Below are 144,179 nucleotides of genomic sequence, written 5' to 3' on the forward strand. Positions count from 1 at the left end.
TTACATGCGAGTGGTCCGGACTGAAGAGGATTTAGATGGTGTGGAATTTGGGGAATGGCCTCTTGATAGGATTAGGGGAAAGACTGGTGAAGCCGAGGAATCAAAAAAGTGATTTGAAAAGATGTTGGACTGGAAGGAGAGTCAAATTTTCTTTGTTGCAGGTCAGAAATACAGAAATGCTTTAGAGGAGGAGCTGCAGTACGTACAGTAGTCTGGATCTGCTTAAACACAAAGTTGTCAAATGATTAAAAATCCCGCAAAAAACCAACTCTCTCCTTTGTTTTCTGAATCAACATTTATTTCAGTCTCCAAATACAGGAAGTCCAGTTTTGGCAGAGTATATTATTCTGGCATTTACATTAAAACCAAGCTAATAACGTCATATAAACAAAGACAGGCACATGAAACACCAGCACAGGAAGTCATCCACTTCACCTAAGATGAGAGGATATAAAAGGCTAAAGATGTTGTTTTAGTACAAATTAACCACACTTCCTGCTACTGACAGGTTTGTTCTCTAAACACCGAACAGGTTTAATATAGGAGGGGAAATTTCGAACAGTGTGGCATGTGTGTCGCCATATACTCAATATGTTTGGTAGCAGCTGTGTGGGTGGTCTGACTATATTTCTCACACAGCATGCCCGACTGGGGATTCTGAATGTCATCAAATGACTATAAGCAAGTGTTTGAGGGCATTCCAAAAGCAATCCATAATGAAATTATCTCCAATTTAGATCTTAGCGGCTTCATTTACTTCATTGTTACTGAGAAAGTGTGTAAAATGAAAACTGTTTTTAACACAGCGCTGCTCTTATTTCGACTTTTTGAGGCGTGGTAAAGATCCTCGATGTTAGTGTTGGCGCTGAGATGAATCCTCGCGGTATAAGGAAGGCCTTTGACTGATACAAAGAGAGCAGTGTTGCAGAAACACACTGATGGTCCTTTGTGCTCGGATTGTTGCTGGGGGCTTGAAATGAAGAAGCTATGAAGCCTTAGTCTCTCTGATGAGCCTCATCTTTCATTTTACACGCATACAACTTTCAGACTTTCAAAATAAAAATGCAGGTTAGATCAATATTTCTAAAGATCATCTATGGAAAATGTTCTCTACAACAAGCACTCGTCTGATGCACACAATTTAACCCTTTTATCTCAGTCATTAAGTTAAGCAGTACATATGCGTCTCAGTATATAAATAGAGGTTAATGCAGTGAATGCTCTGTGTCTTTAAAGTGGCAGCTGAGGATCTTTACTACAGTGAGACATCAAAGGATGAAGGGTTTACAGGGAGCTTTAGGGGGCATTCTGTGGATTTGAAGGAACGGTGGGTCTGGCGCTGAGGTACTCCAAAACAAAAACCTGCAGGATCTTATTGAGGTTCTCAATAGTGGAACGGTCCAGGTTTTGCTCGTTGTCATCAAACGTGTGCCACACAGACGGAAAGGGGGAGGGGATAAGGTGAAGGACCCGAACACCTGGCAGAGAGGCACATTATGAGGATCACCAAAGAGAACAACACAGTAAGGGCAACTGCTGATTTAGTTGTTGTGTTGCTTGAGGGTCATACCTCTGTTTAGGAAAGGTATATGGTCATCCAGCACATGGCCCACGTGGTGATTTGGCCAGAAATACTGCACGCTGTTAGGATGGTCCACCAGCTGGCTCATGGAGTGAAGACGCTTTTCTAAGTTTAGAAAAGGCAGAGCAGAAAATAAAAAGTTCAAAGGTTAGTGAAAACACCTCACATGTTAATTATTAATAGTAAAAATAAATAAATAAATAAATAAATAAATAAACAAACAATTTGCTGTATTTTCTTCTTTCAGCTACTCATCTGCCTCTGTTTCCTCCTCAATTCAATTCAATTCAATTCAATTCAATTCAATTTTATTTATATAGCGCCAAATCACAACATAAGTCGCCTCAAGGCGCTTCATAGATACAGAGAAAAACCCAACAATCATATGACCCCCTATGAGCAAGCACTTTGGCAACAGTGGGAAGGAAAAACTCCCTTTTAACAGGAAGAAACCTCCGGCAGAACCAGGCTCAGGGAGGGGCGGCCATCTGCTGCGACCGGTTGGGGTGAGAGAAGGAAGACAGGATAAAAGACATGCTGTGGAAGAGAGACAGAGGTTAATAACAGATATGATTCAATGCAGAGAGGTCTGTTAATACATAGTGAGTGAGAAAGGTGACTGGAAAGGAAAAACTCAATGCATCATAGGAATCCCCCGGCAGCCTATGTCTATTGCAGCATAACTAAGGGAGGATTCAGGATCACCTGGTCCAGCCCTAACTATATGCTTATCACACCAACCTATCACACCAACCCTCTGCATCTCCTCCTTCGATACCTCCTCTCAGGTCTTCCTCTTTTCCTCCTGCTCCATATTTAGCAACCTTTGTCTTTTATCTCTCCTCTGCACATGCCCAAACCATCTCAGCCTTGTCTCTCTAACTTTGTCTCTAACTCCTCTCTCCCTGCACCAATCAACATGGCTGTATCTGTCAAGGTACGGCTGCGTGGTGGCAGGATGTAGGACCCAAACACAGGATTTACAACACGGGAAGTTAACTGAAAACGGCAGCTTTATTGCTGGAAATAATTCTACACATTTACAGAAACCATCCCAAAAACAAGGAACTGGAAACCAGAGAACTAGGAATTTACTAGGAGCACAGCGGCAACACGCAGAAAAAAGGATTTATGACATGACAAAGACAGAAGAAAACACAGGGCTTAAATACACACGGGAGTAATGAGGGAAACAGGAGGGAAACACGGCTGGGACTAGTCAGACACAACGAACGGGGAGGAAGCAAAACTGAATACACTGAACACAGAACAAGAAACTATCAAAATAAAACAGGAAACATGAGATCTTCACTGTGACAAGGAGACATGACTGACAAGGGGAATCAGACATGAAACATGGAGACAAGAGTAACTAAACGTGGAACACAGGGCAGGCATAGCGACGGAAAACTAGAGACTAGAAACTGAGCATATAACACACACAGACACGACTTAAGGAGACACAGCTGACAGGGAAGACAGATGAGTAAACATGGAGACAGAACAAAACCTAAACTATAGACGTGGAAGGCAAAGAAACAAAACCTACGAACTTGTAATCACAAAGAACTTTGGAAGCTAGAAACACAAAAGACTAAACCCCGGAAAGCTCTAAATCTAAACACTGGGTCACCAGGCCCAGGACCGTAACAGGATCCATGCAGGTTAACTAGTTTCCATTAACAACCCTTTAAGCCACAAACCCATGACTGTTATCACATTAATTTATTCATAATCTCATTGAAATGTTGCAATTAAAGGATAATGTGTTACAAAGGTGAATAGCTTCTATATGGTGATGACTAACAAGACTCATGTAGCTGCTAATGTTTGGTGATCACTCAACCTCGCTGCACCAAAGACAGCATATTATACATAAAGCATTAGTGAATGATTATTCACCGATGTGCTGAAGTCTGGAGAGCCAGGCTGTTGTGCTTGGAAACTGGTTGCCAAAGCGAGGACTGGGAGCGCCGATCAGATCCAACAACACAAACAGATCCTGGAGGAGCAGAGACAGGACGGGATGAATGATGCCCATCTCTCATGAGAAACTCTGTCTACACACCCCGGCGGTAATTCCCCGTTAAGCAGCTCATTCCCATAATAATCACACCTCAGCGGTGCTGCTTTGAGGTGATTACATCACGTGCTCCACGGTGCTGCACATAAAACACACCAATCTGTCTTTCTGTCTGTCTACACGCATGCACACACACGCTCACACACCAGCAATGTTGGGAAACTTTATCTCCCCAGTTTTTGGATAACAGTTATCTCTTTATAGCGTGGATACGGACATATATACCGGGTACAGTGACATCATACTTTTATAGAGCGTGTAATAACTTCTGCTCCATATAAAGCCCTCCGAGCCTCCCTGGTGATGAAATAAGTGGCTGTGTAATTCTTTCAAATACAAAACTATTTAAGAAATGCACTTCAGTTGTTCGAGTGTGTAAGAGGAGATCAGGGCTAAGCAGATTGTACTGAAATTGATGTTGGCTAACAAAAGGATGATCTTGAGTGTGCTTAAGTGATTATCCTAATCCTCCATGATTTGGACAGAGAAGAATTAGGAGAAGTGATGTTTACAATGCCGTGCAGTTGGTTGGTGTCTGCGGCTCCTGGAGGATGCGCGGTGGCCTCCATCTTCTGGGCAAGGTGGCGAGAGCCATACAGGGAGTCTGTGGCGGTCCACTGAAAAAGAGCCTCCTCCCCATCAAAGAAGAGTAACTGCAGGGTCAGGTTGGAATTTAAGCTCTAAACAGAGTAAAAACAAAAACCAGTAGAATTACTTTTTATCCAAGAGTTTTGCTGCCATCTAGTGTTGTTTCATAGTACTTGACAGAAAACTAAGAAAAATGTTTTTCAAGGGAAATATTCATTTTATTCTTTTGCTTCATTGCTCTTTTCTAGAACAGATTTTTTAAACACACGATTTATCAGCTCTCATATTGATTATGTGTCCTCTCGTCCACAGAATGCATTTGAATTCAGTGTGCTTCCTATTTCCACCGTGACCTCTGTGACAGACAGTTGAGTGTGGAAAACACGTCCCCTGGCTGATCTCTCTGTCACAGACGATGTCACTGTCCGCCCAGCAGACAGGAGGCTGAGCTCAGCTGTGGAACAGGAAAAGGGCAGAGGAGCTAGCTGCATGAATGCTAATGTTTTTTTTCTTTTCTAATGCATTAATACTGAGCAGAACAATTAAAACGTGTATGTACTAATTAATTTAAAACATCCAGAATGTAACTTGAAATGTTGCTCTTATCCCGATCTTGAGTTGTAGTGTGGACGCCTGCAGGTTCACAAATGAATATAAAAAATATTTAGTGTTTGAAATGTGTAGGCTACATTTGAGCAACATTTAAATGCCTTTTTGACATCAGGCATAGAAAGCCAGCAGTGCTGGAGCAGTACCAATAGCTCTGGTCTCACCTAAATGGATTACAGCCTTCATCAATGCTGGTTAACTCAACGTGTCATATCTCTGCTGTGAAAAACGTCTGCATCCTCTTATTCCCTGACTCTGTGAAAGCTCTTAGCAGACGGCACTGGGCAAATTCTTATATTTCCATCATGTAAGGATCAATACGAGCAGTGAATTGATCTTAATAAGTGTAAAACATAGTGTAAAACATAGAGCCAAACTCTCGTATTTTCCTTTTTGCAAGAGATCCTAACTGGTGTTTAAAATGCACTGGTGTACTGGTGGGAGCTGTATTACCACACAATGATGGGCAGCTACGTCAAGTCCTGTGAAACAGGTTATAGCACCACCTGTGGCGGCAATAACATGAAGTCTGTGGACATTTATGCACAACTCACCGATGGTCCCACCGGAGCATTTCAGTCAGGCTGAGTTCTGGACTTTGACTCTGCCGTTGCACAACCTTGATTGTTTTCAGCCATTCTGTTATAGATTTGCTGCTGTTCTTGGGATCATTGTCCTGATGTATGCCCTAGTTTTGGTTGAACCTTAACATTTTACATGATAACTGAGGCCTGTAGAGTCTGAGATAAAGCTCTGGGGTCTCTCTGGCCATTACACGGTCTGACCTCGGTTTGAATTCGGTGGGATGCTCCCTGCTGGGAGGACCGGCAGCTGTTTTGAATGTTTTCCGCTTGTCACTGATGTTTCTCTCTGGAGAATGATGGACTTCCAACTGTTTGGAAATGACCTTGTAACCCTTCCCAGATTGATGAGCAGCAACAGTTGCTTCTCAAAGCTCATCGCTGATGTCATTCATTCCTGGCATTGTGTTAATGCACACCTGAGTCGCTCACGCTGATGATGATCAGCCAATCAAGTGTGACTGATTAGCAGCGCCTGAGCACTTGTCTCTTAATTCCTATATGAGGACGTAGTTTAAATTGTTTTTCACAGTGGTGCGAAATCTTTTCCTAATAACTACAGAGCCTGGGTGTTTAAGATAAAAATATATTATATCAAAGTGCTGCAGGTAGGAAAATTGAATGCTCTTGGTGTTTTGTTACCTCTGGCCAGGTTTCCTTTCAGCTTTCATTTGTGTTGTTGTTGTGTGATGTTGTGTTGTTCATCGTGATTCATGACCACAGTCAAGTCAGTGCTGATCACAACCTCTAAAACACCAAACACATTACAGACTAGAACCAAAAGGCTTGGGTTTCAATGAAACGCCTGTTACTAATAATGTATAATGTACCATTTTAGCTTACTGTGCCCTGCAGCTGTAAATCATGACTTAGAATTATACCTTGTGAGCTTTCAGATCCAGATCCAGGGCTCTTGCCAGCTCCAACATCATGGCACAGGGAACGGCAGAATCCGTGGCTCCTTGGAACTCTCTTCCGTGCCATTGTGGTGGGTAGTACTTGGAGTCGTAGTGACAGGCTAGGACCAGGCGGCGTTTGGCTGATGGGTTCAGGGTGGCAATTAGGCTGGTGAAGGGCAGAGGTCCATATGGTGTTTGTGACACAAACTTGTCCTCTGTAACGTCCCACTGTGCTCCGAGCGAACCGAGGGTTGTTTTGATGTGCTGCGGACACACACGCAAAGGTTTTTATGTAATTTAGCCTCTCCTTCATCTTATCATCTCCTTACTACTTAGCTAAACCACTGAATATACTGACCTGATTCCTGTTTTGCAGAATTAAACAGCATTTTATTATTACCAGTGGAATTGCATTTACTACAAATGTGGAAAGTGTCCTCCCAGGTGTAAAACATTGTGTTTTTTTGGAGGAAATATAACATTATTTTTACATTTTTCCTGCCATCCAGACGTGTGCACACATGATGATAGTAAAGATGACTGTTCCTCTAGTTAAAGACACAGATCTGGTATCAGATCAACTTACGTCCTGCACAGCCTGGCTGCCAGCAGACCCTGGATACCTGGTAACGAGCAGTGGTCTCAGGTCCCTCTGCCACATTTGCTCTACATCAGTGTGCGACAGGGCAACACGCATCTCATCCTGTGTTAGCGTGACAGCTGTGTGGTACAACTGGACAGGACCAAAGAAGCAAGAGATAAAATGAATGGATTCAACTGATACTTAAAATAAGTGGTTGTCAGAAAAACAACAAAAAAGTATTGCTCAGCAGTCCTACGGCTTGTTTTTGTTCATCACAAAATTTGGATGTTTCATATATGCAGGAACTTTGGGGGAGGAAAGAATAAATGTAGCTTTTTTAACAGAAAAAATAAAGGAAATATGAGCTATGAGTAACTTGATCATATGGTAAAGCTGTTAAATAAAAGACAGTGTCCTTAATAAGCTGTGAAAAAAGCCTGTCGGGACACAAGAGCTAATTAGAGCTTTGAGAAGAGACACAAGTTTACAGAGTGGCTCCTTTAAAAAAGCAAGCATCTAATGAATAGACAGGAGGCAAAGACAAGCATAGTTGTTAACATGGAATTACTCTTCTTTAGTAAAATGCCAGTTTGCTGTTTTGTGCAAACTATAAGAGTCAGTTCAATGACTGCTGATTCACAGTCGTGGCCTAAAAAACCGCATTGATCTTCCAATCAGTCCTGTTTCATTTGGTCACAAAGTTCACCTGCTGAGAAACACTGTTGTCCTGGTAACAAACAGGGAATCGGGGGGGAAACAGCTGAGAGTAAATATCAGAGACCAATCAAAGCCCGCGTCTGTGTGCGGCTCCATTTTTTCTATTAGGCCCTCAGCTAGTACTTAATTGGGAATGTGGTGGAAACGAGCAGCACTCCAAGGTTATAAAATATTTATATAGATTCAGAGCTTAAAGGAATAATATTAAGGTTATTATCAGTTGATGTGGTCATTATTCACTTAATGAATTAGTCATTTATATTTATGTTATGTTTGTTGGAGTTGGAATAAATGGCCGAAGCAACAAACTGACAGATTAACTGACTCTTTGCTTCGGCACTGCTACATCTGCAGAACCAACAACAACATTTGCTCTTCTTTGCAGACAACAACAGAAGATACGTTCCCCAGGTCTGTTTATTTCAGCGGAGGCACAAATATTCACTTACAAAACCTGCTCCCAGTACGTCTTAAGCCCATAGTGGCTGACTCATACAGCAGGCCTGTGTTTGCAGAGGGAAAACTATAATTATGTGGTCACACAGACTGAATACAGCCCTTCAAAGAGCTGGGGCTCACTGAGCTCATAGAGGGTTAAAAGGGGGTCCACTTAAGGTCTATAAATACCAAGACCCACAATTGGAGGATCAATGATGATGGCTGTGCTGCCATAGCAACCAAGCACAGGGGAGAGGAGAAGAAGAATATAGATGAAGAAGATTTATGTCCAGGGATACCCTGGTGTACCTCAGGAGAATTACACAACAGTGTTAAAAGCGCAGGGGATTGTTCTAACGTCATGAACACATATTTCACTTAATTATAAAGATGTATCCGATTACTTGAGAGCCTCTCTTTTTCTCTTATGGAGTAATGTAACAGCAGTAACGGTGCAGGTAACCACAAACAATATAATCACAATATAAAGACATTAACATGCTAAAATTACTATTATTTTTTTTCTACATGGTTAATTATTAGTCCCAAAACGATCAAATCATTCAGCACAGATGCTTTTAAATGATAAAAGCATCACAAAGACAGGAAATAATGACAGTAAGCAGTCATGCTCGTGTCGAAAGCAGGTTACTGATGGTCAGAGTAAATACAGCACGTGGTAAGTTCTTATTTTAATGGATTCATATTTGGAGCAGATTTCTCTCAGCGTTTAAACACATGACTGTGAAGCAGTACCACGGTGCATTCAGGCCCAGAACGCGAGCAGATCCTTTGAATATATTTACCTTTTCTTCTGTCCATGGGATTCCGTTGGTGTAGTGGATGAGGGTCACGCAGACAGCCACAGTGTGAAATAAAGACATTGTGGAGGCAGCGTGGCTTCGATCAGCCACTGATGTAGTCGCTCCTTTGCACATTCCTGTCTCTCCTCTGTGAAAGCTTTCAGATCATGTGAAGAGCAGGAGGGAGGACTCTAAACCGCAGCGCGTCACCGTCTGTGTGTGTGTGTGTGTGTGTGTGTGTGTGTGTGTGTGCCACTCCCAGGAACCGCATGGGTGCCTGACACAGTGACCCCAGAGTCATTTGATAGGTGCTCATTTTGAGCAGCAAACCGCACATTCTGTATGTTCATAAGCTGCAGGTCACAGCGTAAAGCCCAGCCACGTGAACGGGAGCTTTACTCTGGTGCACCCTCCTTATTGTTTTATGCACACAATTTATCGTAAACACATAACAATGAAGTATATTTATGATGCTTAAATGATGTTTTAGTTTTCATCTTTTTTAATGCATTATTTTGTTGCTCTCTGTTTTTTGATGGGATTATGAAAGCATTGCCATTTAGAGATGCAGCTGCATTGTTCCAGTGCAACTCCTGATCTGTGTTTATGGAGTCACGAGCTCTGTGCGCATTAAAATCGTTAAACTCACGTGCTTGTGTTTGGGTTTTCTCTCTTGTAGATAGGATTTCCTGGGTTCCTATGAGCCCCTCTATAACCCCCCCAATAGCACCCCAGTGAAAACCCGGTATGTTCAGGGACATATAGGAAATGAGTTATCAGCCACTTGTCACCGCACACTGGTACAGGGGTGTGTAGGATTAGCATAGTGAGCTCTCATAGCAACTTTACATTTTATTTTTCCTTCGCTTTCGAGAGGACACGTGAACCCAAACCATGACGGTAAATTGGCACTCACTGCATTAACAGATCCTTAGGCTCCCCCCCTCCCCAATAGGTTTCTATTTATTTTAATTAAATAAATGCATAATTTTTCACCTATAATGTTTTTAAGAATACGCCCTGGCAAAAACAAATAAACACAAAAATATTTGACGAATTTCCTGTTTATATTATATTAGTATTATTATTTCTTAATCTAATTAAAATGTTCTATTATTTAGCTACTTTTTGATATTTTTTCTGACCGGCGCTCCAGACGTCATCTACCACGTGGTGTCTTTACCACGTGACCAACCCGGAAGCCTGCACCGTGTGTTTGGCATGTCAACATGTCTGAGAGGAGTCTCCTGCTTTAGAGCTTCATTTTTCTAACCGTAGGGTTTTTTTCTTTGCACCATGGCGCAGGAGGTGTGCGGCCTGAAGGCGCAGCTGCGGGAGAAAGAGGAGGAGATCGCAGCTCTGAAGAACAAACTGGCGCAACTGGAAAAGGTGCGAAAGTGAATTCACGTCTGTGTATCGGTGTGTTTCGGTGTGTGTATGTGCCTGATTTCTTGTGTGGCATTAACGGTGCAGTTATAACGTGAGCATAATGGGAGCTTAGTTTAGTGACGATATCGGGGAAGGACGTTATGTTACTCCAACACCTCAGAGTTTATCCGGCTATCACAAGGTGTCGCCACAGCAACCAGCTGCATAATTAATATTAAATGCATCATTGAGACAAGAGTTCATATTCACCTGATCCTTACAATCTCAGAGTTTAAGATGAAAAGTTTGCATTAATTCTTATAAAATAAGATTCCCCATTGTAGGCCTCTAATTATTATATTATTACCTGACGTTTTTAAACCTTATTTTAAATAAAAAAATCCCTAATATATTCATTTATGTGAGCCTACAATTTGTTTTCTCCATCTAACCATGTTTATTGATCGTTTATCTTATCTTCTAAATATGTCACCTATTTGTGCTTTACTTTAGCCTGCCTGTTATTAATTATTATCTCTTTCTAACATTTAATCTTTGACCTTTGCTGGTCAAACCTTTTTATTTCCTCCTGTTTTCACATGTTTTGAGTTAATATCATTCAATTCAAAATCATCCATTTTTTAAGAAAATTTTCTGTTCGCCCAGATGATCCAAAGTTTGGACATGATTTCTTTGACATTCCAGCTTCATGGATCAAATACTTTCCTGGATTTTTTTAAAGACTCATCCAACTCACTTTCTGACCTTTTTTCATAGACTGAAATCTTTTGAACATGAATAGCTGGAAAGCTGTCATGAAAAAGAGTGAAATGTTCAAGTGAACCAGGATCTGTAATTTAATATAAATGCATAAAACATGTCTGAGTACTGGCTCTTTAACATAAGGAAAAATCAAAGTAAAAATTCAATGAGAGTGGTCACATGGTGCAGCTGTAATCTGAGTGCAGCGATACATTTGTACATCAGAGTTTATCGAAAAACACAAAATACTTCAAAACCTTAAAAAACACATCTGGATTGATTTTAGAGGGAAACTGTGGAAGACTTTGGTGAATAAAAACTATGCAAATGTATTTGGTGTGACATCAGAGCCGAGCTGCATCGGTGGAGCTACATCAGAGAGTGACGCCCCTTACTCCGCTCACAGGCAAAGCGGCTCTCACCAACGAGGACATCATGCGGTACAGTCGACAGCTCCTCCTGCCCGAGCTTGGTGTGCAAGGTACGGATGGCTGCAGATTACACTCGTCTGATGTTCAGAGCATTGTACCAAGTGAGGACTGATTATCTGCAGGTCAGCTGAATCTGTCCAAGACATCCGTGCTGATTGTGGGCTGTGGAGGACTGGGCTGCCCCCTGGCGCAGTATCTTGCAGCAGCAGGTGTTGGTAGGTACGCTTGTTGATTAGAGGACATCACCACCAAAGTAATCAGCTCATTAAAAGTGGCGTTTACTTAAAATAATGTTGAGCCATAAAAAGTTAATTTTTGGTGAGTAAAACGATTAAAGCTGAAGAGACAAGAAAACGTACGGTATAACATTTAAGATTTAACATTTAGTGAATTGAAATAAGAGAGAGTTATACTACCTGTTTTCTCAGGTGGGGTGTCAGGCAAACTTTGGATGCATAATTTAAAAGTTTGTACCTTATGAGTATACTCATTGGTATCAGTGTTTGATGAGTTTTAAAGCCTTTCTTGCCTCCCCAGGTCGCCTCGGCCTGCTAGACTACGATGAAGTGGAGCTGAGTAACCTGCACAGACAGGTGCTTCATGGGGAGGAGAACCAGGGCCAGGCCAAGGCGCTCTCTGCTGCCAGTGCAGTTCAGAGGTACAGACTTGGTACTGTTTTATTGCTGCAATCAAGTGTCTGCATGTGAACAACTGCTAATATCTATGCAAGAAACCAGAGACTGGGTATTTCTCTTTTTAGTCCTGGTCACTTTAAGGAAGCCTTGGTTGCATGCAGGTAAGCGTGAAGGACTAAAACATAGTGCAGTGGCCACAAAACCACCGTCCTTCATCCCAGCACAGTTTAAACTCTTATTCTTCATTTAGTTCCTACATTCAACAACAGTAACGACATCTTACTTTGACATTTGCTGTCAGCCCTGCAGGCTCAGTCTGACACGATAGGCGACGGCTTCCCAGATTGCTCTCTGTGTACACTGCGTATAATTCGTGGTATGCAGATGTGTAGAGAATACCAAAATCATCTAGGACTTCAAGTATGAAAGATTTTTTGAGTATACTGTTACTAATCTGTCTAAAAATGCCCTCCCGCCCCGAACTGGAAACAGAGACCTTACTGTTTGGATATTATTAGTAGATGTTCAGTAACTGTGATAATTAGTGTATTTTATGCTTTGTGCAAACATTGGGCTGCGTTATAATGCACACCGGCGCTTTCCAGTCTCACCACAGGTTATATTTGGTTTTGTATTTCACCCCAGTCTACAAATATTTTGTAAACATGTTATTTTAGAGACAGCTGTTTTTGTGCCTTTTTGCCACACAGTAGGCCTTCTGTGGTTTCGCGCACACGTCTTTAACCTACGGCCACACGAGGGCGTCAGTTCGCTGACTAGCAAAGAACTGAAACATCAATTTAATGCTGGGCTGCACTTGTTCCCCAGTTTTATTGAGCCTTGTTGTTAATAATTGCTCTTTAATGATCGTTTCTTGCATGCACGATGCAAATGACGTGCGACTGTAATGTTTGTCAGTGTTTTTCCTCTGCGTTGGAAGTCGAGATGGCAAAGATGGAGAAGGAAGGAAGCACGAGCAGGTTTCCGACAGGTCTGCTGCCACAGTCGGGACTCACATGTTGCGTTTTTTTTGCTTTCTTGGCTCTCGTGCTGCTGCAGGACAGTTAAGGTGTTTGTATTAAATGTGCTGTTTATGCAGGACACAGACTTTATAGGGAATTACTTGAATCTGCATTTATCTCTGCAGGTTAAATTCCACTGTGGAGTGCATTCCCTACCACCTGCAGCTCTCGCCGGAAAACGCTTTACAGCTTATTCAACAGTATCCTCTATTGCACAGACCTCTACTTGTAAAATCATGAATATGTCACATAGCTGCTATCTGCCAAGTCTCGTTCTGTGATTACTTATCAGCGCACATGAAGAGAAATTCAGAAGAAGCTGTAAGTAATGCGTGTCTGATAAACCGCGAGGACGCCTTGACTTCACTGACCTCATATATGACATTGTGGCTGATTGCTCAGACAACGTCCCCACTCGTTATCTGGTGAACGACGCCTGCGTGCTCAGCGGCAAACCTCTCGTGTCGGCGAGTGCCTTACGGATGGAAGGGCAGGTAAGGTAGAAGGCAGACCCCCGTTTTCCTCATCGGTGCAGTGGGTACAGTATGCGGTATCTTTTGTGTGTCTGCAGTTGACGGTGTATAACTACCGTGGAGGCCCCTGCTACAGATGTCTGTATCCAGTGCCTCCACCTCCAGAGACGGTGACCAACTGCTCTGATGGAGGAGTGTTAGGAGTGGGTGAGTCTTGTTCCCTCACCTTCCCAGAGGCCACAGTCGGTGTAAATGATCGTTCTTTATAATATTTCCCGCTTGTATTGAAGTTCCAGGGATAATGGGCTGCTTCCAAGCTTTGGAAGTCCTCAAGATTGCCTCTGGACAGGGCTGTATCCTTTTTTTCTTCACCTTCTTGTTATATATAGTTTAGTTATTGTGCTTCTTTGCATCTGAGCTTTTTTGCTTAGTCACCAGAATTGATTAACAATGAGCTGCTGAATGATAAGGAGGGGAAGGGAGATTTTTGTTTGCATTCTCTGAGTTGACTATTTATTTGCCATTGTCATGTTCTCGTGCTGGTACTGAGAGTCACGGGAGAGAATAGACGCACCCCGTCCTTCTGTATTGCATTGTTGTACTGATGCTAACACCTCCCGTGATGCGTCAGCCGGGAAAGTGTTGCACCATATTCCCAGCAAAATCCCCAAATGTTGCTATGGCTTTTAATGTACCAGTGGGAGACGTGCCAGACTCTGAACCTCTGAATCGAGCGACACGGTGCTTCTCAGAAGTAAGTAGCCTTGTTAGTAACCTTGACCGGGCGTGCCAGCTTCCTGCGGCCAGCAGCTGGTGATGTTTGACGCCCAAGATGCCAGGTTCAGGTCGATCAGGCTGCGGCCAAAGCAGGCCGGCTGTGCTGTATGTGGAGAAAACCCCAGCGTGACCCGGCTGGTGGACTATGAGGCTTTCTGTGGATCTGCTGCCACAGACAAGGTTGGTCATAAGAGAAACTCACGGAGTTCCTCATTTTCTGCAGTCACGCCCATTTACGGAGGAATGCTGGTTTTTGAAGGTTTCAAATGTGTTTCCTAAATCAACTTGATTTATATTAAAGTGACATTTTTAAAAGTGCAAATAATTATCCCTAATTCTCTGAAAATTCTCTTTTCAGTGCCGCAAACTAAACCTGCTGTCCAAAGAGCAGAGGATCACAGTGCAGGTGGGGATTATATAGTGCAGAGCGCTCGGTCATTGCGTGACTCCCTGTATTTAGTGCTGTTTATTATATGATTACTCACAATTTTCTCAGTTTTCATGCGCATTCATAAACTGATTGCATCTCGGTGCTGACCCAGCCCCAAATGGGAAATGACTTAAAATGCGCCTGTAAATTTTCTATGGGAAAGAATAACACGTTCTCTTTGGCACCGAGCGCAGGAGCGTGGATTGCATCTGTTTATGTTTCTGCAGAACTGCTGCTTTGAAACCCACTGAGTCATTTAGCACAGAGATGGGGATCATGATTGATTGGGGTGCAGCTGAGATTGTGCAAGAGGCTGCAGTTAGAAACAGTTTTGCTTCCTGTGAATTAAGGAAAAACTGTTAAAACGTTCATATTACTCTACAATTACGAGTCCAGGCACATGAGTAATTTTGGTTTCCCTGCTTACGTAGAAATCCACGCCTTTCCCCAAAAAGCGAAGCCGCACCTCTGTAATTGTAGCAGCTGGTAGTTTAAGTGTATTAAGGGCTGTTTTAATGTGATTCCAGGACTATAAATCGATAATGGACAGTGAAGAGCCCCATCTCCTGTTGGATGTACGCCCTCTGGTGGAGGTGGATATATGCCACTTAGCCTCCTCTCTCAGTATCCTTTAAGACACAAATCGTTCTGGCTGCACCATAATCGTGTATTTTCTCTTCGTGCGAGCCTCGTGTCTGTGTGGCTGTTCGCCTTACATTGCTGCCAGATATTCCACTCTCAAGTCTGGAGGAGAGGAAGAGGGAACATCTCCAGTTACTCCGGGAGAGAATCAGCCAGCTGAAGCACCAGATGGCAGGTGACTGCCAGCCGCCAGGTAACACAGCAAAAACACCATTTAGGGTGTGTTGTTTGAAATGAACGGGCACGTACAGTCACTTGTGCATATTCAGAGGCCACTGTGTAGTCTCACACTGCTGGGCCAGAGGCTTATTTTGGACAGCTAGAAACAGGTTGTAATGGGGTTGCTATGTGAGGCCTTTTCCAAAACAAGTACAGTCAGCCTGTGCAGCTGGCCCGCTTTACAGAAATTAACATTCAAAACATTATTTTGGTGACGTTCTTTAATCAGTGAGATAAATTTAGCCTGGACTTTACTCTGTCTCGATTTTTAAATATTCACCTGCTTGTACCTGATGTTGTGTTTCAACCAATCAAACGTAATGAGTCCACCAGTCTCTCTTGACTTCTCTCTCCAGTTTACGTGATCTGCAAGCAGGGTAACGATTCTCAGAAGGCCGTGCAGATTCTGGAGAAGATGAGTGGATCAGAAGTGGACCGTGTCACCGTAAAAGACATCTGTGGGGGCCTCACGGCTTGGGCGAGGGGAATAGACTGCACTTTTCCGCAGTATTAATGCATTTATTATGTTTTTACTGTTAATAAAGGCTGCTTTCTGTTTGTTTCTCTGTTGTTCTTGGCTTTCTTTAAACTGAGCATCCTGATTAGAGAGAGGCTGTTTGTAATGTTCTCAAATGAAAAATCTCACAATGCAGTGGAACTGTTGGACAATTTCCTGAAATTTGTTCTGTAATATTCCGAGTATTAGTTAAATAACATATTAGCCCTTCAAAGTTAATCTATTCATAGACAACGTCCCTTTATCTTAAGCCGAGCGCACTTTAGGTAATAAACCTCGACTTGTATGAACTCCTTCAGTGTCCCCTTGCGACTCTTGCTTCCTACTTGGGAGAGCCATTTATTACAATTCGATCCGGGTCATGTGGAGTAAAGTTTTTTTTCTTTTTTTTTCTTTTGGCATGACCAAGTTGAAATAACGGAAAAGAAAAGGCACATGCGCACTGGTTCGAGCTCGAGCGGAGGCGCCATTGCTTCACATGGTGTGTAGTTCAAGTTTTCCTCCCCACTCATGGAAAGTCAGTTATGCGGACATAATAAAAAGACTCCAAGCCCCAGCGACGGTCGCTGCTCTTTTTCTCGTCGAGCAGGGGGAGTAGTCACAGCTGGAAGGATAATAAGATGCGCATGAATTTACAATCTGGAATAAAAGATAAGAGAAAATTAATGCACGGAGCGGCTCGTCTCAGCGAGACTCGCTGCAAAACTAAAGTTAGTATGTGTGAGCTGTGGGCTGTGCCGGAGTGCTTTCTGTGTGACTTGTAACAAAGTGCAGAAGAATAAAGTTCCGACTGTGCTTCCCTCACTTGATGGAGTCGAAAAGTTTCTTCAGCCCTCTCACAATGGATCGAAAAGCGCCCTGCGCCGAGAGCGAAGGTAAAGTATCCTGTAAGAAACGTTTAACTCGACGTTTGGCTTTAACCCGACTGTACCGGGAGAGAGAGTGTTCAGCGGCCAGGCTCAGAAAGCGCAGATTCGGGGCTTGTATAACTTGTTTTGCTGGCATTCTCGGCTCGGGTTGTGTTCTGCCAGCGAGCCAATCGAAAGTGGGAGGGGAGCAGATGTTCAGAAGCCTCGGTTCCAGATGTTTGTGGGGTTTGAATCCGTACAAACACACAAGTGATGCCCTTTATCGACGTTTGCGCGTCTTGTGGCCTGCTGTTTTGGCGTTTTACGCGCTCGCGTACAGTCGCCTACTTACAACTTTCTCACAGTTAGCACAAGTCGAGAAATGTAGCGAGAAAATTTAAAATAATTGAAATTATAGACAAGCCCCAAACTTTGGGGGCGTGCTTTGCTCCGAACCTTGCAGATAATAATAAATGACTTTATATTTGATTTGAAAAAGCTCTGAATAAAGATTTGTGACAAACGTAAAATGAAACGTCCTCTTAGTGAATCCAGCTCAGTGTCTTTACACTGTAAGAACAGCAGCTGATTCATTCATACACCCTGAATGCTTTTCACAACTGTTTTCAGATATGAGAATGCTTCTCGTTAAAAAGTAGTGTGTGTGTGTGTGTGTGTGCGTGTGTGTGGTGACAGGCTTCCTGTGGTCAGAGTGGATTACTGACTTCACTAAGGAGAAGGAACAAAACTCCAGGATATGAAGTGTGTTGCTGTGATTTCACTGCAGAGGCCTGCGTATTGTTCAGACACTTCTCCTCCATCACCTGTCAGTCTGGTGACAGAGCTCGGGCGGTGTGAGCTCCAGCGGGTGGATAGGCTGTTAGTTTGAAAAGGACAGTATCATTTTGACAATAAACTGACTGTTACTGATGAAGACCAAAGATTCCCCCTACCAGGAGTTCATCCACAGAAACCCAGCTGTGCTTTTTTCTGCCAGCCCTCACTGATTCCTCCACTGTTCAGACGTTTACGTTGCAACTGGAAGAAACCCAATGTCTGCCTCCTCTCCCCCATCCTTACCTCGAGCCTTCCTCCACTCTGTCCATCTGCACCACCCGTCCTTGCCATCCACCCCGTCTGGACCCATCTACACACGGCTGTCCAACGGCAGTCACAACGCCCCCAGCCCCACCAGCTCCCGCAGCTCTTTCCATGGGGTGTCCTTCCTGCTGCAGATCGGACTGACCAGAGAGACGGTGAACCTGGAGGCCAGTGACCTGTCGCTGTCTGCTGTGAAGGACCTGGTGTGCTCCATAGTGGATCAGAAGGTAGGGACGTCTTCATTCATTCTTTATTATACTTAACAGTCTATTTTCTGTCATAAAGGACGTGCTTCACCTTCATTGTTTTCTTTAATCTCTTCTGAAATGAAGTGTATTGCACAAAAACAAGCTCGCTATCTGCAGGGAGCTTGTTTTTCACAGTGCAGCCGTGATATCAGAGGCTCAAGAGGACCAACGTGACGAAGCACCAGCATGTGTTTTGCCATCTCCTACCATATTCATCTGTTTTGGTTTTGTTTTCCAAAGCAGACATCTGCGCCATGTGGCTCCCAATGAGTCAAACGCCGCAGAAGCATGCACACAACAGCATCGACGCTCCTCCAGTTACGGTCTACTAGCGCCTGTTATTTATGCTGCTGTGTAAGGTCACTGGACACGATGCAAGTGCAAGTACAAACTCATATGCACGCGCATATATGAAGTGGTTTTGTGCCCGCTGTGCATCTCGAAGCATTTTTTTTCACATGGTATTGGTGAAGGAGTTCAGCCTCAGCAGAAGAACCGGCTTTAAGCACAAGTATAGGTTGCATCTTTCAACAAACGAGTGCTGTGGCGCGTTTACCTCGCCTTACTTTCTATGTTCTTGTTGTTTTGTGGTGAAACTGGTCAGAAATTTATAGTCATACTGCATGTGCGTGTGTGGGCTCTTTTTATAATGTGTGAAGTAAGAATGAGGGTTAAACATTTTAATTTCCTTCATCTGAAACAACCTCATATAAGCACAGCAAAGCCGCAGTACCCCAGATGTTATGGCCGTCATGTGAAGTGGTTTTCTTGTCCATAATCATATAATAATTACAAAAAGGACAAAAATAGTATTTGGTATAAATTGGAAAGTTAAACACTGTATTTGCACAGTGAAAAAAATCGTAGTTCATATCTATCTGCTAAATGTGTGGCGTTTCTAACCATTTATAGGTGCTCTTATAGGTGCTGTACTTAACAGTTGTGAGGGATTAATAGTATGCAAAGCCTATTGGAATAATGAAATGGCTTCTGTGTGCATGCACATGTTTAACCTCTTGCAAATAATGATGATTACTCCATTTGTGTGTGTAATTATCATTGAGTGCATAAAAAGAGAGGGTGATTAAAAAAAGCACTTTCATCAGCCACTAGAATCTGAACATTTATGTAGGTCAGAGCCGCGCTGGTCTTTGAAGTCATGATAATTACAATTAAAAAGGAAAAAAAAAGGAATTAGGAGCAAATTTGTGTGGAACAAAAGGGAGACTGTGCGGGAGCTGTGTGCGCCGAGCCCGCGTCCTTTGCTTCGTGTTGTCCAAGTTGACATTCCAGAGGAGCAGGGTAATGTTGTTGTTCTTTACGAGGTCTGCTGATTCTCACTAGCTAGCTGGTTATGAACAGTTCTGGTTCACAGAGCAGAAAATCTCATCGCTGCACAAATTTGCATGGATCTCGTAACATATTGGTGCAGAATGTGCAACAGGAAAAGGTGAGGAAACACGATGCTTTAGAAACACACCTTAAAGAAAATCAGTGCAGCGCCTGCATTTTGAGTTGAGATCCAACCGAGATAAGGTCCGGCTTTATCTCTGTATCACATGCGTTCATTCAAAGATGGCGGGCAGTCTGATAAGATGTGCCAGGTGATTATAAAATTTATGGCCAGCAGTCATGCGAGCCTATAAACATCTGACCACGCTGTATATCTTTTCATCATAATATACTGTACATCATCACCACAGAACACATCCAGTCTGTTCATCCACATTAGTGTGCAGTGCTTCTATTAAACACTGCCAGAAGCAGTGCACTGCTTCAACTATTTCATGAAATCCAGCCATATGGCTTTGATATCAGTGGAAAATATGACTGTAGGCCTTGTGTGCTTTCAGTCCATCCCTGCCTTCTTTTCTAGAATATGCATGACAGCGGTGAGCGATACAGAGTCCGCTCATCCCGGCCAACTTTCTCAGCTGAGGATCTCTGACCTTAGCCGGTCTAGCCGTTGACAGCAGTCCCAGGATGTCTCCAGTCAGCACAACTTCAGGTGTCTGTCAGCGCGGCCGAGGCAGGAAAAAGCGTTCGACTTTATGTTGTAATATCTGCGCGGAGATGGAGTTTGGATGGAAGCGTATTCCCCCTCTGTGGTGCCGTTTCCTCCGCTGAGAGCTGGCCTGCTTCACCAAGTGACTCACCGCTCAGCCATGCAACAAACAGGGATGCTTATCCCAACTCAGATCTGTGCAGTTCAGTGTCAGCCTTTCTGCTGTGTCAGCTGTTGTGAGCTTTCAGTGTAGAATCTGGTTGCTTACAAACCACAGCGGATATAACATTGACGTCTTGTTAGTCGATACATTTGTATTCAAACGGCTGCACAGTCTGTCCACCTTTGTGCTGATCATCCAGGTCTGGCCGCTGTGCCAGCAGGGCGGGATGGCAACTTGGATCCACTTTTCTTTCTCAGCGGTGTCCTTGAACTCTTTTGTTTAGATAGCATAAAGAAGTCGATGCCCTACTGTCTGCTGTCTGAGCCAGGGTTTTTTCCCTTTAGACAGCCAGCTCCTATCTCCCACTGACCGGCTTGATTAGTAAACCAGGACTTAATGAGTCCCACTAACAGAATATCTTTTGAATTATTGCTGTTATTACAGGTTGTTGTGAAGGTTTTATGTGATCTGCCTCTTTAGACACACATATTGTCTCTAATCGGTACGTTATGTGCTTTAATATTTAAGATAGAAAAATGCTTGCAGCGCATCGCTCTGCACAAACACTCTTCTGCTGCAGTTGCTCTAGGAGGGTATCGTGAAATCTGCAGTCACATTCCTTTGGTATCTCCTTAAAGCTTGTGATCATAGCTTAAGGATGAAAAACTTGTTTTCTGATCAGCAGAGTGCTTTACTTTGCTATAGTTTTCCTTTTGAGCTCACTTTTATCTGGAATATACTGTATTTCTAGTCCAGCTGTGGCTCTGAATCATGCCTCAAAGGTTAATATTTAGTAAACTATCCTTATAGTATTGAATGAGTCTCTCTGTTTCACATGGGGTCGTGCAACCTTTTATAATAGCTGCGCATTGTATAGTTTTTCTTCGGCTCATTCTTCTTCCTGCTAAACACCCGACCAACCACATGACTTGGCTGCTTCTACAGAATAGATTTTCTTTCTGTTCTCTGTGTTGATGTGAAGTTGGTTTTGATAGTAGCGGTTTGGCTCGTAATTACCAACTTATAGTGGTTAGGTCAACCTTATTCTTGCGCACCCTGACGCTGATAAGTTCAGTCTTTTAGAGCAGCTTTTGTGGTCACTGCTCTTGCGATCTGCTGAATGCTTAAAAGTGTAACTTTTTTATTGTCACCACTTGGCACAAGAGCATCAACCCTAAGCCAGGCTCCTTGAAGACTGTGAGAAAGGAGGAGGGGAGCCAGCCGTAGGGTGGAGGAGACCAACCCCTGTCAGGGTACGAAGAAGCCCAGATCTAACCCCGCGATGGCTCCCTGATCACAGCCTTGTTTCACCAGCCGGGTCCCGACTCCTCTGGTTTTGGGGGTTTGATGAATGGCGTGAGATAAACATCCAAAGCGTCCAGTTGTTGAATGCTTCCTGTTTGGTGTCGCCCAAGTCCTCTCTAGCAGCCAGCAAAGGGAGCAGCGTCGGGACAAAAGTTCACGACTCCCAGTTAGCCAGCTGGTCAGCCTGGTGAGCCAGTCAGCTACAGAGCATTCTTCTTTGCCCAGGCATTTTTGGAGGATGATGTGATGTTCCTGGGTATGGGTGGGATTCGAGTGTTATGAAACTCAGACGCGTGAGGCTAAATTCTTGCTGTGGTCGGAGTGAATATTTGACAAGTTGTAAGGGGCGCTGTAATGCCGATTTCACGGTTAACACAGATTAGTTTTCATTCCTGTTCAACTGTATTTAGTGCAACAATAGAATTTTCTGATGAATGTCGGCAGCAGCACGTTTGATATGTTTGAATTTACAGGGGAACTTGGCATCAGTTAAAAGTTTCTCTATCAAAGGCGACGATAAAGTTTAGCAGGGGGAAGGAAATTAGATTTTATTTGGCACTGGAGATGGAAAGAGAGCATGTTAGCTTTATGAATACTTTAATTTAGCCCTTAGGATGTTGATGCTTTTTCACTACAGCTGAAAATGCAATGAAAGGCCTCAGCCGCAGGTTCCCCCATTGGTTTTGTCAGCACTGTAACTCCCAGTCTCTGGTTCAGAGCTCTGCAGCTGCCTCTGTAATTAGCCAGACAAAGACCTTTTTGAGTCAGAAATGGGCCGTGTTGGACAACACACAGGAAAAAAGCAAAGTATTATAAAAACAGAAGGGTTTGGATCGCTCTAAACCTTTGAGTAATATCACTTACATGATGCAAGGTAACAGCTGGCGAAGAAAACAAGATCAGCTCAGAATTCTCCTCCAAGATTAATTAGACTGAGTTGCAACAGTGCAGAAGATTTGTGTTGGTCTGCATTCGTACGTGTACGGGACAGCGAGGCCTGGGAATGGAGCCATTTTAATACCCGCGGGCTCCGCGAGATATAGAATCTGTCCTGTGCTGAGCGCACAGGAGGCCCTGTAGGAAGCATGGGCACATTATAAAAATGCTGTGCAGTGAAAGATTTGAATAATGACTAAAACTGCTGTCAGCAAACTGAGCTGGAGCTTTACAAACAATAAACCGAGCTATTGAACGTAACATGACGCACTCATGACAGTGACAAAACACTGAACAGGTTCCTGCCTTGCACTTCCTGTCAGCACTGCACAGATCTACAAACAGCTGTCTATGTAGCTCCCCCTGTTAATACTGAACTTTTTCTTTGACTGCCATTAATAATTAAGAATTTTTTAATAAATCATGCTTTGATAATTGTTTTTTTGGTGGTTTTTGTTTTAAAAACACCTTTTCCAAAGGAGCTGTTTTTTTTCTTGACCAAAAAATATATATTTGTGCCTCACGGTGAAAGTGAAACAGATGATTACGTGTAAATTAGTGTGTCACCTTTGCAGTTCAAACCTTTCAGCACTGTTTAGCACTGTTATTTAGAACTTTTTTGAACATGCCATGCTTTTAGAGCCCAGCCGATGAAGCATTTTTGATTTGTTGATTTCAAAATCCGATATTCCGATATACCAACTGGTAGTTTTCTTCTTTCAGACAGATGGAACATAAACATGTTTTTCACTTAACTCGTTTACACTCGGATCAGCTGGTTTGGACAAACATTTCAAACACGTGTGTTGCTAACAGAGAAGTTATGGCGTGCCTCTGAGTGACTCGAGTCACACTGATCGATCACCAAATAGATGATGTTGGCTGATAACACTGAAACAGAATCACCATAGAGCGCTACCAGTGTTTGTGCATATGACTTTTACTGAAGCTATCCAGCTAACACATCAATGAAAAAGACTATAAGGCACATGTGAAAACATTTTAAAGTAAGCTAGGCGTTTTTTTATTTAAAAACCCACAACGTTGGTTATTTCTATATTCACATTCACATAACTGCTTGAAAAAGATGCTGAAAATGAGTAAAGAGCTGCATGTGGCTGACCCCTGTGACCCCGGCCTAGCTGCATTACATGCCCAGTGAAGTTTACTGCAGGTCTGGTGACAACAGCAGGAATTCTGTTGTTTAGGTCAGCGGTCCCCAACCCCGGGCCACGGCCCGGTACCACTCCGTGAGTCGTTTGGTACCGGGCCGCGAGAGTTGCGATACGGGTGTGAAATTTATGGTTTTCAGCATTTTTATCAGTTTTATCGTTAACTCGGTTTCCCTGGGTCTTTTCCCGTGTTATGAATAAATCTTTTTTTTTTGTTACTGGTTTTACTTTGTTGAATTTTTCTGCGACACCTTAAACGCCGGTCCGTGAAAATATCTCGGACATAAACCGGTCCGTTGGGGACTGCTGGTTTAGACAGAAGCTACAAAACGATCGTATTAATCTGCAGTTTTTACTTCCTTGTTTGTTATTTAAAAACTTTCAAATGAAAAGAAAAAAAACACTTTCTTTCTGTATCTTTCTGTCTTTGATACATTTAGGATTACAGCTACAGTAATAAAGTACAAATGTGAGACCTGTTTATTTTATTTGCTTGTATCACTAACTCATAAATACCCCTTCTGGAAGAAAAGCATTGACAGAAAGGCAGAGGAGACATAAACAGGTTATAAGGGGAAGGAAATAAGAGGTGAAAACAGCATCAAAGAAGTGCACAGATGGAAAATGGAGGCTGCAGTTCACATCGACCAGCGCTAACCGAAACACATGGGAAATAAATCACCACCGTCTCCCTCGCTGCTTTTCTTCGACGCTATAAGGCCACATGTAAATGTTCCTATGAAGCTAGCTGACATGTTTCGCCCCAGAGGACGTCTCGACATCACACGTGTGATCTGCATAGGGCCAGACGTTTCCTGGAAAGCACATTGAGCTTCTTCTCAAGGAAAAACGAGTCTCTCCAGTGTAAAGCAAACTTTTGGCTTTTAGCCTTTTCCCCAACATTTTGGTGTTCGTTTGAAGGCACGCTATCGTATTCCAAAGCCATAGAGCCAGCTAAATGGATATCAGGATGGGATTGCCGAAGAACAAAAGTCCTCCATGTACAAATCAAAAGCCAACGTGCACGAGGAATCTATCAATTTCCCCAGTCTTGGAGTAATTTGTGGAAAAGGGAGAGAGAGAAGAAAAAGGAAAAAAAATATCTCTGAAGTTAAGTGAGCTAAGTAATTTCTACCATCTGCAGTGCACATTACTACCGCCTTGCTCTCCTTTAAATGTAAAGTGGCAAGGCAGAGCACGGGGCCTGGCCGCAAAAGTCAGTGAATGACAGAGTGGAGAAGCGTGGTCCTCTCTGGGGAGAGGGGGCAGGGGAGGCTGGGACAGCCCTTGGCAGTCCCTGCTTGGGGTGCAGAGGGGGTTGTGGGCACTGCGTGGCTGATGTTCTGTGCCAAAACCATCAGTAGAAGCCACTTCTGCCACCAATCACGGCTTCGCCTTGGGCTGTCTGTGCTTCTTGCTTGCTCAAATGTCCTTCATCATATTTTAGCCAGTGGTGGGAGATAACGTGGCATCGCTCCAATCCCCGCTAATACGGACTCAAAGAGCTCCATCGCAATTATATTAACGTGGCACGCAGGAGCACCGCAGAGCTATTTAATGCTCGTACATGCTGGTGACTTTGTCTTTGCAAAGCCAACCACATGAAATGATTTAGGAGCACTTCCCGAGAGATTCCTCGAGTTTCCATTCATAAATTTGTTACCGTGGCATAACGGATGTCTTACTTCACCTATTCATGTATTCATTAACAGGCCTTCCTCTGTTGACCAGCTTCTAACTTGACTGCACTTGCTGACAATGTCAGCATACTTAGAGGACTTCAAGCATGACAAATGCTGAAGAGAAACAGTTAAAGCCGGTGTAGTGACGAGGACTCTACGCTACACCACATTTGTCCGCTCGACGCAGTTAACCACTAATGTCACTTCTCTGACTCGAGGAGCTCGTAAACTGAAAATGCAGAAAGTTGCTTGTTTGTGACCTTAGCAGTTAACATCAGAACCGTGTGCACGTCACTGACTGACATGCAGTAGCCGTACAGTCGTATCACTTTGGCGTTATTATCGATCCCTGCAGCACGAGCACGTCACAGAGTGTCTCGTTCGCTGCTGTTTTCTCAGCGCTCTTTGCCTTTCCTGTCTCAGTGCAGAGAGTGATCTGTCAGACTGATAGGAAGGTGGCAGAGGAAGTGAAATTACATGTTGATACAACAAGAATACAACAACAAGCTCTCCGACTTACAATTGGGAAACGTCTCAAGAAATGCACATCTATGAAAAAGCAGCACCCCAGGCAAAAGGGAAAGAAAAGTTTGGTTTGTTTGAACATTTCTGAATGCAAGGGGAGCAGTCAGCCACTTAATTTGGGCTCCTTTTGTCACTCTGTCTCGTTCTTCAGCCGTGCTTGCTGGTTAGTTCCCCTCAGAGCCGCTCCCTGTTTCCATATTCTCTCTGCTCCTGCTCTCCAATCTGCTGTGGTCGGCAGAGCAGCACAGCCCGTTCACTTTGTGTGCCTGCGTTCAAATGGCTTTTCTCTACCCTGCACTTGCTATTATTCTTGTCTGCGTGTTTAAACATTTAGAGAAATTGCCTCTCGGTGGCTGTTTTGAAGGAGGTGACAGCTAGAGTGTTGGAATTCGGCCGGACTGCTTATTTAGCTTTAGTTTTCCCTTTTCAGAGGTACATTTACGCGAAACTGTGTGAAACAAAGGCATGTCTGTAAAAGCAATTCTTCACTGTTACTCGGGAATAAAGTAAAGCTTATGCAGCTAGTCCTGAGCTACTTTCTGCTGCAGAGCCCACAGCAATTATTAATGCTTTTGTTGAGCAACAGCAGCCTGTTTCTACATCCTGCCATTATTGCACACGTTCTGACCTTTTGCTCTAGCAGAACAAGAGAAAGTGCAGTTGCCATCAATCTCACAAAAATCCCCCCCAGGTTCACCTGTTTATTTGCCCCCTGTGGAGGTGAATCTGGCGGCCCTCTCTCGCTTCTCCAGGTCACAGAGAGGAGATGGAGTATGTGCTGCAGTATATCTTTGGGGTGGAGGTACTGGCTGAGGATCGCAACGGAGCAATAACTCATCAGTGGCGTGCGGGGGCCTGGCCAAGCATGTCTTAGATCACACTGCTGTCTTCCTGCGAGGCCTTAGATCCTGTGACTCAGCCTTCCTCTCCTATGCCTGGCCTCTGGGCGCTGTTGCATATAAAACCCGCACACAGAGATGCTTGCTGGCGCACACCCACACGTGTTGGAGATGCGTCACTGAAGAGGGATGAGGCAGGTTCTGTCATGCATGTATAAAAAAAACTTGGTGTTGTTCGGTTGGAAGCCGCCTGGCTCTCGTCGAGGATACAGTGGCTAGTAACCAAGCAGTGACCTCACCACCATTATCTCGACTTCATTGCAGCGCTTTTGTTCTTAAGGCCAAATAACGATAGAAGGGCATTGTTCCTCCACATCCAGAAGAGCCTGCTGAAATTACTGTAGGATTTTCTTTGGAGTGCTTCACAGCTACGTTTGATAAAAGCAGGAGGACGTTCTGCTTTTGTGGTTGATGTAAATCGGGTAAGGGGTATAGCTTTCCCAGAGTCTCTTGGTGATTGAAAGAGGTCTAGAATGACAGGTGTAGAGTTTTCCACTGTGCTGTGGTCTGGAACAGGCAGCTGACCTAAACTCAGTGGTTAGACTTGCAATTCCTCCTAGTCCGGACCAGAAATGTAGATGCACACATGTTCACATAGATACACAGATATACGCACACAGCCTTCCACCTACAAAAACAAGAAAAGCAGCAGTGAATTAATTGCATCTGTACGTTTGGCACCAATTCAGACCCGTGCATTCATCATCTTGCAGAGCGTGTCAGCTACGGCTAAACCAGGCGCAGATTTATGTGAAAGTACACAGGGTGAAAAGCTGTTTAGTGTCCAGAGACGCTGGTCAAACTGCGGCCGCACAAAGAAGCAGAGTGAGTCTGTCTTCTGTGCAAAGTGGGGGCTGCGAGGGCTTTGAAGGAGCTGTGTTTCTGTGTCATGCATGCTGAAATTTGTCAGATATATTTAAACAAAATCAGGCATGTTTCTATTAATATGAAAAACTTGCTGCTGTGTTCCATGATGACACAGCCTCATGCAGTAAAAGCTATGAATGAACCATGAGTCGTATGCGACCACATGGAAGAAAACACGTTAGTCAGCCTCTAGAGTGAGAAAGTCACAGCTTCTCTTGCTGCCAATTCACCACGTGAGTTTCCTTTCCGTTGCATGCGGCTGCTTCTGTCGATTACCCCCAGTGAAGTCTTCCTTTTGCAGTAGAAAAAGAGCGGACGTCGCCAACACATCGTGAACATGTTATGGAGAGTGGTGGGATCCATTTGCTTAATCTGAAAAAAATGTGCAAAGATTCCTTCTTGAGTGTAAACCATTTGAGGGGAGTGCTTCTTCAGTCAGCTGCACGTACCTTTCAAATCCCTTCCAACCCACTTTTACTTCTGCCTCCAGCTGCAGCGTGTTGTTCTTGGCCTGTGCATGCAAACGGAGGAGCAAACAGTTTTGCTATAGAAATCAGGCATGCACTCGGACGGTTTCGTGCACTCGGACGGTTTCATGCACTCGGACGGTTTCGTGCACCGGCTGCAGAGCAGAAGCGAAGCACTTTCTGTGCATTCGCCTGATTCATCGTGGACCGTTTATTCGAGCTCAGTCGAGTCATGCTGGTTCTGTATAGATGACAGAGTCTCTGAAACATGTAGAAATAATCCTATATGAAAATGTTTTGCCTTATTAAATCGGTCGACTTTATACTCGGTCGTCTCCAGCTTTATTTTGAAGTTGCCTGAAAATCAGTGACGTTACAGCTTTAAGAGATGAAGCTCAGCCTGGACAGATCCAGGCTAGATTTTTCCACCTGATTCCGGTATTGAAAGTATCAGGATGGGATGTCGATCTGTTCCTTTAATACCGTGATATCAAAAGCGTCACGCCTCCTTTCGTGCAGCCATGTGGTTTTCATTCCACTGCACTTGCTCCTTGTGTGTGACATCACTCAGAGGTGCAATGCAACATGTGTCGTTCAGCATGTGAATTTCATTCATGTGTTTGTTTGTTTATGTATTGGTGGTTATGGGAACGCTCGAATTGACTCGCAAGATCTTTTCTTACTTCCTGCATTTAGTGGGATAGACTTTCTCTGCTGCATAAACCTGGTAAGAAGCACGTTACTTAATTAGCTTGATACTGTGAGGACATCTTCACCATCAAAGTGAATCCATTCAGCTAAAGTGAATGGAAACTGTTACTGGAGGAGCCAAAACACATAATGTTACAGAAGACAGTGGAAAGCCAGAGTGTTTCCAACATGCCCTCTTCTGACGCATCCGTCCAAGTGACAAATTCATTATTTGGCTGCCGTCGTTGCCCACATCTAGTGCTCTTGTAATTTGCAGTGCATGAGTGACTTGCGCCATGCTGTGTGGAAAAAAATTGCCTGGTATTACATTAATAATGTGCAATGAAAACAAATACAATTCCACTTTAATAAATGAACAAAGTTTCCACATCGCGTTTGATGTGACTCGAAGAAAGTAATTACACAGCTTTCCTCCAAGATTCGTGTGAGCACATAATTGGATTTTCCAATGCAGCCGTTGGACTAGTTGAAGTATTGAAGTGTATTTTCCTCTGTTGTGGGAGTTAAAAAGCACGTCAAAGTCAAACAATGGTTTCCCCATTGTTTTGACATGAAAACACTGTTGTCCTATTTGTGAAATCCTCACTACAGTCTGTCGGTTTCACAACAGACTGCGGAGCTCGTCGGCACAGCGCGCGCTGCCTTTTAAATGTGCAACGCATCAGAATGAATCAAGTCAGGATTGTAGCTGTTAACCCAGTTTGAACAGATGCCGTCTTTTCTTATTGGCCTCTCATTATGATGCTCGCTCAGATACAGAGCAACAGAAAACATCGTCTTGTGTCTTCTGGTTCGGTGTCTCTGGGCCACAGCGATCTGTGCCTTAGCACTGTTAAATAATTACAAGGTTATCAGTCAATAGATTTATTTATCTGCTGAATAAAAGCACCTTGTATCATGCCGATCTTGTGACAGTGTTTATCTTGCCACCTCGAGCAAAATAAACAAGAGTCTTTTACCTCCTGACTCTGGTTAAATGTTTCACAAGGATCCCGATGAAACGTTTTAGGTTGTGTTGGAGGTTAGATAATCTTTTACCCTTTGCTTCTGTAATGTTTTTACATATCTGTGGTTCAGTATAAGAAAATCCATTAGTTTACACATTTACACCGGAGAACGCTGCCCTGGCCTTTAAGTACATATCTGCTCAAGGACATTGCAGAGGAAACATCTACAGTTTCCAAGCTGGATGTAAAGTTTTCCGTGCGCTCTAGCATTTTGTTTCTCTTAAGGTGACCATTTGATTGAAATGCTAAATAATAGTAACCGACTTCAGTCTCATATCTCATGTAGGGAGGTGAAGTTTGACTTTTAGAAAAGCAGAAAGAATCTGGACACCTGGAAGACCTGGGCTCTGTTTGCTTTTTCTAAACTATCCTGCTTCTGGCCATATCTGATTTAGTTATTTGCAGTGTTATAAGGAAAAATGGCACAATCGTTTGAGTCAGAGTATCCAGAAATATTCACATGACCATGGGATGCCAGATGTAACAGGACCTTTTTTTAAATTTTGGCATTTTATAATCCTTTTGCCAGGAAGAGTATTTAGAAAGCTTCTCGTGTCGGTGCCCTGAAATGAGAATGAATGAAATTGGCTATAATAATTATAATGTCAGCTATTCCGTATTTTACAGTTCTACAGTTTTCCTGAGTATCCGTACATTTTGCAGCGTCGATGAGACAAATATGCGGTTTCACGTCAGCGTTGTCAAACTTTAGCCATACTTTTCTTACTTTCCATAAACCACAGCATCAAAGGATTAATCAAGAAAATGACAACTAGATGAAAATAACCGTGGTTTGCAGTTCTGCATTCTTGTGCAGTGCTGCGTGTTGCACACGAGCAGCATTGTTTCCATCGTCCAACTTTTATCTCCGGCGCTGCGATGATGAGCTGGACGTTTAACTGTCGCTGTCCTCCACGTCTGTCTGGCCCGCTGCCACACCAATAAAGGTGTTAGGCAGCCCGAGGTCAAGCTGCATGCTTTTCCTTACTGCGAACACGCGACCATCTGTCAGAGCCTGCGCGATGCTCTTAGCGCCGCTTCACCCTCACATGCAGCGAAACACAAATGTTTAACCACATAATCAGGTGCACGCCATCCTGTTTCACAACAAACACATTGTGCTCTGTGACTGAGGCCCTCGTGCAGGAATTGTACAGCAGCCGCACAGAATACATGAGCTACGACTTGTGATTCATTTCACTCATTTATCATTTTGTGTCTGATAGGAATAAGCATCAATATTCCTCAAAGCTACACCTTTTTTCTTTTTCCAGTCAGATCATTTTTTCTTGGCCGTCTTGAGATAATTTGTTTTTGGCTTCTAATAAAATGGGACCATATTTCAAATCTGTCCCGCTCTTTCCTTCATCTCCTGCCTCTTACCCTCTTTCCTTACAGCAGGATTTAGCATATCAATGGCGGATTAGTTCGTTTAACAAAAGCTTGTCTTTGTCTTTCCAGCCTGACTTGTGGACCTCACACAGCTTCTCCTCGCCGGGGTCTTTGGTGTACGTGTGTGGTCGTGGCTGCTCGGCTGAATGGACTCTCGTTCGAAGATGACAAAAGACGTGCTTAGTCACTACGGGCTTCGGAAATGTATGCAGCAGCATGTGTGGGTGATGGTGTGTAAGGACGTATATGTGCACAGGCACACGCTGGAGGTGAATGGTTTATTTTTACATGCGGGAAGGAGAGAATGTATAAATGCAGTGCTTTATACGTCCATCCACCCGCAGGTCGGCCTTCGGCTTTCCCTCTACGCCTGCGATCAGAACAACAAACTGTTAAAACGTTGTCCTAAACCTGCCAGTCTATTGTTCTTGTACCATAGGCTTCCTCTTACTTTAGTAGGGCATGGAAAAAAGTAATGTCCTCTGCCCTTGGAGCTGCTATGTTCTTGCCTGCAGATGCAGATGCTCTGGAATGGGACTCATTCTGTACAGTGGAAAGTGCTGCACGAGGAGCCAAGAGGAGGTGACTCAAGCTGGCTAGATATGGGCATCAACCTCAGCTTTTGTGTGTGCGTGTGTTTGTGTGTCCAAGTGCAGGCGTGTCAGGCGGGTGGAGGAAAACCCTACCGTGACACTGCAGCCGGCTCAGGAAGGATGCCCCCCTCCTCCCGCCTTTGGTGCTGATGGTTTGAGCCATACAGCATTAATCACCTGAAAGCGTGACAGGATTAGGATGTAGATATGTCAGCCGAGGCATCGAGCTGGAAAGGTTTCGTTCTACAGTCGCGTGCCTTGTTTTTACACTCTGAGCAAAATCAGCTTCTCATGCAGTTTGAATATAACTGAAATAGTCTTCATATATGGATTATGTTGCCACGTAGTTGTTGTTGTGAGGTCAGTGCACAGGTTTACGTCATGACTGAGCAGGAGTAGGGATACAAATAGAAATACATTTGTCATTCATGGAGTCATGGGGAAAATTAGCCCAGCGTGCAATAAGGAGGGAGGCGTCTGTCCTGACAGGTAGTCAGCCAACGAGAGTGTTAACGTGTGAGCAGCAAGCATTTTGTGCAAAAGTGGAACATCTGGAGAACAGGAAGAGAACATCCAGGCTGTCGCTGCACATGCTACAACTTCTTTTGTTCTGATGATTCCCAGTTTGATCAGACAGGTTCCAGATGGTGCTGCATGCTGGATCAAAATCTAATGGTGCTTTTCTACGCTGATAAGCCCACCTCCAACACCACGGGATGAAATGCAGCCAGAAACCATGACAGCGCCTCCACCGTGCTTTACAGAAACTGACTGTTGTAGCTCTCTCCTGACCTCCCCTTCTACTGAGTCGTTTCCGATGAAAGTCTCATCTCTCAGGTCCCGTGTCTGGTCTTTACTGGGCTTTATTTTTATTTATTCATAAGCACATGACCTTCAGATACTGCTGAGCTGCTGTAGGTAGGTTTTTAAGCCTGCCTGCTGTTTCATCTTTTGTCCTCCACTTGTTGTTTCCTTTCATGTTTTTAAGGACACATTTCACACCATCCTGAGATACTCCAGGTTTTCAGCAAATAGCTCCAAAAACTATTTGTTTGACTTAAGTTGTGTTATCTTTATCATTTTCCATAGATTCAGATGAAGACATGAGAACAAATGATGCGTACTAAGTCCATTTCTTGATTTAGGCGCTCTTTTTATGCTCGAATGATTGTGTGGTGCTTTAACAAGGAAACCATAACGTTCCTGTGAAAATGGACTGAAAATGGGAGAAAAAGCAGCCAATGTCATAATAAAATGAAAGGGAATCAGGGGTGGCTCAAGACTTTTGCACACTACCATATTTGAACATTTTTGTTATTAGAAGACATTTAATTTTTTCTTGGAATGAGCCTGTTGAAAGTGCATGAATGCTTTTGTAAGCACCCCACTGTTGGGCCTTTCAGTGGAAAAAACCATTGCCGTATAATTTCCCCTGGGGGACACTGTTCCCCTCCACAGCGGGAGTTCCGAGTGCATGTTGGGGGCAGGGGTCCAGCTCCTTTATTACAATGCATCTGTATTCCACTGCTGACTGAAGCACCATCGGTTATCGGTTGCTTTGCAGAATTTACATTTTTACCTTTAGGCATTTCATCCTTCTGGCTTAGTTGACACAAGTCATGTGATACACTCGTGATTTCCCCAGGCCATCAATCTGTCTCGCTTTCTCTCTCTCTCTGTGTTTCTTGGCAGTTATAAGCCACCAGGTGTCTTATGTGTCCTGTGCCTAGACACTGTACCAACCCCTGGTACTCCCAGGACACAGTGGCATTGTTCTGTGTGGCCCATTGAATGTGACCCTGGTTCAGGGGGAAACAGCTGGTGGATTCTTCAGTACCAACCTACTTGGCATCAAGGCTGGGCTCTTGCCTTGGCGTTAAACTACAGCGTCACAGTTCCCAATCCGTGTAGGGACAGCTTTGAAAATTCATTGAGGGTCGCTGGACTTTTTCCGCCGTGTCAGGTGTGCAGATGTGTTGTTATGCTGCGCAGGTTCCTGGTATTCAAAGCGCATTTCTCCTTTGAGCTTTGAAAAGTCTGAGCAAAGAGGAGAGATCCTTGCCAAGTAGATGTTCAGTAAGTTTCACTTTGATTTGACCTTTGATGGCGTTTCCTCCTTTTAAACACGACAGACGTGCTGCGGAGCCACAGCACGACAACACTGGGCAAACTCTGCCGTTTCGCCGCATGGACAGTGGATATTTTCATTATAGGCCTATCCCTGTGACAAGAACATGGCTTTCTAAGAGGTTATGGGCTGCCCTCACCACAGGAAATGACTCAGTATTGACTGGCGCTGCACTTCCTGTATGCTGATTCTTCTGAACTCCTCTCAGGATGTTTACCTTCTCCTTCTCCCCGTCTACCTCTCCCACCCTCTACCCCGCCCCTTTCCCTGGTCATGTGACTTTATGTCGCACACTCAGCTGCAGTTCACGACCAGCTTGTCAAGGTTTGTTTTGGTCAACACGCTGTGAGCGGTGATAGCTGCTGTTGGGCGTTTTAGACACGCTTGAATAATTCATCTTATAGTAGAAAGCTGCTCAAATCCAGCGGAAACACTTCAACAGCTAAAGCAGACACATCATCGATTCGTCTTAATAGATGACTCAGAAAACTCAAAGTGCACAATGCAGAACACACGGGTTTAAATGCAAGCCACTCGTTTTGAATTAGTCTGTACTGAATTATTCCAAGTATATAGTGTCGATTACTCTGAGGGAGGAAAGGGGCTCTCTTCCTGAGCCACTGGGTTCACAATACTGCACACAAGCGGTGATGTAAGCTGCTGGAACTGACATAATGTGAGTGTGTGCGTGCTTGAAAAAGAATCAAGACAGCTGGCTGATCCATACCTTTTTAAATGCTCTGTATTAGATTTGAGCCACTGCAGAGCATAACCATAAATGTCCACGTACTGGGCATCGCATCTCGGGACATTTAACTTTACCGGTATTCGTTATGCCTACAATTAAACTTGCTTATTTCTTTTTGTTGTATCTCCCTTTCTCTCCAGTTCCCGGAGTGCGGCTTCTTTGGCATGTACGACAAGATCCTGCTATTCCGCCACGACTTAAACGATGAGAACATCCTGCAGAGGCTGACTGCAGCTGAAGACATCCATGAAGGAGACCTCATTGAGGTGGTGCTTTCTGGTATGCAAAGCAGTCTGATGTCATTTCGCACCTCACCGTAAATGTGTTTGTACAGTGTATGCACATTTTCCATCCTCTAATTTAAGAGGTCAAAATAGCATTAAGTGAAATGTTAGTTGGCATATTTGTAAAGGAAAAAAAGACATTCTAGAGCTGCGCTGTTGAAGAGTAGAAAATAAAACTTCCCATTTCAGATTAGTTATCCAGATAGTTTAGCTTACGGCCACATTCAGGTGAGAGCTACATGTGGACTGATTTTAATTAAATGCAGCTGCAGACAAAGAGTGTTACAGTTTGAGCCACTGATGATGACTTTATGCAAACACAGTTTTTTCATGCAAAAGCACAGATATTCGATGATTGGACTTCTGCTCTCAAACATAATTATTTTACTGCACTTCTTCTGTTCGTTGTCTATGCAGAATTAATGTATAATTATTGAGCTTGTGCCTGATTTGCATATTTAGTGATCGTATTTAGCCTTAATACGATGATGCTATCTGTTACTTACATTTTTTTTTTACCTTAAATACTGCTTTTAAGAAAAAATGTGTGTAATTTTACAGCTCATAACTCTAAATACAGAGGCTCATTATCCAAGGCAGATATCTCACATCCATCCAAGCTCCGCAGCGTTATTTCTGTTTATATTCTCGGGATTTTGAAGGGTTTGTAGAGCTTTTATTCAGAGACGGATTCACTGAACATTCTGTTCCTAAAAACATGGTGGAAACTATTTTTCCTGCCTTTTGATATCATTTTTTATTTATGAGCGATAAAATGAGATTTTTTAAATCTTAAATTCAACAAAGGAAACAAAAAATTTTGAGCTTGGCTTCATCCAGTGTTCATATTTCTGTTTTAGGAAAATATCTAAACGTGTCTTGTTTGCAGCTTAGACATCAGCGTATTGAGTGGTTTTAATAGGACGGATGATTGTCTTAGCATACGTGATAAACTGCTTTACTTGTGGTATATGTTGGAAGTTGTGACCCATTTACCTGCAGTGACTCCCCTAATATAAACCCAGCAGCAGACTTGTTCATGTATTTAGAGGATTATACTATAAACCAAATTCTTCTAAATCTGGCAGCGCACTTCCTCCAATTTGCCCAGTTTTTTCAGTCTTTTCTTATATACAAACTGTGATACAGTGCAGTGTGTTTGCTGGCACAGTGTTGCTGCTGTTTTAGACTTCTAGACTTCCAAAACAGGAGAAAAATGAATATAAAACTCCTCCGAGCAGTATAAACCACGTGTTTGCAAAGTCTAAACAATTGTCTGAAAGTAATACGCTTCAAGTATTCGAGTCAGCTTATTTTTTTTAAATTTTGGGCCCAGCCGTCGTTGCCACACCTTCATAAACACGGTCTTTTGTGTCTTGTTCGGGGGTCCCGTTGGGGCTGAGATGCTTGTTGTGAGCGTCCGCTGTGCTCTCCCAAAATAAATATTAGTCTTGAGCAATTTTCTGTCATTAGTGAACGAATACAAGCAGACAGTCCTCTCAAACACTTGCTTTCTGTGTGACGTTTGAGTTTTTTCTTTCCATAATTTTCCACCTTTGCAAAACTACACAGGTGCTCGGTTTTTCTTTGTTATTTCCTGCGATGAATGAGCCGGCTTCCTCTGCGGTGCTGAGACCAACAAATGGCTTAGGATATCTGTTCTGCTCCAATCTGTGCTGCTGCTCCATCTGCCTCCACTGGGAAGCACCTGACACCACCTGTGCCGAGTTCCCCCCTCTCTCCTGGGCTGACAGTATTGTTTGCAGGGATTTAGTCAGGGGATGATTGTATAGTTTCAGGATCTGAGGATACTTCAGGCTGAGGAATGTAGACTAAAGACTGGAGAACTTCCTTCTTTTTGTTTCTGTCTGTGTTTGTCTTGTGCTCTCTTTTGTGTCAGTCTCTGTGGCTCGCAATTCCCTCCCCGCTTTCTCTCGTTCTAATCCCCCCCCTACCTGAACAAATCCGTCTGCAGGTGTTAGCGCCAACAGTGGAGCCAGGCGATTTATAACCTGAGACATACCTGCTGAAAACGGCTGTAGAAGATCTCAGATTTGCTACACATGGACACATGCTTCATCTCACAGTCTGTGAACGCGACCTTCTTTTTGAGAGGCGCTTTGCATGTCGGACGCTTGATCTTTGCGTGTGAAACACAACCTTTTCCCACCGCGCAGTTTCTCTCTCGTCCTCGTCTCCATTCAGTTTTTCCTCGGCGAGCTTGTTTTTGGATTGCGCGGCTGTGGGAGAAGGACGGTCTGAATATCTCCTTCTCTGCAAGAAGCAGGCAGAAGTGGCTTTTTCTTGGCTGCGAGCTCAAAGAAAAAGGCTTGTTTTTCCTGCAGTAAGTGATTGTAGTAGACCTGCGGAGTGTAAACACGCTCTGATGTGCGGGGCGGCCCTATGCAGCGGACGCTGCGCAGGCCATCTCGGCCCATGAGGTTTGAGGTTTGGCCTGACCGAGTGTCCCTTTGTTCTGTTTCTCACTCCTCCTAAATTCCCACCCACTTTCACAAGCCCCTTATTCACCGCCACGGGCCGCGTGAAATTGATATTTTACAACACCTTCTGCTTGTCATAAATATAACTAACTTGTTTTTGTGAGATGGAAACTTTTGACTCCGAATGGAAACTCGGTGCCTCCGAGCGAACAGATAGCACATTCATGCGAGCCCCGCCGCTCGTGAGAAGCGCTCTGAAAAACAACGTGTCGAGTTTATGTTTGGAGTTGTTTGATACTTATTAGCACGATAACCATTACGTAACACTGTGACTGCTAAGAAGTGGCCAGTTGTTTTGCAGACGCGTGTGCAGAAAGCTCATGAAGGCTGCCTTTCATGTGTCTGTGTGAGAAAGCTGCGCGCCTCTCGACATGTGACCTCGCTGAGCTCTTTCTCCTCTTCTTCCCAAACTGCCAACATCACCCCACCAGCCGCTGTAGTTCTCAACAGCCGCCCCGAATTGTCTCAGATCTTTAATATTCCTGCAAATGTCTGTAAATATTTTCCATTCCAGGGATTATGACATCAAAATGTTTGCTTTCCCATTTGACCTGTCCTGCATTCTTTGCTCAAATTAAGAGATCGGATTCGTTTAACCAACTGCCTTTTTGTTTCCTCCCGTCTTTACTCATATCAGATGCTGCTTTTAAGCAAAGGACGTTTCACATTTGTTTTTTTAAGCTGAAAATGCCTTCATCGGCAAACACAACGAAATGGCGTTAGCACATTTGCTGCTTAACCCAAGAGTAAATATTAACCGTCCCCTCGCTGGTCACTGCTGCCACATAAGTGACTGCATAGGAACAGAGGAGGCACAGTCACACACTCAGGGATATTTGGCAGCATGAGCCTTATCTTACTCATCTTCACATCTTTGATGATTCACAGCCGTGATTAGCCAAGTCTTGTTGCGACAAACTCACTGTGTCTCATTTGACACAGAAATGTGGAAAAGATGAAGACAAATAAGAGAGAAACAGAAAGAGAGACATATTCACGGCTCTGCTGATTCGATATTCGGTTCTTAATAACAAACAGGAATAAAATGCATGTCTCTGGTGTCTTATGGGCGTGCCCTATCACTCGATCACGCTCGTGTGGTGCAGATGTGATGCCCTCTACTGCAGCAGTGAGACATAGCATCCGTGTTTATGTGCAGCAAGTGGAGCGTGTAGAGTAGATCTTTCCTGTGCAAGCTCACATGCACCTACTTACTTACATTAAAAAAATGTATTCAAAAATATTTATTCTTCATCTTTAATGATTTTCTTTAGATTAGAAGTTTCTTTGTGAACTTTTCTATTTTCTATCTTTACTCAAACAACCTCTGCTTTTTGTTTCTAGCTCAAGCCACAGTTGAAGATTTCCAGATCCGACCCCATGCCCTTTACGTCCACTCCTACAAGGCCCCCACCTTCTGCGACTACTGTGGCGAGATGCTATGGGGTCTCGTTCGGCAGGGGCTTAAATGTGAAGGTTAGACGCTCGCGCACACAGTGGCACTCACACTTGGATCAATTCTACCAAATTCCCAAGAACTTGGCCTTTATCTGCACCTTCCTTTTTATTGCATCCGCACTCAAACACAGATCCAAAAACACACCACATATCTGACCTTGTAACTGTATCAGGGAGATATAGAGGCAAACAAGAACAATGTGGCGCAGGCACAGTAGCCGTTGAAATGCTTGACATTCAGATCCCAGTGGACTCATGTCGCGCTCGCTTTCCTTACATTTTTTCACATTGTTGAATCATACTTGAAATATGTTCTTGTGTTTTCGTGTCAAGTTCTCCGCTGACAGCGAATTAAGTTTAAAGAGAGAAGATTTATTCACCAGTGAAACATTCCTGGCCATAAATTCTCGTACTAAGCCTGTTTATCAGCAGGACCATCTTGTGGCTGATTTGCAAAATGAGACGTTTCTTCACTGCATTTCTTACGATGATGTCATCTTTCCATGAGTTCGGTAACTAATGTGATCTGTTTTTTTGCTTTATTAAGGATGTGGGCTAAACTACCACAAGCGCTGTGCCTTCAAGATCCCAAATAACTGTAGTGGTGTGAGGAAGAGGCGACTGTCCAATGTTTCACTGCCTGGACCATCTCTCTCTGTCCCCCGACCTTTACCTGCTGAAAATGCAGTGGTTGTCCTGGATGAGGTAAGCTCGGATTGCTGTGAGTGTGACTGGATGAAGGTGCTCGGATAGAGAAAGAGCAGCGTAGAGGAATTTTAGTAGCTGCGAATTCTCTGAACAGAAGGGAAAATGTGAGGATTACTGTTTTATCCATATGTAAAATGAACTCACTGAAGCGTTGTCTTAAATGGAAAAAATGAAGACAAATGAGGGAGAAGCAGGAAGAGAGACATATTCGGAGCAAGTATGTGTGGCAGGCAATCCACATGCAGCTCACAGGCTCTGCCTCCACTGTTAAATGTTTCTAAACTTATCAAATGTGGCTCTTTTCCACGAGTGAACCTCCTGGGCCCTGTTGTAGAATACCACTGATGCAGAAAATTGAATTGTGCTGCACAGAGCTCTGTGGAGAGATCCTCAGCGAGGTCTTACGAAACCGTTTTTGCATAAGCCCACACTGAGATATTCCCCTCTTGTCTTTGTCTCTCCAAAAGGTCACCAGGAAATGTAATTATGTTAATGACATTAAAAGTCCATAGAAGTCCAAGTTTATGTATCTGCTCACTTGTTGGCAAAAAGTGAAGAAAACTCCATTCCTGACAGATTCCAGACTGCTCCATTTATCCACCAAAAAATCACAACTAAACTCTAATGTGTGGCAAGAGTGACAAATCTGATCGTCTGTTTGGACCAATAGAAGCGCAGACACTACTCACTTTTTTCTTTGATGTCTTTTACTCACATGTCATTACTCACTCTCTTTGTCTGTCACTCACATACTCCCTCTGAGGCTCTTCTACCTCTGTTTTTATCTTATTTATTTATCTTTCCTCTTTCGCTTCCTTCCTGCATATGGTTTTTAATTCTTCCGAATACCCCCCGTCTTCCCCTTTTCCCATCCAACCCCAGCAGCAGAGGTCCCATCAGGAGGCAGGGAAGCGCATCCCGTCCTGGAGCGGCCGGCCTATTTGGATGGATAAGATGGAAAAGACACGGGTTAAGGTGCCACACACGTTCGCCATTCACACCTACACTCGTCCTACTATCTGCCAGTACTGCAAGCGTCTGCTCAAAGGTCTCTTCCGCCAGGGCATGCAGTGTAAAGGTAGGCTGACCAATGAAGATTCCGCTACAGAGGACGTGGAACAGCAGCGCTTTACCATAACTATCATAACATTTTGTTTCCTAGACTGCAGATTCAACTGCCATAAGCGCTGTGCTTCAAAGGTACCAAGAGACTGTTTAGGTGAGGTGGACTTCAATGGAGGTAAGTTCTACATCATCTTTCAAACTGACAGTTGTTTATTTCTCATATTTGTAATTCTAATAAAAGTTCTTGTGCAGAGCCAGCGAGCCCTGGGCCGGACTCAGACACTACCATGGATACAATGGAGGTAGACAGTAATTACATGGATTGTGGCAGAGGGATGGATGATCCAGATGAACCATCCACTCCGGATGAGAGGATGTTTGAAATGGACTCGCCGTTGCTGGACAGGGAGAAGGATGAAGAGCCCATCAAGACTATTAGGTATGAACATACTGGTTAATCCAGGCCAGCTGTAGCCCAAAACTGCAGTCGTTTACATTTGATGTTCCATGGAGACTAAGAGGCACCAGTGACACCAGGGACAAGGACGACTGCTTAACTCTTTCCTTCATAAACACGACATCTGGCGACCTCACCTGTACGCTGACCAGTTTTGCCACCTGAGTTCATGTCAGTAAAGTTGTTGTTTGGGAACCATTAGGATAGTTTGTGGGTTTTTTCAAGGGATAGAAATCAGCCTCACTAACTTCTTTGTTCTCTAGGCAGTCCTTACATAGAACAGACACCGCTCAGTTCAGAAAAGAGCTTCAAGGATTATTCCTAGAAGACAAGTCAGACACGGGATCAAAAAGAAGAGCTAGGGTGGATTGGCCAATCAGGTGGCTAATCTATCAGCTGATGTGGGATGAATGTCAGAGTTCATGCAAACTACCCAGTCCTGGTTTCTGATGTCATTTTTGTATTTTTGTTCTACTCTACTGTAATCGAACAATTGAGTAAAAAGGGATCAGAAACAAGAAGAGGAGGGGAAGACATTCAAGGTTGCTACTCTGATCTAAACTGGGGAATTTGGGGTTATTTTTTAACTACTAGGTCTAACGCTCCAACTCCTCTGTTTATTCTCCAGCTGCAGCAGCAGAGTCTGATGTTTCCTAGAGTGTTACGTAAAACATAAAAAAAGCGCTTCACTTCGTATGAGGGATGTCTCAGGAAGTACCTGCTGTGCTCTGAATAGTGTTTCGTTAATGAAATCATAACTCTGAGTTACGGTAATTGTGATAATCATCACTAAATAAAAAAAAACCTCCTTTTATGTTTGCAGCCCCTCCACTAGCACCAACATCCCTCTGATGCGGGTGGTCCAGTCCATCAAACACACCAAGAGGCGGAGCTCCACGGTGGTGAAGGAGGGCTGGATGGTTCATTACACGAGCAGGGACAACCTGGTAAGACTGATAACCCCAAAGCCCAACAGAGGAGCTTAGCCTGAAACGGCTCTGCCCTAAATGTATGCTGGGGAAACTGTTCACATGTGCTGAAATCAGCACACGAGGTATTTTCCTTGTGAAATAAAATTTTGAACTTCCGTAATATTGGTAGGTGGTCCATATTTTGCCACTAGGACTAACTCGGGGTTTCCATTTAACAGCGGAAGAGGCATTACTGGAGGCTGGACAGCAAAAGCCTGAGTCTCTTTCAGAACGACACCGGAGCCAAGTTCTACAAAGTAAGATTAAAACTATTATTTCTGCCGTGTTCTTGGAAAACCACGGCTTCAGCTCGATCTGGTGCGACGAACTATTATTCATAAGAATATCAGAAAAGCTGCAGCGTCCAGTCTGTGCAGAGTTATATCATGAAAATCCCCACAGTGCTTAGACAGAATTCACCCGCTCTACTGTCTTATGATTCAAACGTGTCATTTAGGAAAGATCTGTTTTCATATTCAGGTATAAAGGCTGTCTGTCATGCTTATGAGTGACTCAGCTGAAGGCTGCCGCTTCACAACTGTAAACTACCCTGTGGTCACTTCGTCCCACTGAAATTCCCCCTGTGGTTTTTCACAATGCCGCCTGGTCTCTTCGCTGCTTGAAGTGAAAGGGTCGCAGTCTCGGAGTTTCTGCGTTTCATCATCCTCAGTATCACTAACAGCAGAGATGGGACATTTAAATGGGGTTTTGAAGAAAATGTCAGACTGCGTCTGTCACACAAAAGAGTTTTGATTAGCTCTTATTTTAGGGAAGGGAAAACATTTCTAAAAAGTCACGCTGCGAGCTGTTGAATGCTGGCTTTGATTCTTTTTCTAATCCTCAGTGTTCGCTTTGAGTGAAATGTGAAGATTTAAACGTGTAAATGGAGTTGAGGAGAATATGTGTGACACTTCCCTCTCGGTGGCAGCGCCGTAGTCAGTCATTACGCCGCCACAGGGGCTTAATAGCACAGTAATTACACAGTGAGGCCTGGGGGAGGGAAGTACAGGCTGCAAGGTAAAGACTTCCACATGTGTGTCGTGTGTGCTGTGTAGGATGGAGTGTGTAATTATCTTATTGTTCTTCTCGCTTTGTGCGTTTTGAGACTTTAACACCTCTTCGAATTGTGGTCAGAGGTATGTTGCAACAGGGCGCTGAGTAGGACGCGGCAGAGTTTCCACTTCGGTTGAGCGAGTCTCAAACAGGTGGTCTCGCTCACAGCTCTGCTTATTGTCCTGCCTGCCTTCTTTTTGTTTTTTCTCCGTCCGCATTTGTTGTGAAGCAAGTTTTGGAAAAACTGTATTCCTTCCCCCTTCTCTCCCAATTATTCTGTCACACCCTGCGTCCCCGGCCACTAAATCCTCGGAAAGGAAACCTCAGCGGGGACCGACTCCTCGGGTGTGTTTACAGGGCAGCTTTATGTGGTTCTTTATTATCAACTTGGCACTCAGCTATGTTTAAAAGCTTCAGGAGGCTAATTGAAGGCTTGCTGTAAATCTCCTTTTTATGCTCCAAAGTTTGGTCTTTGCCTCTTGCTTCAGAGCAGAGGATTTTTATCTGGGACAGATAACATGAAATTATTTCCTGTAGTATTTTGGGGGGAGGGGGTCTTCTACCGAAACCACTGCTTCTCCATGAGCTCCGCTGGTATCCGGAAAGCCGTCTGCCTCGAGCTCTTTCCTTTCATTCCTCCCCAGTTTCTAGCCTGCTGCTCATCAGTGTGTGGCCGCCGTCCTCCCCACTCCCCTTTTCTTTATACCTCCAATCTGATTAGTGGTGGTCGCGTGGTGGCTCGCTCGCCAGGCATGGCAGCCATTTTCACCATTTGGAAGCCATAACAGCTCCTCGTTTGAAGATGAGACCCCTGTACTTGTGGCTTTCTCTGAAGAAGCTTTCATGGGGTGAGGGGGCTTCTCCCTGTCACAGTATCACACACGCCCACTCACAAACGACCCCGTGGAGGAACGGTAGTTGCTTGGTCTTTTGTCTTGGTGGCTAGTGGTAGCGCCAGCGCCTCGTGCTCAGATGGGGCCTCTTGCTGGCCCTGCCTTGTAATCAGGGAACCGCTTGAGCCGCCGCAGAGCGCGCTCACGTGACCAGGCCCTGCTAACCACAAGCACTTCATCTGATACTGTGTGGTGAGCCACGCAGAGCAGACGGCGTGCGCCTCTTTGAGCCCCCATTGGTTGGAAATTGTCTGTATTTGTAATTTCGGCCCTCCCTCCCACCTTTGATTTGACAGTGAGTTAGACGGGCGAGGGGGGGGCTTTTAAAGTGTAGTGCGGCTCCACTTTCTGTTTGTGCTCACAAGTCAAGCGAAGAGGAAGGCAGAAAGTTAGAGCGGGGACGACTGAGTGCGGCGTGTGTGTGAGTGTTACTTCCTCTGTCTTTACCTTTTGTGTATCATTGCTTAATTGTGGATTTGCTCATTTAGTAGCATGATATGTTTTTGATTGAAGAAAGTATTTTTTCATATTCTTCTAGTTTACAGCCAGCATCGGCTATAAGAGATTTTTATTTCTCCACCACTCCATCCCAGCACTTTATATGTGCAGCACTGTGTGGAGGGGGAGTGTATCTGTTTGTTTTGGTTCCTTCAGAAGTTCATGTGCTCTTGGACTTGCATAAATTGTTTACTGGCTGAAACATTAAGAAAGACAGAAAAGAAGACTCTGATTCTTGCTTGAGCTTTCATTGAGAAATGCAGATTGTGCTCTTTTATGTTTCGTCTGCTTTTCTTATCAGTTCTCCTTCACTGCTTCCACAGGAAATCCCTCTGTCTGAGATCCTCCAGGTAGAGCAGTGCAGAGACTACAGCAATCTGGCTCAGGGCAGCAACCCTCACTGCTTTGAGATCATCACAGCCACCATGGTCTACTATGTAGGGGAGAACAACGGCAGTCACTACCACAGCCCTGCTCTGGCCGCCTCTGGAGTCGGCATGGAGGTGGCTCAAGGCTGGGAGAAGGCCATCAGACAGGCCCTGATGCCCGTCACACCTCAGCCCAGTGTAGCCAGCGCTGCCGGCCAAGGCAAAGATCACAGTAAGTAGAATTTATCAGAACTTTCTTGTGCTAAAAATGCTGCTGATATGTCTCCGGATGAAAAACTTGTTTGTTTTTTTTATCTTGTGTTTGTAGGAATGAAATCAGCTTGCATGTGTCTTTGGTTAGCGCATGAAGCAGGCTTGTTACCTGTCGCGGCCGTGACAAACGAGAACTGTTTGCTCATATAGAAAGAAAAAGGCTCTCTGTGCCCCGTCGTAGGCGATTTTTAAACTACTTTGATGACCTTAAAGTTGATGTCCTCGGTTAACTTTTGCTAGCCTGGGAAAGCCCTGACTCAGGGTCTGTAGGCCAAAGGAAGTGGGGCTGTGAAGTCACTGTTTGGGGATGACAGTAGTGTAAGTAGTGAAGTGACATAACTGTATGGAAACTGAGCTTTTGATGGTCAGGGCAGCGATAATATCTCCCAGTCGCCGAAAAAAGAGAGAGAAATGAGAAATGTGCACAGTTTGAGGTTAACTGATAACGAGCGTGACATGAGAAAACCTGAGAAAAGACGCTAGAAGCCAACCTGATAAGATAACTCAAACTCACTACATAGATGTGAATTCATTTACTAATGAACTAAGCCGCACTTTACTATCAGTAGATGAAACGTTTAATCTGCAGATGACAGCGTGATGTACTGTATGTGTTTGTCTCTGTTAATTGAAAAATCAAAGCATTGTCTAAGAGTGAAATTCCATCTTTGTGTCGAGCATTACCTCACAGAAAGTTTTCTGCTGGCTTTTATCTCCGGCTTTCTGTCCAATGCCTAGTATGCAGAATTAGTTTCTGCGGCTGTCTGAATCCCCAGTTTTGAAATGCATTGCATACTTTCAGCATTCAGTCACAGATAGCTTTCCAGATCAATTTTATAGCCAATTCATTGTGTAATAAAATGCTTCATTATGTGGGGCTGTGAGTTATTGCGTGCAGCTGTGATAAGATTGCAGGTTTTAGAAAAGTAGAAATACTGGTATCTGAGCAAGCTCTGATTACAGTTGCTTAAGAATTTAGTGTCTGCTTTGTGCATTGGCAGAGTGATGTTGTGTTACTTGTTGAATGTGGAAATATCATGTGTTTCCCTCTGCAGAAGAGCTGTCTATTAGCATATCTGTGTCCAACTGCCAGGTCCAGGAGAATGTGGTAAGTGGAGCTTCTTTTTTCTCTTAGATGCTGTTGCACAATTTCCCAGCACAGCTCGCAAATTTATGCATTCATATGCTATTAAAATAGTTGCTGTGGTTAGATCAGAAACGGTATCCTAGTGCGCCTGTCGCCGAAACATCCAGTGGAAGCTTTTACGCTGTAGAAATGGGGAAGCTGCAGACTCATTTTTTGGTCATGGAGTTTTCGTCTCAGTTCCACTTCTGCATTTAGTGAAAGTTGCCTATTTGGCAATACCTGAAAAACATTTTGGAAGGGCAGCAGTTCTGCCAAAACCAAAGATGATGTAACTGTTGCAGCATGGAAAGTTCACTTGAATGTTTCCACAAGCAGAGGAAAATTAACGGTGTAAATTACGCCCGTGTAGGATATTGCCTCGGTGTACCAAATATTCTCCGATGAAGTGCTGGGATCGGGCCAGTTTGGCATTGTGTATGGAGGTATGTTTGTGCTTTAGTTAAAAGGAACATTTTATATTCAGTGTCTGTGCTGTGAATTGATGTTTTTTTCTGTTTGGCAAACACAGGCAAACACAGAAAGAGCGGCAGAGATGTGGCCATCAAGGTTATTGACAAGATGAGATTTCCTACCAAGCAGGAGAGTCAGCTGCGGAATGAGGTCGCCATATTACAGGTAATCACTGATAACAGTTAAGAGAAAATCCCGCTCATTACATTTGTCACTGGTTTACATTTACTCTTAGCGTATTCCTCGTTTGAAGCCTTTGATCTGTTTCTCTGTAGAATCTGCATCACCCGGGTATCGTTAACTTGGAGTGCATGTTTGAGACGCCTGAGCGGGTGTTTGTCGTCATGGAGAAGCTGCACGGCGACATGCTGGAGATGATCCTGTCGAGCGAGAAGAGCAAACTGCCTGAACGAATCACCAAGTTCCTCGTGACGCAGGTCTGCACCGCTGAAACACAGCTCTCTGCCCTTTCACGCAGCCTTCTTCACCCCTCAGTTCTCAAATCAAGATTCTGTCCTAACACTGAAATAGTCAGATAATGACAGTCACTGAGAATCGAGCAGCTTTGCTGCATGTTTCATCCTCTTAGTCCTCTTAGTGCTGTGTCTTCCTTCCCTTCTCTCTCTGTGCCCTATTTTGGGGGTGTAATGGGTCTGTGCTCCAGCTCTGGGGCCTGTTTATTCTTGTGGTGAGCTGATTGGAGGGAATTGTTTACGGGATTTGGTCTGTATGGCATCACGGCCTCCTCCCTGGCTGTGGATTACAGCCTTCAGTATACTGGTGGCTCTGTGGCCTGATTAGAGGAGCAGCAGGCTCCGTGGATCTCGGGTACCAAACGGGAGCGGGGCCATTAACAACAACCCCATTAGCTGCGGCAGGCTCGGCTCAGATGTGGCCAGGAGGGCCTCTGCTAAAGCCAGGGTCAGGATCGGCGAGCCAGGCCCTCTGTGGTCTTGGGGCAGGGCCATGGGCAGGCATGCATGCAGCGCTCACTTACAATAGGCCTTGTGAATATAGATGAGATGATGAGATGAGATCATGTGTCCCTTATATGGCAGTGCTGGTAAAGATGCAAGTATTTAAGGGCATTAGTATGTTTATATTGCTACTATTTTTCCACATGGCAGCACCATAGAGTCTCCTCCATACATTACACAAACAGCACTCTGTTCATAGCGTACGGTTTACAGACTTTACAGTGTTTTGATCTTTTTAGCTGAATCTGTGCTTATGGGACTTGTGTGTTTGCAACAGATCCTTGTGGCCTTGAGACATCTGCACTTCAAAAACATTGTTCACTGTGACTTGAAGCCTGAGAATGTACTGCTGGCCTCTGCAGAGCCTTTCCCTCAGGTGAGAGCATATATATTTATGTGTTTTGCATGTGTGGAGCTGTGTGTCCGCAAGCGTGTGTACGTTAACACGCCGCTTTTCTTCTCCAGGTGAAGCTGTGTGATTTTGGCTTTGCCCGTATCATTGGGGAGAAGTCCTTCCGGCGGTCGGTGGTAGGAACTCCGGCTTACCTCGCTCCAGAAGTGCTGCGCAGCAAAGGCTACAACCGCTCCTTAGACATGTGGTCAGTGGGAGTGATCGTGTACGTCAGCTTGAGCGGCACGTTCCCGTTTAACGAGGACGAGGACATTAATGATCAGATCCAGAATGCGGCCTTCATGTACCCTCCTACGCCCTGGAAGGACATCTCTGCAGAGGGTATGAAGACAAAGAGCTACTTGTTTGTTTGCTTTCAGAAATGTTTGATCTAATCTGACCTTCTCGTCTGTGAGCCGTTGGCGGCCTGCTGCACCTGTAACTTAAATGATATTCACACATGTAGCTCCTCCCCACCCACACGTCTGGGTCATCTGAACTTTATGTCAGCTTTTTTATGTCTGTGGTTGAAATGAATCACTTTCAAATCTCCCCAACTGCCCAAGTTGCACCTCCTCCCACTCACTGTATATAGTATATTATGCGGTAAAAACACTGAATATATATATATATATTGATAGATATATCTTTTTGCAGGTCTTGTTCCCTTTAACTCAAAACCACCTCTGACTTATCTTGTTCACTTACACTTCTTGTACTCTTAATTCCTCCGCAGCCACAGATCTGATCAACAATCTCCTCCAAGTCAAAATGAGAAAGAGGTACAGCGTGGACAAGTGTCTCAGCCATCCCTGGTTACAGGTATGACTCATTTGCTTTTTCCTCTCTTTAAATTGCAATTCGAGCTAATTCTCGGAGTCATAATTCTGTCAAGTCATCAATTCCCTTCATTGAAAATAATCTACAGATGAGTTGTGTGAACATTAATAGTCAGAGCATGGAAAACATGAATAGAGTTAAAGGTTCCGCCCACTTGTGGTTATGTCACCATTAAACTTCCTGGTGGTGAACTAGAAGTCAAACAACCACAACAGCGCTGTCCCTGCACATCAGTACACTGTGTCAATAACAGCGTTTGGCTTACGTGGCCAAGACCTGGACCGGGAAGCCCGAAAAGTAAAGGGAGTGAAAACTGTGTATAAATGCTGTGAGCTGAATGCAGATTTACCTCTGAATCAGTTTATGTGAAGCCGCTTCTCCACAATGAGCCAGATTTACTGACAGTTTCATGTCTGTTTTGGTCAGGACTACCAGACGTGGTTGGACCTGAGGGAGTTTGAGACGCGGCGAGGCGAGCGCTATATCACTCACGAGAGCGACGACGCACGCTGGGAGGAGTACGCGGACGAGCACAGTCTTGTTTACCCTAAACATTTTATCATGGCTCCCAACCTGGACGACATGGAAGAGGACCCCTAGTGGAGTGGGAGACTTGCTACACCACATGTATCTCACAGAGTTTTCATGAAGCTTTGAAAGTGGCAGGTTTTCCCTCCAGAACTCTCGAAACAGAGATAAGCCAGTCGGGTGGAGAGGCTGGAAAAGTGGGAAAACCCAGCAGAGGTTGTAGTGTGAAGCACCGCTACAAGCAGGCGGAGATGCGTGTCACAGAAACGCATTAAGACACTGTCACAGGAGGCGAGTGCTCCCTCTTCCTTGGTGTATAATAATACGAAAACATTCCATGAATTTGTTCAATCTTGGTTCATTTTTTAAGGACTAGCAGAACAATGTTTATGAACACGCACAGTTCTGGATGAAGGCCGTGCTCGTGATGTAAGAGAGGAGTCGCGTGAAGCGCTTACGCCGGGATTAAAGGGCACTTTTCGCAAGGGATTTACAGCCTGAGAATTAAACACACGAGTTTGTTCTCATTTCTAAACTGTTTGTGAGACTGTCCTGTGGCATGAAACTGGAACTATCACACAGATTTGTCTGGGTTTTTTAATGTATTTTAGTAATTGTGGTAGGTTTTTGCACTATATTACCAATTTCCATAGCAACTGAATAGAAAACACTATTCACTGCTACAGAACGCAAACTGTTTTTACATTTCCCGTCAATATTCAAAGTTAGAAACGGTGTCACGCAGTATTAGCTCCTTTGTCTCAGATCCCAGCAGGTGTTTTTAACCTACGTGTGTTCAGAGTGTGATCTGTTCATGGCAGCTAGTAGTGTGCAAGTTTTATCGGCTTGCTCTCGGAGAGAGAAACCAACAAACCCTGACCAAATATGTTACATTTCATTTCGCTGTTTCCTTTCAACTGTTTTCCTTTTTTGACTTTGTGAATCTTTTGTGAAGGCCGTAACCCTGAAGTGTAGTTGAATGCAATACAACAAGGAACGGACTCTTTGGTTCGGCATCACATTTTTGTACTTTCACTGTTTTCTTGAATGTGACCGTTGAAGCGCTCCAGTGCTGGGACGTGTTCTTTGATGTTCTCTGGGGTTGCGGTCGAATAGTCAAAAAGTCATGTCCTATGTTCTTGTTTCTCTAAGAAAACATCACAAGGTGAAGGAAAGGTGTGCACGAGAATTCACAGAGAACCTGGTGTGTCCACACTAGGCTGTTTAGCACTCGATGATGAATAATGTTGATTAAGATCAAGTTCACCCTTTGCTTTCATGCTGGCTGTATAAACATAGAAAATCTTTCCATCCATCCGCCCACTGGCTGCTCCTGTTCTGAGTTTGGGTTGTGGGGGGCAGTCTAAGGAGAGCCCAGACCTCTCTGTCACCAGCAAGCTCCTGTAAGGGCTGAGACATGCCAAAGCCAGCGGAGAGATACATTTCCCCCAGTGTGCCCAAAACACCTCTTCTAGTAGGCACTAAGAAAACATCTTAGTTAGAAGCACAAACCACCCCAACTAGCTCCTGAATGACCAAACTCCTCACCCATCTCAGGGAGAGTACAGCCTCCCTTTGGAGGAAGCTCATTTCTGCCATCTGCGATCTCATTCTTACCCAGCTCGTGGCCATGGGTGAGCGTAGGAAACGTAATCACAGCTTCACTTTTACACTCAGATTTCTGTTCGTTACAGCAGATTGGTACAGCGTCCTCATCATTGCTGCTACCACGTCAGTCTGCCGTTTCAGCAACCAGAGATCGACCCTGTGGCGCCTCCTTCGGGCGGTAGGCTCACAGGGCGGCGAGTACACGGCCAGACCCCATGGGCTCAGGCCTGAGCTCTTGTCCCATGATGTTTGTTTCATAGGGGTAAATGTAAATCTGTGCTCTTACCAAGAACCTATTTGCCTTGGGAGACCCTACCAGTGCCAAATGCCCCTGACAACACAGCTCCTGAAATCACATTTGATGAATAATATTTTTAAAAAATCGCAGTTAAACATCGCAGTGAAAAACACGTTTGTCACGTTGAGAACGGTTACTCGTCCTGTTCTCCTTTTTATTTGTTCTTCAAACTAAACAGATGTTCCAGTTTACCTGAGCTGTCTTCAGCTGTGAAAGCATTAACGCTCAGTCTGATGATACACAGTTAATAATTTTAGTCTATTCTTTATTTTCAACAAACGCTTCAAACTCACGTTAAAAAGTGCTTTACCTCTCAGCTTTAGCTTTAATATATTCTTAAAGATTCAAAACATAAACATATTAGGATGTTATGGCATAAGATGATTTTTGATCTAATGATGCAACGCTTTGAATTATGGGAAGCCGCCGTGTCCCCACATTTCTTAAATGAAGGTCAGCGTGTGTCCTAAACGTCACCTTTCCTCAGCAGAGAATTCAACCAACACTTATCACACCCTCCTTGAAAAAACGACTATTCGACCTCAACCCAGCTATCTGAAATGTTTCATCACCAACGTGGGCGAAACTGGCTTTTAAACAGAACAAAATATCAGGAGTTCCACGTTCATTATGTTGTCCAATCATTTCACACGGGAGCGAGTTTATATTTGCTCCGTCGGTGTGTTTGGGAGTATGTTCCAGTTTCCTTTCTCTGTCTTTGTTGCCGCTGGATTGGCAGGTGTCAGTGTTTTGTATATTTCAGTACATACCAATGAAATAAAAAAAACCTAAATGAAACATTTGGTAAATTTCTGAAATCCTCTCTGTTCACACTGCTTTCTTTAGCGGTGTATTATGTTATATACCTGCTGTCTGGAGATCACGGCTCCAGGTGCAATAAAAGATAAAGACGGGCTTTGGATGTGTGCGCAGAGGCAGCAGTGGCTCGTAGTTTTCTGTGTGATTCATCAAGATGTGCGCGTGCGTCGTGCTTTCACATGTCGGATCCCGTTCACAGCAGCTGGATGTGATTGTTGCACCACACCGAGCAGTTTACTGAGCCAGCCACTCGCCACAAGAGAGTAATGACATAGTTAAAGAGGGCGGTAGTGAGGAAGGGGGTTGTGGAAAACTCTGAAAACACTCGGGATGAAAGCTATCACAGATCCCTTCGAGTATCAGCTCCAGTGTAATGGATGGGCCTATTGTAAGGTAGGCCCACAATAAACTGCTACAGGGAACAGACAGCTGTCAATAATTTAGAAAAGTGTTTGAAGTTTCCTTCACTGGATATAGACTGTGAAGTAATCACAACTATCCCTGCTGCAGCTCTTTTTTCCTCTCTCTCTAAGGATACATGATACTGCTCACCTCTATCTATTAGCATGAATGCTTTCAAGATGTGCACTTCCTTTGCAGTCCTTATGACCCCGTTAACCTCTGAGGGGGGGACACGGAGGCTCTGATACGCTGAACAGGCCCGAATACAACAGGACCGTTTAAATCTATTCTCTTTCAAAACGCATACCGTACCTCATAATAAAGTGTAGCTCGTCTTCGTTAAATTAGAGGATACAGCGTAAGAAGAATCAGGCAAAAAACAGGCAATGTCTCCCTCGTCTGGTTGCCCAGAGGTGTAAAGGTTTCAGTCATTCATGCGTTCCTTTAACCTGTCGTGGCCCCATGCAGCACCAGCAAACCTTTGCTCTTATCTAAACACATTTTACTTTTTCAACCCTAACATTTAACCGTGTTACTCCTTTTTCTGAGCTCAACTTCATTATTTTGTAGAAGCCATTCATGGCCCTGTGTGTAGCTTACAGAGGTGTAATAAGGAAAGTACATTAAACTTTTTACAGAAGCTGGATTTTTTTGAAAGTTTTACACTGTGCTTTTGAATTTTTGTTGGAAAAATCAAACCAGAAACAAATCATTTACTCAAGAGCGACGTGCCTATAAAGTGTCTTTAAACACTTGCTGTCATATTTATTGTGAAACTGTAAGATGATTTTAGCATCAGTTGCACAGTTCTGATGGGTTTTCTCCAGGACACAGAAGTTACGTGGATGACGTTACTGAGTATAGAGTGCTAATCATACAGGGCGGTGTTATGAGACGTTATCAGAATGGAAGAACAAGACTGTTAGATAGTCTTAAGCAGTGTCAGTATTTTTACTTTGTCTGTATCCAAAGAGAAAACTGTTCTCTTTGCTGCCAGGAGGTGTCACTCTCTGTTGGTTTATCCACTCAAATTTGAAAGGAAGGCTGGTTGTGGCTATTACTGAAAACAGATGATCCTGGAACCAGCAGATTATTATTTCTTTACAAATGAGAGAAATATATAATCAATGTATTACAGTCTATAACATTAAGAATTTGCCTTTGCATATACTGAAAACTACAGTGTTATCAGTCACATATCACAGCTGAATAGAAGCTTCTTTTGGAGACTATGACACACATCTGAAAGGCTGATATAAAATTTACACATGAAGACCGAGCTACAAGATCCCTCACAGAAATAACATCTGCTGAAGGATCAGAGACAGCGATCTGTCTTTGTTGCCTTGATCCTAGCGTCTGTGTGTATTTGTTGAGCAGCTTTGCCTGGTAGCTTCTCGGCAGGTCTCTCGTCACCTCGAGGGGAGGTCCGCGTGTCACGCACCCTCGCAACCCCCATCCACGGCCGCTTCTTCTCGCTTCTGCTCCGTGTCATCCGTTCCTCCGCTTCTCCTCTCCGCTCCATGCTGGGTATCCATGAGCTTCAGACCAAACAAGCAAACAAACAGAACAACAGAAAAACCCATCACCCGGATGAGGTCGGGCTGGGCTTGGGGGGAGAGATGGGGATGGCTCTTGTTTGCTCTTTGGGCCAGTTCTATTTCACTGTGATGGCAGAAAAGGCCTCCCAGGACACTACTACCCACACTTGTGTTTGACTTCCAACGGGGATCAAGGTGGTCTTAACTCTGCACTGACACATCATCTTCTGATCCAATACACAGCTGGCTGCAGCCACAGGCCTGTAGCCTTTACCTAGGCTGGTCCTGTACTCGTTAGCTGTGGTCTTGGCCTTTATCTGAGGGACTTGTTGGTGTGGCATTTCGTCCTCACACAGCTGTTTTTCAGCCATGGCCAGCAAATAATGAACTTTAAGTAAATGTTGACTGTGATAAATAATCTAAAACACAAATGCCAAAGAAATGATCAAGATAGGTGTTTAATATTAAACTGATTAAAGTGAAATCTTTTCCTGTTTCTGCATTATGTTCTTTGTCGTATTATCAGTCAAGTGCACTCTGCCTGGAAGAGGCTGTAACCCACACGTTAGCCACGCTGCTCCGGTTTTCTTCCCGTGTCCTCTGTAAAGGGCATCACTCCCAAAAAGCACTCTTCCCTCTTCTTTTCACATTAAGACCCAGGTGGTAAATGAATGCCTCCGCAGAGAGCTTTTTACCTTGAGGCCGGTGTGTATTGGAGACACGGGTGGGGAGTGCTTCACAAGATCAACTGCATGTTTACCGTTTGACTAATAATTGAAATTTACCGAAAGGTTGTATAATACGTTAATTAAATGCTTTGGCATCACTTTAGACTGTATATTGGAGAAAAAAAAGGAGGTGAAAGCCGTGTGTGTGGTGGCTTGTAAGGACATCCAGTCATCCTTTTGTTGTAAAAGCTGTGGAGAGGAAATGAAAGCCGGGAATGGTTTCCTCGTCTGGGAAAATGCAGATGAGCTATGTAGGTATGTTTGATTTGCTGACTCCAGCTGTGCCTGGAGAATTCCCCTGACCCATCCTAAGATCTGGTTGTTGTGTGAGGCAAAATGTAGGCTGCCCCTGTTGCAAAGCAGGCAGGCGCAATACGCAACCCCCCTGAAAGGAACGGTCATTGAACTCTCAGGCAAGTGGCAATATTTGCTCACCTGAAATACTCACATCATAGCAATTGGGGTAGGGGTGGGCTCAGGGGCTGGGCAGGGCCTCCTCGAAGCAGCTGTGGCCAGACCGGGAAGTTTTGTGGCTGGAGAGGGGAAGGGGCTTTCTTGTTGGGGGGTTGTTCAGATGTGGCCGCCTTATTATGTCCTTAAGGAGGCAGGCACCATATTTGTTCGAAGCTGCAGGAGGCTGATGAGGTGCTAATCTGTTGAGTGGCTGTGTCATTGGGGCCCTGTTCCCAATGGCCTGTTAGCTGTCAGAGCCTGTAAAAAAGGCAAAATTTATTGGCCCCAGGCCAGGGCTCAGCCATCGGTGTCCACGGGTAAGCAAACACAGATTGGACACTTATGCTGTTGCTCTGGTAGAGCTGGCTTTAACACCAGGCTCCTGGGGTGACACGAAGGCAGCTCTTTCAGACCTCTTCATGAGTTGTCAGCCCCCTCTATGCTCCTCTGTAAACACTACAAATTAGCCATCTGCATATGGATGGGCCCTTAGTCCATACAGGAAGCAGACAACTGCCTGCAAGAAGGCTGAAGATATCGACTCTCTAACAAATAACCCCCCGGCCCCCCAACGCCAGCTTTTAATTTCTCATGTATGCAAAACAAAGCGTGCACAGTCAGTGTTTTAGATATGCTGGTAACGATTTCTTGCTCGAGAGAAAGATTTTGTTGTACGGAGCCTTGGAGCGTGAAGATAATGAAAGCGCTCGGCTGGCCGGTTGCTTGTGATGGGTTCGGGTCAGCAGTCAGAGGTAATCCCAAACTTGAATTTCCCCATCAGCCTGGAATACAGATAAGACTGCAGCAGATCTGAACCTCACTCTGACTGACTGAGTGATTGATGGAAAAAGGAAATGGACCACTCAGATTCAGAGATGTGTTTTCTCGAGAGGTCTCCCAGCAACAACTGCAGTGCTGCAGGTTTGAACATCATTCACAAATCAACGCGAGATTAAAATAGTTGATGAATTCATTTAACTGTCACGGAAAGGACGATACCAGAGGTCTGTCCCCTGTGAGACGCTGAGGGCACTTAGGATTAAAAAGACCATTACTGATACGCAACTTTTTAATCACGAGGCCAGGTTTGCCCTCTTGTCCACACTGACAGGGATCTGACAGCATGGCGGCCGCGTGTGAACAGCAAGCTCTTGCACGGGCTTGATTGTAGTGATATTTAGACACAGTGCTTCCCATGGGAGCCTGGCACTTTAATTAACATAGCACCAGTGGCTCTCCTCCTGTTCTAATTGCCTTCAGTCTGTGATTAAATGTGTATTGACTCTGCAGTTGGTCCACTAATGAATAACAATGTGCTGATTTGGTGATATTAAATCTTCTGGCTCTAATACACAACCCATCCACGTTTTGTAGAAAGTTCAGAAGGCACAAGGAGTCGTGGCATCTGATCAGAGTGTGGGTATATATCCCCCCCCTCCCCCCTCAAAATAAGTATTTTAGCCTTTAACCTGCAGCTTTATATCCAGCAACCCTGTAAAGCCTGAGCAATTAAATAATTGCCAAAAAATGCAAATTTATTTTGAAAATTAAGTTTTTATTGAACCTTCTGACAAATTCAATATCTATTTGCATATATGAGTTTTAATTTATATTATATTTTTGTTCATCTGGCACTTTTTGTTTGTCAGTTTATTACTTAAAATAATTTGATCAATTTATTTTGGTTGGGGAAAAATAAAATATCACACTGATGATGTAGAAGTCTGAAAAGCTCTGAAAAGACATACTTGGTGTTACAGGGTTCAGCCTGTACTTCTTTCAGTTGAGATTAAATTGGGTTCATTTAAATAACATAATTTAAGCCCACGTGTGTCTCAGTCTTATATGACCCACTAAGTGTGCGGCTATAAGAACTAAAAACACTTAATACAGCAGTAAGTTTGTATTATTTTGCTGCTCTCACAACCTGAAAACCAAATATAATCTAGAAGGTTTTTGCAAATCATGTATTAATTACAAATAAAGCAGCTTTTTTTCTCGGTCAAATTAATTTCCAGACCTGTCAAAAGAATAAACTGCAGCAACATTAACACTCAAAATTCTATTTCAGTGCATTGGATCCTTCCATCTCTCAGGATTTCATTTTCCTCATTCTACTCCTGTGGTCCAATAGATAAACTGTCACCTTGTTTGACAGATGAAGGCCAGAGGTAAACATAGGTTCTTTTTTTAACATGACAAGAGGAAAGTATTGCATCTACAATGCCTTGGATACAGTCAACATAAAACATATCGAATGGCATTCCTCACTGCATTCCTCTCAATATCAAAAGGTGCGTGTTTGAGGACAGCCTTGCTGCGTTTACGCCTGTGTTTGCGCCCTGACCCACTGGGGCCAGTGCAATAACTTTGGACTGCCTCCCACTGCATCTCGTTGCAATGACCACTCTCAGTTTTTATTTAGCTAGGTTGTGTGCCTTCCCAGTCCGGCCGCTTTTCAGATTCATTTCCAGGTAAACACAGTGTGGCCAGCCACAAACCTGCAGCCAACAGGCGTTGTCACAGCTGTGGCAGATAATGGCAGGTCCAAACTCCAGCCCGGCTCTGGAATGTTTACTGTCACCACAGGCAAGTTGGCTGCAAACATTTTTTTTCCAGCACTTTCCAAGAGGAAGACTCTCTTGTTATTAATTTTATTTTGATGAATCACATGCTTAACCCTTTGCCCTGTGCCGTTTTGTGTGGCTCGGTGTACTCAGGAGGGTAGAAAGGCACAAAAAGGTGCATTCTTCAGCAGAGCTTTTAATTTCAGTTGAGAAAGAAATCCTTACTTTGAAAGCCGAAACCTAAAGCTAGCACATAACTGCCAACAGCTCCTGGGTGTTTGAAGGAATGTTCCACCTTCCTCTCACCGAGCAGAGATCTATCCGTTTCCATCCCCCTGCCCTGCACCCAAGAAAACTTCCTGGTGTCATTTTGGGGCCACGTGTGTGCTTTGCTTTCACCTCTTTAACTCAGTCATTACTATTTTCACCACTTAGTGGATTCCCTTATCATAACGAGTAAATGAATAACACCCAAATGTGTGAAATGTAACACCCATCATTCTAAAGGCTAATTAATCAAGAGTGTGGCAAATCTAACTGGAGGAGAAAGAGGGCTACACTGCTGCTTCAGGTGCCTCAAGTAAATTTTCACTGGAAATATATAAATTTTATAACAACACACTGAGCTGTGTTCTGACTCAATCTCATGAGTACAAGTCAATGCAGTCCTGGCCTCATTTTCAGTGCACGCCGGATTGTGAAAGCTTCAGCTGGGAACAGAAAAACTGCCAAGAAACGCGGCAGCGGTTTGTACATATTGCAGCAATGACCGTCAGGTCATTAGATTCCCTGCTCAGTGTGTTGAAGTGAACTATTAAAGTGCATATTTAAAGCTGGTGTCAATGGAATAAACCAGAGGTTAAACTGAAGGGAACACACTGCCTGTATTTGACCCAAAGGTTTACATGGTCTGAACCTCAATCATAAGCAAAATGCATTACAGTATTACTTTAATTTGAGTGTGAAACAACACAAAGACTCTGAAATCTTTGGATAAAGATTTTCATTTTATATTGCGGCTTTTTTTTAGTCCCGTTTTACATAATTACGCTAGAAGAATGGATACTTGGCATATTTTTTATTCACTAACAGACCAGCTTACAAGTATATACATGCACGTGTAATTAACCTTCTGAATTTAAGCCGAGTGTAACGCAACGCAAGATTTTCAGTCTTTGGTGATTCAATCATCTTTTCTGTACCAACCATAAAGAGGCAGTGATTAACTACTCTGGCTTTTAAAATTCAAATTAAAGCTACCACGGGAGGAACTTGTTCTGATTCTCTGGAACATTTAAACTTTGTTTCGGAGCTCACATTTCTGAAATTCTCCACATTTTGTCACTACTTTGCTGACACTTTTTCTTTACTTGTTTTTTGTGTGTGTTCTGTTTCTAAAAACTGAAGTCAGCCACCATATATTAAATTTACCGTGTGATTTCTTTGGCTACCTCATTCCACTGACACAGTCAGAGTGGGTCATAAATAAAAATGTTGCAGTTGTACAGCGTGTGAGATAGAGTCAGAGTGATATGTAGTGTCTGCTATGGAGAGGAGGTAACATTTTTTTTGTGAAAAGGCCAGTTATTGTTCTGGGGTGAGGATGCAAACACTACACCAAAGAATAATGAAGAAAAACAAAATACACTGAATAGAAAATACATCTGCATAAAGCCCTGCACGAGTTTTTTGTTTTTCCAAAATGTGACCTTCACTCATGTCAGAGGACTCTGGAAAGTTGATGATTAACCATGGATTTAGCTTCACGTCTCGTTCAGGAACATAATGTTACACAGGTCAAGGACCCTTTTAAAACGCTCACGGTTTTTTGTTTCTGTAATTTTATAATAAGCACTTCATGAAATAATATTTTTGACTCATATATAATGGATTTAGCGGTACCAGAACCAATCCAGGTCCTTTTTAAATCCGTTTTCATACTTTTTTAAAGAAAATATGCAACATTTTTCACATTCAGCGTCACCACATCGTTGCGTAACACACACAAACATACCTGCTGGCCATGCAAGCATTCACGATCAGATTTTTTAGCACATTTATGCAACAGAAATGCGTCAGAATATTTGTAAAACTCTTTAAAAATTATATTTTAACATCTACGAAAAATGTCTTCTCTGAAATCCAGTTACTCCATAATGAGCTCACACCGAAAATATTCAACGCGCCTAATCTTCCGCCCTCAACACTTTATAAAGGCCCTATTATATACAAATATTACATGGCTGTTTGTTTGAAGCGTTTTGTGATTTTGCAGCGACTGTCCCTTTCAAAAATAACATTTCACAAAACTTATTGTTGTTAACTCAGTCGAGCCGGGAGAGCGCAGATTTGACCATCTCCAGCTTTCTCCATTTCCACCTCTCCGCCGGTGCAATCCCAAATCCTCAAACACACAGAGCTTTTTCTCATGATCTCATTTCCAAGTTAAGCAGACTGTGTTAGTCCCTCGTCAACACGACAGGTTTACTCGCCTTTACTAATGGGGCTCTATACTGATAGTTATGCTCTTGCGTAAATATGCAGTCAAATAGATGTACAACTACTGACACGTGGCTGGCATCGCTCTGCAGCCTCACCTTGATGTTTGTGTCATACAAATACTGTACGGGTTGCGAAAATGAGAGGCCCTCAACACACAGGCCTGCACGTCTGATGAAAAACAGGAGTTTCGTGCTTTAAAGGTCCCCCAACAAGCAAAATCAAAAAAGCTGTCTGCCTATACACCCACGCGCACTCTCAAACGACCTATTTAAATAAAAGAATGTGGGCTGTAACGTCATCACTTCCGTGTTTTTCTTGATTTCGGTTATTTTTCATCTCTTCTTTTGAGTCAACCTAAAGAAAAAACACGCAGCTTTCTTTTTTAACGGGCGTTTGAGTTCAAAGGATGACTTTACGTGCCACAGACAGTAGAGCCAGTCGGAGGTGGCATCCGAGAGAGGGCGCTCTGAAGCTGTGCCTGGCGTATTCGACACTAATTAAAACATTTAGAAACAGTAATTCGGTCTCCCAGGTTAAGAAATCAGGTTAAACTGTGCCTTTGTGCAAATATCACCTACATTAGTTGGGAAAGAGGTAAGGACTTTAGTACTGACAAAATGTAAACTTTAGCTTGTAGGAAGTTTTGATATTGTTTAAAATGACCAATTATATCAAACATGCTGCGGTCATTTACACGGATCTCGCTGCTTTTTCTGTGGACTAAGCAAAGCTGAAAGAGAAATCCTCTTCAGGTGAACATCAGAAAGGTTTAAAACTGTGTCTTATCATTTATGTAAGCCATAAACACGTGTTCTTGGATTTATATAGCAACAGAGCTATGGCAGAATAATATTTAATCCTGTATCAGTTAATGGTTTAATCTGCCTTAAATCTCTGTAGAGATTTTTGCTGAAACGAGATTTTACTTCATTTCTAAACGTTTTCGTGTTCTTTGGTGTTCTCGGTGTAAAATAGTCAAAATTTATATGTAGGCTTAGGCAATAAATTCCTTGAATGCAACGCAATAAAATGGATTATGATTTGAGCTCAGCTGAAGTGGAATAAGCACTTTGGAGTATGTGCGTAATGAAAAGCGCACCAAGGAAGAGCGCCAAACATTCCTTTTATAGTTCTCCCCCCCCTTTTTCTGCCCCAACCAAAATAAAATAAGATTAGTTTATAATGAAGCTTTTCATATGAAACTGTTCTTTTCAGTTAGCGCAGGTGTACAATTGGGGTGGGGGGATGCTCGAGGAGTCTCACGCCTAGGTGCGAGGAGATTATTCAAATAGGGCCCAAGGCGTAGAAGTAGGGATTGGAGGCTTGCCTAGAGCACAGAGCTATATCACAGCGTTAACAAGCAGCACGGAGCGTCATTTGAACTCCAGTCACTGACAGACGCATTTCACGGCTGGCTCCATAAGACACACATGCTCCAGTCTTCGACGAAGGGACAGACCGACGACCTAAATACACTCAGTGGTCCCCAGTTACCTGCTATTAGAGAGACTTTCGGCTTTCCCTCTGCTGGGAGACGCTTTGTAAAAGTCCTCCATGATGCTTGGAGCAGTTAAAATGGAAGGACACGAACACACCGACTGGAGCACCTACTACGGAGAGCCCGAGGTGGGTACCTTAAATATATATTTTTTTCTGTCTAAAGCCGATCCCATTTTATACAACTCAATATTAGCCCTGAGATAATATTAACTTTGTGATCAAATATTGACTTGAGGCGCCTCCAAATCCTCCCCCATCTCCACGCAGCGCACTATCCTAACAAAGTTGCTTGACATGTAGGGGAAGAAACTTTTCGCTCGGATTATAATTTCATAAGTCTCTACGTGTTTCTACTAAATCGGGTTATTGTTGGTCAGGTTTCCACCCAATAAACACGGGTGCTGTTTGATTTCGGGGAGATTTTTCAGTGGACACACGCACACCGAGTAGTATTTTCATCTAGGCTGCACATTTTAAGAGGAATAGTCACCTCAATTTTATTTATTTATTTATTTATTTATGTTTTGTTGTAATACTGGCGTTAAATATATTGTTAAATATACACACCCCTGTTTTTCATTTTTAGGAAATACTTCGCGCGAGAGCAAACGCCTACAATGCCACTTCACACTTACGAAACCGGGAAGCTTTAAAATATAAAGTATTATTTATGGAGATGAATAAGGCGATTTTTATCAGGCTCAAATAATAACGATTCGCCGTGTTTAGAAATCACTGTGCCGCTTTATTCCTCGCTGCAATGCCAGATGAAACTCACGAATGCCTCTTTCCCTCACTGACAGTGTTACACCTCGGTTGGCAACATGAACGCGGGCCTGGGAATGAACTCTATGAATACCTACATGAGCATGTCCGGCATGAGCACCACTGCCAACATGACGGCCAACTCCATGAATATGTCATACGTCAACACGGGCATGAGCCCCTCCATGACCGGCATGTCACCTGGAACCGGCGCCATGAACGGCATGGGCGCAGGGATGACGGCAATGAGCGCAGCCCTGAGCCCCAGCATGAGTCCCATGACCGCACAGCCCGCGTCTATGAACGCCCTCACGTCGTACTCAAACATGAACGCCATGAGCCCGATATACGGACAGTCTAACATCAACAGGTCCAGAGACCCTAAGACCTACCGCAGGAGCTACACGCACGCCAAACCCCCGTACTCCTACATTTCTCTTATCACCATGGCCATCCAGCAGTCCCCGAGCAAGATGCTGACACTAGCCGAGATCTACCAGTGGATAATGGACCTCTTCCCGTTTTACCGACAGAACCAGCAGCGCTGGCAGAACTCCATTCGCCACTCTTTGTCTTTCAATGACTGTTTCGTCAAAGTGCCCAGGTCGCCGGATAAACCGGGGAAAGGCTCGTTTTGGACTCTGCACCCGGACTCCGGGAACATGTTCGAGAACGGCTGCTACCTGAGGAGGCAGAAACGCTTTAAGTGCGACAAGAAGATGAAGGAACCGGGCCGCAAGTCAGGGGACGGCGGCTCCTCCAACAGCAGCTCGGAGAGCTGCAACGGCAACGAGTCCCCGCTCTCCAACTCCTCCTCCAGCGACCACAAAAGGTCCCTGTCGGACATGAAGACGAGCCAGGCCCTGAGCCCGGAGCACACCGCTGCTAGCCCGGTGACGCAGGGGCAGCACCTCATGTCTCAGCATCACTCGGTTCTTGCGCACGAAGCCCACCTGAAGCCGGAGCACCACTACTCCTTCAACCACCCTTTCTCCATAAATAACCTCATGTCCTCGGAGCAGCAGCATCACAAAATGGACTTAAAGACTTACGAGCAGGTGATGCATTACTCCGGCTATGGCTCCCCCATGGCGGGACCTCTTTCCATGGGCTCCATGGCGGGGAAAGCCGGTCTGGATTCTTCATCCATACCTGACACAACTTACTACCAAGGTGTCTATTCCAGACCAATTATGAACTCCTCATAAACTCTTTTATTCCCTCATGTAATGTGGACTTTCTTCCCATTCACTTTGTACATTTGTAAAAGAAAAAGTATAGACTTTGTGTACAATATGTATTTCAGATATTTTTGACGTTTCCCACAGTTTTAGTTGTCGAGTTTGTTAGTAGCCTAATTATTTTGAGAGGATGCTGATATTAATGATTAAAAACACTGATAATGTGACGGAAATCTGCTCAGAAGTTGGTTTCAGGACTGGACCCAAAGACAACCAACAACAACTTGCTGTAAAATAGCCTGCGTCCGCATAACTGGACTCGTAAATGACTCGAAATGCCTCGCTGGATTTGTTCAATCATTTGTGTAATTCCTATTTATGGCTTGTATATGTGTATTCTTGTAGTGACAAGAACAGAATCTATATTAAAGTGTTATTGGTTTTGTTTTCTGAATGTCACGGTGTTGGGCCATTTATTATTACTATCATTCTTACTATTATTATTATTATTATTATTACTATTATTATTATAGGAAAAATTAGATTTTATCCAAAAAACGAACTTCAAACGGAGAATTTGCAGGAGAAAGATACAATTTGAGGCGGCATTAATTTAGTCCAATTTTGGTTTATATTATCATAACAAAAACGAATCCATTCATCCATCTTTGGGATCATAAAATACGTTTCTCACGATGTATTTATTTATTTAATTCAAATTCTGGAATTTATTCTTACCCACGTAAGGCTCACAGTCAGCTTGGATTAATAGCTTTGCTGGATAAAACCGGGAACAATGCTCCCAATTTGTCATTCAGGAAATGTAAACAACACACATATATGCTCATTAATCCCAACCACAAATTCAAATATTTATATGAAAAAAGGAGATGTAGCCAGTGCGCCACATTCTATAATATTTTTAAACTAAAGTGAGGTAAAAGGAGGTTTGAAAGAAAAAAAGCGGCAGGATAATTTAAAAATATATATATTAAAATGTTTTTTTAATTAATTAATTTTTTTTTTTTAGCAAAATTGACCCCACACAGTCGATCCAAAGGCAGAAATGCACACGTTCCCATTTAATCTCGCAATCTTCAGCTGCAGTTGGTGAGATTATATGCAGCCTACATGCATGCATTATGCCAGCTATTAAATTCCCACACATACACATACTCTCTCTCTCACACACATACACTGGCGCGCGCGCACGCACGCGCACAGTGCAAAGTTTGGATCACTGAATAAGATTAGTGTCATTGTCACATAAAACAGCCTCCCGTGGCGCAGCAGAATAGTTGCAAAAGGGGCCTGATTTGGGAACAGAGCCGGCTCAATGCGATGCTCTAACTTTTCTCCCCACAATCTGGGGGACCATTGTCTTCTGCCTATTTTTAAAGTAGTGGGACCCTCCCCACTTGTTAGATAAGATAGGCTAGTTGTCATCCAAATGACTCCAAGTCCCCTCCTGAGCTCAAATCCAAGGCCAGGGAGTTTGGGAGCATTTCTGCTCCTCTTATAACCAAATGACACCCCTTCGACTTCTGAACACGTAGGGCCTAAAGTGTGCGTTTATTCTCCAGGCCCTCTTTACAGATCGTACTTTAAACAGCGTGATCTGCGAATAAACAAAGCCAGTAAACAATAGAGTGTAGGCTATGCTCACATATAGGAAGAGTACACACACAAACCAAATTGCACAAGTGTAAACTTTGAATAGGACGCCGCAGCTCTGTAAATTTACACAGACATTAAATTTCGTTCTATTCATTTTAGACATATAATGCTAAGCTGATTTTTTTATAGCACACTGATCGATATCTCTGTAAAATAATCATTTTTTTTAAACTAGCGGGGCAGTGAAATCTTTGCTTTGTGCTAAAGTCAACAGTGACAGAGTTTGAGCTCAAATAAATGCCGTGATGTCTGGAGCCCTTTGCAGAAGGCAGAAGGCGAGCTTCTACAATGGGCTCCTGTGTGGCCTGCCAACAACAAGCAGCGGCTATTTTGCGCAGGTATGAAGCTTTTATTTTTATAAATCTGTCTTCTTACATCGTTTTTTTTCCTTTTACTTGGAGGGATAGACGGTTTGACAGCCGTTCCCGGGGGTGCATGGGGTGGAGGGGGCAGAGGCTGATTTCCTAAATTCAGTCGAAACGAGACGTATTTGATTTCACGACAGGGTGGTGCAAAGCTGAGAGGATATGCAGGTTGTGTGATTGCTGCAAGTTTCCCTGTCTCTGAGTTGCATGTTGGAGAGACCTTAGCGCACTGCAAAAAACTGCCACGGACACACTAGGTTGGCTTTACTCTTTCAACTGCGTAATTTTTGTTTTTAATTAAAAGTTTTCAGTTGATTAGATAATTTCTCTCGCCTCAATTGGTGGTTATTTCGCAAAAGTAAATCATCCAAATAGATGAACTCTGTCCACAATTGTAACTTGTAGCACATTAGAGAAAAGCGACTGTTTAAACTGGAGGAAACACACGAAACCAGCGGAACTCTTTCCTTGTTCAGAGACATGTGAGACTGAGTGCAGATATTTTTTGCAGTGTGCGGCTGATTGGTATCAGTGTGGCTGCTCTTACGTCCTGAAAGCGAGCTTTCCTGCAACACTGACTCTACGGCTTTTATTATTTGGTACCGGTATGTAAATACACTGAATCGATTTTTATTTTCCAGCACCAGTTTTAATCAAAAGTAAAGTAATATATGAAAATAAAACGCGTTTAATAAAATATTTTAAGAAAATTAGGATAATACGTACTTTATCTTATTCCCCCCCCCTTTTTTTTTCCTGGATTCAAAAACCGGAAGTCTTAATTTTAAAGCTAGAATCTTTACCGTTTTATTAAACACAAACATGTAATAATAATAATAATAATAATAATAATAATAATAATAATAATAATAATAATAATAATAATAATAATAATAATAATAATAATAATGACGATGATGTTCAAGACACTGCATCCAAAATACTGATTCTTTAAAATCTGAAGTAGATGGAGAGCCCTTCAAATTGTTCCTCGGCCAATATATAACAGTTATATTCCAACGCTGCTCTCCTCCGACCCTCAGAAGGCGCGGTAACCCCAGTCAAGCCCCTCTCGCGCGCACTGAGCCGGGAATGGCCTTGTGGAGCTTTGCCGGTTCAAAGGTAACCAACCTCAATCTGTACCGGCACACAAAAGTGCGCCGGGGCTCATGCATCTCCTAACTTTATTCAGGTTTTTCCATCGGGGAGGATACCTCTGGAGCTCCTGGCCGCGCCATCATAGACGAGCACATCTGTTGTTATAGCAACTGAATAAAGGATGGCCCGGCCTGTTGATCCTTTTTTTTTTCTTAGCCCGCTAACCTGATTTCTCTGCTTTTTTTGTGAGCGTATTTGCATATTTCTTGATTAGGGCCTGAAAACAGGACCCCCTTTTTCTCAGAGGCACTCATCTCTGGCAGGCATTCTGACTCTCACTGCAGGTCGTCGATGGGAAATCATATATCTTTAAAAAAAATCAGCGTAGCGGGAAACAATAGACCAAATATCATTGTACTATAAAGTCTTCTGCTGTTTAATTCAGTCTTTTTTTTTGGGGGGGGGGGGGGGGGGGGGGGAGGATATATTTACTGCAACAATAGACGATTTACCTCCTTTTCTTTTTATCACTTTAAATAGCGTCTAATACCAGACCTCCAAAGTGAGACATTTTCCCTACAGCGACGTATTTTAATGCCTAGGCGAGTTTGGGCCTCTGTCTTCAATGAATGACTCAGAACCCTATAAGCCATATGCGCATCCACCCATGGGCGTCAACTGAATAGGCTATATCAGCCTGATGGGGCTCCATTTACACCATCGGTTTACGCATAAAAGAATTGAAATAATATCAACAAATTATTGGAATTATCGTATGAACACTGGCCTCGGAAGGGAAGAACAATAAGAAGTGTGTGCGCGTGTGTGTGAGAGTGGGTAGTTTTGTGATCAATCCTCCAATCGGCCTTCTAATACAGCCTCTTCGATTCTTGCCCAGTTCATCAGCCTGTGTCTGTAGGCTATATTAAATCTGGAGCAGTGTTCTTTCAAGAGTCAGATGTGTTATATACACAGAAAGGTGTCTGGCGCACCTATAGGCTCTCCATGCGCTGCAGCCCGCGGACTGGAACACCCAAGTAGATCCGTCTCCATGACGACGGCGGGACACCGGTCCAACAAGCTGTAATTCTGTCTCAGCCTTTTTCAGGGGAGGGACCGTCCACACTAGCCCGACTTAACTCCTCTTTCACCAGAAATACTCCTAATCCCATATCTTAGCAAGGCAAACTGCCGTCCCTCAGTATATTAAAGAGGCCACAAAGTCAAAACTTAAAGCCACCCATGGTTTCCCAGCAGGCGGCCCATCCCGGTGTGAGCGTCGCTGCCCCGTCCCGTCCCGTCCGGCCAGCCACTGTACGTGTCTTCAGTTTTCTCAGCGCCTATTTACAGAAAATTAATACTTGTAATCATAACTTTTTATTATGTGATTTCGACAAATTTGCGCAAATAAACCCAGAAGATTTAAATATTAATTCAACTTTAAATAAAAGAATAAATAAATAAATTGTAGAAAAAAAATTCTGTTATGTTGATAAATTAATAAACATTTTACGGCTTATTTTTTCCAGAGGCGGCACTGCGGTTCGGTTTGCGTTATTGTCATTTCTGAACGTCTGCTATTTTCTATCGTTGTTAAACATTTGATTTAACAGGAATTTAAAATGAGCTCATAACCAAAATATACATTTAGAGTGTCCGAAATTTGAAATATTAAAATGTATCGAAATCACATCTATCAGTTAACCAGCTAATTTGCAATTGAAAATGCATTCCTTCTGTTGCCGTTTCATAGGCTGCCCACACGTTTGTATTTAAAAGGATATTTGCACATAAATACGCACTTCTGCAAACATATTACGGATTTCTAGCACAAAAAGGTAGAAATGAAAACAGGATTACTGCAGGGAAGAATGATTTATTAATAAATTACATTTTAATTCCACATAAGTTTGCGTTGCAGCTGTTGAAAACATTGTTTTATTGTGTGTTTGGCTTTCTAAAATGACTTTTGAGCTTCGTTCTTTCCTGTGGAATATTTGTTTTTAATAAGACAAACTTGAAATATTAAAAAGTAAAATCATAAAATGAATCTCAGGCAGACCTTCAAGCAAGGAATTAACTATTTGGCTTTTATAAATAATTTTCCTATTAAAACAGTGCAGTTAAAGTAAATGGAGTTTCAATAATTGCAAATGTTCCTTATTTTTAAAAATATATATATCAGCAAAAAAAAAAATTGGCTTTTTAAAAATGTTTCTTTATGTAATTTGGGGGGTTGTGGATAATTCGTACAAACTGCATGAGACAGCAGGCAGAAACTATTTTATAGAAAAGCCTGTTTTTCTCCTCCTGACCTGGAATATAATAATATCATGAGGAATTTACAAGATGTGCATGTAAGTGAAACCTCAACTTTTATCATTTCTGACTAAAATTTGGCTTTAATTTTGCTCTGTCCCTTTTTAAAAAAATCTTTACGTATACAGATTATTTGATAAGGCAAAGCAGATTTATTCTATATTTACAAATCACTTTATTGTCATTTGTAATGCTGACATGTTTCATCTTAATTTTTTGCAAAGTCTCAGAGTTACAGACGCAGATATTATTTGGTGACTCTAGATGAACGCAGATTTGTTACAAAGATGATGAAGAGCTGGGTGTGTGAGAGCGAGCGAGAGGCAGAAAGAGAGAGGAAGGGATGGAGGCTGAGAATGCGGACGCTAACTGTGATGTGTCCGCACTTTCCTGACAAGACTGTGTGACATTCCAGCGCAGGACTCCATCATGTTCTCAGAGAGAAGGAGAGAGAGAGAGAGGGGTCCGTCAACAATGCCCATTGAGCACTGTGAGGCAGCAGCTGGTGGGACATGCAGTGACCTAAAGGCAATCTATTCAGTCCAGAACGGGGTGCCTCTCACTACCCTCCTGCTTTTATAAGGCTGGAAGTGGATGGATGGTCAGTGTTTATCCTTAAATAGTATCGCAGCACAGGTCTGTCATCATGAAAATGGAAGAGAAGCAGTCCGCACCTCACCAAACCAATCAAGTTCTCGTATGGGAACCGCTAAATATCAAGAGTGTGGAAGGTGATGTAAATTTCTGAAGAGGAGCTTTCCGTCTTATGTCGGTGGAATCGAGATAAAATTGAGATGACCATCAAAGCTTTTGTTTCTCTTGAGCGCTGACGTGAGGCTCAGCCCAGCAGCGGAGGGGAAGATTAGGTTTTCAAAGAGAAACAGAAAAAAGAAACAGCAACCCTCCACATAAGATAATAGAAGTGTGATCATCCAGGCAGAAAAAAATCATATTGGTTGGAGATTAGAGATGCTTACAATGTGAAGTTAGATATCAGTCAGGCTGACTGCTGATGTATTTGTGTACATGCACACAGTCGTGCTTTTAGCCCTTGTTGGTAATTCCTCAGACATTTCCCAGGAGATCTTTTAGCTCAAACCTTGTTGGCAAAGCCGCCATGGGCGATGTGTCGGTCAGCAGTGGTAAAGGGATGCTTGCTTGGCTGTGATTGATCTGGTGTGGAGTCTTTATTCCCCTTGAGACCATGCACCTCAATATTTTAGACCCAGCTCTTGCAGTGTTGATGGGAGGTATCGCATATAGTGCCATGTTACATCCCCTTTTCTGAACCACTTCCACACACTGTGGCATATTTAGCCATCGCACGGCCATAACATGGAAGCCAGGATGCTGCAATATCTCCTCACTTCCCCCTGAGCTCCAGTTCCAGGAAGTGAAGGCAGAGCTTTGCCAGCCAATCGCAACGAAGGACACCTAACTCATTAAAAGTTAATGAAACCTATAAACGTGGTGCGCCAGCGATTCATTTAAACCCCCAATCCAATCTCCTCTCCCAGCAAAGGCAAACAAGCCTGTGTGCCCCCAGCGCTGTCCTCGGAATAACAAACTATGGAATATTTTGTCCTGCATATGTTCTCCTATGCAGACATGTGCACATTGATAGGCTATCTTACAATGGGACTTGTCCAATTTAGAGAATGCCAGGATGGTGTTCTGCAGGGTCGAATTCTGTAATGGGCATCCGAGTTGAATTTAATGCCTTTACTTTACACTGCATAGCTTGTCGGGAATGGCTGTTATAGATATGCCATTTCAACATTCATGAGAATCACTGACATTCAAATAATGTGCTCATTTTAATACCATGTGAGTGAGAGCCAAGTCTGTGTGAGAAAACCTCTATATTCTTCTTCACGGTCAAGCGAGTGTCAAAAACTACTCTTGATCCACGCAGACAGACAAGGTGAAATCTGAGCCCTTTCCTCCAGATAAACCCGTCTCTTGCTGTCCAGTATGCTCTATCTGTTTCAGTGCCATCTCAGCTAACAGCAGTGCTGCTCTCAATTTGATAACAAACCATCAACAGCAATAAAGTGCCACCTTACAAGTGTCCAAATCTAAAGAACAATATCCCTCCTTGTCTTTCAGACCTCCATTTCAACACAGCTCCAGCGCCTCACAGTGCTTCCCTTGGGGGATTCAAATTAAATTCTCCCCGTGTATAGTGCCACTGTCAGCCCGTTAATGAATTCCCATACCCTGACTTGAATCAAATTAATCCCCAATTTAATCCCATATAAATGGCTGTGTTATTTATAATGGAAAGACGGATGCTCCGTTGAAGGATTGAGGAAAGCTGGGAAGTGTCTATAGGGCTGTTGAGCAGATTATTGTGAAGGATGAGGCCTGTATGTTCCCCCACTGCAGAGTAGTCCCCTGATACACACTATTTAACCCTCGCCTGCTTGATGCTGACAGCAACATCATGGTGTTTGTCACTTAATATCCTTTTAGATTAAGGAGTCAACTGGCAGATTTATTGGTCAGAGTCGGGTTATTATGGTGGAGTCTCAGCAGAAAGAGGTGTCGTAAAGCATTTGTGAAGGGCCATGGTTACAGTTAAATTTGCTGTGGGTTCAGACTTGTTACAAGCAACCACTGTTTGAGGTCACTGAGTCAGAGACAGCTGTATTTATGCGCTGATGCAAATTTCCCACTGAGATCCCGTCATATGCAAATGTTTCTTTGGGAACAGCTCCCTATCAGCATGTAGATCAGACGACGCAATCCTTGATGTAGACAGTGAGGGATAGATGACAGGTAATTTGTCAAAGGGCTTATTTATACAAATAGTTTAATATCATGCAGCAAAGTGAAAAAGGACTAATGCCTTTTTGGACGCAAATACAGTGGGTGACGACTGGTAAAAAGAAAAACAACACGCACACAGTGGATCCAGGTTCAGTTATTGGTGTGTAACTCCAAGGACTGGAAGTGTCGGATTTCCCGTTGCTGTGTTGTTTTTGGCCCCAAAAAGTGAAAACGCAACATCCAGATACGCCAACATTGTGTGTTCATAAATACCACAGCATTTTTTTTAATTCCAAAAATTATGCATAGAATAATTGGGATAATTGAGATAGATACACCAGATTTAAAACAGTGAACGGAGCCAAATGTATCAACTGTATCAAGTGTTAGCTACGAATGCATTCATTGCAGGCAAAATTCATTTTAAAAAGTGGTTCTTTGAAATGAGCAGTTTCTACATGCTGCTCGGTTGGATATACGGCTTGTGGTCACTCATAGGAGTTTTTCACCTCCAAATCTATGATATACAGTGTACAGTTATTTAGCTAGCAGTATCATGGGATGGATATGAGGATGACAGACGGTTCCGAAGTCAGTTTGGCAGTTCATGGGACAGTTTGGAGCCTTTAAAGCTCGGTCCACCAAATGTCTGAGCAGCTATGTTTTATTGAGGCATCTGTAAGCTTACTAATTTTATTGCCAAGCTTGGCTCGTGCACCTACCGTCATGGAGAGGGAGAAAACACACACACACACACACACACACACACACACACACACACACACACACACACACACACACACACACACACACACACACACACACACACACACACACACACACACAAAAGTTTTCTGTTCGCCTTCATTCCACCAAATCCTTGACAGCCGTGCTATAGCCCATCACTATTCACACCATTGTGCTGTCACAACAACTAAACACATCATTTGTGTTGCAGAAACTCATCCTGTATGTATCCAATACCAAATGTTTGGCGACTGAGCGAGGAAACGGTGGGGAGGGGGCCGCATAATTTGCTAGGAAACATTTTACCGAACATTTGGTGATAAAAACGCCGGCGTCGGCCCCAAGGCTTAAAGCAATTAATTCAGGATCCTGACATAAACTCTCCAATCCTTTGACAGCTTGGAGCTGAAATAAAAATGCTAGTTCTCCTGGGAACGGCAGGAGATAGCTGGCTCTTTTCTGGACTGTTTGCTCACTGGCCCTGAGAGCAATCTTCCCCAGTCAGAATGAAATGCAAGGACACAAACAATGTACCAGCGAGAGAATGGGAGATGGGGAATGAACAGTTTGGACTATTTGCTCAGCAGAAGGGCAGCCACAATGGCTGGCCCATGGCTTTCCCATGCATCAAGCCTCTTAGTCTTAGGCCTCCCTTTGTTGCCTGGTTTCTTCTACCACAGCCAGATAAGAGCACAGCTGCCCTATACTTTTAATTCCCATTGTACGCCATACTGTATGGTCATTTATCTGTCCGCATTCTGCCTGCCTTAATGGTGTTGTCTAATTGAATGAGGTATCACTCGTGTATCTCTGTTCACCTTAGCATGTGTACTCATTTTGGCCTCGATTTGCTCTCTCTTTACCATAAAAGGCAGCTGAGGCCTGTGGGAGGGGGATAACGGGTGACCCCTCTTCTCGTATTAGAGAAGGAAGCACAAGTCAAGCACCGACTGTGATAACGGCGCTTAGATGGTTTTAGCAGGAGGCCTAGTTTAAATAATTTTTGGGGATCTAGATTTATGGCGCAAGGAAAGCTCTAAGACAGGAGTCGTGCTTGTAGCGCCCAACAAAAAGTCCTTTTCCAGTCAAAGGCAGGAAGCTGCTGAGGGCACTTGATGCTGCCATTATATGACCTAATGGCGACTCCAACCAGAAAAGAGGGCAAATAGAGCAAGTGTAGGGGCTCTGGCAGAGAGAAGCATATTGTGCTCCTTTGTTTTGGTGTGTCGGTTGGTGTTTGCATTTACATTGACCAGTCCTCTGCTGAATGTGTATTCACACACACTCGGCCCGTGTAATGCTGCCGGGGTGGCAGGAAATGGAAGTAGCGTGCTTCCCCGCGGAATCTGCAGGGAATAAAGTAACAATGGTAAATGAATCTGAAACGCACACAAACAAACAAACAAACAAACAAACAGAAAAGAGCAGGAGTGGGATGTCACCGGAGGATCAATACACATAAGATGAAGCAGCATATTCATGCATGTGAGCAGACACTTGCCTAAACACAAACACACACACACACACTGAGCCCCTCCCCCTCTGTAAAGGTTGTGATGTCAGGGACCCCCTGGGTGGTCAGACGGAGGATAATTTCAACACAATTTGACATTGTGAAGGAAACGTTTAAGAAAGCTTTTCACTGGCTGTGTTTGTAAGGCCACTTTTATACAAGTGTGTGCATCTTTCTATACAGTCTGCACCCAAAGATATGGCATGAAAACTGTTCTTTTCTTCAGCCGAGTGAAAACCCAGCCCACGACGATTCCACAATGGTTTATTCTAATGGATAAGCTCTTAATCTATCAGATCAGATTTCAAAGTGCCAGTAGCTGTGCCAAGACAGGCCCCAGGAAGGAAAACCCTTTTGTTTAGGCCAGAAATTTTAAATTCAAGACCTGACTTTATTCACAACAATAAAAAGGGTATCACCTGTTACGGAAGCAATACCTCAAAGAGCAACACCATTAAGAAACAGTAAGTGCTTGTTTTCACATCCACCTTTGGTGCACCACCAGCGTTCTGCCAGCATGTCAGACCTCAGGTATGGCAAGATAAATAGCTGTCTTATTTGTGGTTGTGAGAGCCAGGCTCCTTGTGGGGTGGTGCTCTCAGCTTCATGCTCCAGCAACGCTGAAATAAAGCTCTGTTCGAGGCATTTCAACACTGCTTAAGGTTGTCCGTTACCGTGTAATTTATGAGTTGAGAGGACTTCGTTTTTAAGTTAACTACGACCTACAATCTTCCAGCATTCATGGGTGGAGAAAAGAGCCTTGTGAGTCATAGGAAACTTACAACACTCCTCCAATTACCTTAAACAATGCCAGTCTGAGCGAAGTCTGCAGCTTTCTCGCGTGTGGTTCAGTCACTAGACGTGGACGCGATGTGACCTAAAGTAATTGGGTGTACAGGCACTATAACAGGTTAGCCATTTTGTCACCTGTGGGTCAGTGTGGCGAGCTGGTAGGACACGGTTAAAGTCATTCGCTTCATGCCCCAAAGCACTCGGTGGGTGGTCACACGGACAGACAGAGAGGACTTACTGAGTGTTTGCTCATGGGCACGTCTTTGACATTTGTATTTGAGACACAGAGTAAAAGACCTTTTCCAAATTTAGTATTTTCAAAAAGACGTCAGAGAAAAATACAAAACATTATACAAAGAATAAAAAAAAGTTAATTTTCTATTATTTTCAAAATAAACTCTGTTCTTCATTCAGTCTCCATTTATCTGTTATAAATAAAAGTGTTAACAACCCACATCTCACCAACACGTTAATTAAAAGAGCTGGTGTTAAAATATAAATAGCATTTTTTTAAACTGTGGAAATATGATTCATAATCACACAGTTTTAAATCACTAAACATTTAGATTCACATATCTTGTGTTTGCCTTGTGTTACAGCGGCTGGATATATGACTGCATAATTGGGTTTTATTGCCGGGGAATCAAATAAGGGGAAATTAAACCACATATTATCAAGTTCGTTTTATTAGCAGATCAACATGTTACTTAATCATAAAATTTACTACTAGAGTAATTATACCTTGTTCATATTTTAACCACACACATATTAAAAAAAAAAAGCAAACAAAAACATAATTTAAATGGAAAATGGAAACCCCCCCCCCCCCCCCCCCCCCGCCCCCTGCCCCCCACTTTTGAAAAGACAAATGTAAAACAATAAGAACATAAATTAAACAAAATTAAAATGAATATGCCATGACTTTGGAATAAAAAGATGATGCTTAATTATGATTATGTAGAATAGAACAACTAATATTAATATAAATAAAAAAAAAGAGAATTGTTTCATCATCTTTGGCTGCACTAAAAATCTTTAATTTTAAACAAATATATTTAATTATTTAATTTATCCTATAAATTAAAAAATGACACGAGAAATATTCAAATATGTTTTTGTGTCACTGCATCACTGAGTTAAAAATGTATCCAGCGTGGGGTCAGTGCGATCCAATACTGGGTGAACCAGTACCGAGCAGCTGCGGTGACACCGCGCTGATGATATTTACATGCTGGATTAATGTTGGACTGCTGGATCAAAACAATCTTTTGCGCTGACCATTTTTTACCTTTGAGAACGGGGTCGCATTTTTGTGCTTCTGCCTTATCGAGTCAGTGCTGTGTCAGTTTTTATTTACTGAATTTTAGCGTTAATTCAAATATATCTGAAAGAATAAATGAATTAAATATCAGGATAGAATTTCGAGCAAAAATAAATATAAAATATGACATTATATAAATGTAATTTATTATTTAATCTCATGATTTTTTTAATGAAATTAATAACTTGTATTTAAGGCTTTTTGGTGAAAAGGCTGCTGTGCTAACGATTGCAGTTCCTTTGCATTTGTATTTCATTTTATTAAAAATAATTGTTTTTCTCTCTTAATTCATATGCAGCTGTTTGTTTTGGGAACATTTTTCCTCCAGATCTCTTTTATTACTTCTGTTAAAGATTCAGTTCAGCCACACACGGCTGTTTCACTGACAACACTTCTCTTCCAGTGTGTGAATGTCAGCACCCTGTAAACACCTTTGACACACATGCTTGAATGCGACGGGTGAGTTAACTAAACATTCCTGGGTGTTCCCCGTAAAGGTTCACCACTCATCCACCAGACTGCACTGACCCATTTCCAATGCTCCAAATTGCACTCATGGAAAAAGGATTTGGAATATTTGCCCCCCTTTTCCTTTTATTTATTTACTTATTTTTTTGGTCTTTTTCACATTTTCCCATCACACACACTAACACACTAAATTACAGAAAACAGCAGTTGCAGTCATTCACGATCCTATACCATATGGCAGTTTTTCTTTCTATGTAAGTGCTTTAAAATGCGATGAAACAATGCTCTATAAGGATTTGGGAATTTGGGAGTATAATTCCAGCCCCGTGCTTATCTGTGCACCCAGACTATTTGAGTATTTTGAGATGCGGGCTCCCTGAGGACGGATCGAAGGCGTCCTAGTAGAACTGCACATCAAATAAATAGGAGGATGGGATTTATATGGAGGCTGAGTCTCTGTCAAACAGGGCTCTGCTGACTGAAGTGATCCCCACGGCCTGAGAGGAGAAGAGGAGGGAGAGGAAGCCTCAGAGGGAAGGCTGTAGAAGAGCTACACTGATGCGCTCACACACTCAAACACTCGCACAATGTCCCTCTCAGTCCTGGGTTTTGACCGGCCCATGGCATTGGCCAGGTATGTCAACTATGTTTGCCAAGCCATCTATCAGCCGTGCACCTTCCCTCCTAAAACAGGAACTTTTGTTTGAAACATGCACTTGTTAAGCCCATCCTTTGACTGTAGTCAACCTGATTTATTTCCTTATAGCTGAGACAGAGGATTTATTAGCGCCTCTGTGTTTTTCCTTATTGTGTGTTGTGCCGTGCAAATGAGTTAAAAACATGGGTGTGTTGTTACTGTGTTTGTAGCAGAGATTGCGAGCTACAGTTTGGGGACATCAGTACCTCTTATCGCCGGTGACCAGGGTTTGCAAATAAACACGCTGTAGTGAGGTCAAGCTGCACCCAAGGAAGGGAACAATTTATGGCTGCGTGACGCTCACACATGCCAAAGGAATTGTTTTTACTTTCTGCTGGCGTCTCTGCATCATGCTGCAGTCATACTAGTTCCATACACCTGAGTTCAAATAGTTTTTGTGTAGACGGAGAACGGTTTCAGGCAGGTCATTAATAACAGAACAGGGAAGTTTAAACTGCATGATAATGGAAAGGCTGAGAGGTTTCCATTAGAGATTTCAGGAAGTGTTTTAGTGATATTAACACAAACATAAACCTGAGTCATTTCGCTTTTGGTGGCCAGCTATGGAACATATTATCTAAGAGAGGCATGAAAACCATCCACAAATATCTCAAAAGAAACCTGCTATGTTTGCCAAACAACCCAAGTTGGTACGCTGGAGCCTTACATCATTCCCTGAAACACCACCTCCATTTATCTTTTGACTTCTACTTTGTGAGAGAGAGCAGATATCGCTAAAAGTGCCACGTTAATGATTGACTCTCAGCACACCAAGCATCCTGCATTGAGTGGCCACTTTGCCTGCTCTTGTGCTGCATTTTCAGCCGTAAATGTTTGTGGCCCCACTATGCTCTCCAAGTCCCATACAGTATTATAAAGGACTGTTGGCATGCTGAGGTAAATGGAAGATAAGAGTTTGTCTCTGACCCTTTTAGGGCTTTATAAGAACGTGGGTGTGCAGACCTAATCTCTCCTCAAGATAAATTTGGCCTTGCTTTGTGAAAGCAAGTTCACGCATTGCGTTTTTCTTCTATTCTAAAGCCCACTTTGACAGGCATGAAATGAGCCCAGGACTTTTCATTGACAGTTCGAGATGGTGAGCAAACTGAGATTAGGGCATGTTAATTAATTGTGGGGTTGGTAAAACAGCCTTCAGTTCTATAAAAGACCCGTTCTATTAATTGCATTCCTGACGATCACCGACAGAGCCGTAATCATGAAGCTTGTGGCCCTTACTTGATTTTTTGTTGGCAGTACTCACTAATTGAGCTCAATAGCATTTGCTAAGCTGCTTTACAATTACTGTGCAGTTAATTAAATAGTAAAAAAAAAATCCTACAGTGTTATATAAAACTGACTTATATGTTCTCCTTGTCCTTTACAGATCCTTTTTCTTTGTAAGGAAACTCTTACCGTCATCAAGCGGCCTGAAAGCGCTTTCCTGTCCATGTACTTGGCGATATCTACGACTGACCTGTCTGCTATATGTAATATCAAAGCCTCTGTCAGCGTGGAACTGAATGGGGACAAAAGAGAGGCCTCCATTAATGATTAACTGTTCTAAAAGCCCTGGCTTTTGTATTCCCATGGTGCCCAGGCTATCTGGCCACCATGTGACATGCTCACAGCATTTTTCGAGCAGATTGGGGGAAAGCTAGTGAGCAAACACAGGTGCTTTGGAGCAGCGTTGCCGACGCTGTCAGGGACAACCACAAACAAGAGCAGCTATGCCTGGCTAAATGAATCCCCACTCCTCCCTGCACCATCACCACCCCCCTCTGTTCTGTCGCTAGCTTGTTTGCTAGCTCCCTATAGCTTTCTCCCTGCAAAGCCTTCCTTTTGGACGGTCACCACACCCCCTTGCACAAGTCCAATGTCTGCTACAGCTGGGCTCCACAACTTCTGACACCCTCCAAAGAAACAAACAAATAAAAGTGAGGACGGCCGACCACTTCTTTGAGGTGATGGCATTTGCTGCGGTCATGACTAGTGGGAGAGCAAACAAATTAACGGTGTCCGAGTTTTCACTTTCCAAACCAAACTAAAAGTCTTTTAGTTCAAGTGGGGCAATTCCACTGACCCTGGTGTCAAACGCTGCATAAGGGTTGCACACTCTTGCACTTGAAATCTTGAGAGGAGGCTGTAAGAAATTAAACAGGCTTTGAGTATTGGCCTACACGAGCCTGATGTGGTGAGGTACCTGAAAGCGGGAGAGAAAAGCAACAGAAAACATCTTGAATAAGTTGTGTTTTTAAATGCTTTTCTATCCAAGTATTGTGGCCTTTTTAACAAGATGTGTCTACAGAACTTAACCTTTTCATCCAGCTCGACTGATTGTTCAGAGTGTCTGGAGGTGCTGTGTCGCTCAACTTTGATAAGACAATCAGATGATAGGATGGCGTTATCTTAACACAGCTTTCCGGCCGGGAGACAAATGAACAGCGTGTGATAACAGGAACAAAAGCTTGGCTCTTATTGGCCGGCTCCTCCAAAGAAAGGAAAAATTATCAGAGTGGAAAATTTGCAACAGGCGCAGTTTATTTCATTTTCAATTTTCTGCAGAGGCCGGGTCACAGGAAACGCTCTTTTTTTAATCACTCAAATATTTATATTGTCTCTTATGGGCATTTTGGTTTGACAGTCTGCAATTACCTGAGCCCGTAAAGCAGTTATCACTGGAAAGATGATAAAAATATTTTAAAACAAACACTTAAATCAGCAGGAGAGGAAATTAAGTTGTAAAAGTGAGAAGCTCAGACAGGAAAAAAAAAGGTCAGACAGGAGGTGCGAAAGAAATCGAGAGAAATTGGAGAAAGGAAAGCGTGGTGCTAATGTCTGTGTGAGGAGGGAAATAATGGGTAAAGCAAAAAAAATAAATAAAAAAAGGTCAAAAGTAGTTTTCTACTGATCCATAAAACGCCACTTCTGTCAGTATTTTCTGACTTTTGCAGCCCAATTCTCAGAGCCAGAGAGGGGCGTGTATACTCAAGGATTCACTCAAGGCTTTGTTTGCTCTATTCCTCAAAAAAATGATTGGAAAAAATATTGGTGCCCTGCTATGACATTTTTGTTAGAAGTAAAAAAAAATGTTGGAGCTGTTTAGAAACCGCATGAATAAAATATTTTTAAGGAAAGGTGTCGTGCTTCATTACAAATATAATTGTCTATTAAAGGATTTTCATTCCGACAGTGCTTTGGATATTTAAGCCTGCTAAAACTTGCATATTTAAAAAGTTACATTTAACCTCTTCAAGCCATTTTTCCAGACATTATCACAAAGGGGTTTAAAATGAAATGGGCAGGGGATGCATTTGGAGAAGCTCGTCTCATCTTCTTCTCCGACACTGGTACCCTGCGGGGATTTAGCCTCTACTGGTCGTGAGCTGAGTTTGATCAGAGGAGTTACAAATCCTTATTTTTAGGGATCTTACTGTAATTCACCGGCTTTTTGGCCACAGTAAAGCGTGGAGGCCCAGCATCTCAAGAGGGATTTGAGACAACATCTTTGTTGCCTCCTCATTGTATTATGGTGAAAGTCGTCCAGGCCTATTGTCTGGCCAAACTCAGCTCAGACCTCGGCTCAATCAAAGAAAAGTTTTCCAGTAATGAGGTAAGACATGAAAGCTCACTGACAACAGCAACATGTTGAAAGGGCCGCTTTGATCTCACCGGGCACAATGACTAAATTTGAAAAGAGCAAAGTGTGCTTTAAGCAGCAGTGCACTGCATTAACCTCCTGCCTTTTGACAAGCCCACACCTAGAAAGACGTAATATCCAACTCTATGGAGGATGTACTTGATGAGTAATGACCTCCTAATTCTACCTGCTGCCTTAGTGATAGGCAGAAAAAGAAGAAAAATTAGACTTTTTGGCAATATAGCAACATTTCTGTCTGTTCTTTAAGTTTTATGTATTTAACTCTTTTCTGTAAATATTTCTTAGGTCTGATAATAAATGTGATGGCCACAAAGCATCATAGAAATGAAGGCAGCCTTTAATAATGACATCACAGTACTTAAAAATTAACAGCAGTGAGGGCAATGCAGGGCCACGACGGCACAAACGCTGCCCATTAGCCAGCCTGACTCCTTAAAGTAAAAAAAGAAAGAAAAACAATATATACATATATAAGTGTGATGGCTCTGTTCTACTGAGTGGGGATCTATTGACATCTGTCTGTTAAAACACTGTAATACACCATAGTTTAGAAATCTTTGGTGGGTTGATGATTTTCAGGTAACATCTCAGATAGGATCAGAAACCACAGAGCAGGTGTTTGTTGGATTTAAAAGGATAAAATTAAAAACATTCTCAGCTTTTAGCCCCCCCCAAACGCACACATACAAACAATGCTCGCGATGCCTGGTGACCTGAACCGTTTCAGCTTGTATTCATTTTCCACATGGAGCTATAAGACAAAGGAGGCTCGCTCAGGTAATGGAGCGACTCAGAACAAAATGCTGCTCAGGTGGAAGACCTCTGTCCTGCCGTGGTCATGCCTGAACTGCAGTCAATGACAGACATACAACCTGACGCTTCTCTCAAAGCAAAAAAGCGTGTCGATCGCGCTGCCAGGAGCTTCTCACGACCGTTCGGATAACCCGGATTCACCGAGTCTCCCTGCTTCTTTTATGAATACAGATCGTGTCCCTCGTGTTCAATTACCTGAGTCAATACGAAAGTATTGAACCCCAACATATGAGTCAAATCATAAAGTGTATATACAAGCACAGGGATGTTATGGCCATCTCAGTGGGGAAGTGGAAATTACACTGGTGATTTGCAGCCCAGGAAGTAAACAAAGCACTCATATACGAGGGTAATAATGCACAAATATGGATCCAGAATGAAGAGCATCTGGCCAGTCGTTGCTTTTCACCGGCTGTGTCGAGTTTCTTTGCACCATCCTCCAAACGGCTGTTGTGAATCAAAAGTGCAATAAAATAAAAATCTATATGCCACAATAATGCCCGAGTGAAAGGGTTCACATGAGAGTGCATTGCGTGTATGAGACAGCTGCTGCTTTTTGGCACACTCACACACACACACACACACACACACACACACACACACACACACACACACACACACACACACACACACACACACACACACACACACACACACACACACACACACGCACACAAACAGATGCACTCAGGTAGCAGCTGGGCAGGCTCACCTGTCATATTAATAAAACTAGACAATCCCTTCCATCAGCAGTGCAGCGGCGGCAGAGGCCGAAGCAGAAAGAGAGACAGAACAAAAGAGCAGAGAGGCGGAGAGCCATGAGGGAGAAAATGAGCAGGGTGAGAGGAGGAGTTTACATTTTCTGCGAAGCCTATCTTTAAAACGCTGTCTATGTAACCATTAAAAGAGCTGCTTTAATATCAACAAAAACAACACAATGTTATGTCTAATAGTTAATTACGGGGAGGTGGGTGAATATTTAAGGGTTTTTTTTCCAACAGTGGCCTCTCATGTTATCACAGCAGTATGTTTGTATACGGGTGATACACCTGGAATTTGCTTGGATTTTAAATCCATGGCATCTGCTTTAACTATGAATGCAAAAATATGAGGATATCAATAAGAGAAATTTGTGCAAAATGAACATGCGTCTTATTATTACCAATGAGTATATTGCTCACACATGTGATGATTTAGTAGTGGAGGGAACCCACAGGCCTCACAGCATATCACAAAAGAATAAACTCATGTTTTTACATATTGTATCATTTGTAAGGACTTGGGGAGTTCTTCTTCTTCAATTAAACATTTAAAAATAAGAACGGCCAAAATTCAGTAATTTATCAATAAAGAAACACAGTAATAACCTTTTTATGGTTTATTTAGGTGTCTGTGTCTATAAGCTTAAGGTACAACTACACATATATCAAACAGGGCATCTGGTGTAAAGATGTGCCAAATCAAATATGCAGAGCTACCCGCTGCGGTGACCCCTCAGCTAAACGTAGAGCAAAAATAAAACTCGCGCATTAGAATAAGTTTAAACACTCCTGTAGATTTGTTCTTTCATAAACAACTTAAAGGCCTTCTTGTGCGCCTGCTTTGATTACAAATGGTGACTTCTGCATTTTTGAAAAAAAAAAAAAAACCCAAACAAACAAAAAAATGTTTTCTTCGTTTCTGCAAACTAATCTTTGATTTAGTGAAATTTCAAAGGTTTGGCTTATTTCAAACCTTCTAAGTATAAATTGCATCCATTGTTTGGGAATCACTAGGCAATGAGACAAAAGGACCGGCTGTGGATGATAGAGCGATGACAGTACTGATAAGATAAGAAGGCCATTTATTGACTTTCTGTTTGTGTGAGTCTTCTGTGTCTTGGACTGCTTCTGTCTCTGTCTTTATGAGAGTGTGTCAGTGTGAGGGTGCATGTTGCTGCTTGCTTGTGTGTGTTTTCTTGGCATCAGAAAAGGCCTTGGACAGAGTGAAGAGAGGGCCCAGGGGAGAAAGAAAAAGAGAGAGAGAGTCGGAGACGGAGACGGGGGTGGAACAATAAGGGCTGGTGGAAAATGACAAGCCTGGTAAAGGAGGTCTTCCTGAAAGCACCACATCTAACACAGGCGGCTATGCCATACAGACAAGACTGTCCGCCTCCACTTCCATTAACCCATAGAGTGCCTGGTTGCACAGGTAGAGCTGATTCATTGAAGCCACTGACAGCTGCTCCATGGGTGGGATCCTGTGTGTTTACTTTTACCTGTAGGCTCAGAGGACTGATCCTAAAGCCAATGATAGCTCCAATGTGTCATAACTGACAGCAAAATGAAAACACTCTCACGGGTCTGCACGATCATCTGGCAGCCAGGTGAGGTTAATTAAGTTTGATTAATCAAAATATATTCCCGCCATCGAAAATAAAAAGGCATTTTTATTCTTTCCCCTGTTATTGCAATAAAAGAAACGCACGGAGCATCCGCCGTGCACCGTCCTAGAAACTTGAGCTTCACAATCACCTACAAAACGCATCCAGGGAAAGAAGTAGGAAATGCCCCATAAAGAATCTTTTGAGACAGACTGACACGGCCCAGTGAGTTAGCAGCGATTTATGGATGAAGGCACAATAAAGAAAGTTCCCACTGTTCATCGGAGGCCAGTGAATCCAAAATGAACTCTTTTTATGAGGCTGACTTTGCCTCCGTGATGGTGCTTGCACAAAGCAGCCAACAAAGGGTGGCAGTAAAGGGGGAGTTGTGACAAGATCGGCGCACAATGAGAGAATCAACTTTCACGTGGCTGAATGCAGGCAGAAGCCCAGCCCAGCTGTTTTTAATGGCGATACATTGACAGGAGGGCAGGCTATTTTTAATTGTATGCACTTCTTTCAGACATGCTCACAAAACGCCCCTTTCACCAAGCTTTGTCAGTAACCTGCAGTGACCTGCATTCAAGGCTACGTCGGGGTCCCCAGAACAAAAGGCACTGGGAGACAGGGGAGTCTGCAGCTGGATGTCCAGTCCTGAGTCTGGAATTCCTCAGTAGACCCTCACAGACCTCTGGGATGGACAATACTTTGAAATCAAGGAAATATTGCAGTAAAAATAAATAGGTGACATACGATTACGTACAGAGGCATGCAAAGCAGCACTAACTTTGTTACATTTAACGCTAAATGATTGTCTGTTACCTCTCTGCAAACATGCACTTACACTACCGTTCACGTGCGCGCACAAGCGTGCGCAAAGAATGTACAAACAAGTCAGAAAACAAAGGGCTCTTGTAACAGGGCTTGGGATCTTGATGAAAAATTCAAACAATATTAAATGGGGAGAGTCAACAGCAGACACACTTCTGCTGAGGGCCCTTCAAACAGACAGAGTAACTCGGCACACACATTATGCCACCACAGTTCAGCCTCTTAGTGTAATGATGATGGCAGCTTTAGCTGGGGCACAGCTTTTAAAACGCCTCTCTTGCAAACACTCGCCTGGAATGGGGAGGGAGTAAAAGGAGTCAAGGCATGCCATTTCCTTCAGATTTACCTGCCGGTGAACGTCACGGGCCACCTGGATTCCCTGCACCTCCTCCCTCCCACTTTAGTGACCACTTCATCAGGAGTCGCACTTCTGAAAGACATAGATTAAGATATCAGTGTTGAAGGATTCCAACTGTCCTCCTGCACAACACGGAGCAGTAATGCCTCCTGACAGGAGAGCTTTAGCGCCGGGCTTCAGATTCTCACATCCATCGGTGATCCTTCACCAAACAGCTCACCTAAATATGTGAGGAAAATTTCATGACGCATTAGGAAACTAAAACTCTCACAGATTCCACCTATCCAGTTGAGTTTAGCTTTCCTTCTTACATCCATTTTATTTTTCTGCAATTACTTTATTGCATTTCAGGATTTACAGTTTATATTTATTTTTTTGTGCAAAATGAGCAAAAAAGGCAACTAATTTAGAGCACCACTTAAGAAAACAAGACGAGTTCATCGTACTCTTCAGGGTCATTTGCCAGAGCATGAAGTCTGGCATTACTTAACTGTTCTCACAGGCTGAGTTCCCCTTTAAGGCAGTAAATGGAATCGGTTCCTTATTCTTGGATTGGAAGGGGAATAGAAACAGTTAATCCTGAGTAAAGAACATGGCCATTATGAGAGCTGTTGGTAATTGTGTGTATCCGGCACCACTGCAGGGTCAGCAGCTCCACCACCACCTGTAGGCAGACAACTGTGCTGACTAGGAGTGGCTTGCCTTGCTGTGGTCAGACACAGGAAGCAGAGACAGCAGGTGCACTGTTATCACCTCCATAGAAAGGTAATGAAACCACACCACAATCAGCAGGAAATGAAGGGCACAGCTGAGCTTGATTGCCTACTCTGCTGCGCCGAACAATATTTTAGTCATGTACACGGGTCTACATACGATGGGGCGATCGATAGCGCACAAGACGACTCCCACGTCGAACTGTTTGAAGCCAACGCTAGGCACTTAACTTTCTCAATAAGGGAAATTTTCCTTAACCCTGTTCCCTGGCTGTAGTATCCCTTTTGTTTATGAGCTCTCCCTAGACTCAAAGTGGTGTGACATTTACGGGTGCCTGCTTTGAAGAGAGGCCAACTGCTCTCCGTGCTGTAAAAGAGCCACCTGCCTCCGCTCACCTGCCCTTCTGTGAGAGCTTAGAGAATAAAAAAACGCCAGAGTTGCAGTGACAGCTAGACCCTGCCTAGTAGCTACTGTACAGCGCAGCAAACCCCCACCCCCAATTTTGGCTCTTGCAGGAGACAGAAAAGAAGATATAAAGAAGGAGAGCTGTTTTCTTTTCAGTATCTCCCCTCGGCTAAGTCTGGGGTAAGCCCGCTAATCCTTCTTGGTGTGATGACTCACAACGGGTGTGTCCAATGTGTTCCCAAAGATATCTTTTCCACAGTGTGAATATCAATAGGAATGTTTATGTTGGCTTTGTGAATCATGTTGTGTGGCATTTAATAGTTTCTAATGGTGGATGAACACCTTCTCTCGTGTGTATATTTATATACCTGACCCACAGAAAACAACATTTGAATTAGTGATATGATTTTTATTATATTTCTTTTCTTTTTTTGTGCTGTACGAGTGTGTGTTTGTGTGTGTGAGTGAGAGAATTGGCCCAGTGTCCCACCTAATTGTTATTGCGTCTGTGTTTGGCCTGGAGACAGTCGATAGGAATCAGCAGTGAGCCTGGTGGTGGGGTTATGGAGAGCTGTGTCTCCCACTTCCCAGTGTCTTAGTTGTAATGCATCCCTCCACTAACAGGGATCAAGGTATTAGGGATTCAGGTTATTTGTATTGATTTTATGTGCTGTCATGCCGGGCTTGAGGACGCCCTCATATTTGTGGAAATTGCAAATTCCACCTCGGAAATGTCACCAGCGTTTAATCTTTTCTTGAGTGGTCAATATCGGACCCTCGCTCCTCGTCCGACCACGTTTATTAAACAGAGCCCAAGCGTTCCCACGGTTGCCATGACACCGAGCAGCACAGAGTGGGATTTGTCCAGACTAGATGGTAACTTGGGAGTGAGGAAGCACAACTTCAACATGAATACTTTTTGATAAGATTTGTGTCGATGGAGAGCCGACTCTGGATTAGCGCAGAGAGGACTGTTCATAGACGGGTGTAATCAGAGGTAAAGCTGGAAACTGAAAGTCAGGGTTATTCACAGTATTCTGCATTACCAGGCCTTGGATGTCTAGAAAATTTGAAAAAATAAAATTGCACAACTGCAGATTACCAGGAGCGCTAAGGTCAGTGTCAATATTCTATGAGGGCTCTTCAAGGTCCGTAAAAGCAAACTGCTTTGTTACATCTGCCAACATTTGCATGCTATTATCATCTTTGCTTTATCCGTGTCATAGCAAATGTTTCTCTTTCTCCTGTGTTTACAGGAATGGCCGAAATCACCCCTCCTCTCTCCAGTCGCCACAATCAAATTTACTCTGGCTTGAGTACACGTTTAGTGGGGACCATTTGTTTGAGGCAAACACTTAGGGCCCTCGTATGTCATTGACCGGTGTCCGCAAATATAATCCTATCAAGTTCAATCTTAGGATGTCCTGTGCCATTGTTTTCCTAATGCAATAAATGAAAATAATCCCATCTGTCTTGTTTTAATGTTCAATTAACTCCTTTTTTTGAGTGCGTTATGAACTTCGGGAAGTCTTTTTGCCTACTTGTTTGAGCCGGTATAGCAAAACACGTCAATGACATTGTGATTGTTTCACAGAAATACTGCTGTTGACATCCACGGCACTCCAAGTATTTGTAGTAGAAGTAAGGGAACGGCACAGCTAACAAACACGAACCTGTCGGGGTGGACGGCATGCGTGAAAGCACCCTTTCTTGCTTGTTGATAAACCCCTGCTTCTTCCAGAAGCCCTCGGTTGACATGTACCTACAGAGAAAGCCTTAACAAAACAAGCTGGACCCTTGTAAATATGCAGTGCCCAACAGTGGCACACGCAGTGTTGGCTTACATACTGCTAGTGGTGTTTTTCTTTTTACCTCCAAATTTGCTCGGAAAACTAATCATGGTCTGATAAAGCCCACGGTAAATACGGGAGAGATTGACACCCACATGTCAAAGTTTACATAGCCAGACCAAGTGTACATATAGGGCAGGGGAACTGTGGGGCCAACTGGGACTGAACTAGGCTGACCTCCGTGAGTCTGGACTGGGGAAAAAGACACTTTGTGACCGAAGCCACAGAAGAGGAAGATTGCTTAAAAACGTGGGTCAAAAAGGAAGGGTGGCTGACTATAAATATAATACTTGCATGATGTGGAAAGTGTATGCACAGCATCTGTGGCACATATAGTGTAGGGTGAATTTTTAAAAAAAAGTATTTTGACATCTCTTTTAATATGCTGATAGTGCTTGTGCCATTTCCCTTCACCCCTCGCTTGAAATGCGTTAAAACAAAGAAGAGGGATCGCTTCCTTCCTGCAAGCCGCTGTCAGCTTTCCAAATGCTTTATAATCCACAGCAAAGACAGTGCAGGAAACAGAAAAGGTTAACCCCTGACTGATGTGTCTGATGTTAATCTATAGATCAATTAGGTAGAGGCACACTGGGTCAAGCTACAGATATTGCAGTGGCTATTAGTTCCTCTATCTAGCCATTATTACACAGTCACATGCTCAAACATTGCGCTGGGTTGGTATGCTAGGCACAGATGCCTAGGGTAAACAGACAGGCCTACAAGGCTTGCACAAAATATTGATCTGACAGCAGATGGGAACCTTGATATCAGCCATTCACTTTTCCTGTGTCTGTACTCTTAGAGCTGGAACTCTTGTGTTTAGGAAAATATTTAAAACCATATTTTGTGTGTTTGTTTTGCCTGAAGTTAATCCAGAATATCTCACATCCAATTTCAGTCTTTCCATACAGTCTTTGTCCTTCCATCAGCAGTGCAGATGAATGCAGATGGGCTGACAGTTTACAACATTTCATTTGAAATAAAATGATTTGCAAGCTTTGGTGGAAACTTCCTTTTTGTCAGTGCTGAGATTAAATCACTAATAATATTATAGGTCATATATCAATATTTTCTGCTCGCTGCTTCAACTTGCAGAGTACAAGTTTGATTTATTATTAATTTATTTTTGCAGCCTTGTAACCCTAAAAAGCTCCTATAGTTAGATAAAATGACATTCTTGGACTGAGACTGAATTTGAACTTTGGCTCTCACAGTAATCCAAACCTGGAGGCATTTTGTCTTCTGAAAAATACCAAACAAAGCATGAAACACATGCATGAGCTTCTTTTGTTGCATTAAGCTGCATTTAAAGGAGGGAAGGGTTGTCAGCGAGAAAAGATGGATTGAAATTTTCCATTACTTCATTCAAAGCTTCTCTTTCAGTTTCAGTGAATTACCTGACGGCAAAATGACGGGAGATGAACTGATCAGCAGAATGAAAGAAAATTTTCCTAAATCCCCTTTCTTGGGAACTGAAATATTTTGGGTGATCAAAATGGCTCACGCTGGGAAAAATGTCAACAGGGCTGACCCGTTTATTGGCAAGGGATGGTTCTTTCTTTTCTAAAGCTGGCAGTAAGATTGAAGCATCACGTCATAATGAAGAAATGCAAGTGCTCTCAGTGGTTATGAATAGCCAATCCCCGTATATGAAATATTGATTTCTCGATAGGGTTAGGCTGGGTCACATATTTTTTCGGACTATCCCTGTGCACCACAATGCAGCCAACTTGTCCAAATAGTGCCGATGGGTAATCCAACATTCCTCAATCCTAAAATCTCAGGATCATCACAGCAGGGGTATGGAGGCATATTCATGACTAATTATGGTTCTATATCTTTCTTCTCCGCCTCTCTGTGTTCGGAGCTCTGTGGGGATCAATCACTCTGAGCTGCCTAGCCAAACACCGTTGACAAGGCAGACGCAACGTAAAGCTGGTCCAGCGCCTCCATGGCATGCCACCATTCAATTAGTCTTGGTCAGTAGGAGGCATGATTATTCCAAAATTAGTGATTATTTCCCTGAGTAAACAGGCCAGATTGGGGTGTGTCATCCCTTGTGATCCTTGCTGGTCACTGGGCTTCCACAAAGGGGGCTGAGGCCTAGAAGAGAGGCCAGGGTACAGAAGACCGCTTCCCCTGAAAGAGCAACCCGCTCCCCCTTTCTCATTGCTAGAGCCTGCAGCTCGACACAGCCCTCCCTGATAAAGTGGTATTTCCCGCATACAAAGGAGGCATCGGGCTTAATCCTCAAGCAACCCACACCCCCTTCTTTCTTCCCAGCAAGAGAGCACAATGAGCACGGACCTTTTCTTAATCCAAAGGTGGGTTATCACAGTAATCTGATAATACATGCAGATCAAAGTCCATTCAATGCTAATCAGGACAACAGATCAGCTTTATGATCTAATTAGGGGACGCCTATGTGCCACTGAAGTGACACGGGAGACCATTGTAAACACTAAAGGTTGGCACTGAAATCAAACCGAAAAAGGCTGAACGTGATGAAGGGGCATCTTGGTTTGACCCTACAAAAAATACCAGGAAATACCAGTGTGTTTGAAGCCTGTTAAACATTGTAGATCAAGCAATATTTTACAAGCAGTTTTACAAATGAAAAAACGTTTATTGATACTGGTTGTATTTTATTTGCATGTAGTTTGGTGCAAAGGCGGTGAAAAGGCAAGAACTGAACTAACGGCCCTCTTGACAGTGTTCAGCATTCTGTACTTGATTTTGCCACTCATGGTATGCTTAATTAGTCATGAGCTATTAACAAAGCACCAAATCAATTACCCACTTGCCCTTCGGAAGTTGTTGTTCTCCTCTGGGAGGCGCATCAGTCACGCCTTGCCTGCAAAGTCATCCCCTGAAACTCCAGAAATCTGGGTGGCCACGGTGCTTTCAAAACAGCACAATACAGCTCCTACATTTGGATAAACTAAGTCTACTACAACAAGGCTCCTAGCAATGGTTAATCCTATCAAAATGGACTCCTTTTAGAAAAACAATAAAAGCAAGTGCCCACTAACAACAGTGATATGTTACGCACGGAATGCAGGAAAGACAGAAATCAGCGTGCAATGAAAATTCCTCTTTGCGGCAACCAACATCCCTTCCACCTGGGACTAAAACAACAAAGCCGTTTTCGGATTCAGACCTGTTTAGATACTCCTTAGCTACGAAAATAAAAGCCAGATGTGCAGGCAGGAGCCTCGTGTGGCTACATGCAGGATACTTGTGTGTGACGACGCAAAGGCAGCCTTGTCGACAGCCACTGCTTTGCAAGCCGACTTTCCCTTTCACTGTACAAAGAAAGGTTTAAACCAACAGTCCTAACAAAATGTACAAACATCGCTGACAGTGTGGGAGCTGAACCTGGCAGAACTTCAGATAGACGCTGTGTTTATGTGTTTGATAATAAACAATATCTATTACATTTTTCAAAACATCAAATTTGCAGCTTGGTATTTTGGGATGGCATGTCTAGACAACAAAGCAGATTAACTGGATTAGCCATTGTAAAATCTAAATGAGTAAAAAAGAAAAAGTGTCATGACGACTAAGAGACGGCCCAGCATTTCAGTTTAACCCCTAAGCAGCTTCTTGAAGTTTAAATTTTGTCCTGTGCGGGTCAGCTCAAAGCACTGCCCCCACCCCCAGCTGTAGCTCAACTCCCACACACAGGCAGGAACAAAAAGACCCACCTCAGTGTGGCCCTATCAATGTCACAGCTTTGTGTAGCAGTCTTTCAGGGTACATGAAGTGTCTTTAGCCACAATGAGATCAATAGCGCGGCCAACTGTGCAGCAGCTAGTGGCAGCAGCAGCCGCTCAGGAGCTGCAAGACAGAGAAGATCGGGCACATTGTCTGATCTGGATCTTTGATCTGCTTGCACGCACTTTGCCTTCACACGGAACTTTTTTCATTGCATTTGTTTCGCTGAATATGAAACACTGCAGTCGAGGTGCAGTATCGACGCACCATATCGCCATTTAGACGAAAGCGTCCCAGAGGACCTTCTGAAGTTTTCTGTGTACTTTGCTGAGCCAGATCTTTCCTAACAGTGACCTCCGTCAGCTTATAGGTACACTGGCTTGGACAGGTCAGTGCCATTGATTTCCCATTGCCTCTTGGCACAATAAAGACTGTCAACGAACCACCGAGACGTGTCCTTGACTAAAGTGTAACCCACGCCGTTATATAATGTCTGCTTTGATGCTTTTAACTCAATAAAGGCCCGTTCGCGGTGCAATAACGTACAGAGTGAAACGCAGCCTTAACTGTCCGTGGCTTTTGCTTTGATCGTTCCCTTCTGTAATCACGTAAACTGTAGGTGAATATATCATTATGAATAAATGGAGACCACCAAGTTAGACTTTAGAGGTTTCTCCTCTTTTTCCCCAACAGAAAGCCTGAGCCTAATTTGCCATCATCAGCTTCTTTTGTTCAAACAGGGGCTGGTATTTGAGAATAATCCTCCTTCCATAGATGAAATAGTGTCTCGACAGGCAGCGGCAAGACTCTGTCAAAACCTTTTTGAGGGGTGAATCTTTGGAGGATCTGCAATGTTGGAGGCTGAAAAAATGTCTCTTTAATGACAAAACAAGTGATGTAAATGTGCCACCTGGCTTTGAACACAGGAAATGTGAAATTAAGCAGAATTGTAGGCAATCTTTGCTCTACTGCGAAAACCTAGTTTGCATTTGTCTAAATGACTAATGTATATAATTGCTTTCATTTTTTTGGTTGCCTTTATTTTATATTCAGTGTATAGTTATCCTTGCAAAATGCCATGTGTAATGTCATGCAATATCTGACAAAATGACCTTAATTTAAAGGGCTGCCATTGATGTCAACAGCAGGTAAATACCAAGTTGCAAATGTGCATTGATTGTTTAGATGCTCTAGGTGACACCGTGCCAGCAGAGAGAACTTTTGTTTACATCTCAAATTTCACAGAATGTTGAAATGGCACTAAAAAATTATTGACATATTGCTAAAGTGTCTGCGCTGATAAATAAAAATTAGAGTCAAGCGCACTTGATGTATAAATTTTAACGTTTAAATAAATGATGTACTTGAAATAAAAATATCTATCTGTGCATCTCTTGCTTTACGTATCACCGATGTCTAAACGGGCCCGAGTGTACAGAGTTTACGGTGCGATTCAATGAGGAAATTAGATGCAAATTACTCCATACATCTACAGCATATTTTAGGACTGTTAGTGGTTTGATCTAGACTATCCCTTTGTTAGTTAAAATGTGCAAACTATTCAAAAGATTTCTTTTGTTCTTAACCTTTGTAAGAAAGTGGAGGAAATATTTGGAATGCATTAAGTTCTGAAAACCGCCTGTCATGGCTGACAATAAAGGGTGGCCTAATAGATGTTAGCATTGGTGGTAAAGAGGACAAAAAGAAGCGTCTCTCTGTTGTGCACAAACTGCCTGGTGCAACTAAAAATGAATCCATTTACTTCACTCTGTTTACTTTGTACTTTTGGCAAAGAAAAAAAAACACAATTCATGAGGTGCAGGAGCCAAGGCTTCGACTTCTCTTTCACGGGCCACGTTTTTTCAGCTTTTTAAAACCTCACACGCCAAGCGCCCTGGCAGCCAGCTCTGACAAGATGCGGGGGAGAGGGAAAAGACGGAGCGAGGAGACAAAACCAAACACAAAAACAGTAACATCTGCAGCCGCTTCCAACCAGACAGTTTGATGTGAATAACTCAGCACTTTGTGCCCTGACCTTGGCGAACAAAGGGGGGGGGATGCCTCAGGAGTGAAGTGCGACGCCCTGGGAGGCGAGCGTCCAGTGAGCACCCCTGCTCGTTTCGCTGAGTTGGACTTATTGTCCTTCGGCGGGGCAGAGAGGTGCCACTGGGGCACCCAGGCACTGCATGCCACTTGGACTGTCATAGTTTCAGCACAGAGGTGGCTGCTTGACAAATGAAGCTGAGCAGTGCCTGAATAAAATGTAATTTTCCGAGTGGTTCACCGCTGAGGTCCCCATGCCATATGAATGCAGATCAGGGTCAGGCAAATAACTACAGAAGTGCCTTTAAAGCGACTGGTAAATGTAGAGATAAATCAGTCCAAAGGGGACTAGATGAATATTTATCAATCCTAGCAGAGGATGCTAATATCCACACAGATTTATTTCACCTCAGTCCAAAGTTAGAAAAGGCAAATTCCTCCCCATCGAATCAAAGAGAAACACAACAAAGCAACTGTGTACTTCAAGACTTAAATCTTACAAGTTCCTAATCCTACTGAAGTCCACACGGGACCTGTGGTCTCCATGGCAATGGCAGGGCATTCAACCAAGTGATTGCCTCCAATGAATTTCAGATAAGACAAAATGGAAGTGAATTGATGTGATTTTAATGCAGAAGTGAGCGCTGAAGGGGAGGTCCACTCGGTTCATATTTGAATAAAGCAAACAGAGCAGACAAAAGGCTGACAGCCGTAAATGACATTGTCAGAACAAAAATTATCAGCCAGTTTACAATCTGTTTGCTCATGTAGAACAAACAGAATGTGTGTGGCATCCCTGGCTTTGTGAACGGCAGGGCCGGCAGCCGGCGGCAAGAGAAAAGCAGATATCAGCTCCCCCTGCAGCCCTGCAACAATTAGATAGCAATTTGACAGGCACACTCAAAATGTGAGGTTTGTTGTTCACTTCCAAGGGCACCTCATCTTTTCTTTTTAAATCGAAAAGGAAATACATAATTGAGGCATTGAAAACAAAGATAAATTGTGTGACCTATGGCCAGTGGACTCGCAGGGTGGCGTATCACACGCACAGGGGGACACATTCCAAACACGAGACCCTCAGTTACCTAGCAAGGACTCGAATCAAGGTCTGCTTTTCTACCCTGCCTTCCTTTGGTGGTAGGGGACCAACAGGGAGCTCCTCCTTACAGACAGCCCTGTTCACTCCTTGGTGTTCTTTGTTGCATCTTGTCACTTGTTTTTGGTGGGAGATTGTTAGCTTCTCTATAGCCACACGGACAAGCGGCAGCTGGTGATCTTGCAGTGGCTGCGAGACATCAATTTTACCCGTGGGACAAAGCCAGAAAACAAGCCAGGCAGGACCTTGAACCTCCTCCCTGCAATACTATCTGTCCAGATTTCTATGCAGCGATAAGTCCAGCTTACATTTGTGACCAGAGAGATGTGCAAAGGTGCCACACGACCACAACAAGTGTCACCGGCCTGGGCAACTTAATATACTGACATTTATTTGCACTAAACCTTACATGCTGATAACGGTTCACTGGAAGGTTCTGACCAATCCGACTCAGTGTGGAAACACGACAGCAGCGTGGTCCTCGAAGCACCAGGCTGAATTCAACTGCAGCCAATAAAGCAGTTCTGGAAGACGTCATTTGAGCCGAAAAGTCAAATCCGGCTAAGCTGAATGTTTTCTTGCTGATGAGCAGTAAGCAGCCCAATTTGAAGAGGCTGTGGCCCTGTGAGTCACAGCTTGCTTGACAGATCTGAAAGCAGCAAACAAAGTCAGCTGACTGCTCTTGATACTGTGTCAAACTTTTCAGTGCAGAAAAACAGCATGTCAGAGTGTTAATTGATATTCATCCCGAGATTCTCCTCGCTGTTCTGTGAAGCCCCGCTCTGTTCTCCGGCTGCGGAGATGCCGTTTGGTCTTATTAAAAAGTTGTTTGATTAGCCGGCCCTGGAATGGAGGCAGTGGAAAGGTCTGGCAGCAGCAGATAAAAGGGGAATGATAAATAGGCGAAAAGCCAGCCGATTGCCAGTCAGCCACTAGAGCATCAAAACACATCCATTTCTCTGCAAAGTTGATCCAATTATTGTCAGCCACTCACAGATAGCTACTATGCTTTACTCCTTTCATTCCGGGCTAAATTGCTCTTCCCCTTTTTTGCCGATACGGCAATCGGTCATAAAGGGCCAGCCATCATTAGTGCTGTTTGAATTGGAGCCCTGTAGTGTTTGGTTAAGAGGGTAAATGCAAATTTGATGAAAGAATAAGGCTGCATTTACATATCAGCCTCAGCTCACATGGGGAGGGTAAACATTCTGTTTATCTCAAGTGTCATTTTATGATTTCGCTCGAATATAAAACCGACCTTGGCCCAGTCGGAGCAAAAGACCAAGGAAATTTACTGTTGTTTAAACACAATTTATTCAAGTAGAACTTGTCAACAAATCTTCTTCAACTCAGCAAATACGAGAAGAATATCAGGACGTTTCAGTCAAAAAGCAGCAGAGATTACCTCATCAAGTACAATAGGTGATTTTATTATTTAAGTAGTAATTTAACAGTAAAAAAAAATAAAAATATTTAGGCAATAATCCCGTAAATGGGAAAATTAAAAATGCGGCACCTCTAGACAGACAGCTGAGTTTTATAATGTGTTTCCCTCTTTTCTGTTTATGTACAGTAAATAAGAAAACTGTTGCAGTCATTTTAAAAAGTACATTAGAAAATGGAAACAAAAAAAGAAACAAAAATATGGGAAAAGCTTTAGGCAAAGTGCAAATTTTAAAGGTGATTGTAACAATATGCCACCTGGAACTTTATATCATAAAGGATTTGCTTAAATCTAGAGATTCATCTCCAGTTCAGGAACAGATCAGCCAAAAGTATTCTGTGTATACATAAATGTATTATATATATATATATACTGCCACCAGGAAGCATATTACACAGAAACAAAATTTAATTTCTGCACAGCCACAGAACTCAGTGGGCTGTTAAAAATAAGGCAAAACACTGCCATCTATGGCTATGTTCCTAGGACTGCTGAGGTCCTGTGCACCCAGCACAAAGGCAGTCATGTATTGCTAGGAGAAAAAAAAAGTATGGCTTGTTATTTGTAAATAAGATTAATAAAATATAATTGTAATCATCAAATTGCAAACAAATGTCTGACAATTCTCAATCTAGTAAAGTAAAGAAGTGCTCTGGAACAGTGTTAACAGCAAAGTTTCTCGCATTGCTCATGAAGCTGACACGTTTTTGGCTTCTGAAATTGACAGATTAGACTGAAACCTAGATTTTCATCCAAATGGGCATCTGGTGGCCATATCCTTTAAGCAACACAATTCTGCACAAATCAGGGGTTCTGTCAGAGCTTTTCGTACCACCTGCTGTGTATCTTCCCTTCAAAATGATTGAGCCTGCCTTTATTGTCTCATCATAATTTTATCTTTACAGTTTGTTGGCCAAAATGCAACACACATTGCACATTTGTACATAAATGGGCAGCATAAAGATACTGCCAATGTCATATACTGCATGCTGTTGTAACTCACCATATATCTTATGGTAGATACTTCATATAAAGTAGATTTTTATTGGCAATAAAGACACATATCAGGACTAAATTTTGACTGTGATTCAAGAGTGCATTAAGGCACAATAATGAAGTGCATATAGCTGCCAGACTGGGGTAGCAGGTTGGCGGTGAAACATAGAAGAAAGCCAGATGTCAGGGCTTCTATAGCTTAGGCCTTGACCAGGCCTTCGTCTGTGGCGGCCCTTTATGTAGCTCTCTGTGTGATGCACCGGTCCCCTATGGGAGCCCCGAGGCTTTACTGGTGATGAGACGCGATCTGTCCCGTCTGTCACCTCTCTCCAACTTATTCATACACCATCCATACAGTCAGTCCTCCAAGGCCTCTAATCCCCGTCTCCCGAGGTGGCGTACAGACAGGGAAGCAGACAGGCGGGCAGGTTGCAAGTCTGTTCATAAGATGTTTAACACGCTGAGCATGACAACGCGTTTCACATTTACAAAATTTCAGAAATGTTATCAGCATGAGGATGCAAAACAGTGGGTTATTTCTGCAAGCAGAATTTGTGATTCATACAAAAATGTGGAAATGCATCAGTTAGAGAATGGCACAGAGAGCGCCACCTGCCCGATTTTACAGGTGCTGTGAAACAAGTTAGGACTAGGTCGTTACTTCACATTTGGACTCAACGACCAAATTTTCTTTGGGCTGTTTTTCCCCCTTTTTGAAAAAAGTACAATTCTATATTTACAATTTTAATCCCTCCAGAAAAGTTGGATTTTATTTTGTTGAAAATGTGCTGATCCATATAGTTTTTTCATGTCTTCAGTTTATGAAAACTGAGATTTAGGGAAAGCTGGAAATGGTAATATTCGGGCTGTTGGGTGGCATTATGAATTGGAGCTACTTCAGCACCCCTGTGACCACACACGAGAGTAAATTTGCTCAGCACGTCATCTCCTGATGTTTACAAACAAATACAGAAAGAGTTTATGTAATGCATTTATTTAAACAAGACCTAAGAAATGAGCAAATAGATCATTCTTAGGGATTCTTTGCTTTGCAAACACACCTATTATAGATTAAAGTTTGACAGTATGCCAAAGTTATCAAGGTAAACTAGAGCTGTGACTGACAACTGAAAGTGGTTTCTCTTTGTTCTCGTATGTGAGCGAGCGAGCGAGAGAGACACACACACACACACATACACACACACACACAGTATAAAGAGGTTCAGCAAGTCTTTCTATGTGGCACTTGTTTCACCTTCCTCCTTTTGGGAAGCACCATCAATTTGCCACAACTTGACCACTCCCTTCAAGGATCAGCACAAAAAGACTGATCTGGGACAGCCTTGTAGAGTTCAGCTCGGAGCCCATTAATCAAGTGTCGTGCTTGTGTGTGGATGAGGTCAGATCCTGGCATGTCGTGTCGCAACTGCTAGGTCATGTACGGGGCACTGGATAAGACGCACAATATCTTAAAGATGCGAACCCCCCCCAGAAAGTATGATTTGTGTTCCTGTTTTCCAGTTGAATATTGATTCACTATGTGTGATCAGGAATGTTTGTCAAACTCAAATAGTATTGTTTTTCCTGCAGAGATTAACCTGTTTAATGCAGAGAGCAATCATCCATTGAGGTTGCACTGCAGTGCGTTTGTGCATTTAGAGTGGCTGAGTGTGTTGTGGCGTGCGTGCGTGTGCACGCGTGAGACAAAGACCACCTGTGCAGTGGAGGGAGCCAGTGAATCTGGAGCCAGAGTGCGCTCTGTCAATTGGCATTTGATTTGTCACTCAGCAGACCGGCTGACTCACTTAGCAGGCCACACCCGCTGTTCTCCATCTTTCTCTCTGCCTTTCCCTTTTCTTCCCCCTTCACACAAGGTGTATCTAAGAGTTCACCTCCAGGCCAGCGCTGTTGACACACATACCTTATTGCGCGTGGCTCACACCCATGTCTTTCAGTGGCTGGTGTTAAGCAGCAGTGAGAAAAAAAAATCATCATGTAAACTGTTGACTGTCGCGATTAGATGTTGATGATTTCTTTGGATAATTTGAGTGCAGGAATATATCTGAGAAACTTTGAACTGCCTTCAACCAGATCACAAAGGTGTATCGTATGTTGCTGCGTGCCGCCATCTCATCACCTGTACTCTGAAATGTGCTGAGACTAAAATATTTATATTGTGTACAAATCACGAGAGATTGCATGGTCCAAAGCGGGCTTTTAGTTTTAATGCACACCTACCGACGTAATGCACGTCTGAGTCTGAAATGAGAGGACCATAGCACAGGTATTAGGAAAAGCCACATCTGAGTGGCACCACAGGGAAGCAGGTGGCAGACAGTAGCACGCTCAAAAAGAGAGCTGCATGGATAGCACCGCCAAAAAAAGATCAGATGCACATGGAAGCCTTCTTATTGTCCACACTGTGCCTCTGAGATCACTCTCTAAATAATCTGAAGGCAGAGGTAGATAACCTAGTGTATGTTACTTGAACTAATAAAACACATTTGTCCCTTTATGAACACTGAAACACTTTTTCTTGTTGTAACAATGAACCCTGTCCATATTAGCCTTTAAAAAGGTCCTAAAAGATTCCTAGTCTGCCTTAATCGGAAACAAAATGCACAGAGCTTGCATAAGAGTATTGGCATTTTAAATATGAAATATTCTTGTTGTTCTGGATCACTAAAGGTGACAAGTTTTGTGTGAAAAAGCTGGGAACTTTCATCTAGTTTAAGGAAAGAACTGTGAATTTTGTTCACTTTCATTTTAATGCACTAGAAAGGATCATATGATAGTCAGTTTGAACTATGAGTGCTTTTTTTTTAAAAAAAAGAAGCAACAAACACTTGTGCTTTTCCATATTTTATGACATCACAGCTAAAACAGCAGTGCAAATATATTAATCTTTGCAAAGACAACAGAACGGATTTCAGAAAATTCTTGACTGAAGCTACATTTTCAATTTGCTTCAACAGGTTCATTCATGAAGCCTCTGAGAGGGTGTGGAGCAGAGCATGAGGCCAACCACATCAAACACCTGATTAACTGACAGTGCAATGCCAGAGGGTGTGCAACAATTGTTACTGCGAAACTTCTCGCTCGGTGACTCCTCTTCTCCTGAATTCTGTCTGAAAACCTTCATCCCACACAGGGATGCATCAAAACCGAATTCCAGCTCATAGTACAACACTAACAAATAGCCCACCACTCCCTGTGGTAACAAAGCATATCTGTCTACAGAGCTGTGTGACAAAAGGGACAAAGCTGCTCGGCACTGTAGCGATGGAAGTCAGAGGCGATTGCTGAAAGAACTGAAACCTCCCAAGTCAGGTGAGTTTGGTTTCCCATGACAGAGAAGTCTTTGAAGACAAGTTTGGAAGCTTTAGACAAAAGTGTGAGGATTTTTTGCTTGTTGCTTGAGCTCGAAAAGCACAAGATGCAAGACAGAAAATCTTTTGCATGCAAAGCTCTGGAGGAAAAAGCAGGTCATTTTCCATTTGTGGAGCGATACGTGCGGAAAGGTGTCCACTGCGATAAGCAGCTAATTGATACGCTGGCTCAGACAATAGGAGGGTGCCACCCGGTCACATTCCTCACATGCCAGTCAGTCTGTCAGTGACCCTGAAACTGAGCCCACTTTCCCAATTAGGGTCATTAGTGTGAGCCACTAAGTGCCCCAGTCACACATGGCTGCAAACCAGGCCCACTTTGGCACCAGTGAAACACCACAAGCAAAACAGCATGGAAAAAAAGGCCGTCTCAGGACATCTTAGACAAGCAAGTGGTGCCTAAGATGTCCATCAAGGCCATTAGATGTTTTTAATGTAAATGCTAAATTTGATCTGCAATTCAAGGGGATCCACACAGTCCTGAGCTGCTCAAAAAAGTAAGTGGCTGTGGCTATTCCTTCAGAAAGGAAGGAATAATTCAGTCGAATCTAATCGAGCTTGTAAAGAATGAAAATGAAATAGATGCTGGCAGTTGTAAAGCTGCTTAACAGCTGACTTAAAGGCAATAGACTGGCAGTTGTGGCAGTTGCTTAATTTCTCAGTGATGTAGAAAATAGCAGACCACATGATTCACTTATGTGTTTCTATGGATGTGAATAAGTGAAACACCTCCTAACCACCTTTCTTTTTTGGACTATCTGTATGAGCTTGTTGGCCTATTATCATTCTCTTTTTTTTTTTTTTTGGAAGCCTATTATCATTCTCATGTCATATGGAAATAGATATTGATTCCGTGAATGATATTTTCCTATTCCTTACAATAGTCTTTCTAATGTCGGACCAATTTTAAATCCCAGAACTGAAAAGAAAAGGGAGGCATTTGAATCTGCGGTCACGTCTTTTTTTGTGTTGTCTCTGGAAAATGTTTCGACGTTAACGTATAGCAGATGTTGTTGCTCATTTGACTTCTAATTTGGCTAAACAGTTTAGATGCTGCTTCGAAATATCCGTTTATGGATATGAGAACAACGACGTTAATGGGCCAGCATCATCACATGTGACTGACTGTGAGACAGCTGCGGTGCCTCTTGTTTGGCCTTCTGACAGCTACAATTGGTGCTCATTTTGAAATAAATAAATACAGAACAGTGCACCCTGGAAGAAAGTGTTTTAATGATAATGCTGGAGCATCATATTATTTGTCTGGCAGTCAGGACTGCTTTTCCCTTTGCTTTGATTTCTGTAGTGGCAGTTTTCATAGAGCATTTCACATATTGGCTGCTCGGGCTAATTTAGTTGTAATTAGCAGATTGTCCCATGTTAAAAAATAAAAAAACATTTTATTTTGTTAGGCTGCATTTCTTTAAAGTGCACAGCTCGATATCTCCTTGGTTTTAAGGATTTAGCATACACGCTTCGCTTCTCTCCGCTATAATTTGAGCACTAAGTGCACCTGCATTCAATTCAACCATTTACAGGCACTGGGGTTTTATCTCGAGATAAGGTACGCTGAGAGATTTGAAAGGTGGCAGAACAGTAAAAAAATCAGTCATCAGCTTTCACATTCAAGAAACAATAAAGCAAAATGAAAGAGAAAACAGAGAGCGAGAGAGATTAGTGCTAAAGCTGTTGCTAGGCTGGAGAAAAGAAGCCTCTCAGCTGTGCAGCAGGGAGTTGTGCAGATTCATCAGGTGAGCCTGCTAGCAAGGCGCTGAAAGGTGCTAAAGCTCACGCAGAAAAGATGGTACCTTTCAGTGTGCTGTAAAAACACAATGCTTCTTAATGCCACGAGTGTGAAGAAAGGAATAAAGGCGGCAACTTAGATCTTCTGTCATAACTGAGGAGATGATGCTGAATGTATATTAGCACCAAACAGCAGGGTGGTGAAATGCAGGCAGGTTTCAGAAAACACAAAAATATTGCTGTAAGGTGAAGATTATGTGCAGCACAACACACAAAGCAACTACATCAGCACTGTATTTATTTGTGCCAAGCTGTAATATTATACTAATGTCAATAAATTCTCTAATAACACAAACGAGATGGTACACAGTGAGTGTACTCAGTGCCTCTAGTGTGTTTGTTTGATGAGTTGTCTGGCTTGTAGTGTCTGAAGCCGCTCACCTTGCTCTCTGTCATAAAGAGGCTGTTTGCACAGCGATCCTCAGACTTACTGCACATCACACTGAAAAGTAGAGCACTCAAAAAGCTGGCTGTTGATCTGCTGATCTCAATGGCATGTTGGTAAAGCAAAGCAAAAAATAATCAGAAAACCCTGTTTGTACAATTGCTAAGCCAACCACCCTGTGCAAGTGGCTGAGTGTTGTCCACAGCTCCAGCTGTGGTACCATTCAGATAATCTTGCAAAACAAAAAGAAAAAAAAAGTGAGCCATATTTGTTTATTGCAACCATGTGCTGCAAGAGAGAAGCTGTTCTTTGCAGTTCAGAGCTCCTTTGTTTAAATAGTACCTTTAAAAAGTGTCTGTTCCTTTGAAAAAAACTAAAATAAATGTGGAAAATATTAAAAGTAGAAATCAAACCAGTTTTTAAGTATGGAAAAAGGGTTTGCTGTTATAGTGAGCACCATTGCCCTCTAGTGGACAGCTTTGGCTTCAGCACAGACAGAAGGTCTTGCAAGGTTCAAGAAATTCACAATGTATCTCTCTCTCTCTCTCTCTCTCTCTCTCTCACCCACACACACAAAAACACACACTGCACTAAACCAACATGGCCATAGTCATCAAAATATTGCACTTTACTATTATCACAGCCAAAGCCAGAGCCTGGCAGGCTATCGCTGCATACAATCCCTCTATGTCTTATCGTTGTTCCGACAGGTGGTCCTACCTGGCTGCGGCTGGGAAGTACGCAGATATGAAGGGGATGTGTAGGGCAATAAAACCATAACTGCTTGGTTGTACTGAGGGGACGTTACGTACAGAGCACCACCTGCTAGATGTGAGTGCTCTTTATCACCAGCTGGCCAGTGTTTTATTGCACTTGTTTTTACAGTGGCTGTGATTAGCAGAAAAGGTCAGGAGGAAAATGGAGAAGCTGTCTTTTCATCTGGACGTGTGAAACAGAGTTCATATCTGTTAAACCATGTTTTAATCTACGTGAGATAAGAAAGTCGATAAATTCTCCTTTTGTTTTCCAGCACGTCTTCCATTGACTAAATGAAACAGGGCAGCATCAAATCTTATTCTGCAGCTCCACCTTGTGTGTGATGTAGTGCACTGCAGGAGTCCCCCTTAGGATCTGAGTCCTATTACAAGCTCAATCAGAGAGAAATATATGCACGTATATGTTTTTATGTACCAGACTGCAGTTAAATAACAGCAGATAACCTGTGGAGATAACGGATCCAGTTTAAAGTAATAGAGTAGCAAACCTACTTAGATCAGAGCAACTGCCAGAATTAAAGTGCACAAGAAGCACTAAATGTAAAAAGGCTAATTTACACCATTAAGCTCTACTCTCAAAGACTGACATACAGTAACCAGGGGAGGATCTGCTGTGGTGGCATAAAAACTCCAGTGCCACCCTAGTTTTGCATATGACAATGTTGTTTATTAAAATAAGCTAGCATTAACTTTGAGCCTAGCTACAATTCACACTGAATATAAATTCTAAAACTAAATATACTGCGTAGTGTTAAACCCCAACCCCCAAATCAAAACACAGTTCAGCTCATAGCACTGACGGCTTTATTTCTTGCTGTCATCAGCAGCTGATGCCTATGAATGTGCCAGAGCACATTTTGAATCAACCCAATGGGCATTTCAACACATGTGAGTGTTATTAACCCAAAAAAATCAGGTTTGAAATTTTAGTGAAACATTTGTTCATGACTTTCTAACATTTTCTTTAAATTTAAGTAACAATTTGATTATTTTTAATAAAAAGGGCTTGAAACGTAAGTTAGACTTGTGTTTCAAACTGATACCCTCATGTTGTGTAGTTTTCTGGATTTTATACATGCTACATGCTTATCCATTATAACTACATATACACTACAAAAAAAAAAAATCAAAATTCACATTTTTCTTATATAACTGAACTGTTTAGTTATTTGGGTTAAAACCGATAAGAAAGTTACAGACTATGTTTATATAAAACATGTGTACACTTACTGCATTTGATCTATTTGAACCATATATAACACATATTACAGAATGCAACACCTGCATATGTGTGAAATAAAGTGGCTTTAATTTTGCCACCATACTTGATTACTTTAAAGCCACCCTAAGAACATTTCTCTGGATCCGCCCTTGGATGTAACTGGGTTTATGAAATGAACGCTTAAAGCTTTAAAAACATGTTTAGCGCCATCTTCTGGCAGCACAGAACATTACGTCACTGGGTTAATTAAATAGACTTATACTAGTTTACCTTAACCAGCTAGTACCAGAACCAATAACGCGGGAAAATAAGAAGGCTAAAAGTAAAAATCAGTTGGGGGTCACTTCTGTGCTGTCCTTGGCTGTAACAACGAGTTTTATGTTAAAACAGAGGGTATACTGCCCACTTTCACTGTCTGTAGCAGTCAGTGGTTCTTTGTTGTTTGGCTAGCTGCACTGACTGGGGTTTGTAAAGCACTTTATGAATGAAAACTGTGCGAGTCTGAAACTCCAGCCTTCCCGCGACAGGCCAACCAGCTGACAAAGCACATGTTTGTAAAATGGCATCAGCTATTTAATGCAATAAATAAAATATTCTGGCGTTTCCTAAGTGCAAACAAACAGTCTACAACATCACAGGTACTACATGCCAATCACACCACAAATATAACAAAAAGAAAAAAGAAAATCACTTACATTTGGGCTTCGCTTTTCCTCACTTCTAATCCATCACTGAGATGACGTGAGAGGGAAAAGTGTGCCATCTCTTCCTCGGTGTCTTTCTTTTCCCTTAGTTTCACCTAGTCCACCTAGATTCCCTGCAGGCGTGCTCCGGTAAGAAACACGGTTCCCGCCTATGGTGTGATGTGAAAGTGGACAGAACAGCCTAAGTTTTCACATAAAAGTCGTTGTTATAGCGAGGAGCAAAAAAGTGAAGCCCTTAAACTGATTCTTACTTTTAGTGACCTTATGTCCCCGAGTTATTGGTAATTTCTTTATCAAGTTAAGTAACATAATGACATGCCAGTATTATTACACACTGTAATTCTTATATAAACTGGAAGAGAAACAAAAATGACCTAAAATGAGAACAGACTTGACAACTTATTAAAATATAACCATTTAATCATGATTTTAATCCAGGGTCAATGTGAGCCTCTCCCAGATTGCCAAATGTTAGATTTGGTGTATACCAAAGACAGGTGACCTGGACCTGTCCATCACAGAGAGACAAAATTGAATCAACAGTTAACCAAGCACGGGACCTTCTCTGCCTGAGGTGACAGTGCAACATGCTGCAAAGTGTTTCGGTATAAAGAAACCATCCAAAGAAGCCTCTGTTTTCCATTAGAACATGGATCAGTCTGCAATCATTATTAATGGAATTGTTTTGCAGGCCCTCTTGTAGCACTACAGTACGACTGGTCACAGTTAGGTTGTGGAAATCACTGCAGGGAGTTATGAACTTTCTGAGACCCCATGTTAGGGAGCATAGTTGGTGGATCCATGAATGCAAGTTAAATTATTCACCTTATTTCATCTACCAAATCATGCAGGAGAGGGATGATCTGGAGTGTTATCGGCACACATTTCAAAGTCAGCATCTGTACTGAGGTGCTTTAGTGAACGTGACATACAGTGCTCACTTAAAACAATGCAGTAATTCTTGCAGTGCAGTAAATGGCTCCAAAGCCACATTTTTGGCCCCACTACTTCCCATGCAGCTCAGCTACACCCTTGCAAAGTTTTGTGACTATTTTTTTCACAGGTACAACACCATCACACTGTCAAAATCTGTACACATATGAAAGATAAACACCACTGTGGTGCCTCTGCAGATGTCTCTAGGACAACATTTTCAGATGACACATGGACTCACAAGGGGACACAAGAGAATATTAAATATTTTTTGCTTCTTCGACAGGCGTTTTCAGTGTGATGAATTAGATCTTCTCCAGAGTTGACTAGCTCCAACTCTACAGAGGATTTGTTAATGCAAACAAAAAGAACCACTTAAATCAAACACGGTTGTGTACTGAAAAATACGTCTGAACAAATGTGAGCAAGAAACAGTAACATAATCCCAGTTAGCTGTTATAGTCTGTGTTATAGGCTGTACTTATATTAGCCGGGCCTTTGCTCAGCTGTCTGTCTCCCCCTGCTACAGCTTTATTGAAGTGGTTTCAGTCATACCTCTCCAACAGATCTTTTAGTGTTTTTGCGAATCGGTTTATGTCACATTCCAAGGATCTGACATGTGGGGTACCGCAGGGTTCAGTTCTGGGTCCTATTCTTTTTCTTTTGTACATGTTACCTCTAGGACTTATAATTAAGCAGTTCCCTGAGGTGTCTTATCACTTCTATGCTGATGATATTCAGCTCTATTGCTCTTTTAAGCCGATGGAAGTCCATAAACTGTCCTCTTTAATTAAATGTTTAGCTTCCATTGAACAGTGGCTTGGTGACAACTACTTACAGTTGAACTCTGAGAAGTCAGAAACATTAACTATTGCCCCCGATAACCAGATATCTCTAATCAAACAGCATCTTGGCTCTCTTGGCTCATCTGTTCACCCGAGCCTCAGGTACCTTGGTGTGATCTTTGATTCTGCCATGTCCCTAGAACAACACTCTCGCCAGTTGATTAGGAATTGCCTTTTTCAGCTAAGAAACATCTCCAAACTGCGAACTTTGCTGTCTGAATCTGAGTTAGAAATGGTTATTCATGCTTTTATTTCTTCTCGCTTAGATTATTGTAACAGCCTTTTTCTTTGTTTGAGCAAAAGGAATCTTGACCGTCTCCAGTTAGTCCAGAATGCTGCTGCAAGGCTTTTAACTAAGACACGAAAAAGAGAGCACATTACACCAGTGTTAAGCTCATTACACTGGCTTCCAGTACATTTCAGAATTCATTTTAAAACCTTGGTACTGACTTTTAAAGCTTTGAATTGTGATGCCCCTGCCTACATTTCTGATCTTTTAGAACCCCACGCTCCCTCTCGCAGCCTGAGATCATCTAATCAAAGGCTGTTGGTAGTCCCACGAACACGTTTAAAGACTAGAGGTGATAGATCTTTTAGAGCGGTGGCCCCCAGGTTGTGGAATGCTCTAACTCCATCATTACGATGCCTTGATTGTATTTATTCTTTTAAAAAGCAGCTTAAGACTCATTTATTTAGATTGGCTTTTAATTAGATTTGTGCTGTATGTTTTGATAATTAATGTATTTTATGTATTTCTGTTTTATATTACTGTGAAGCACTTTGTGGTTTTTATCCTGTGTAAAGTGCTATATAAATAAATTGATTTGATTTATCCTTTCTGCTTAGGTCTGTGTGTTTGTTTACTTTACATCAAACATTCTTTTTCACTCCTTCACCCTGAAGGGCGGAGTATGAAGCAGGGTTAAGGAGCGTGAGAGCCAGATCAAGCTTAAAGCCAGAGTTGTCACCGTCACAAAGGTGGCTCTCTTTTTACCCTAGCTATATCACCATGGAAACATATGCTGAAGACATAACCTGGTCGGGAGCAGATTATGTTCAGGTTTTCAGTTTAAAGTCATGTTTCCACACTTTATTTAAAACACATTTTAAGCGTGACATAGACTCTTTGGTGGGTGAATATGTTTTATTTGTGCAATTTTTGAAGCTATACTTTACTAACATCATGAATGAAGTCAACTGCAACAATGCAATGCACTGGTAAAATTTTGCACCACTTTAGGATTGCTGAAATTTATTTAAAAAGACCAGAGGACAAATATTATAATGAGTGGATTTACTGGCTTGATGTTATCACTGCAAAGCATAAAGTTTGCAGTGCCATCGGCCATCATGGGGTGTATCTGGGATGATCAGGAAGAGGAGTACAGAAGTCTGGTGAGGAACTTTGTCGCATGGAGTCACACAAACCACCTGCAACTCAACACCTCAAAGACTAAGGAACTGGTTGTGGACTTCGGGAGGTCCAGAGAAGGTCCACTGCCGGTTCAGATAGAGGGGGAGGAGGTGGTCAACAAGTACAAGTACCTCGGGCTGTGGGTGGACAACAAACTGGACTGGTCATGCAACACAGAGCACCTGTATAAAAAAGCCCAAAGCCGACTGTACTTCCTCAGGAGGCTGAGGTCTTTTAACATCTGCAGGAAGCTCCTGAGGATGTTTTACCAGTCAGTGGTTGCTGGAGTACTTTTCTATGCTGTGGTGTGCTGGGGGAGCAGCACAGCAAAGAAGGACTCATCCAGGCTGGAGAAACTGATCAGGAAGGCTAGCTCTGTGGTCGGCATGAAGCTGGATATCACTGGATATCCTGAATATCACTGCACAAGCAGGATTCACTGCACTGCTAATGTTAGCTATATTATATTGCTGCCTCTGTTCGGTGGTGTCGAGCCAAACGGACTTTAACGTGTGTTTGAACGAGCTGACGATGCTTTAATCACAGGAGTCACACATGTCTCCACTGTACCATCTTGTTCAGCACTCGTAATAACGCAGCTTATCACATTTGATTTTTCATGTGTGACAAGTGTCCAGAGTGAGGACAGACTGAGGGACCCACTGTGAGGCTTTGCACCCCTGATGATCCACCAGGACAAACTCGGCAGTTTGTGAGGAAGAGGAGGAGGAAGAGCCAGCAGCAGCTGACAGATGGAGAGAATAGACCAGGGGTGAGCAACTCCAGGCCTTGAGTACCTGCGTCTTGCAGGTTTTAGATATCACCTTGGGTCAACACTCAATGTGAAGGACTGCTAGAAAAGTTTAAAATGACTAATTGTCTGTCCTTAATCAGTCTTATTAGGTAATGTTAAAATAATTTTATCATTAAAGTGTTTTCAGTACTCTAACACTATGAAAACTCTATGAAAGGCAGTAACAAGTTTTATATTCAGAAACCTAAAGTATGTATCAGCAGCAGAATGGAGCTAAAAATAAATGTTTGTTTCAGTTCTATGAAGCTTTGAGTATTTTGGATCAGTAGTACTGCTGTGTTTGTTGCATCATATTGCTGTAATGGTTTATATGCTTTATATATTCTGAGGTAAGTTGATGAATATGTTACATCATATTCTATAAGGATGTTATGTGTTTGTATACTTTCTGCCCAGTTTGACCCATTTAGCAGAAGTCAGCCTGTTTAAGGCTCTGATATCTATTCTGTATGACTTAAAGCAGTTATGACATGGTCTGATTTTCCCACCCAGTAAAAGAATATTTAATATATCAGTCTACTCTTCATTCTATCATAAACGGTTATCACAGCTCATACATTGTCTTTGTACACATGTAAGCATTGAGCCAAGTTTAGTAATGCCAACATAATAAAATAACGTGTGTGTGTGTGTGTATACAGATGTTGTGTGTAAAGATGCTTGTCTTTGAGTGAAGATTCAAGGTGATAGGAATAATAAACAACTGCCCCTCAAGATTTGACACAGACTTCAGGCTCACTGCTGTAATAACTAATAATGATAAATATAATGCTGACTTTAATATTGGCCATATTATATTTACATGACCAAAGTGAAAAGCGGGGCAGCCGAGTAAAAACAGATGATCAAAAAAAATGTCTCCTTCATTTCTGTCAAAGCTGTATGAAACGTTTCCAGCGGTTAGTATCATGGTTGCTAGGCAACCTGAGCAGCGCGACGGAGGCTAGACTGTCCCATTTCGGAAGCCTCGTACTTCCGGCCTTCTCGGTTTTCGGATGACGCGGACTGCCACGGCCGGGTCCTCCGAAGGATGCAGACCCTGAATTGGGATACAGCCAATGAGATGTGCACACCTGAAGGGTGAAAAACCCAGGCAGAGAAAAATGACCCCAAATCACGCCCTTATGACAGGATGGTACCTTTTGATGTGATCCATCATTGACTGTGAACATCACAGCCAACTTTACTACCGGTCATGGTCCCTGGGTTTCTGTTTTCTTTTGGATTTTATGATTATTTGGAGCTCTTGGTATTTTTTTTTTAAAGACTGTATAAGTTTTCCCAATATTCCCACTAGTGTAAAATTGTTGTGTATGTGTTTGTCTTAGCTTTGTCTTTGGTAGTTAGTTCCTGTTTTATTTTCACACTCATTTGTATCCTGTGTCTTGCATATAGTTATAATTTCCTTGTGTTTTAGTCTTAATGGTTTCATCTCCATCTCGCTACCCTCCTTCGTTCAATTCCCCTGATGGCCCTCGTGTATATAAATAATGGTGGTGTCCCTGAAGTCCTTGCCTCAGAGCCTGTTTACCTCCCCAATGTGTCACCTGTCTGCCTTAGTTTGCCTCTTTGTCTGCAGGTTCTTTGTTTTTGTTGAATTCTTGAATCAGCCAAAATAACGGCTCACCTTTTGTTACCTTTTGCATTTGAATCCACTTCCTGCAGTCCATAATCGCAGTACAAATTACAACAAATTAAACAGTTTAACCTGTGGTATCTATACCTACCTGCCAAGTATAGTATTTTCATGCAACCTTTGCATAACATTAAAAAAAAATAATTAATTTCTCACTGACCACTATTTCACTGAGTCACGACCTTCCAGTCAAACTAACCTTCATCAACCGGGTACAAAACATTGTTGTGTATAGCTGAAGGATAGTTGTACCAAACATTGTTTTGTACCCGGTCAAACTGAACTTCAGCAGGTACAAAACAATGTTTATATGACGGACCTTTTTGTACAATGGAAGGTCAGTCGGAAGATCAGTAGTCTAGCATACCCCCAACCTGTTGCTGAGCCTGGTTCTGCTGGTGGTTTGTCCTCTTTAAAGGGAGTTTTTCCTTCCCACTTTCACCAAGGGCTTGCCTGTTTGGAGCTATGGGATTGTTGGGTTTTCTTTGTAATACTGTAAAGTCTTTACCTTATATGTTATTTTTTTGTGCTTTCTGTGAAATATACCAGCTGTAGACAAAGATACAGTTGATGTATTTTATATTATTTGCAGTGTTTGAAATGTTGTATTTTACAATATACTTAAAATGCAGTAAAGTGTGGTGACTTTAAGAGAAAGGAAAGGAGAGATTATCCCTACACAGAGAAACAAAAAAGATCTTCCTCCACTATTTAGCAATAATTGGACAAAAAATGGATCAGATTAAAATAAATTTGTGCTGCCCCCAAATCTTCTAAATACCATATTTTATTTGCAATAAAAAGGCAATAAAACATTACGAAAACACGTCATCACACGTAAAACTGTATTATTTGAAAATTGAGCATAAAGAATCGAATTAAACCGATTATTCTCCAAAAAAAATGCTCCCCATCAGCGTCAAATGTATTAATATAACTGCTGCATATGCTCCACCATTTTCTGCTTTACTAAACATCTTCTCCACATCACACATGTTCGCCAAGATGTTTTGCAAGATGAAACTCTTTGGGCATGATGATAAATCACTGAAGCTCATTTATTTGCTAATGCTAGCTGTGTTTCCATATGAAGCACAAATCCTAACTTGTCTCAGAGCATTGAAAGCGGAGCCAGTGGCAGCTTGCTTTACATGCTGGTCTCCCATCAGTTTGCTGTGAAACCAGAGGTTTATCCACATGCAGAAATCCTCCCCCCGACAAAAAAGCTGCTGTCCTCTCAGCTTGCTCATCTCCAGCCACTGCTAACGGGAGAGACTCATATGACAGAGAGAGCTACGGTTTCCTATGATTGTGAAGCAAGCGTATCTTTCAGTGAAAATAGCTGACCGTGGCCACAAGATGGCAGTAATATAGGGGATGTATTACAAGCTTTATGGTGGATGTCTGAGATGAAATGAGAGAGACCAATTTACGGTGGTACCACTGATTTTATATCTACTTTTCGATTTGCAGGCACTGCTTGCCTTGCTTGTCTTAATGGAACACCACTATTTAAATGTTATTGCTTGCTTCTCCTCTGTTGTGCCAGCTATATGCTGGAGTACTGCAACCGCAGCTTTATTTACAATTGTACCATGAACACACTAGTATGTTGAGGCTGTAAGCAGCGCGTGGGACACTTTCTAATTACCAAGCAAATATCTCCATGCTCTCACTGACAGAAAAAAGCACGCGAAAAATCAACTCATTCCACAATACTAGCTATTAACCAACCCATCGGATTTAATATCTAATTAATTGAAGGTGCTAATACAACACTGGTCCACTTAAACAGTAGCAAAGAAATGCACATAATGTTCAAAGGAAGCTCTTATAAAGTCACATTACTCCCATGCAGGTACTTTCAGATTGGACCTATCATTCGGGCCCCTCCCATACGTACCGTCCAGTCCTGAGATGATGTGTTTAACCAGACTTTAATTTCAGTCTGTTCATTTTCCCTTCCTAGTCACATTCACTACATATATTTTTATTCATGAACAAAAATATGAAGCACCCCAAAAACACTTGCTTCCTAAAAAGTCCCCATATCATATTTTTCTTTCTTTTTATTAGATTTTCAAGACCACATTATTCGCTAAAACCTGTCAGCTGAAGTGTGAATACAATCATTTGTTAAGGAGCATCTGTGAATTACAATCAGTAGGATGCAATTAAAAAGCTCTTTAGCTCTCCTCCCATCATTTTTCCAACAGCCATGTTCTGCTAATAGCTTTGGATCATGGCTAATCCTTACTGCAAATGGCTCCTAATCCAGTGGGCCTGCGTTTGGTTACCTGAGGGAAATACTATCCAGGCTTGCTGCTACCCCCACTGCAAGCTTCCAGATTAGTCCAATATATATTAATCCCTCCATTTATCTTTGTCAACTAAGGACCAAAAATAATTTGAGAGTGAGTAAATAAAAGCCACTGCAATAAAAGAGGCATGCCTCAGACAGAAGGCAGGTGCTTGCCACCTCATGCACCTCGTCCCTGCCACTGACTCTCTAATGAGCTTCTCCGTATGGTAAATATGGCTCTGCTCATTTTCCTCATCAACATTTCATGGGTTAGGTGATTATCCTTTTCAAGCAAACAGGGGATGTTTCAGAGTTTCTAAAATGGAAAAATAGTCATCAAAAACACATGACGCCTCACAGCCTTCGTGTTTGTTTAGAAGATGAAAAGAATGAAGAATTTTAGAGAAAAAAAAAGTGATTTCGAATACGCTCGAAACTTGTTTAGAAGAAAATGGAGGCGACACTTAATGACCTGTTTAAAAATAGAAGTAACATCACACGTTTTCAGCGGTTAAACCTTTAGGTTGCCTAAATTATTCTCATGTGCTTGTAGACACTGATCAGCTGAACCCTGGAGAACACGTCCAAAGTTTGACATTTACTGTCAGGTGGGCGACTAATAAATACAAGAGCAAGGGTGTACCACAGAAGGAATGTGTCTGAAGTTTTTTCTGAAGGTCCAAACATGATTTCAGTCTGATTTCAGGAGGCTACTAGTCCCAAATACTTTTTAAAAGAAGCAGTAAACTTTGGAAATAGGAGGGACAGTCATCATGACATTTTTTTTTTTTTTTTTTTTACAAGAGAGTGACTCAGCAGAAATAAAAGTCTGAATCGATCTGTAGATTGTCCTTATGTCCTGCTAGTGGAACTCATTACAAGTGGCACAGACCAACAGGCATGCTGTGCAGCCCCACCGTTTCATAATAGGGTGCAGATACACCATCAAAGGTAGGGTTACCTGTGTAAAAGACCTCATGAGGATCACGAATGGTGGTGGAGTCTGCTTTTAACGTTTCATGGGCTTCAAGATTTTTTTAAAGGAAAAAAATTGAAAGTTTTTTTTTCTTCTTTAGCAGATGTTGCTTAATGGTTAAAACAAATATACAGGAAAGAAAGAAAAAGAAAGACGGAGCTTGTAGGACTTGATTACAGGAGGATGCAGACTGAAAGAGACTAACAGTGATATATCAGTGAAAGTGTGTGGTTACTGGGCTGATCTGCTGGTAACTTTGAAGTGCTGTGAATGTCAACACAAATATAGACAAACGTCATGTGTACACAAGGACACACTCGGTTTGCAATAGCAAAAGTGATCTGGCTCTTACGACTTGGCACTGGTCAGTGGTTACGATTGTGAAGGGGGGTGTTTTATCCCCCAAATCATGATCTTTTTCTAAACCCAACCAGGCGAAAGTAAAAACTGAGTGAAAAAATCTAAACAGAGTAAAAATTAGATTTGACTGATAGATTTTCACAAAGTGTTTATATACACTCAACAAAAATATAAACGCAACACCTTTGTTACTGCTCCCATTCCCCATGGGATGGACGTAGAGACCTAAAATTCATTCCAGATACACAATATAACCATCCCTCCCAAACAGTGGTCACAAATCAGTCCAAATGTGTGGTAGTGGGCACATCTGCTATATTGAGATAATCCATCCCACCTCACAGGTGTGCCACATCAGGATGCTGATCTGACATCATGAGTAGTGCACAGGTGTACCTCAGACTGCCCACAACAAAAGGCCACCCTGGAATGTGCAGTTTTTTGCGCTATTGGGGGTCTGGGGACCCAGAACTGGTCAGTATCTGGTGTGACCACCATTTGCCTCATGCAGTGCAACACATCGTCGCATGGAGTCTATCAGATTGTCAATTGTGGCCTGTGGAATGTTGGTCCACTCCACTTCAATGGCTGTGCGAGGTTGTTGGATATTCGTGGGAACTGGTACACGCTGTCGTATACGCCGGTCAAGCACATCCCGAACATGCTCAATGGGTGACATGTCCGGTGAGTATGCTGGCCATGCAAGAACTGGGACATTCTCAGCTGCCATCTGCCCTGAACAATGTGAACCATGATTCATCCGTGAAGCGCACACCTCTCCAACGTGCCAGACGCCATCGAATGTGAGCATTTGCCCACACAAGTCTGTTACGGCGACGAGCTGGAGTCAGGTCAAGACCCCGATGAGGACGACGGGCATGCAGTTGAGCGTCCCTGAGACGGTTTCTGACAGTTTGTGCAGAAATTGTTTGGTTGTGCAAGCCAATTGTTCCAGCAGCTGTCTGGGTGGCTGGTCTCAGACGATCTTGGAGGTGAACCTGCTGGATGTGGAGGTCCTGGGCTGGTGTGGTTACACGAGGTCTGCGGTTGTGAGGCCGGTTGGATGTGCTGCCATATTCTCTGAAACGCCTGTGGAGACGGCTTATGGTTGAGAAATGAACATTCAATGCACGGGCGACAGATCTGGTTGACATTCCTGCTGTCAGCATGCCAATTGCACGCTCCGTCATTGCTTGTGGCATCTGTGGCATTTTGCTGTGAGACAAAACTGCACATTCCAGGGTGGCCTTTTGTTGTGGGCAGTCTGAGGTACACCTGTGCACTACTCATGATGTCAGATCAGCATCCTGATGTGGCACACCTGTGAGGTGGGATGGATTATCTCAATATAGCAGATGTGCCCACTACCACACATTTGGACTGATTTGTGACCACTGTTTGGGAAGGATGGTTATATTGTGTATCTGGAATGAATTTTAGGTCTCTACGTCCATCCCATGGGGAATGGGAGCAGTAACAAAGGTGTTGCGTTTATATTTTTGTTGAGTGTATATAGGTTGTATAACTAAATAAATTAATAAATAAATAATCACATTTTCATTCTTTTCATGAATTCAAGCTACCACTGAATTTTTCCCCTCACATTACCAAAAAGTGAACATTACACCACTGTGGCAAATAAATCCCAAAAAGCTATTTTTTGTTTGCTTGCTTCAAAAACTATTTATTTTTCGATCCAGGATTTATAATCTACCATCTGGAAAGCTCAACTGGATTATTTACCCACAGAAAATATGCTGGTGAAAAATTCATGTCTGTGTGTCAGTCTGACCCTTGGTCATCTTCTGTCTCTCCCAGAAAAGCCTCTCGGTGCTGTTGAGTGAAAGATTTTGGAGAGGAGGGTGGCCATGCTGTCATCTCTCTGCAGCCTGTGCCTCTCCTCTCCTCCCACTCCTCTTTTTCTCCACATGAGAAAGAAGGACAGCTGCTGACAGCTAAACTTGTAGCCTCTGTAACACGCAGGAGCTCAAATGACCTTTAGTGGCAATATTTAATTAGGGTCAATATGTATAGCTATTTCCCTCCGTCTGTACATCCATCCATGGAGCCTAGCAGCTGCCATATTGTGAAAGTAGCTATGTAATTTAAAATAATTAGATATAAAAACAATTGATGGAAAAAAAATCTGTTTTTGAACACGATGAGTAGTTGAATTTCCCTTCTGAATTGTAACACCTGTCAAAAATCAAGTGACTACCCCATGTTATTGATCTCATCCCAGGAGGAAGGCTCTATTTTAGGTTCTTTGACATCAGTTGATCATAAAAAGATGTTTTTCTTCATAGAACAATAAACGGCATTCATGTGGATCCACCGTTTTTCTCTATAGTGGAGACAGATGACATGCAGAAAACCTTGGGACCTCCAACTAACATTAACTGTCAAGTTCATAAGGAAGTCAAATATTCAGTGTGAGGATTGAAACGTAGCCTTATCCATCTGCCTAGCTGAAGGGGACATTTCAAGCTGCCAACAGATTTAAGTGGTCACCGAAGCCCGCATGAGGTGCTCTGTGTATTACATATGACAGCAGTATTTCCATAATCCTACATCTCTGTTAAACACTTGTCTAAATAGTTATAAATCATCACAGGATTCCAGGCTTTATTTGGAAGGACGTAGATTTCCACCCTATAGGCCAGAAACAGTTCACTAAAAGATCTGCTTTGAAGCAAAAACCTTTCAATCAAGTAAACAACAAATGACCACAATATGATTTTAATAATTACAAAGTCCAACTGTCTTGTTTATCACTATGTAATGTCTTGGTACACATCAAACATGTGCATGTGCATACAAAGACAGAGAGCAGAGGATTCTGTAAGAGAACTTACAGTTCTAGAGTAACTGTTAATTTCCTTTGGGGAGGAAATCGGCCACCGGTTAGAAGAGGACTTAGTGAGTGATCCATTTTCCCTCCCACAGATGAGAAAGTTAATAGGTTATATCCTCATCCTCAGCTGGGATTGTCATTTCCTCTGCTGTTGACCTGTACATCAGATGGTAGACTCTTACAGGAATCAAGGTGAAGAAGAACAAACATGAACGCTGGACTCTGGAAGGCTAGGGCTTGCCTGAGGTCTGGGGCTGTGTGCTCTGCTCCACTCTGCCTGCCAGCCTGTGAGGAAAGATTGGAAAAGTCATCAGCACGCCGGGGCCGTGCTTAAACACGGGTGGCCACCACACAAAGTCTCCAAACAAATGGCTTTACATGATGGGATCGGTGTATTATGTGCTGCAAGGGGAGGGGGAAACGCAACATAAATGGCACTTTCTTGTTGAAAGAAAAGTTATGGATGATGTAAGAACGCTGTGTTTGAGGGTGGCCAAAGAAACAGATGAACAGGGCTCTATTTGTCTGCTGCTCGGCCTGGGTAGCTTTTCTATGTCCACAAAGTCAGCCATAAAAATCTGAGCGAGGTGAAAGAAGTGACTTTGGCGCTTTCTTCATGCATACTGACTAAAAGGGTCAGCTAGTGTAAGGGGGTGCAGGGCACATCTGTCAAACTAAACTGCAGCATGCTGCAGAATAAATATGAAGCCCATCCACTATACATTATGTCATTCTGCCATTTGGAACAAAAAAAGCACATTTAACAAACTAATTTATGCAATTGGATCATTTGTCATCTGCATGAATGATGCCAGGGAAACAAGGAGCAGCTTGAATATGACTGTAATAAATATAATGTGTACTACTGGCTCCAGCTCACTCCCTTTCAATATGACCCCCGCTACAAGCTTGACACAGTTCCCTACAAAATCTAACAGTGACGTTGGCTTTGTGCTACAAACTTTGACATCGCACGATTTGTAAGCAGGGGTTGCCACAACTCGTGCACAGCATGCCCAGTATCATGTGGTGCTGCATATTTAACCACTGGTGTAAACCAGTTCCATATGGCAATGTAGTATGAATAGCGACCACTAGAGGTCGCCATAGTCAAACCACTGATCACATGATGCGTGAGCAGCAGACGGGCCTGCACAGTGTACTCCGTTTTTATCCAAGAGCAGTGATTTCACCATGTGAACAAAACACACACAGACACACAAAAGTTTATTTCAGTGAGTATTGATGTAGATTAAAACATTTAAAATTAAATAAAAATATCTGTGGTTTTCCCTCCTCTGAGAGGAACCCACATCTTTCACCTTCATAGACATGTTACCCCCTCCCGTACAGCTCAGTCCCTCTATAAAGTCACAGCCTGCTCTTTGTGGTTCACATCCTTGACTTTGGGTCCACAGGTCAGACCACCAGTCCCTCAGGAGGAGTGTCCTAACCTCTTTCTCTTTAAAATAACAGCAGTGACTGGGTCAAGCCCACGTCTTCTTCTTCTTCTTTTTCTTCTTTTTCTTCTTCTTCTTTTTTTGAGTAATATTTCCTCAAGATGGCCACCAGCAGAAACAGCTGCAGGTAGAGAATTAACCACAGCTGGCGAAATGTTAACACCATCACGTTCTTAAACATTTGTAAAAGTATATTATATCCCTTTATCCCCTCTTAACATCTAAAAAGGCTTTACTAAGCCCATGTGTTACAGCCTGTATGGTCAATATAAAAGCTTAATGAGAGGGCTGGATGACTTGACTCCAATTTGTATGTTCTGTTAAGTTGGCGAGTTGGTTTACAGTGAAAGGCTCATTTGTATTTTTAGTTATTAGTGTTACTGAACAAATACGGCTTGCTGTATCTGTCTGACCCACACACACACACACACACACACACACACACACACACACACACACACACAGACAAATATGCTCACCCTGTTCTTTCTTATTTTTGGAGGCCCAGTGAGGTCTTTAGCCAAATACAGCTTCATACTGCCTGGTCTCCAGTCCAAATGGCTCAGTAACAGTTAAGAAACCTCCTGGGCCCACACAGACCAAAAAGAAACAGAGGAAAAAGTGGAATTGGCAGCCAACCCCACATATTCACTGAGCTCATCCCACCAGGCAGCAGTAAATCATTATGAAAGCAAAAGACATTGTGGTTGATGCTATCATCTAAGACCAATAAAGCAAGCATTTGTAGGAACAACCTCCTCGCAAATGACGGTCAATGTTATGTCAGTAGCATTTCACTCTGTGGCTTTTCACTGGATAACAGAGTTTCAGAAAATGTCTCAAAGGTGCGAAAGGGTTAGAACAATCCTCATGTACATGATGGGGAAAAAAGATTCTGGTTTGTCTCTAAGGTCTGTCTAAGCTTTGTGGCACTGCTTGACAGGAACTGGCCTGGAGGACAGTTTCAGTGTTCCCACAAAGAGATGATTCATTTTTCCTAACAAATCGGGAACCGGACTCCTAATAGTGGTAATAATCAGCCTTACAGTTTCACAGAGTGAAAATACTGAGCTGCTGTTGGTAGAACACAAACGTGGTTTTCAAAGACCTCCTGTAAGAGGCCAATTGGCTTGCTCTTTTCCATGCTCCTGGGATATTATTCCCCCTTGAAAGGTTTGATGTCCAAATAGCCCAAATAAACAAAAAGAGAGGATATGATTAAGGAGCTCTGGTATGTAGGACACAAGAGATTTGCTTGTTAGTTTACTTGTTTCGATTCAGTATTTTTACGCAGATTCTCTCAGACTACTTGAGAAGGAATCACTTGATTCAGAAAGGATTATCTGAACATGTGGTACTCTCCCAGGATGAACTCTGCCTGATGTCCTGCATGAAAGGGAAGAAAACCAAGGGCGTCATCCTGTGACAGGAGCATCTGTTGGCACCTCATTCCTTCTGGGCCTTGCTTTGTGTTTGGCTCCATAGTGGCATAAGTCTTGTCTTGAAAGACGCGGTGCTCTGCCAAGTTCAACCCAGCCCGTAGACATTGGCCACTATTAGCTGGCTTCCTTAGCGGGACAGGGAGGGCAGATAGTGGGGGATTCACAGCAAGACTAGAGGCTGGTGTGATTGCTTTGAATGTCTTCAGCCTCTGCCCTATAATCTGGAGACAAGCTGAGATAGCAGAGCCATGCCATTTGACCACAGTTTATTCTATGAGGGAGGGGAACGTGGCCGTGCAACAGTATTTACTTCATCACTGACTTCATGTGGGTGGTCCCCCCCCCCTCCCCTTGCTGGAATACAATAGCTGAACCAGACACTGCTCACTCACATACTGTCCTGCCTCATTGGAAAAGCCATAAAACACGAGTCATCCAGGGCTCCCAGGCTAAGTTTTCTTTCCTCACCGGTTACCATACATGTCTTGGCTTTCTGACATTTTATCGCTATCTTTTTTTAACAGTAAGTATTTTTTTCTACAAGTGTGGTCTGACAAAACAGCTCAATATCGCAGTTCACAAGTAGATGTCTATCATTTAAAAAGCACTAATTGGACATTTTAGCAGCAGCTTGTCATTACTCCAGTTGACTGCTACATTAACCTAAATGATGATGAGACACAGAGGATGATACTGAGAGTGTGTCTGATGTGATTAGAACAGAGAAACTCTGTTGAGCGGTCTATCTATGATCTTGCTACATGACCTGCGGCCCTGGAAATGAAGCAGGCCGACTTTGTAATTCATTTAAATTGACATCTGACCAGAGAGGAAATCTGGTGAAGTATGGCTTAAATTATTTCATTTCCATTTTTTATGCCTCACTGGAGATAGGAAGCAGCAAAATAAACCAAAGACAAATGATTAAAGTGTTTGCTCATAAATGTTAAACATGTCGGAGTGACTTGCTGTCACTTGCATGTTAGATAAGCAATAAAAAAAGGCAGTGCACACGTAATAAATTACACTACTGATTATAATGTTGATGGATGCTCAACAAGATTCTTTATTCAACAAACATCAACATAAAATCTAATTTTTTACAGGCTTCTACCTCCTTTATTCTTCAACTTCACAAGTCAAACATAGAAGCATGTGCATGTAGTCGTTGCGCGCACACAGACACACGCAGTAATAGAGATATAACTGGAAGAGTTCTAGCAGCATATGGATGCCATTTGCAAGCTGCGCTGAGAATGTATAGGTCAGTCTTACCCTTTGGTATCTCTCTATCCATCTGTTTTCACATTACTTGCAAATTATAGTGTCCTCCAGACCCAAATGAACATAAATCAGGCCGGTGAAAGTGCAGAAGTTTTCCCATCTGTCATAAAACAATGATTTAATGTACGGGTTGTCAAAATATGGCGCTGTGAATTCGCCCCGCTCCCCAGCAGTAGGAACACAAAGGACCATCTCATCGGAGTAATTTATGGCCTCTGAGGGAACAGTGGGTGATTAGGGCTTAGGCCACCAACAGCCAGAAAAACAGTAGGAGCTCCAGTAAGGATGGTTGGAAAACCTAGACCAAATTTATCAAACAATTCAGCAAAATCTATTTCTGTTTGGAGAAGAGAGCAAGATATATGGCCTGTTTAGTATACTGGTACATCTTTGGAACGTTTGGTTGCACTGCATTTGTGAGTTTTGGAGATTCTACATTAAATAGTTGCAGACCAGACGTGATGTATTGGTCAGCTGAGGGGCCTGAGGCCAAATCAAATATACAAAAGACCTTGTTGGATTTTGAACAACGTATTCGTGTAAATGATGTCACTGCGTCGCTATAAAATTATTTCTTCTTGAAGGTGGAGTTTTAGGGTGAACGCGGCTCTGTTCAGCAGCGGGTGCTGGCATCCAACAACAACTGGACTAGTTTGAAAATGCTTGCGTGAACTGCCTTTACCTTAAATGGCCTTTAAAGCCTGAAAGACATACATGGTAACTATAACTGCACAGAGGGAAATGGCTTCCTGTATGGTCAGTTAATATATTATGATTAGCTCCCTACCCCAGTCAGGTTGAGGAAATGCAGGGGTATGGCGGCTGGAATAACAGAGTAACTGTTGAGGGGAGGCTCGTTGGCTCCCAGTTACTACTTAGGGTTATTATAGGATTATTGGTACTCACATCTGCCTGTAAATAAATACAGATTTCCTGTGAACCTTAAATGGGAGCAATAAAATCAGCCTAGGTGGTCATGCTGCTATTAGGTAGCTTCATATCAACACAGTCGTTTTTTCATCTCAGAGATGCGAGAAAAGACATTCAGGCTTCAGCAGCTGCAGTTTGATTGCTTGATCTTTTGCAGATATTTAGAATTTCATATTTACCCACTCAACTAAAAAACTAGTTCATCTGCAAGGATCCATTCAGCCCACGTCACATCGATTCATTTTCACCTGTTTTTTCTTCATGTGCGAGGGAGACTTCTTTCATTTCTGGGCAGGTATTTTGTTTTCATCTGTTTTTACAACTGTTGTTTTTGGTCCCTGGTCAGTCGTTGGCTCTGTGTGGGAAGATTCATGCTTCTGGCCCCCACACGGTGAACAAAGTTCAGGGCAGGTGTTTGCTTGAACCTGATTCAGAAATGAAACTGTTGTCATTATATTCCCACTACGAGCAGCAGCCAGGAGTTTTTTATAGCACTTGTAGCATCTATCATTCATATCACGTTGATGTGAAATATTGTAAATATTGTTTGTGGTATTGAAGAGACTGTGAAAGTGAGGCTGTAGGGAGTTGGGGGCGGGACACTAATGTGCATCTCTTGTGAACTGCTGCAACAGTAGATGTTCTCTGTAGTTTGTATACTCAGCAAGGGCCTGACACACATTAAGTAATTCTCCACAAAGCTTATTTGAGTTAATTGCGCGGCTGCCTGGCAATCTCCTGAACCACCCAAGCATCCGCTCCCTGGAGAATGTTCTGCATGTCTGCTAACCAATCAGCAAAAGGGTTCTGCATCGCCGCTGGCGGTCCATCCCGGGATCCAAAGGCTGTTCTGGCCAGATAGTTCGTTATTTCTCAGGAGAACTGCCAAAGCCCTCGCTGGGACTTTTAAACATCAGAAGTGGAGCGAAGTTCAGGGGCCTTTCCAGCCTCGGCCACACAGGCCCGCTATCTGTTTAAACAGCAGGTAGTCCCCAACTCTCCTCTGTTTGTGTCCGTGGCTTCCTCCACCAGTTAGGGGGGATTTTCCCATGCAGTCCAGGGCCCTTGAAGTATATCTCTTTTCCAGGATGGAGCTTGATTGAAAGAAAAACACAATTTACAAATTGCACAAGAATATAAATTTCACTTATACCCTTCCCCCATCGCCTTTTTTCTTTTAGCAGAAATAGTTCACAGAAATTCTGTTTTGTGTTAAAAAAAACAAAACCAAACTCCAAAACCCTCCTTATGATGTGTTTTCCCATGTATTGTCGACTCAAGCAAAGTCAGTCCTATTGATTTTACATTGCTTAGGTCTTTTTTTGCCAGTGAAGTAAACAAAATAAGACTGTAGTACTGTAATACTGTAGGAACTGGCTGGATTTGGCAGGAATGTCTCTCAGAAGCTTTATTTGACCAGCAGACACATATGACTTTTACTGGAGGTCAACTTGCAATCTAACATATTTGAAGGTAAAAAGTTTAGCATTTGATAACAAGTCTCGCAGGATATCTTTTAGCACAGTAGTGCACTGAGCTAACTAGCAAGTCAACACATTAAAGGAGCGACTTTGAGGTCTCAGTCTCCAAAAGGCAGCTGGTGGTATTAGAAGATTAAACATTAAAGAAAACAAGATGAATTTTGGCTTCTAATACTTTCCATAGCTTCAACTCTGGAGATTAAAAATGCAGCGCCCCTCATGCCACCTTTGTACTATAATCTATACAGAAAGATGGAAAAATTGCATAAGTTTGTGCTCTAGCACCTTGATGGACTGCCAGTGGCTATAATGGATAATGAGCTGTTTTATTTGCTCTTGGTCTTAATAATGGTTAGGGTTGCATTGAATCTGTTTACAATCCTGCATATAGAAAAAAAAAATAGTACTGACTGTGTTTAAGTGCAAGGTGTCCAGCCTATTTGTTCTTATATGAGGAGTGTAGAGTGACACCAGGCTCTAGTATTGAGTGGGATGTGTAAATCAGAATCAGAATCAGAATACTTTATTGATCCCTGGGGGAAATTATTTTTTGTTACAGTGCTCCATTTTAAACCAACATTAAGACAAGACAGACAATACACTAACTAAGAATAGTACAATATATACATATATATACATACATACATACATAAGTCACTCATAAATAAATAGTTGGAAAAGAAACATGTGTAGTTGTAGCAGCAAACAGTGTGTTAAGTGGATGCGTTGTACAGGGAGATGGCCACAGGCAGGAATGATTTCCTGTGTCGTTCAGTGGTGCTTTTCGGTAATCTCAGTCTCTCACTGAACGAGCTCCTGTGACTGACCAGCATGTCATGGAGTGGGTGGGAGGTGTTATCCAACATTGTCTTTATCTTGGACAGCATCCGCCTCTCCGACACCACCTTGAGGGAGTCCAGCTCCATCCCCACAACATTGCTGGCCTTACGGATTAGTTTATTAAGTCTGTTGGCATCTGCGACCCTCAGCCTGCTCCCCCAGCATGCAACAGCATAGAGGATCGCACTGGCCACAACAGACTCATAGAAAATCCTGAGCATTTTCTGGCAGATGTTGAAGGACCTCAGTCGCCTCAAAAAATAGAGACGACTCTGGCCCTTCCTGTAAAGTGCTGTGGTGTTTTTAGCCCAGTCCAGTTTATTGTCAATGTGTACTCCAAGGTATTTATAGTCCTCCACAATGTCAACACTGACCCCCTGAATTGAAACAGGGGTCAAGTGTTTCCTGGTCTTCCTGAAGTCCACGATCAGTTCCTTGGTCTTTGCCACGTTGAGCTGCAGATGATTCTGCTCACACCACGTGACAAAGGAGTCGACCACAGCCCGGTACTCTGTCTCATCATCCCTGCTGATGCATCCAACCACCGCAGAGTCATCAGAAAACTTCTGAAGATGGCAGGTCTCTGTGCAGTGGCTGAAGTCTGTGGTGTAGAGGGTGAAGAGGAAGGGGGAGAGGACAGTCCCCTGTGGTGCCCCTGTGTTGCTGATCACCTTGTCAGACACACACTGTGGGAGACGTACATAAAGATGGGGGCTAATAATAAGTCATTCATTTAAAACAGATTTGGTCACAGAACTGCAAGTATTTACTGCAGGTATGTAGGTGATGTAGGAGTCTGACAATATTTGGGTCTATATTGATAATTTTGTTACATGACAGTAAAATGAGGAAGAGATGGAGAAGAAAAAAACAGAGTGAAAGACATGAGTGGGAGTTGCTGTCCACACTTTAAAAATAATCTGAATGAATGCACCATATTTCCATCTAAAAACTTAAACAAAATACATCAACCAAACTTAAGTTCTATGAACATGACACACATTTGTTGGTTAAATTTCAGTCAATTAGCTTTTTTGTAGCTTTAATTTATTGACCTTTTTTAACCTTTCATTCCGAATACTTGGATTTAGTAAATCAAAAAGGTTTTACATTCATTTACTCATAAATCAAACACATCAGAGCAACAAAATGTTGCCTTGTTATATAAAACTATTATGTACTTTGTGTAACTAGTGTGTGTTGTTGAATGAACTAATACATGGTTAGAAAATATTGTGAATATTAATCTTATTGTTTCAATTCAAATTCATTTATTTAGATAACAAAGTTTACCACAGATAAATTACATTATTAACACATCCAAAGAAATGTAACTTTTTTCTGTAACTGGCAGCAATTAACTACTGTTACTGTTGTAACTAGTTCTTCCTCCTTCTTTTATGCTAAACTTTCTTTAGGTCTGTGTACATCCCCACAAACATGTGACACATGGCTTCATCGCTGTTATCTTCATCGTGCCTTTAGCCATGTGTGTATGCTCTTTGATTAAAAACATAAATCTACTGTTAAAAGAAGAAGCACATTATAAGAGTAAAGACATTTCAACAAACACTTGAAGGCAAGACAAAGTTTTCCTATGAATTCTCCAGAATCCCACAAATGAAAATACAGCTTTAAAAATAAAAAATACAGTTTTAACATCATAAGCAATATAATAAATTTAAAAATTGCACTGCAAGAACACAATTCCCTTATGAACACTCACACTCACACAAACACATATATATTATACTGTACGTAAACATGTCATCCAGTTTGGTTACTAATATAGATCTAACCAGACTAATACACCCGACCAATTTGAACCAAATGAAACTCTCTATTCATATCTTTGATTGGTTTACTCAAGCTATACCGTTACATCGGTATATCATGTAAATGCATAGTAATTATGTATTAGTTATTGCATATGTTATTGTCACTATGCACTGTGTACAATATCCATCCAGGAATAATAATAAGAAGCTTACTCTAAGCCTTAGTACATACACGTGCATCGTCTTAGAAATGTGTAAAAACGTACTGTGGATTAAAGAAGATGGGCCCACGAGCAGATGAAGGGGGCTGTTTTATTTTGTGATGTGCTTCTAGTAAAGACAAGAATATTACAACACATTCTACTTACATTTCCACTGTAAAACACACACAAAGAACCCTAATTTTAAACTGGTTGCATCAGTTGTTTAGTTATTAACCAGTCAGAGGAGAGAAAATCAGAATATTTTCACGAATATAAAACATTTAGAGCAAGATATCAACTACCATTAAAGGTAATTAATGATGGTAAAATGTCGACAGCAAAACTAATGTGCTAACGCAAGGCTGAATACCCCCAAAACAAAACCACTACTGCCTTCTAAAGTTTTCAATATAAGAGTAAAAATGTGCAAATGTCTTCAACTAAACAGACATGTTCTAATATTTTCTAGTTGTGTTTGCATTGTTAGATAAGAAGTGTAACTTGGACAGGAATGACAAAACTCACTGCCTTCTGAGACCTGAAATTGGCTGTTTTATATTGATGGAAAGAAGATGTCAGAAATACATATAATCAGGTCTACTTTTTTGCATCTGTTCTGCAACTGTTAGCTCTGAAGATGTGTTAGTTTAACAGCCTTCTGACATTTTTTCCCACTTGCTTGGATTTGAACGTTTTCCAAGTGTGGAACATGCACTTGAAATTGTCACTGCTTTGAAGTAATTAATTGTCATTGGATGAACACATACAGATATAGTTGATCTGAGTTTTCTTAAGATACAACCAACAAGAAGGAATCATTTAATAACCATGAACACAATATATTTATATTCATTAAGCATTTTTATATCTAAGCAATCAAACAAGTGCCTTAGTTGACTTTTCTGAGTGTACACTGCAAAGCCAAGCATGTCTCCTACATCAAGGTGGCCATAGCTGGGTTTCTATTGCATCCCACGTCAACACCACTGACAGCAAAAAGCACTCAGGGGCCGACAGATCACTTTACCATTCCTGCAGCAGGAAGAGGAGCCTGGAGGCGGGTGGTGGGGGGTTGAGAAAAAGGGCAAAAGGACTGCAGGGGTGTACACTAATAAGCATTGGCCAGTAGGTGGGAGTATTGATGCTGGTTTTGCAGTTCCAACAGGGGGGAGGATAGAGGAACATTAGCAGCTAGAGGAAGGGAGTCATTGACCTTTATTGATTTATTCCCACTGCTGAAAACCTTCTGCTAAATATGATAATTATGATTGTGTGAAATGCTTCTCTGTGATCGATGACAGTGTGTGTGGTACACATTTAACTTCAGCTTTTAAAGTAGGTTGCACTTTTGTTCATCTACCAGCATTTCTTTTCTTCTGGCATCTTCCAAGTGAACAATTTAATTTCTAAAATTGTAGGTTATTGTAGGACACAAGTGGAAGATATTATTTAATTTTAATGCTTAATTTGCTACAAGATAAATACAAAAACAGCAATTAAAATATTTCCAGGCATGTAAAAATTTGGGTTCGAGTGAAGCAGGAGTTTCCTAGAACGGGACATTAATAAATTTACCAGGAAAAAAGTTTGTTTGCACATATGGGCAGCACCATTGCTCCCAGGGGAAAGGGTTCTAGTCCATACGACAAGAAGGGACGGACAGGGTAAACTGGCAGCACACTGGGAGGAAGAGATCCAAATTGTAGTTGGCCAGCCAAACCCTATGAACCCAGTCTACAGAGTTCGGCCAGAAGGTAAAGATGGGCCTGTTAGAGTGGTCCATCGTAATCGCCTGCGCATATGTACTTTCTTGCCTTCCGTCAATGATAAAACAGGAGGTGGCGCCTTAGAACCAGGAACGGCAGCTGCGCATGATATAGCGACAGCCTCAGACCAGTGGTTACTTCTATGGAGTATGGCACAGCAGATGCCAGGGCCAGGTCACTATCCGTCCTCCAACAAGTCCGCCCCTGCAACTCAGGAGGGTTTAAGGAGATCTGCCCGTGAAAATCTCGGGAAGCCCCCACCTCGATATACTTAGTAGAGTGCCCGAGGACGGGCTAGGAAAAAGTTGGGGTGGGTGTTACGGAGTATAGCATGGTGGGAAAGGACGGAGAGAAACCCCCCCCCCCCCCCCCCCCCCCAAGTTTTGTTGGTTTTGTTTTTGAGTTTGTTTTGGATTAATTGCATGTTTTTGTGTTTATTTACGGTTGTTGCACCTGTGTGGGAGGGGAGATTTTACTCTAGCCCAGCTGCCAGTGAGGCGGAGTTGAATACAGGGAGCGGCTGATTGGAGTTCCTCTTTATAAAGGGGAGAGGAAGCAGGAAGTGTTGTTGTTGTTTTTAGTAGGACCTCGGTGAAGCAGGAGAGCCCCGGAGATCCAGGACAAAGTGTGCGCATTTTTAATAGAAAGGATTTTTTTTTAGCCTGGCCTGGTTTTTGCTTTTAACGAAACGGAGGACGTGGAAAGGAGGACGTATTCCTATGGAGCTGTGAGAGGACGTGCTGGAAAAGAGAGGACGTGCTGGAAAAAAAGGGACGTGTTGGAAAAGAGGAAAACGAGCACTAGACTGGAGACCTCCTGCGCCCCGATAAGAAGAACTGGACCAGCTCGGGGAAGTTTAACTGCCGGGAGGTAATGTGGAGACCCAGCCTCGAACAAAGTTAAAGCCTGAAAAGGTGGGTGGCAAACCTGTTTTAGGGAGCTGCAGGATTGATACGTGTTGGTTGCGTGTTCGTGCAGTGACCCTCTCTCCCCTCTCCCCTGTTTGTAACTAGGCGAAGAACTCGGACCGCGGTGGTCTTTGGGCTTTGGATCCCTGGCCGGGGTTGTCTTCAGCCGGTAGTTTGCCTAGAGGAAGAACAAATACATTTTGTGTAACCCATTGCAGTGTGTGCGTGGTGGTTTGTTGCTGGTCCCTACTAGAATTCCTATTCTTTTTGCACGGAGGCTCTCTTAACAGACCTCCCGTAACATATGCATATGTATCTTTAGACAAAAAGGTTCTGAATGACCATTTGATTCCAACACATGTGAGGCGTACTACCAAATCCTTGTTCCTTTGGAGGAACAGCAACCAACATGGAAGGCTTTCCATGAAAGGAATGGTCATTTGGGGGTGGCAAAGACACTTTCGATGCTGCGCCGTAGTTTTTATTGGCTTCAAATGGAGAAGAGAGTGCGGGACTGGACAACATCCTGTGAACGGTGTGTACGTCATAAAGGTCGTGGTGACGGTCAGGCCCCACTTAGTCCTGTTCTTACACACGCACCTCTCCAAACCGTGGCAGTTGATTTCCTGACATTAGGTAGACCGGCAGACTCATACCAGTACATTTTGGTCGCCACTGATTTGTTTACAAAGTATGCTTGGGCAATACCTACCAGGGACCAGACCGCTGCAACTACAGCGAAGATGTTGTTGAAACATATTATTCAGCCAATTGGATGCCCAGAACAACTGCACTCGGATCAAGGTGCTAATTTCGAGTCCGCCCTCATAAAGGAGCTCTGTCAGTATTATAATTGTCGGAAAAGTCGAACTACTGCCTATCATCCTCAGGGAAATGGGGCCTGTGAACATTTCAATCAGACATTAATAAATATGCTGTCCACCCTAGAGGAAGAGAGGCGGACTCGGTGGGTACAATGTTTGCCCGAACTGCTCCAGGCTTATAATAACTCTGTCCATGCGTCTACAGGTTACACCCCCCATTACCTGATGTTTGGATGGAATGCTCGTCTGCCAGGCGAGCTGTTTATGGGGACGAAGAGACCCATGGAGTCAACCACGACGCAGGAGTGGGTGAGGAGACATCATGAGCGCTTGAGGCTGGCATACCAGATGGTGGAAAAGAGCAGCCAGAAGGCTGCAGGCCGGATGAAGGACAGGTATGATGTTGGGGCTAGGGCAGCACCATTGCTCCCAGGGGAAAGGGTTCTAGTCCATACGACAAGAAGGGACGGACAGGGTAAACTGGCAGCACACTGGGAGGAAGAGATCCAAATTGTAGTTGGCCAGCCAAACCCTATGAACCCAGTCTACAGAGTTCGGCCAGAAGGTAAAGATGGGCCTGTTAGAGTGGTCCATCGTAATCGCCTGCGCATATGTACTTTCTTGCCTTCCGTCAATGATAAAACAGGAGGTGGCGCCTTAGAACCAGGAACGGCAGCTGCGCATGATATAGCGACAGCCTCAGACCAGTGGTTACTTCTATGGAGTATGGCACAGCAGATGCCAGGGCCAGGTCACTATCCGTCCTCCAACAAGTCCGCCCCTGCAACTCAGGAGGGTTTAAGGAGATCTGCCCGTGAAAATCTCGGGAAGCCCCCACCTCGATATACTTAGTAGAGTGCCCGAGGACGGGCTAGGAAAAAGTTGGGGTGGGTGTTACGGAGTATAGCATGGTGGGAAAGGACGGAGAGAAACCCCCCCCCCCCCCCCCCCTAAGTTTTGTTGGTTTTGTTTTTGAGTTTGTTTTGGATTAATTGCATGTTTTTGTGTTTATTTACGGTTGTTGCACCTGTGTGGGAGGGGAGATTTTACTCTAGCCCAGCTGCCAGTGAGGCGGAGTTGAATACAGGGAGCGGCTGATTGGAGTTCCTCTTTATAAAGGGGAGAGGAAGCAGGAAGTGTTGTTGTTGTTTTTAGTAGGACCTCGGTGAAGCAGGAGAGCCCCGGAGATCCAGGACAAAGTGTGCGCATTTTTAATAGAAAGGATTTTTTTTTAGCCTGGCCTGGTTTTTGCTTTTAACGAAACGGAGGACGTGGAAAGGAGGACGTATTCCTATGGAGCTGTGAGAGGACATGCTGGAAAAGAGAGGACGTGCTGGAAAAAAAGGGACGTGTTGGAAAAGAGGAAAACGAGCACTAGACTGGAGACCTCCTGCGCCCCGATAAGAAGAACTGGACCAGCTCGGGGAAGTTTAACTGCCGGGAGGTAATGTGGAGACCCAGCCTCGAACAAAGTTAAAGCCTGAAAAGGTGGGTGGCAAACCTGTTTTAGGGAGCTGCAGGATTGATACGTGTTGGTTGCGTGTTCGTGCAGTGACCCTCTCTCCCCTGTTTGTAACTAGGCGAAGAACTCGGACCGCGGTGGTCTTTGGGCTTTGGATCCCTGGCCGGGGTTGTCTTCAGCCGGTAGTTTGCCTAGAGGAAGAACAAATACATTTTGTGTAACCCATTGCAGTGTGTGCGTGGTGGTTTGTTGCTGGTCCCTACTAGAATTCCTATTCTTTTTGCACGGAGGCTCTCTTAACAGACCTCCCGTAACATTTGGCGTTTGTCGACAGGATTTGTGACCAGTATACAAACCTACCTGCCTTAGACTGATTAATATGGCGGATGAGTTATCTGAAACCAGGAATATGGCGTCACCATTTTTTATCGGTGCGCCCTGGGTACCAAAATTTTGAGGGCTTAATACGAATTATGAAGATTGGGAGAGTCAAATTAGCGCAATGCTCCGTGCTCAAAAGTGGTCGATAGAACAGCAATGTGATTTTGTATTGAGTGCATTAGGAGGAGAATCACGACGTGAAATTCTTATTCTGGAACAAGCGGAGCGGGATACGCCAGATAAAATCTTTCTTCAGCTTAAAGAACTGTATGGGGACAAAACAGCCGTGGGTACCCTGCGTGCCATGTTTTATGAATGTAGACAAAGGACAGAAGAGCCTATTAGAAAGTTCACGTTACGCTTAAGGGAGTTGGGCCATCGCCTGCAGACAAAAGAGCCACAAGGGTTTCGGCGGGCTGACCTGCACCTGCGTGATCAGTTTGTCTTGGGTCTTAGGGAGGGTGAGATACAGCGTGATCTGCGGCGTTTATTAAGGCACGATCCTGACCTCTCATTTGAACAGGTGCGTAAAGAGGCTCTGCAATTGGAAGCGGATGCGCTGTATGGCGTACATGAGGACTCCGCTTGTGCTGTAGTAAGAGGGGATTTAAAGTGGCAGGATACTCTGAATTGGAGAGATAAGTTTAAAGTGGAGATCCTTGCAGAAATGAAGGAGCAAATTATGGATCTCAAAAATACTCTTCAGGAGGAGCTGAGGGAATTTGTCCGACCAGCACCAATGCCACGGACGTTTTCAGCTCCTAGAGGTGAGCGAGAAAGGTGGAACCTTAGTTCCCCTCAATATAGGGGAGGTGTTGAAGTGTCCGAGCCACCCCCAGTGACAAAGCAAACCCCACGGTTAGTGGAGCGACCACGGCACAAGTGGGATGAGCATGGGCAGCCTATTTGTAGTAGGTGTGGAGTTAGTGGACACATGGCAAGAGAGTGTCGGGGCACTTCATCTCAGATGGCTTTAAACGAGTAAATCCAGTCGCTATGGGCCAGGTGATTGGAAAGGATGATAGTGGTCCAACTCAGTTAAACCACCCTCAATTTTTAGGGGCATGCCGTCAAGTAGAAGTATTCATTGATGGTAAAGAAGTGACATTTTTGCTGGATACTGGGTCTAATGTAACATTAATGCCACAAGCCTGTTTTAGGAGATTGTTTGGTGAACAGGAGCCGGGGAAAGAGAGTGATCTTAATTGGCTAAAGCTGAAGGCCGCGAATGGATTGGCTATTCCTTACGTGGGCTATGTGTTAGCTGAAGTACAGGTGGGAGACATTACCCTGAAAGATATGGGAATTGTGATTTCAAAGGACGACCCCAATAATTCTAATGCATTACCTATATTAGGTATGAACATCATCGTTCCATGTTGGGATGTGTTTTTTTTGAAACCTCAGACGCAGACCCAGACCTGGCCTGTTGGCTCGACTGTAGACGCTCAACAAGCGTGGGCATCTGCTTTTCAGGACTGTCAAAGAATTCAGGCAGCTGTCCCCGTACCACAAGTAGGGACCCTGCGACCCGCTTACCGCCACCCGGTGAAGATCCCTGAGCACAGTGAGCAGGTGATTTGGGCTAGGGCCCCACAGACACTGAGGAAAGGACAATGTATCTTGGTGGAGCCATTGGAAGGGCCTAGTACAGTTGCCGTTGCTCGATCGCTAGGAACTGTCTATAGAGGCCGGGTCCCCATCAAAGTAAGGAATCTCAATCCTTTTCCTATTACGTTACGACGTTATGAGGCCCTGGCTACATTCTCCACGGAAAATGTCGACATTCAGGAACCTTTTGAAGTCACGTTTGAGCAAACCAGGCCAGGCATCGTTGAAGTGGGCGTATCCCAGGTGAGCTCGGAACCATCTGGTAAAGCTCCTCACATTGAAGTTATGACACAAGGGCGGTCGAATCTATCTATGGAGGAGCAGGAAAAGTTAAATGGTCTCTTGAGGAAGTGGGGCGATGTGTTTGCTGCCGACGAAGAGGATTATGGCCACACAGATGTAATTACGCACTCTATTCCGACAGGTATGGCACCTCCTATTAGAGAGCGGTATAGGCCAATCCCCCCTAAAATGTATCAGGAAGTGCGAGAATTGCTGAATAATATGATTCGATCAGGGGTGGTGCGAGAGAGTACAAGTCCCTGGGCAGCACCCATTGTCCTGGTAAGGAAAAAGAATGGGGAATTGAGATTTTGTGTGGATTACCGCAAGTTGAATGCAGTGACACATAAAGACGCCCATCCATTACCTAGAATTGAAGAGACCTTGACGATGCTGACTAAATCAAAATACTACTCCACCCTTGATCTAGCAAGTGGGTATTGGCAAGTGAAAGTTTCTGAAGCTGACAGGGAAAAAACTGCATTTTGTACTCCTTTTGGCTTGTATGAGTTTGAAAGAATGCCTTTTGGATTGTGTAATGCTCCAGCAACATTTCAAAGGTTGATGCAGAGTTGTTTGGGAAGTCAAATCACAGAGTCCGCTTTTGTCTATCTGGATGATGTGATAGTATATTCACCGGATTTTGACAGCCACCTAGAACATCTGCAGGCAGTGTTTGCAAGATTGAAGAGCTATGGGCTGAAGTTGCGACCTGATAAATGTGTTCTTTTCCAGCAACAGGTGAAGTTCCTGGGTCACCTGGTGAACAGTGAGGGTGTGGCTCCGGACCCTGATAAGATTGCCGCTGTACAGAAGTGGCCGGCCCCGCAGACTATTCATCAGGTGCGTTCCTTCTTGGGCTTTGCCGGTTATTATCGGCGGTTCATTGCAGGGTTTGCGGGTGTTACTAGGCCTCTTAACTCGCTGCTAGTGGGAGTACCGAAGAATGAAAAACAGAATATCCCCATAAATTGGGATGAGGATTGTCAGCAGTCCTTTGATCTTCTGAAGCAGAAATTGCTCGAGGCTCCTATTTTAGCTTTTGCTGATTTCAGATTACCCTTCCGGCTTTATACGGATGCCAGTAAAGTGGGCCTTGGTGCAGTACTGTCTCAAGTACAAGATGGGAAGGAATGTGTGATAGCCTATGCTAGCAGAAGCTTAGCACCCGCCGAAAGGGATGATGCAAACTATAGCTCCTTTAAACTGGAGCTGCTCGCTTTGAAGTGGGCGGTGACTGAGAAATTTAAAGATTATCTATGGGGGTCTCTGTTCACAGTTTATACTGATAATAATCCATTGGTCCATTTATCGACTGCAAAAGTGGGCGCAGTGGAACAACGGTGGGTAGCCCAGCTCGCAAATTATCAATTTGATATTAAGTATCGGCCTGGCCAGGAAAATGTGAATGCTGATGTTCTGTCTAGAATGCCATTGCAGGTGCAACCCCAGGATTTGGTGCCTCCACAGAGGGTGGACGAAAAAGCATGGGTTCAGGCTGTGAACATCGATTGGGATCCAGGATGCTGGCAAGGCTTACAAGAGCAGGACCCCACGCTGCATAGAGTGAGATACTACATGGCCTGAGGAAAGATGCCATCTGGGGAGGAAAGACGCCAGGAGCCTACTGCAGTCTTAAACTACATGAAACAATGGTCACGGCTGGAGTTGTTGGAGGGTGTTCTGGTCCGCAGGGGGGTGGATTCCAACACCTGTGAGGCGTACTACCAAATCCTTGTTCCTTTGGAGGAACAGCAACCAACATGGAAGGCTTTCCATGAAAGGAATGGTCATTTGGGGGTGGCAAAGACACTTTCGATGCTGCGCCGTAGTTTTTATTGGCTTCAAATGGAGAAGAGAGTGCGGGACTGGACAACATCCTGTGAACGGTGTGTACGTCATAAAGGTCGTGGTGACGGTCAGGCCCCACTTAGTCCTGTTCTTACACACGCACCTCTCCAAACCGTGGCAGTTGATTTCCTGACATTAGGTAGACCGGCAGACTCATACCAGTACATTTTGGTCGCCACTGATTTGTTTACAAAGTATGCTTGGGCAATACCTACCAGGGACCAGACCGCTGCAACTACAGCGAAGATGTTGTTGAAACATATTATTCAGCCAATTGGATGCCCAGAACAACTGCACTCGGATCAAGGTGCTAATTTCGAGTCCGCCCTCATAAAGGAGCTCTGTCAGTATTATAATTGTCGGAAAAGTCGAACTACTGCCTATCATCCTCAGGGAAATGGGGCCTGTGAACGTTTCAATCAGACATTAATAAATATGCTGTCCACCCTAGAGGAAGAGAGGCGGACTCGGTGGGTACAATGTTTGCCCGAACTGCTCCAGGCTTATAATAACTCTGTCCATGCGTCTACAGGTTACACCCCCCATTACCTGATGTTTGGATGGAATGCTCGTCTGCCAGGCGAGCTGTTTATGGGGACGAAGAGACCCATGGAGTCAACCACGACGCAGGAGTGGGTGAGGAGACATCATGAGCGCTTGAGGCTGGCATACCAGATGGTGGAAAAGAGCAGCCAGAAGGCTGCAGGCCGGATGAAGGACAGGTATGATGTTGGGGCTAGGGCAGCACCATTGCTCCCAGGGGAAAGGGTTCTAGTCCATACGACAAGAAGGGACGGACAGGGTAAACTGGCAGCACACTGGGAGGAAGAGATCCAAATTGTAGTTGGCCAGCCAAACCCTATGAACCCAGTCTACAGAGTTCGGCCAGAAGGTAAAGATGGGCCTGTTAGAGTGGTCCATCGTAATCGCCTGCGCATATGTACTTTCTTGCCTTCCGTCAATGATAAAACAGGAGGTGGCGCCTTAGAACCAGGAACGGCAGCTGCGCATGATATAGCGACAGCCTCAGACCAGTGGTTACTTCTATGGAGTATGGCACAGCAGATGCCAGGGCCAGGTCACTATCCGTCCTCCAACAAGTCCGCCCCTGCAACTCAGGAGGGTTTAAGGAGATCTGCCCGTGAAAATCTCGGGAAGCCCCCACCTCGATATACTTAGTAGAGTGCCCGAGGACGGGCTAGGAAAAAGTTGGGGTGGGTGTTACGGAGTATAGCATGGTGGGAAAGGACGGAGAGAAACCCCCCCCCCCCCCCCCCCCCCCCCCCAAGTTTTGTTGGTTTTGTTTTTGAGTTTGTTTTGGATTAATTGCATGTTTTTGTGTTTATTTACGGTTGTTGCACCTGTGTGGGAGGGGAGATTTTACTCTAGCCCAGCTGCCAGTGAGGCGGAGTTGAATACAGGGAGCGGCTGATTGGAGTTCCTCTTTATAAAGGGGAGAGGAAGCAGGAAGTGTTGTTGTTGTTTTTAGTAGGACCTCGGTGAAGCAGGAGAGCCCCGGAGATCCAGGACAAAGTGTGCGCATTTTTAATAGAAAGGATTTTTTTTTAGCCTGGCCTGGTTTTTGCTTTTAACGAAACGGAGGACGTGGAAAGGAGGACGTATTCCTATGGAGCTGTGAGAGGACGTGCTGGAAAAGAGAGGACGTGCTGGAAAAAAAGGGACGTGTTGGAAAAGAGGAAAACGAGCACTAGACTGGAGACCTCCTGCGCCCCGATAAGAAGAACTGGACCAGCTCGGGGAAGTTTAACTGCCGGGAGGTAATGTGGAGACCCAGCCTCGAACAAAGTTAAAGCCTGAAAAGGTGGGTGGCAAACCTGTTTTAGGGAGCTGCAGGATTGATACGTGTTGGTTGCGTGTTCGTGCAGTGACCCTCTCTCCCCTGTTTGTAACTAGGCGAAGAACTCGGACCGCGGTGGTCTTTGGGCTTTGGATCCCTGGCCGGGGTTGTCTTCAGCCGGTAGTTTGCCTAGAGGAAGAACAAATAAATTTTGTGTAACCCATTGCAGTGTGTGCGTGGTGGTTTGTTGCTGGTCCCTACTAGAATTCCTATTCTTTTTGCACGGAGGCTCTCTTAACAGACCTCCCGTAACATATGCATATGTATCTTTAGACAAAAAGGTTCTGAATGACAATTTGTTCAGTTGCAGTTCTCCTAAACTGATTATTAAAAGCCAAAAATATAGTGTGCCAAAATGTAATAAAGTTTGGATATTACTGCACTGCTAAATACACACTGTAGTGCAATAAAGCAGCATTCTTGCCAGAGCAAGTCAATTAAACCAAATCAAGCTAAGAATTTCCTGAACTTTAAATATTTATTGGATTATTTGGATCCTGCTCTTCTACCAAATCCTATTTGTGTGTTTGCCTTCAGCAAGCAGGGTCACCCTCAGTTGATCTGACCACGCTGTATAATTCTAACAACAGCTGGCCAAAGTCAGTGGCCCGCAGCCCACCACTCCCTCCCTTTGTGGGTTAGCAATGGCAAGCATACTCCCTGTGGTAGGGCACATATACTGTACATGCACAAATACAATACAGAGTACAGTATATACTACCCCTACAATCAAATACTGCATGGAAAATATGGAACATGGGAATATAATAATTGTATTATTGATGCCTATACACTGAATTATAAATTAGAATCAGACTTATAAGTGGATTATACTGGCAGCTTTAAATTTAACACAAATAACACAGGGTGTTGAGGGACTTTGGCACTGAGCAAACTGCTGAGCTGATGGAATATATTTCCTGATGCTCAAATATACAGTAATTGTGTGTATTTAGCTACAGAGATTGCTGACCTGACGCTGGTGAGGTTATGCACTCAGGTGAAGCCAGGCGCCAGTCGAAGTGACACAGTCTCACCTCTGAAGACGTCTTTTATCGTGGGGAAATGTGGCCATTCATGGCCAGCCGAGCGTTTCAATGAGCCACATTAGCTGTTGCACCATTGTTTTTCAAAAAGGCAGCTCTGAACTTGCTTTGATGGCGGGGTAGCGGGCCCGTGTTTCACTTTGTCATTCTGATGAGTGTCTCGTCATTCGGATCTGCTGAGTCTTGCAACCTTCATGATATTGTAAGATGAACCAGGACAGGATGTGATTACTCAGTTTTAGTGAAGGTGTTTTAATTGGCTTTAGCTGAAGGCTGCTGTAAATGATCTTTAAGCCTATAAGAATCAGTTGCAAAGAAAACACATGATTAATGTATAAAACTGAGTTTTTAAAAACATACTCCAGTGGTAGGGGATGCCAGTGCATGTGCTTTTATCTCCCTTTGAGCAACATTTATACTCCACAAAGAGACTGTTGGACTTCTCTCATGTCCTCCGTCACTCATTCACAGCAAGCCATTTGTAAGTCACACTTTGGCTTTGAAGGGAGTCAGGCACACACCAGAGAGGAATTCCCTCTGAGGGTAAAATCCTCTGGAAGAGACCTGTGATTATATCTATATTAATGGTTCAGCAAGTCTAGAAAGTCTGCTAGAAGCAGCAAATTGTGTTTTTCACAAAGAAGAGGGTCATCTTAAACTGATTAGGTTGCAGAAATATTATGTTCTTCTTGAAAGTTTGTGCTGTGCCTTTGGTCTTGTTGCACAGACCCTGATGCCAGATGCAGTAAATTATTAGTCTAAATCAGAACAGAATGCCAGCTTTACATCAGGATTGTGATCCATGTCAAGGAAAAGAAACGTTATGTTTGAAGCAAAGCAGCGCCCCAGTGTCAGGGTCTATCCCAGCTAAGTCCAAAGCTATTATTCACTATTTTATATCTCACATGGATTTGGGCTGTTCCTGAAAGAGCATTGCACAATTGAGCTTTGTGGGGACTTGTGTGATTTAGCGTGCTTTATGCCTTAGCAAAAACACAGGACTGGCCAAGCAACTCCTGAAATAAATACACTAGTGGTTAATAAATCACACAGTCAAGTGTGCGTGTGTGTGTGTGTGTGCGTGCGCGCGCGTGTGTGTGAAATGGAAAAAAAAAAACTGGTAAGCTGCATTGTAAGATGAAAAAACTGAAAAGTCTCAGAAGGAAACATTTAAGTTATTCTCACAAAGATTACAAATAAATGTCACTGTTTGATTATATTATTTGGACAAAGATGAAGCGCTTCACTGCCAAGATATCTTCTATTTACTATAATCATATGGGATTCCAGGGCCTTATCTAAAGCCCTGTCATCATCAATACATTGCAGAGCATTTTCCACAGCTGGAGTGGGAAGACCCTTTGTAAGATTCACATTCTGCTTTCCTTACAAAATCTATTAAAACCCTTTGGTTTGCAGTTTTTTTTATTAAGCTTGTACCAGCTGATCAAACCTTTAAAAGCACTCTAAGCCAAATAACGAAATGATTTCATCACAGTGCTAAACCATACTGTGTGTGCATGTACTGTACATTTTGAGACTGACGTGTCTGCTCAATGTGTGTTAATGTGTAATGTGTGTCTAACATTACTGCTACGCCAGCTTGTCTTTGTAACAAAATACAGTCGTGCTGGCTCGTGTCTCGGGCACCACGCCTCTTTCATTACTGAGTCAAACAGCTCATTACAGTTCAGTGACAAGACACCACCACTTCCTTCTCTCGAACCATGAGTGACTAAATAGGAGGCCTATACAAACTCACTTCAAACTGGGTGTCATCTCAACGAGCAGCATGCGAAACACAGCAGCTTAGTGCTTCCTGGATGTACCCATGAGCCCCATGGGAGCTGTCAGAGGTCAGTGAGGACCAGGCAGGGAATATATGAACAAGATTTCCAATAAAATAAGGTAACCCCGACCGGCATTCAAGCTGCAAAATCAAAACCAGGTGGGCTGCCTATGTTCAAAACTATCAAATGAACACCAGATCATGATGTCATTAGGGTGTTTGTCTTCCTCTCGCTGTGCTACTAAAAAGACACAGAAGTGATGGGCTGTATTAAACAAACACCCTGCCTTGTAAGGATATGTGAACATGGGCACAGTGTCCTCTCTCTCAAGCAAAGCAGTGAAAATGCTCAGAGCTACACTTATTATTTATTCTAAAACAATATATCATGTTAAGCTTCTGGCCTTCAGACATTTCTGGACATTTGAGTTGTGCGGGTATCACTTGTCCCTGTCAGGAAAAATGTGATTTGAGTAAAGTGAGGTGAACAGTTTAAGTGATCGTGCATTTGCCATGAAATATGTCCTCATTAAGGATGAAAGATTGGGTTACCATTTTGCGTCGGGAAAATTTCTGCCAGGACTGTAATGCAATTTTCTGCACTCTGAAGGGCACGCTGAGAAACAAGCCTGAAGACATGCAGAAAGGTACACACAGAAAGTCTTTGCTCCCGGTCAGGAAGGAAGTACCTTGCCACTGAAACGTAGGTTTGGAGTAACAGAAAATACAAAAACACTAAAAAGAAATCTATACGTGAGAGAAGCAGGGAACTGTGGGAGGCTCGAACACTGTGACTGTTTTTTATAAACCACGCTTATTTGGAGACAAGGTATTTAAGAAATTGAAACTATCATCAGTCTGAAGTAATGATGAAATCTTCTAAAGTACTAAGAGAGAAGAAGAAGCTGAAGGAGTAGCGTTCGTGGCAATGGCAGCGGTGCTGACAGCTTTTATTAATCTTGCCAGCTAGAAAATTATTTAGTTAAAGAAAAAAAAAATGCTCAGAGTATCCTGGGAGAGGCAACAACCTCTGCAGCATAAACGGAGGGTTTTATGGAAGGTTATTGTTACGAGTACTCGGCGGCCTAACTTGTGTAAGGAATTATAATTGGTTTATGGTAGGAAGTGGTCTGTGGTGCAAAAAAGAATCAAAAAAGAGATGACTGACAGACTCAAAAGTGGGACACACTTAGCTACTGTGTGTCATCACACTTCTAACAAACTCACACTGAATTAGCTCTACTGCAAATTTTAGCCACATCCAGTGAATATTTATAGCCTTGGTTACATGTACTTCACGTTTACTACTCTTTTAAACTTTTTGATTTTCTTTCATTGTACCTTTGTCTTTAAATAGCGAGTACGCTGTAATACTAACAAAACAGACAGTTACTTCCTGCTACGGCTAAAAGAAGAGTAAACATTGGTCCCACAATCATCAGACTCCTCTGTGTGCTATATGTGAAGTACATATATCTCTGTTTGCTTTCACGTGTTTGCTTACTTTGTTTTTTGACATTTCAAAAACAGTTTTTGCTGAACTGTTGATTCGCCGTTGTAAGATTTTATGTAGTAGTTAGTTCTGTTGTTTTTGACATGCTAACACCCTTGTTTACGTTGGAATATAGCCTGTGTAAAGATCACTTACACAATTTACTGACTGATCAAGGCATCACCTAGTGTAACCTAACCTGTGTGTGCATTGTGTAGTAGGAATGTATTTGTATATTGAATTGCTTTCTTACAGGATGTAGGAGAGATGCCCTAGAGCAAGGTGAAAAAAGAACAATCAAATTAGGATGTGGTGACATCATCACAAAAACTGCTTTCTCATGGTTATTACCACGCTGAGCGACACAAAGCGTTTGAGTCAAGGACATGAAAGGCCTGCGACAGCATTTTCTCATTTGAAGTAACTTAAGCTAAACTTTCACCTCTCGCTTGTGCTATCGCCTCTTCACAAATACCTGTTGTGAGAAGTCTGGCACGGTCTGTTAGTGTTTAAGTCGGCCATGAGTCCCCCTGAGGCATTTTCATGTATTTCCCTCACACTTCTGTCAAAGTTCATAATATGTGACAGATTATACCTCCAAAGAAGGCCAGGAAGTACAACTGAACCACATGTTGCGGTGTGTATGTGTACTCCCTCCCACCATTATTAGTATCAGTAATGTATAGTTTGTCACTGACCTGGTAAGATCATTGCTGAGAAAGTAGGTTCAAAAATAATAATTAAATGAGTTGATAAATAAATAGAAAATGAAAGCTCCTGCCTGGATTTTTAACACCTTCTCCTTTCCATTCAGACTTTGTTTTAGATTTTTTTAATCAA

At 43.1% G+C, this 144,179-nt stretch overlaps 5 protein-coding genes and 1 long non-coding RNA gene across 13 annotated transcripts; 5 read left to right on the forward strand and 1 right to left on the reverse strand.

Annotated features, from left to right (window-relative positions):
- Positions 1–285: 285 nt before the first annotated feature.
- Positions 286–9,062, reverse strand: qpct (glutaminyl-peptide cyclotransferase). The gene is made up of 7 exons (XM_080869938.1): positions 8,887–9,062; positions 6,929–7,075; positions 6,325–6,606; positions 4,178–4,345; positions 3,485–3,584; positions 1,571–1,687; positions 286–1,478 (listed from the first exon to the last, which is right to left on the reverse strand). The coding sequence occupies exons 1-7, from the start codon at positions 9,016–9,018 to the stop codon at positions 1,297–1,299; spliced, it is 1,128 nt and encodes a 375-aa protein (XP_080726064.1). The 5' UTR covers positions 9,019–9,062; the 3' UTR covers positions 286–1,296.
- A 1,015-nt stretch (positions 9,063–10,077) lies between these two features.
- On the forward strand, positions 10,078–16,204 carry mocs3 (molybdenum cofactor synthesis 3). Its single transcript, XM_080870675.1, has 13 exons — positions 10,078–10,272; positions 11,362–11,494; positions 11,567–11,659; positions 11,982–12,102; positions 13,227–13,301; positions 13,478–13,595; positions 13,673–13,781; positions 13,865–13,927; positions 14,368–14,531; positions 14,710–14,757; positions 15,309–15,405; positions 15,509–15,616; positions 15,999–16,204. The coding sequence occupies exons 1-13, from the start codon at positions 10,180–10,182 to the stop codon at positions 16,154–16,156; spliced, it is 1,380 nt and encodes a 459-aa protein (XP_080726801.1). The 5' UTR covers positions 10,078–10,179; the 3' UTR covers positions 16,157–16,204.
- Positions 16,205–16,343: 139 nt separating this feature from the next.
- prkd3 (protein kinase D3) lies at positions 16,344–52,506 on the forward strand. Of its 2 annotated transcripts, none has more exons than XM_080870673.1 (19): positions 16,344–17,034; positions 17,704–18,335; positions 35,097–35,235; positions 39,086–39,217; positions 39,747–39,904; positions 40,790–40,985; positions 41,070–41,147; positions 41,225–41,411; positions 42,253–42,376; positions 42,580–42,657; positions 45,168–45,444; positions 46,541–46,593; positions 46,982–47,054; positions 47,141–47,247; positions 47,358–47,519; positions 48,337–48,435; positions 48,525–48,792; positions 49,187–49,272; positions 49,717–52,506. In XM_080870673.1, exons 2-19 carry the CDS (start codon positions 18,060–18,062, stop codon positions 49,888–49,890), a joined length of 2,667 nt encoding a protein of 888 aa, XP_080726799.1. In that variant the 5' UTR covers positions 16,344–17,034; positions 17,704–18,059; the 3' UTR covers positions 49,891–52,506. The 2 variants fall into 2 exon arrangements, with proteins under 2 accessions (XP_080726799.1, XP_080726800.1); XM_080870674.1 differs by having other exon boundaries at positions 40,793–40,985.
- Positions 52,507–62,056: 9,550 nt separating this feature from the next.
- On the forward strand, positions 62,057–64,636 carry foxa2 (forkhead box A2). Its single transcript, XM_080870311.1, has 2 exons — positions 62,057–62,362; positions 63,040–64,636. Exons 1-2 carry the CDS (start codon positions 62,291–62,293, stop codon positions 64,207–64,209), a joined length of 1,242 nt encoding a protein of 413 aa, XP_080726437.1. The 5' UTR covers positions 62,057–62,290; the 3' UTR covers positions 64,210–64,636.
- Positions 64,637–130,695: 66,059 nt separating this feature from the next.
- Positions 130,696–132,795, forward strand: LOC308389137 (uncharacterized protein). The gene is made up of 3 exons (XM_080870313.1): positions 130,696–130,749; positions 130,849–130,912; positions 131,773–132,795. The coding sequence occupies exon 3, from the start codon at positions 131,793–131,795 to the stop codon at positions 132,417–132,419; it is 627 nt and encodes a 208-aa protein (XP_080726439.1). The 5' UTR covers positions 130,696–130,749; positions 130,849–130,912; positions 131,773–131,792; the 3' UTR covers positions 132,420–132,795.
- Positions 132,796–132,885: 90 nt separating this feature from the next.
- On the forward strand, positions 132,886–139,255 carry LOC308389138. 7 transcript variants are annotated; one of them, XR_013970224.1, is made up of 5 exons: positions 132,886–133,055; positions 133,148–133,211; positions 136,039–136,146; positions 136,731–137,876; positions 138,724–139,255. It is a non-coding gene; the product is annotated as an uncharacterized lncRNA (long non-coding RNA). The 7 variants fall into 7 exon arrangements; XR_013970223.1 differs by having other exon boundaries at positions 132,886–133,211; XR_013970225.1 differs by lacking the exon at positions 133,148–133,211 and having other exon boundaries at positions 134,818–136,146.
- The last annotated feature ends 4,924 nt before the right edge of the window (positions 139,256–144,179 follow it).

This window comes from Rhamphochromis sp. 'chilingali' (genome assembly GCF_963969265.1).
Source record: "Rhamphochromis sp. 'chilingali' genome assembly, chromosome: 21".
Classification (NCBI taxonomy): Eukaryota; Metazoa; Chordata; class Actinopteri; order Cichliformes; family Cichlidae; genus Rhamphochromis; species Rhamphochromis sp. 'chilingali'.

Excerpts from the sequence above, each read along its gene's own strand:
- LOC308389137 (XM_080870313.1), top strand. The coding sequence starts at position 131,793 with ATGTTTGGATGGAATGCTCGTCTGCCAGGCGAGCTGTTTATGGGGACG.
- qpct (XM_080869938.1), bottom strand. The coding sequence starts at position 9,018 with ATGTGCAAAGGAGCGACTACATCAGTGGCTGATCGAAGCCACGCTGCC. Across the intron at positions 1,688-3,484 it reads CTCCAGACTTCAGCACATCG|AAAAGCGTCTTCACTCCATG; the intron begins GTGAATAATCAT and ends TTCTAAACTTAG. Across the intron at positions 1,479-1,570 it reads TATACCTTTCCTAAACAGAG|GTGTTCGGGTCCTTCACCTT; the intron begins GTATGACCCTCA and ends CCTCTCTGCCAG.
- foxa2 (XM_080870311.1), top strand. The coding sequence starts at position 62,291 with ATGATGCTTGGAGCAGTTAAAATGGAAGGACACGAACACACCGACTGG. Across the intron at positions 62,363-63,039 it reads CCTACTACGGAGAGCCCGAG|TGTTACACCTCGGTTGGCAA; the intron begins GTGGGTACCTTA and ends CCTCACTGACAG.
- mocs3 (XM_080870675.1), top strand. The coding sequence starts at position 10,180 with ATGGCGCAGGAGGTGTGCGGCCTGAAGGCGCAGCTGCGGGAGAAAGAG. Across the intron at positions 13,596-13,672 it reads CCTTACGGATGGAAGGGCAG|TTGACGGTGTATAACTACCG; the intron begins GTAAGGTAGAAG and ends GTGTGTCTGCAG. Across the intron at positions 15,617-15,998 it reads AGGTGACTGCCAGCCGCCAG|TTTACGTGATCTGCAAGCAG; the intron begins GTAACACAGCAA and ends TTCTCTCTCCAG.
- prkd3 (XM_080870673.1), top strand. The coding sequence starts at position 18,060 with ATGTCTGCCTCCTCTCCCCCATCCTTACCTCGAGCCTTCCTCCACTCT. Across the intron at positions 47,055-47,140 it reads GTTTGGCATTGTGTATGGAG|GCAAACACAGAAAGAGCGGC; the intron begins GTATGTTTGTGC and ends TGGCAAACACAG. Across the intron at positions 48,436-48,524 it reads CTGCAGAGCCTTTCCCTCAG|GTGAAGCTGTGTGATTTTGG; the intron begins GTGAGAGCATAT and ends TTTCTTCTCCAG.